Here is a 142,105-nt window from a genome sequence, read left to right on the forward strand (position 1 = left end):
AGAGAGGAGTCAGGATCAGGAGCCTAAGAACTTGGTGGAATTCTGTATATTTTAGAAGATTATCTGCATTATTGTCTGTTGCTTAGTGAGGCTGTAGGCTTGTCTTTGGGGGCAGCAAGAGGTTGAGAACAAAGCCCTTCTCAGGAGAAGGAGCACCTGAAGGGTCACCTGTGGAGCAGCAGCGTGAAAGAAGGAACTACCTGGGCCTGGATAGGAAACGCAGAGTCAGGCAAAGAACTGCCCTCAGGCTTGTGCTTCTTTGCAGGAGAAGGGCTGTGTTGGTCTGTAGCAACTCAGTTAGGGTGGCAGCCCCTATATCTGCTCCCAGCCTATTCATTCCGCTTAGTAATGCCATCTTGGTCAAGGGCATCGCCATCTCCTGGTATCCCAGGCTAGAAAGTCAAGTTGCCTTTGTGCTGTGCCCTTCAGTCCATAATGAGCAAACTTGTACTGGGGGTCGAATGTGCTGTGCTCTGTATTGGGTGCTTTTATTTTTGCATTTAACCCTTATAATAATCCTGTGAGATGGATATTATTACTCTTGTTTTAGGAATGATGAAACTAAGGCTAACAGATTAGGTAACTGGTTCAAACTAAAACTAATGAGTCTGACGTCAGAAGCCACATTCTTTCCACAACCCCCATGTGATTCTTAGTGTTCTCTGTCATGATCATCCTCTGAGATAAGCATTTCTCCAGGAATGGTCCCCAACTAGCCGCCTCAGAATCACCAGGCTGTTGTTAGGATGAATCACGGACCGAGTCCAGACCGAGGAAACAGAGTCTCTGGGAGTGGAGCCCACCCCTTACCTATGTGGCAAGTTCTGCAGGGGATTCTGACATCATTCATGCTTGAGACCCCCTCCTGTGGCCAACGGGCATCTCTGAGGCTGGTCCGATCTCTAGGATTGATCTCAATATTTTTACCACGTGCTCTGTATCCCATCGTAAGGGAAGAATGAAATAGATAAGTCATGGATTGACGCTTCATAGGTGGCTCTTTTTTTTTTTTGTGAGGAAGATCAGCCCTGAGCTAACATCCATGCTAATCCTCCTCTTTTTCCGGAGGAAGACCAGCTCTGAGCTGACATCTATTGCCAATCCTCCTCCTTTTTTTCCCTTAAAGCCCCAGTGGATAGTTGTATGTCATAGTTGCACATCCTTCTAGTTGCTGTATGTGGGACGCGGCCTCAGCATGGCCGGAGAAGCGGTGCGTCGGTGTGCGCCCGGGATCTGAACCCGGGCAGCCAGTAGCGGAGCGCGCGCACTTAACCACCAAGCCACGGGGCCCGCCCAATAGCTGGCTCTCTTAAAGTGAGAATAGTCAGAACTGGAGCCACAGGGTCACCCAGACAGGACACTGCTACATCAACAGGGTGATGGACCCTGGACCATCTGGAGAACATTTTTGCTAACCATTGTCACTCTTTATGTTCACGTGCTCAAGTTGGGCTTTGAGGATCATTTCAGAGCAAACTTTGGTCCACAGATGTGGCTGTTGAAATCATTTATTGAGCATTTATTATCTGACAGACACTATGTAGTCGCGAAGTGCTTTGTGTGTTTCATCTAACAACACTATGAGGTGGATATTCATATTATTATTCCTGTATTAATATTCATATTATTGTCATTTGTTGATACACAAACTGAGTCTTGGAGAAAAGGTTGTCACTTGCTTAAGGTCACATAGCTCCTAAGTATTGGAGCCAGAATCAAATCCAGCCCAGGGTACATAATATTCGGTAGCTGTCTGACGATTCAAGACACCGAGTCTTGGTCTCAGTGAGGTTAACTGTCTTCTGATAGATCTGGCTGAATGGATTAACCGACCCTTCAGCCATTAGGCACTTACATTTTATTGAGCCTGAGGCTCTGCTGGATGTTGTGGGGGCCCTCCCAGGGTAAGGAGAGGTATTTGCTTCCAGAAACTCACAGGGTAATTAAGAAAACAACTCATATGCAAGAAACTGTAATAACTCAAATGGGCTTGCTGGGATTTTGCTCTGTGGGCCCATGTGTGTGACAGTATGTGTGAGTATGACTGTATATGAATGAGTGTGTGTGTGTGTGTGTGTGCGTGTAACGAGGGCAAGGCTGTGGGAAGAGAAGAACCAGCGTGAAGGGGATGCGGGGAGGGGAAGTGATGTGGGTCCAGACCTGGTTCAGGGAACATGGGGAACTCAGGGTCCTGTGTGGTGGTAAGATAAGAAAGTTCTCTGTGGAAGTGATATTCAAACTCAATTGGTAGCATGGTAGACCGGGAGGGGAGCTTTTAAAAATACCAATGCCTGGGCCCTACCTAGAGACTCATTTAATTGGGCCTAGCTGGGGATTGGAGACAGACAAGTAGATTTTAGAACCTCTCTTTTTGATTCTAATAAATATCCAACTGAGAACTGGGCAAATGCATGCCTTTCCAGCATCTCCTGGGTCTCCTGTTTTGAATCCAAGCCACAGATCTTTCAACAGACTCCTTGGTGCTGGGCCTCCCTGTTCTCTCTTTCCTGTGACCGAGAGGTCGCATGACCACGTATATGCCTGCTGGGAGAGGCCACCACCTGGCGCGGTAAATCTGGTGCAATTTCATCATCTCTTTGCCTCATGTATTTTCAGTATCTTATAACTACATCTGGATGGAGGATCTGTTGTTTTCTGCTTTGCAGCAGCTTTGTGCAGTCACACGAGGACGTGCGCTGGGGTGCCGCTGGGGTTTCTGCCCTGTGACTAGAGGCTGGGTGAGTTTATTTATAGGGAATGACGACGATTACCTTGATTGTTATTGACTGAAGCAGGTTTTCACATGTCTCGTCTTTCTTTAATTTGTTGTTGGGGAAAGACTTTCAAAGAAATCACTTTTGTAAAGGCCAAGTGAACCCTTACCACTTCAGAGAAATTCCCCATATGTGGGAGCTTCAGTGAGACGTGAGGAAATGGTCAGAAATCTCCCCATGGTAATGAGAAAGATGGAAAATATGGGAGAGAAGGGCTTTGTAGATGTGTTTGACGATGCATTAAGGCAGTGGTTCTCAATCTTGTCTGCACATTAGACTCATCCAGGGAGCTTAAAAATCAAAAGCAAAGACAACAAAAATCGCAGATCCCAGGCTGCACCTTGGAACAATTGAATAAGAGTCTCTGGGGGCCGGCCTCGTGGCTTAGTGGTTGAGTGTGCGCGCTTCGCTGCTGGCGGCCCGGGTTCGGATCCCAGGCGCACACCGACGCACCGCTTCTCCGGCCATGCTGAGGCCACGTCCCACATACAGCAACTAGAAGGATGTGCAGCTATGACATACAGCTATCTACTGGGGCTTTGGGGGAAAAATAAATAAATAAAATTAAAAAAAAATAAAAAAAGAGTCTCTGGGACGTGGGACCCCATCAGCAGTTTTTAAAGCTCCTCAGGTGATTCCAATGTGCAGCCAAGGTTCAGAACCACTGAGTGAAGGGATAAGAGAGGCTTAATAAATAAGAGGGAGCCTCGATAAATTGTAAGGAAGCAAGAAGAGTAACAAGGCAAGATTAGGGAATAGTTATATACGGCAGCTTTGGAATGTAAAATAGTTAACTCCAACCAGTTCCAAGAACTCAGCTTAGCCTTAAGAAACTAATGGCCAGTCTCCAAACATCCTTGCAATCCCCGGTTCATGAGCCAGTTGTATCACGCGGCCCAGCGTACGTACGTGTGAGGGCTGATAATGCGAGCAGTACCCCGCTTCTTCTGTGCCCCTTGGCTCAGGCAGCAGGGGAGAAGGGACTGGAAGATCACCCTGATTCTCTACGCAGCCAGCAATCCAAATGGATAAGTGCCAAGAGGGTTAGGAAAGTGCTGGGGGTGGGGAGTGCGTGATGGCTCTTCAGGGGTTGGGCTGAGAGAGCCCTGGCCTCTGCGTTTGTGATTCTGCACGGGGAACAGATAAATAAAGTGACACAGACAACACACGAGCCCATCATCTGATGTCTTAGGTGAACAGATGTGGTCTGTTTGGTCAGGATGCGAGCAATCAGCTGGGGACACTTTTAAAAAATGTTCTAATTTTAAAATAACTTCAAACCTACAAAAGAGTGGGAAGAATAGTGCCAAGAGCCCTCACACCATTTGCCCAGATTCACTAATTGTTAACTTGTGACCACATTTGCTTTATCACTCCCTCCTTCTCTCTAGATGTATCTATGTTTTTCCGAACCATTTGAGGTTCAGAAAACCCTTTACCCCTTTGCCCCTAAACACTTCAGTGTGTGTTTCCTATGAACAAGGACATTCTCTCATATAACCACAGAACCTGGAAATAAACGAAGACCTTCCAAATGAGAAAAGCAAAGGCTATTTATTCTGCGCTTGCTCTAGCAGGGGAGTTGGCCACCATCACTCGGTTTTGGCAGAGACTCAAAAGCAGGTAGAGGAGTGGGAGAGCTTTACAGTGGAAGGAAAGGAGGGCTCAGGTGTGCCCTGATTGGAGGCTGTTGGCGTGGGGAAGCTGAGACAGGCTGACTAGAAGTGGGGCATCCTGTTGGTTAGGGGTGCATGTTGAACTTTCTCTGGTTGGTCCTAAGTTGGAAGCAGGGACAGAAATTAGAGAAGCTGTCAGTTGTTAATCAAGTCCTGGCCATTTTGAGTTGACTGTTACAGAAGTTACTGTATAGCTTCCTGGATTGTACTAGAGATAGTAATCTGGGTTCCCACAAATCTGACTTATAGCAGGCTGGCTTTCTGGGCTGTTTATCATAGATAAGGGGTTGGTTTTCCGGGCAGGTTGCTGTAGGTTGTAGGTCAAAGTTCTACTTATTATTATTTTTTTTTGTGAGGAAGATTAGCCCTGAGCTAACATCCGTTGCCAATCCTCTTTTTTTGTTGAGGAAGATTGGCCCTGGGCTAACGTCTCTGCCTATCTTTCTCTACTTTATATGTGGGACGCCTGCCACAGCATGGCTTGATAAGTGGTGTGTAGGTCTGCACCCGGGATCTGAACCTGTGAACTCCGGGCCACCAAAGCAGAGTGCAAGAACTTAACCACTAGGCCACAGGGCCAGCCCCTTCAAAGTTCTATTTATATATATGGTCTGCCCATCGTCCATTTGTGTACTCAGTCTTGCAGTATAATGATCAAGTTCAGATTTAACTTTGGTATAAAACACTATCTAACATACAGTCCATATTCAAATTTTGCGAGTTGCCCAATTATATCCTTTATGGCAATCCTCCCACCCCCATCCTGGTCCAAAATGCAGCAGAGGACCATGCACTGCAGTTAGTGGTCGTGTCTCTTTAATCTCCTTTAATCTGGAGCAGCTCCTCAGCCTTTTTGTTCGGTCTCTCACGACGCTGATATTTTTAAAGCGTACAGGCCCGTTATTTGTGGTGGGGAAACCCTCGAAGACACACATGGATCCCAACTGACTGTGAACGCATGTCCACAGCCAGTGCCCCTCCAGGCCTTGCTCCTTGAGATCTGTCCTGGAGACTCCTCGAATTGTTTGTGTTTACACAGCTCAGGTAACCAGATAATCAGCCTTCAGCGAGGACACAGAGAGTCACGTCTCCACACAGGGAAGCTCGTAAACAGACAAGTGGTACCCATGGTCATGTCCCGTAGCAGCTAATCCTTCGCAAGGCCAAGAGAGTTTGTGAAACGTGTTTTCGTTCCATTTGTGGAAATATGTTCTTTCATTAGCTCAGCTGCCCTCAGCTCAGCGTTTACATACGTAGACGCTGGGGTTTTTTACCCCGTCCTTTCCTCTCCTTCCTACCTCCTCCTCGCTCCAGTTCCCCATCTCTGCAAAGACACCAGAAACATCTTCCAGGCCCTGAGTGGAGAGGGTCAGGGTGCTGTTCCTGCGGGATGGGGTACAGTGGCAGCCATTTGTCCCGGGACGGTTGAAATTGGCCTGTGTTCTTCAAGAACATCAGGGACACAGATAAGGTTTTGTTTTGGGTCTGAAGGGCTTTGGGGACAGGTCTGCCACTCTGAAAACATTTACCGCTCAGTCACTCCAATCTGCTGTCAAAGAGTGATTTCTGGGTCTGTCAACAGCCTGGATAGTAGTTAAAATCCCGTCTGTCTTCATCCCTCTTAATACACTGAGCAATAACAAGTTTTTATTTATGGGGGGTTGGACTAAAATAAGTTTGCCAAGTGCAGTGGTTAAGATTATGGTCTCTCTTGTCTGATTGTCTGGCCTAAATCCCATCTTGCTATCTAACCCTGAGCAAATTGCTTAACCTCAGGTTTCTCAGCAGTGAAATGGGGACAACGTTAGCTGTTTTATAGGGTTGGAGTGAGGATTAAACATCCTGATAAAAGATGACATTTAGCACAGTGGTTGGCAAATAAAAGGCCCTCAACTAATGTTAATCCTTATCATTACTTTGCTTATCATTTAAATGGACAATTAAAATGCATTGCCTAAAACTCATTTTCCCTGGCCATTGTGGGAAGTGTATGGGTTTGAGTGTCACCCAGATGTGGATTTAAATCCTGGCTGTGCTCATCATTGGCTAGATGATGTTGAGCAAGCGAACTTTCTCTGAACCTCAATTCCAGCCCCACCCCCTTCCCCATCTGTAGAATGGGAATGATAATCTCTTCTTTGCAAATTTGTCCTTTCCAACCAGAGAACCAGCCCAGTGCCTAGTGCAAAGGGGTGTTTAATAAAGGTAACTGCTCATTATGTTTTTCTTTTCTCTCCCTCCCAACCCTTCCTGGCCCCACATCAGTTTAGTCTTGTTTCTTGAACAGTAAAGAAAGCAGCTATTTTGACTTGTGTCAGGGCAGCGATGGGACTACAATTCCTTAGAATCATTATTACTGGAGTTATTTACCATTTAATAAGCATCTGTAAGGATCTAAGCTCTCACCAGGACAGACTCCTTGCAGTTTTTCCTAGCCAAGGAAAAAGTGGGAAATGGGAAAAATTTAATTTTTTGTGCCTTGTTTAATGCTTCTCTTTCCTTTTGGTGCCTCTAAAATAGGGGTCCAGAGTCTTATGCTTCCTCCTAGTCCAGCAGTTTCTCCCACCAGATTCCTCTTCTCCTTTGGGAAACTCCCATCTTCTGGATCTTTCCCTTCTCATCACTCTACTTAAGTACTGATCTTCTGTGGTATCCTTTAGGACCTGTGAGAAAATGGGCAAGCTAAGCTGGGGGGCTCATTTGATCTAAAGGGTGGTAGGTAATAGATGGTTAATGTGTCACTCTTTTCAGAGACTTTACTTGTATTTTAAACAGAAGCCTTCAATCTTGGAATCCTTGACATTTTAGTGTGAATAGAATTTCTGAGGTTTGCACTCCTCATTTTCCTGAGGTTATCCCCACAGTTAGCAGCAGAACCTAGGTTAGAAGTCAGGTCTTTTGTTTTCCAGTCGAGACTTCCTCCTGTGAAAAGAATGAGTCTTGATGGGAATCTTGGGTTTCAGGGTAGGCGAGTTGGGAAAATGGCTTTGGATGGATAGCCTAATGCAGCTCCTCTCCTCCTCCATAGGGAGCCAGGGCCGAAGGCTGTGATGTGCCTTGAACATAAACCCCTCACCCAAACGTGCCACAGAAACAGCCAGTAATGGCTTAGGAGGTTGAGTTTCAGATTTCCATTTTTTGCTTTGATTTTTGAGGTAATTTTACTTTCCAGGTTTAAAAAATGTCTTGTTAATTTGCACTGAGAAGAATAAATAGATTTTAAGTTATAAGAAAGGTCATTTTTATTCCCAAATGCAGATATATTCAGTGACATCTGCACTAAGAATGACCTCTCCTTTCCCGAGCGCCTGAGTTCTTCTCAGGTCTCCAAGGTCGTGCCTGCACCTCCTCTGGGCCTCTGAGCACACCTGCTAGAAAGAAGGGCCACACATTGCTTTAAATCCTCCCCTCTCACTGCCAGTGGGCCTAAAGCTGCAACTACCAGTTACCCTGAGGGATTGCTTCCCTAAGGTCCCTCTTCATTGCAAAAACGGATCAGAAAGGAGAATAATAAAATTATCAGCTATGAGTGCTGTGGAAAGAATGAATCATCAGATTGGTGAGGTGTGGAAAGGATCCAGAGGGAAAAGAAATTAGGAAAGGTATGTTTTAATGGAGGGGGTGGGTTGATTAAAGAAAGATTGAAGAAAGAGGAGAAAACACTTCTAGAACTTAAGTTACTTCCTGAATAAGCCACTTCTAAGTGGGGAACCTTAGTCTGGGGAAGAAGTGAGGAACAGGAGGGCAATATGAAGATCAAGGGCAAAGTAAGAGAGAAGTATCACTAAAAGTAGAGTCGGGAGGTTACTGAAGTAAATTTCTCCCACTTTCCAAGTTTGCTAACATTGACTCTGTATTTGAAAACTCCAGGCTTGTCGCTCTGAGACCTCTCAAATGCCCACTTATATAGTATTTGCCTCGTTGGGCTGGCTGTGGGAAGAGGTAAATAGTCCATCAACTTAACTTACAGAGACTTTTTTTTCTTTTTCCTAAATAACCCTTCAAGCAAGAAAGAACACACAGACCTCAACCCGATTCATGTCTAACTAAAGGAGGACAGAGAGAGTCCAGGGCCTGTAAATCAGCTTTCCTATCTGAACTTTTCAAGAAAAATCTTCCCCCAAAGCAATCGCCTCAGCTAGAGTTCACAGAGGCTGACCAGCCCTTTGAAATTCTGTCTGCAGATAATGGCAGTCACAGTCAGCCTGTCTTCTGAGAGAATCCTGTTGTCTGTGATACAGTCCAGAAGAATTCCAAGGTGGCTGGTGAGATTTGCCTTTCGGAGGAAAAAATACAACAAGGATTATAACACGGTTCACATTGTGTTTTAAAGAGGGCTTTAATCTTGTTATCCTAGATATTGCAGGATTCTAACACTAGGAAGATGATTAAGTCTTCAAGTTCAATTTAAAGTGAACTGGGGGTTAGTGAGGGTTCAGGCACCACCATCTTCTGCTGAGTTTTTTATTGACATGAGCTTTTCTTAACCTTGAGATCCAACCCGATTTTAGGCAACAAATAACTAAGATTGGATTGTCAGGGGCTCAAGTGAAGGCCAGTTTGGGGACACAGGGTGAGGAGTCCGAGTTTATGTGTGTGTTGGTTCTCTAAATTGTGTATCCATAGCATAGTTTTAGTTCATGATATTGGCATCACCTGGGATGCTTGTTCAAAATGTTCGCTTAAAATATTCCTGGAGTCTACTCCAATCCAATTGAATCAGAAATATGGGGGAGGAATGGTGGCCTAGAACTTCACATTTTACACAATTTCTCTATGTGATTCTAATGCACATCAAGGGCTACTTTCAATGAGACTCAGCTCCTAAAATTTCCAGTATCTATTTATCTATCTCCAACTCAAATTTCAAATTCTTGGGAAAGAAGAATTGCGATTGGCTTCATGTTCCAATTATCTATTGTTGAAGAACCAATTTCCTCAAAACTTGGTGGCTTAAAAGAATTTTATTTTATCTCATGATTTAGGGGTCAGGAATTTAGGCAGGGCTCAGCTGGGTAGCTCATCTCTGTTCCACGCAACGTCAGCTGGGGCTGCTGAACTGAGGCTGAAGGATCCACTTCCAAGATGGTGCGTTCACGTGACTAGCAGGTTGATGCTGGCTGTCAGTGGGGAGCTCAGTCAGACCATCAATGGGGAGACCTCAATTTCTCTCCATGTGGGCCTCTCTGTAGGGCTGCCAAGCTTCCACATGGCATAGCATCTGGGTTCTAAGAGCTAATGTTTTGAGGGACTAAGACGGAAACCACAAAGCTCCGTTTGACCTAGCCTCAGAAGTCAGACAGCATCACTGCTGCCACTTGCTATTGACCAAGAAATTCACTAAGACCAAACCAGATTCAAGCTTAGGCAACACAGACTTCACCTCTTGATGTGAGGAGTAGCATGTGGGTAGAGGGAAGAAAGGAATCCACGATGGCCATCTTTGAAGACTTTGTATGGTACCCTGCTTGGGTCAGTTGTTGACCCCTGGATCCATCAGTCATGACACAGGGATGGGAACATAGTACAGATTTAGCCACTGGGGCTTCAACCTGGCCTATTGAGGAAGGCACCCACTGAAGGGAGAATTGTTGTACCTCTTGCAGGCACTCCAAAGATGTCTGATTATTATAGAATCTTACAGATCATCTAGCCTGAGTGTTTACTCAAATTAGGAACTGCCCTTGGGCACTGGTTATTCAGAAGTGCTAGAGCTCTTCTGACCTTCCATGAAATGTCCAGTTCCATTTTCAGACCGTGACAGCCATTCAAACCTGATTCTGGCTCTCTGTAACACCCACTCATTATCCACTCGAGTAACGCTCAACTATGGAATGTTTTTCTAGATTGTAAATTTCTCCACCAGGCTTAAGCTCTTTAAGGCCTGGGCCTGTGTATGTTGTGTATCCAGCCTCAGTCCCTGGCACATGATACCAAATTCATATTGAATGTTCTTGGATGAATAAGCACATTTACTCTTCCCCATCTACATGGAAGCAAAGTTGACTTTGATGCGGATATTCAGTCCCTATCAAACGGTTCATTATTGCTTCCATATTTTTTCCAAGCCAAAATCACCTGAGGTAGTTTACGGTTAAAATACAGGGAATAAATCAAGTGAACACTGTCCTAAATATTGGCAACTGAAGGTAAATTCTTTAAAACCACAGGAGAAATTTTACCATTTTGGAGCTAGGATTGAGATAACCATAAACAGAAGCATTAAGTGTTTTGTTGTTATTGTTTGGTTTAAAGCAGGGGTCAACAAACTGTGGTCCCCAAGGCCAAATCCTGCCTGCCACCTGTTTTGTAAGTGAAGTTTTATTGGAACACAGCCACATCCATTTGTTTCCTTATTGTCTGTGACCACTTTTGCCTTACAACAGTGGAACTGAGTAATTGAGGCAGAGACTGTGTATCCCTGCAAAGCCTAAAATATTTACTACCTGGTTCTTTACAGAAAAAGTTTTCCAACCCCTCGTAAAGGGCTTATCTTAGTCTGTTTGGTACTATAACAACATACCATAAACTAGGTGGCTTGTAAACAACAGAAATTTATTTCTCACAGTTCTGGAGGCTGGAAGGCCAAGATCAGGGTGCCAGGATGGTCAGCTGAGGGCTTTCTTCTAGGTTGCAGACTTCTCGTTTTATCCTCAATGATGAAAATTGGGCTAGGGAGAGATGTGGGGTCTCTTTTATGAGACCATTAATCCCATTCGTGAGGGCTCAACCCTGAGGACCTAATCACCTCCCAAAGGCCCCGCCTTCTAACATCATCACATTGGGCATTACGATTTCAACATATGAATTTTGGGGGGACGCAAACATTCAGACCATAGCAGGCGTCTTCCTGATCCCTTTGTTCTTGGTTGTTTTACTTGGCAAAGTTGAAGGAGTCTTATCTCCACATTTCTACATTTCTAGACTTTTCTCCCAACCAAAGAGAACTCTTTCTCAGCTTGTCTGTGATGAGGACTCCAATGATGCTGAACTTCTCAGGTAAAAACAAAGTAAAGGTCCTTTACTTGACCAATTAATAAGTATAGACCATGAACCAGGATAAGGAGCAGAGGACTTTTAACTTAAGAGCACAGGTTTGGGAGCCATCAAATTAAACCCTGTAATAGGCCTTTATTGTTCTTCAGTTGTTTAGGATCCATTCCTCCTTTCTTTTAGTAAAAGCAATTTACTAACTTTTGGGTAATTACCTCTCTCCCACTAAGTGCTGTCTTGGATGAATCAAGGCACCTTGCCCTGCCCTTCCCAGGTTAGACACATGACTCAAGTTAGGGCTCTTTGACCCAAGGATGGGTAGAATGTTGAAACTGACTCATCCTGGTGATGGTGGCCTGTAAGGCCATCTATCACTTCCTGTTGCCTAGAGCCCTGGGGATGCTCTGGTCCCTGTTCCTTTTCAAGTCAGATATTCCCATCTACCCTTTAATTCCATGAACACCTGCATTCTTTTGATACTTCCCTTTCCGATTGAAATTAGTCACATTCTATTGCTTACAACCAGAATCTTAAAGAATGCAAATGAACAATAATAATAATAATTGTATGAAGAAACGTTCCAAGAAATGCAAATCAAAACAAGTATTTATAACCTATAAAATTAACAGAGATTTAAACAATGATGATAGTCAATTGTATCAAAGATGTAGAGAGACAGGCATTCATATGAACTTTCAATGATATTGTTAATTGGTGTTTCCTTTCAGAAATTATTTTTTGTAACATACGTCAAGAGGATTTAAAAAATTCACACCTTTTGACCTAGCAATTCTGCCTCTAGTCTTTTGTCCTAACAGGAGATAGAGATATAGATTTATGCAGAAAATGTCCAGTGTTATTTATAGTAACAAGAAATTGGAATTTACTTAAATATCCAATGTATTAGGAGGATGGTCAAGTGAATGAAGGAGTCAATATCATGTAATAGTTAAAAGTATGGCCTCTGGACTTGGTCAGCCTGGCTTCAAGTCCTATTCTGCATCTAACCAGCTATGCAAACTTGAACCAACCTTGCTTAGATTTTCATCCGTAAAACAAACAAAATGATGTTATCTAATTGTGGTAGCCAGCCTTTCAAGATGGCCCCCACTGATATCTGCTTCCAGGTATTCAAGTCCTTATGTAATTTCCCCTCATATTGTAGCAGCTGATCTGTGTAACCAGTAGGATATTGTGAAAATGATGGAATGTGACTTGTGACTCTAGGTCATAAGACATTGTGGCTTCCATCTTGCTCTCTTTTGGAATCCAGTTGCCATGTTGGCAGAGCACTCAAGCAGCCCTGTGGAAAAGTCCATGTGACAAGGAACTGAGGCCTTTTGCCAACAGCCATGTGAGTGAGCCATCTTGGAAGTGGATCATTCAGCCTCAGTCAAACCTTCAGATAAAACATGCTGGATAACTGGCCGACATCTTGACTGCAACCTCATGAGAGGCCCCTAGCCAGATCCACTCAACTGAGCCACTCTTAAATCCCTGACCCCCAGAAATTGTGTGAAGTAATAAATGTTTATTGTTGTTTTAAGTCACTAAGTTTTGCAGTAATTTGCTATGCAGCAATAGATAACAGGTCATTTAACTTTTCTGAGCCTCAGTTTATTCATTTGTTAAATGGGGACAAAACTGCCTGCCATAGCTTTTTGTGCAGAATAAATAAGGTAAGTGAAGAATTAGAGGTCCACCATCCTTATCTGAAATCTTAGCAGCAAGATGTGTTTTGTGGTTACAACTTTTTTGGCTTTTATTACAGTAATAAGATGCACAATATACTGTATATTCTCAAACACCCCATTGGGGTCTGATTCAGCACCTCGTAATCAAATGGTAATATTCCTGCATCAAAATGTATGAGTACGTAGCCAAAGTAAGAAAAATAAAGACTAAAAATAGCCTTATGTCAGTTTTTGCTACCGAATGAGTTTGCTGCAAGTATACAAAAAGGAACAAACAAGAAAAAAACTTGGTTTTCAGAGCTTGTTGGATTTTAGAATCGTGATAGGGAATTGTGGATTTGTATGGTTTTTATCATCCCAGATTGATTTCTTCCCAAATACTGGCTTCCTATCTTATCTAGTTGGTCTCTGGTTATCTTTTCCCATTTATTTGGATTGGTGAAGAAGAGACAACATGGCTTCCATCACTCTTCAGGAACTCAAGGAGTGGAAGTTGAAGCACTGGAAAAACCAGAGTTCCAACTAGAAGATCTCTCCCCTTGTGAATTTAGTTCTCATTTCTGGGTCAGCACCTGATAGTCATGACCCCAGAGGAGACCAGTGAATCATCTAGTCATGGGGTTTGGAGATGATTCAGCAAGATCGCAGTGGTGTCAGGAGTGCTTCTGGCTGAAGTTCTCAAAGGTACTGATTACACATCCAATTATGCAACTGGCCCTGCAGCTCACATTGTGGTACACATTCTGATTCTCACCCAAACTAAGCGTGTGAGATGGGGCCCTCACCTGGTAGGGCATGATCTCCTGGTGGATCTCAGGCCTTGGGAGTCCAGGGAAATTGTTCCAGCCAAGATGGTTCTCTTTCCTTTCTTCAGAGAATGGGAGATGGACTGAGAGCCATCGCTGTGCATAGTTACCCTCTCACATCCTCCTCCTTCTCTGAACCAAGTCAGGGACGATGTGGGGGAACCAGAAACAATTCCTGTATCATATCCTCTTGATGTGTTGTCTACCTTCATCATATGACGGGGCACTTCTCCAGGCTAAATCAATTCCTAATGTCCAACATTCCATAATTAGAGACTCATTCAAATGGAATAAGACTTTGTCTCCTATTCTTGTATGCAGAATAATGTACTAGAACCAGAAATCATGAACTTGGGTTCAAGCCCCATGTCTGCTGCTGACCACGAACTTAGCCAAGTCATTTTATCTTTTGGACCTTCATTTTTATCAGTCGAGTGGGGCAAAAAAAAAGAAAAAAGGGAGGGGGCTCCATTAGCTTTAATATTATACAATTATCTTGAGAAGACTATCTACGAATCTTTCCCTTAACTCTCCATTCATCTAACAAATATTTATTGAATATTTGCTGTGTATTCTATTCTAGGCATTGAAGATACATTGTTATGTTGTCTCCACTCTTAGTTTATATTCTAGTGTAAGAAGACAGAAAACAAATAAATCTTAAAAGAGGAAAGGGGAGAGAGTGATAAGTGCTACAAGGAAAATAAAGCCAGATAAGGGACTAGAGAGTGAACATGGGGTGGTGTGGTGGTGTACCCACGACTACACTAGATGGTGGTCAGGAAAGGATTCTTGGAGGAAGGTGACATTTGAGAAGAAACCTGTTAATCACTCGATAATATTTGTTGAATGCATGAATGAACAAGAAGGAGTTAGTCCTGGGAACATCTGGAGATGAACCTTGTAGGTAAAGGAAACAGTGAATGTAAAGATTCTGAGTTGGGAATGACCTTGGCCTATTTGAAGACTAGAAAAAAGTCACTAGAGCTGAAGCACAGTGAGTAGAATGAGTGGTCAGAGAGAAAGCCAAGATAACTAGGCCCTTGTAGGTCAGGTTAAAGAGTTGGGTTTTATTCTGAGTGCAAAGAGAGCCATTGGCAGAGTCACAAAATCTGATTTACACTTTAAAAATATCATTCTGAATGTGATATCACTTTTCACCCACCAGAATGACTCACATGAAGAAGACAGACTATATCAAGTGTTGCTGAGGATGTGGAGCAACGGGAATTCGCGTACACTGCTGGTGGGAGTACAGATTAGTATGACAAGTTTGGGAAACTGATTGGCCATATCTATAAAGCTGAACATATGTGTACCCCATGACCTAACAATTTCATTCCTAATTAATACTCAACAGTTATGTGTACATATGTTCTCCAGAAGATATGCACAAGAAAGTTCATAATAGCCCCCAATGGGAAACTACACAAACACCCATCAAGAGTAAAACAGATTCATGAATTGTGGTATAGCTATATAGTTGAATACTATAAGCAACAAGAATGCACAAACTATAACTACACAGAGCAACATGGATGAACGTCACAAACTTAACGTTGAGTGAAAGAAGCCATTCCAAAGAGTTCAAGCTACCCAACTAATCTGAGGTGATGGAAGTCAGGATAGTGGTTCCCATTGGAGAGTCTAATGCCTAGAAGGAGGTGCAAAGGGGCCTTCTCGGGTACTATCATGTCCTTTTTATTAATCTGGATGCTGGTTACACGAGTGTGTTCGCTGGCTTTCTCTAATCATCCCTTTACTTTTGCTTCCTCAGGCCAAGTGAGCCCTGAGCCCAGATAAATGGGGTGAAGAACGTGGGAGAATATTTGTCTCTGGTCACCATAGAGCACTGTCCACTTTCCCATTTACTACAGCAATTTTCTCAAGCATGTTGGGCAAATGAGATTCATCCATTTTACAAGCAAGTCACTGTAGCTTAGTGACCTGCCGAATGTCTCATACCTGGTACAGGGAGAGCCAAACCTCAAATCCACGTCCTTGGATGCTCTTCACGAGGCCCATTGCTATTTCCATTTCTCCACCTTGCCTCTCTGGATTGGACCAACTGGTCTCTCAGGCCCCCTTCTAGCTCCATGACAGAGACTTTACATGTGTATGTGAGAATTCAAGTCTTGAAACTGATCTAAGAAAGTACAGTGCTTCAACCATTATCTTTATTTATACAGCCTTATGCCTGATTACTGTGTTTTTTTCTTAAAGCAATGTTTTTGATTTAGGGGATAAAAATATTATGAGTTAAAAGGAAAAAAGAGATTGGAGGCCCAGTCAACTCTGGGGGAAGAAATGGTGGTTTTCATTGTCAGATTTTCTCAGCCCCACTGCATGGGCATATGGAATCATGTGTGATACATTTTGCTCTAACCACAAAATTTCATGAATTTTCAGTCACTGAATAACAAAAGAAATCATCTAGATGAAAAGAAGGAGACACTTTTGAGGGCAAAAAATATTTCCTTGAAAATTTTTTGAGAAACTAAAGGCTTGACCACATTCATGGGGACTGAGCCTGTGTGGGATAAGTGTCCTGTGCCTTAGGCATGGCATGAAAGCGAAGGTCACTGTGTCCCCATAGAATGAGGAGCTGGTGGCCAAGTGTCTGAGATCTGTTTAGTCTCTGTTTCTAATCTACAGCTATGGCTAATAGCTAAGCATTGTTTGTTAATAGGCAAACAAGAGAGTTCTCTTTTTGGCCAGTTGAAAAGAACGAGGAGTGGAGGGTCAGCAAGGAAAACAGAATTCGCTGAGTGCTTATTGGGTGGGCCCTCTGCTACCATTTTATTTGTTACCTAATTAAGTAGAGGCTGTTTATTCTTGCACACATAAAGGACCTCATGGGTCTGGAAGTGGAGCTTGAATTCTTCGAGGTGAGAACCACTGAAGGGATTTAAGCAAGGAAGAGATCTGGCCAGATTTATCGTTTAGAAAGGTAAGTGGGTCTATCCTCCCCCAGCCTCACTAGAATTGCCCCTCCAATCCATACTCCTGGTGACGGGGGGAGGGTGACTTAGAAGAGGAGAGAATGGAGTCAGGGAAAGTGCGGAGGGGGCTTCTTGGTATAGTCTGGTGAGAGATCATTGTATCCCCATCCAATAGACCTGTGAAACATCACCATCTCCTCCCTTCCATCCTTTCTGCATCATTGTCATTTACCATGTCACTGTAAATTTAAATTTTAAATGTCATTGGCATTTAAAATGTCATTGTACATTTTACTTCTACATCTGTTATTACCCCCACCACTCATAGTTACCATTTTTGCTTTAGACATTTATATGATCCTTAAGTGCTTCCTTCTCATCAAGCCCTGAGAAGGAGGAGAATATCATAATTCCTAAAATATGATTTGGGCAACCATGTCGTAGTGGAGTTGAGAGACTTGCCTAGGGTTTTGTTTCATGTTGGGAGATCAGGAAGGTGACTGCTGAGGATTCGTGTTTTCATCGTCACCTCCAGTGAGGAGATGGGGATAAAGACAAGTGCCCACCATCCTCTATGATGGACAGAGAGATGTGAAGACTTGTACACTGGAGACATTCTCCATCATGGATCCCTAGAGTGAAGAACAGGAGAGAGAGGGAGAAAGATGAGGCATTAACACGGTCCCAACCTGCCTTGTGAAGGAGTTGGGTGGTGAAGGAGCCTGCACAAGGTAACACAAACTTGGATGTCTTTATCCCACGTAACATTCTCATTTTGCGGATGGGGAAGTGAAGATCCAGAGAAGGGAAGTAAATTATAATAATAATTGCTATAAGTTGTTGAGTGCTGGCTACTTTATGACCTAATGGACTTTCAGTCCTTCTGACAATCCTGTGAGGGAGTGTTTTATTTTCCTGCGGCTGCTGTAACAGGGTACCACAGACTTGGTGGCCTAAAACAACAGAAATTTATTCTCTCACGGTTCTGGAGACCATACGTCCAAAATCAAAGTGTTGGCAGGGCTACCATCTCTCCAGAAGCTCTAGGTTAAGACTCTTCCTTGCCCCTTCCAGCTTCTGATGGCTTCAGGCATTCCTTGGCTTGTGGGCTGCATAACTCCAATCTGGGCCTTCTCTCTCACATGACCCTCTCTTCTGTGTCTCAGATCTCCCTCAGCCTTTCTCTTATAAGGACACTTGTCATTGGATTTGGAGTTCACCCAAATAATCCAGAATTATCTCATTTTGAGATCCTTTAAGTAACTATATTTGCAAAGACCCTTTTTCCAAATAAGGTTATATCTTTTAGGGGGCCACGATTCAACCCACTACAGAGTGATATCATCATCTCCGTTTTGCCAATGAGGACATTGATGCTCAGAGAAGTTAAAAGACCTTCCCAAGGCCACACAGCCAGCAGATAGCTCTTAGCAGTGCGCTATATTTAATAACAGTAATTTTAATAATAGCTAACCCATAGACAGCACTTACATATATTAATTCAGCTAATCCTCTTAAAAACTTTGTGAGGAGGCAGGTATTATTGTAATCTCCATTTTAGAGATGAAGAAACTGAGGAACAGAGAAGTTGGTTAATTTTCCCAGGGCCACACAGCCAGTGAAGAGCAGAGCCAGGCACGCTGGCTCAGTCTGTGCTGTCATCCTCTCAGATACTGTCTTTTAGGCTCTTCCAGAGATGTGAAAGGTCACCACACAAACCATTGTTAGAGATGCTTTCAGTGGTGGCTGGGGAGTTTTAAAAAGGTTCTGGAAGATTGGCCCCTAAGATCTAGTGGGGAAGACAGACTATAGTGAAGATTGCAGATCCACGGGACTTGTACAAACCCCAGGGCGAGGAGCATTTGCCTGCCCCTCGGGAGCCTCCATACCTGTCTCAGAGCTTTCACCTCCTGGCTGGGAACCCGGTGGCCAACTTCCCTTCCTTTTGTTTTGTGCTTCTCTGCAGACCTCACAGGCATCCTGTGGGTCAGCCAGGCCTGCAACTGCTCTGTCTCTCTTCACTCCTCACTCCCACTCCTTTCCACATCCAATTAGTGACCAGTTCCCTGTGATTCTGCTTCCGTGTTTCAGGTGCCCTCCCCTCCATTTTCTCCTCACTGGTACCTTAGAGGCCATAGCCCATTATCCCTCAGGGACAGGAAGAGCCTCACATCTAAACTCTCTGCACTTCATGCTTCCACTGGCTGCCTGCACAGTGGCCTTCCTACAGCATTCACCTGGATAAAGACCTCTATGCCCTCCCCACGGCCAGTCACCCCTTCTCCATATCTCTCCACTACCCCGATGCCATTCCCAAAACTCACCTTCTCTCTCCTTTGTGCTGCATCCTAAATGCTGGGACTGCCATTCATTCATTCATGCATACATTCATTTATTCAACAAATCTTTGGGGTTTGTTTTGTTTTTGTTTTTATTGAGATATAACTGACATATAACAGTACATTATCAACAAATCTTTGTTGATCGCCTTCTTTGTATCAGGTGCCAGGGAAACAGACGTGAATAAGGCAGCCATGTTCTCCATCCTCATGGAACTTCTATTTGGTTGGGGGTGTCAACTAAATAAACTTAGGAAAGCAAACAAAACAATAAATAATTATAAACAGCATGAAGAGAAGAAACAAGGGATGAGAGAGAACAATGCAGTGGGTGGGGCAGAGGCTACTTTAGATAGAGTGCTCAGGAAGGGTGCATCGGAGGTGCTAGAAGGTTCTTGCGATAACTGAGCTAGGCAATGTAGGTACGGTGCTTAGTAAATGGGCAATAGATGTTAGCCATCATCACTCATTGATTCATTCATTCAGCAAACATTTTGAGGGCTAACTGTTACACCCATGTGCATAGACATCAGTAATCTTAGTCTCAAGTGGAGAATTATCGGGGCTCCCCTAAACCCATTAGCTTTCTTTGTTTTGCCCTTCAGATAAGCAAGCCAGATAAACCTATACCCAACGTGGGGATTAACTCTGTTTTCTTCTCCAACACTCCACAAAAGTTAAGTGTCTCAGAGGCTCTGCTCGTGAATTCTACTATTTTCTCCTTGGTCTTATCCTGAACATAGGTGTCTCCACATTTCTTCTCTTCCAGTCTCTTTCACAAGGTTGAGATTTTGCAGTTGCCCTGAGGTGGCCTCTTGTCTCTGAATGTGGGTGGTGCCGAGGGGACTTTTGGGGGAACTGCAATGACAGCCTCTGATCTTGAATAGGACAGACCTTCCGGTCTGCGTCTTCCTAACTTAGAAACACCTCAGATTCTTGAGTACCTATCTGTGTCCTCAAAGCACTGTTTTCTGGACTGTCAGCTTGTTAGGAGAGTGTTACTGGGGAATTCTGGATCGCAGGCCCTGGAATTCTAATTAAATCAAATAAGTGAAATGAAGAGGAAGAGAGGCTCACGAATATCTTTAGGGAAAACAAAACCCAAATTCTCCACATTGAAGAAAGAGGATGACGTGGCATTTGAACAGGAGCCTAGAATTCCTATAAGATTACATGAGAGCTGACATTTCAGAAACCCCACCCCTCCCCCCAGCACCCTTAGTGGTGGATTCTGCTTTAAGTTGCAGCCTCTTATGAGGTCACCCCAAAGTCTTATGTTGGTATGACTGAGAACAGGACATTGCGAGTGACATTGTGCTGACAGATTAGTTCTCTTAGATAATTTCTTGTGCCTGACCCTGGACTTCTCCTCATGGACCTTAATTCCTGCTTGACTGGCATTTGGCAAATGTTGCTCACCTCGGACTTTCGGGAAGCTGCTTGGAAGCTATGTCTTGTGTACGTTGGCCTTGGAGGCCATTCAAAATTTGCTAGTTCCTGTGAGATGGTTTAGCTCAGTTCAATACACACTGACTATCTTTACAGTGCCAGGCCCTGTGCTAAGTGCAGGATACAGAGATGAAAGCCACGGTCCCTGCCCACGAGATGATGAAATGGGGGAGATGAGGATGAGTCAGTGCCATGGTGGCCCTGCCTGGGGCAGAATGGGATGAGGGCTCATCAAGGATGCCTTCTTGGGGGAGATGGTATCTGTTGAGGGATGAATAGTGCCTCTTTCCAAATTCATGTCCCCCTGGAACCTCAGAATGTGAACTTATTTGGAAGTAAAGTCTTTGTAGATGTGATAAGGTGAGGATCAAGATGAGCTTATACTGGATTAGGGTGGCCCTAAATCCAATAAGAGACAGAAAAGGACACACAGAGAAGAGGGCCATGGGATGAGGGAGGCAGAGATTGAAGCAATGCATCTACAAGGCAAGGAATGGCTCAGTTTTCTAGGAGCCACCAGAAGCTGGAAGAGACAAGGAAGGGTTCTTCCTGAGAGCCTTCAGAGGAAGCACAGTCTTGCTGACAACTTGATTTTGGATTTCTGGCCTCCAGAACTGTGAAAGAATAAATTTCTGTTGTTTTAAGCTACCAAGTGGTAATTTGGTGCAGCAGCCTTGGAAACCAACACAGTACCTGAGCCGAGTCCTGAGGGACAGCCGCCAGAGTCTTGTCCCTTGCTTTCCCAGCCCTCTTCCCTGTCTGAACACATCAAGATGGGAAAGCTCCATTGGCCTGTGAGGTCCGTGTCAGCAGGAGCTCATTCACCTCCTTGTTCACTCCGTGACCCCCACATTTATCGCCGTGCCTGACATGTAGTGGTTTTGCGTCAATATTTATTGAATGCATGAATAACCAAGTGTGTGAATGAATGAATGAACAGGGGAACAGTGCTCTCAAGATGTGGACCAGTTAGCAAGTTGCAGGAAATGTGTCCTTAGATGCAAAAAGTCACTGCAGCCAGAGTGGAGGGGGCGGTTCTGGGTTGTCTGGGTCAATTGCTGTTCCTTGGTAGAAGTGGGCATTCAGGGAAGTTTTTCACTGAGGACATGCAGACTAGCCAGTAATGAAGACAGAGAGAAAGACTGAATAGAAAGGAGGAGAAGGGAACTTCACTGTGTCCATTGCCCACTGGATGTCAGACACTCTACTATGTCTGTTAATGTCCATCATCTTTCTTGTCATTCTTGAAACAGTCCTTCAGGGAGGTAAAAACTGCCCCCATTTTCCAGATGTGGAAACTGCGGCTCAGAGAGGTGGAGTAACTTGTCAAAAGTTGCATTGCTGGTAAGGGGCAGAACCTGGATTCCAGCCCATGTCTCTTCTGCTCCCAAGTTTGTGTTCTCCGCAGTACAACATGCTCCTTCCACTAATAAACAATTGTTAAAAAGGGAAGGTAGTCAGGGTCCCTGAGGCTGGAAAAAGATTTAATGCCTTCCAAGTCCAGATGACCAGAGGGGGGAATTCTCTGAAAAATGACCCAAGAAGGCCTAGTGCTTGCAGAGTCCTGGGGATCGGATCATCTGATGGCCATCAGTTGGGAGCTTTCAGCTCATGTTGAATAGCGTTCTCAGGGTACAAATCAATGTGATTTTCTTCCCTACCATATTGCCTACCACTCTAGGCTATATTTTTCATTGTTCTCAGATAGATCTGCAATTATAATTTTTAAAGCTTAGATACCAACTGGGTTACTACCTGACTTAACCCCTAATTTGTCTGATAATTAGGCACTTATTTTCACTCAGAGAAGCTCGGACACTCCAATGGTGTTCAGAACCCATTCACTTGTGCATCTACTCATTCATTCAACGAATATGTCAGCTTCGTCTGTGTGCCAAGTACTGACTGAACTTGGCCTAGGGGTTCACAGGGCACCAAGACTCGGTCTTTGCCCCATGAAGAGCTCCCCTTCCACTTCCTTTCAACAAGTCTCTATGGCACCATCAAGTCTCTCTGGAGCTGGAATAAAGGGAGGGAGATGAGGGAGGCTGGTAGAAAGGTTAAAGAAGGTGAAGAGGTGGCAAAGGCTGAGGAAGAGTTCACTTGATGGGGTGGGAAAGGCATCATAGCAGAGGGAATGGTATGTGCAAAGGCATGGAGGCATGGCATGTTGGAGTGGGGCAGGGGGTGTCAGACATCCTGAGAAGGACAAAGTGTTTAAGTAAAACCAGTCACAGTCCTTGTCCTCTGGGACATTACCGATTTTTTTCATAGGTGGCGAAGGTAAATTCAGCCTACGCTGGGACTTTGGTTTTAAGATGTGGCGACTCAGGACTTTCTATTGTTCACCAGAGAGGGTGGATGCAGAAGAGGGTGAGGCAGGATCATAAGGAGGGACCACCTGGACGGGTGGGTGGAGGCTGCAGGCCAGGGGGATCACCTTCGGAGCCACCACTGCTTGTGGGCAGAGAGGAAGAGTTTGAATGGGGTGGGGCCAGGATGCAGGCAACTCTGTCCTGCTGGGACCGTGTCACTCTGCTGATGCAGTGACTGGCTGGCCATGTCCCAGTCAGTGAGTGGCCTGATGGTGGCCTCAGCGTAGCCAGGCCTTCTTCCAAGGTGCCTGCAGGGAGTCGGGGCTGGGGGAGGGGGGTTCCAGTGCTGAAGACCAGCAGCCCCTCCAGTGCCCCACTTCCCACTCCTCCTGTTCCAGATTCTTCCCTCCAACACTGTTTTCTCTGCTGGCTCCTCTCTTGCTCACTGGTTTATGTTGGGACCGGGTGTCTGATATTTTTGTTAGTGTTTTCTTGCTTTGCCCTAACCCCACTTCATTTTTTCCTCTTCCCTTGTTGCTTGTTGCGATGATTAGTCAGGCCATTTGACAGTTTTTACTTAAAATGTTTCAGTTTAACTGCTGCTGGCTAAATATACTTTGACCTCAGCTCTGGACTGTGGCTCTACTCAGCCAGTGAGACCAAGGAAGATTTGTGCCAAAACCTTCTCGCTCTTTCTTTTTGGACTGAGATTATCCTCAGCAGATTGGAAAGACTCCCTCGTGTCCTGAGGGTCATTTTGCAACCAGTGCAGATATGGGATTCGGCCAGTGGGATGCCCAGGTGAGTGAACGCACCTGCCACAGAGGCATCTTGTTTGATGCACAAAGCTGGCCTGCGTGTGTGTCCAAATCTGTTTGGCCCTGGTGCCATCTTTCTTTACGAATCCCAGCGGGCAATTGACATAGCTCTGTGCCCAAGGGAGACTTGGACAAGCTCTGAGCAGCCACAAACTTGAGCAGCTTATTAAACATTGGACTGAGACGAAGGGAGAAGAAAGTCAAGGCATTAGCGAGTCTCTGACAGAAGGATTTTTGGAGGCCAGAGAAGGAGTTCATAGATGGCAAGACTCCCACTTCTAATTCCAGGCAAATAGGGCCTTCTAGAAAAAGCTCTTCACCCTCCAGGTTGGACCCAGGTAGGCCATGCTACTTATTCCCAAAGGTGCGAAAGGGGAGGGAAAAAGAGAAGGACAGAATGATCCCTTAGTAGAGGATCTGGGGGTTTAAACTACTGCCTATGCACACTGACCTCTGAGTTTGAGATGAGATCCCAGAGACAACATAGATTCAGCCTCTGTACTCACTTACTAGTTTGTTAATCCATTCATCATATATTTATTGAGGATCTACAATATATGTGGCTGACCCTGAGTCCAGCCCTGGGAATGCAGAGGTGAACAGCACAGAAATAAGGGTCTAGAGAGGAAAACAGTGATCAAGTAATTATGGATAGGATGAAGGTCTCAAAGAGGAATATATAGGAGACAATGGGGGCATTTAATAGGACAGCTATCCATTTAATAGGACAGGCTGGGGTGGGGTGTGCCTGGAAGGCCTCCTTGATGCAGTGACTTTTAATGTGGTGTGAAAGGTATAAATTGAAATTATATCAGGTAAAGAGGTGAGAGGGGTATGTATCAGGCAGGGTCAATTGCAAGTACAAAGGCCCTGGGGCAAGAGAAAGGAGGGAGAAAATAAGAATGGATGGCTGGAGCAGAAACAACTGTGCTGGGAATGGGTGAGGAGGGGGATCTTATAAGGCCCTAGAGGCTAGAATAAAGGATTGAGGGCTTTGTGCAAAGATCTCTGGGAAATCACGGAATCATTTTAAACAGGAGAGTAACGTGATCAGGTTTGTATTTTAAAAAGGTTACTCTGGCTGTTGTTTGAGGAAGGATCAGAGGGGCAGGAGGGGAGGCAGCGAGTCCCTTAGGAGGCTGGTCAGGAGATGAGGACGGCTTGCAATGAAGATAGAGGGACTGGAGGCGTTTGTGGTCTATTTCAGGGGTGTTGCTGACAGGACCTGTTGATGGATGGGATAAGGGTGGTCAGGGACGGCATCTCTGAGCAGAGACCTCAGGGAGATGAGGGAATCAGCCACGTGGGGATGGTATCTGGGGCAGCATTTCAGGTGGAGGGCACAGCAAGTATGAAGACAGAAAGTGGAAACTTGCCTGGAATTTGTGAGCCTGGAGGCCAGTGTGGCTAACGCTGTGTGAGGGGGGGGACATGGTGGAAGATGAGAACAGGAGATGAGAGCCAAGGGGTAGCAGGGCTGGGTGGGGCAGAATCTTACAGGTCTCTGAAGGCCGTCTGAGAAAGTTGGGAAGGATCTGGGGAGTTTTAGATAGAGGAATGACCTATTCAGACTCACCTTTGTGTTTGTAAACGATCACACAGGCTGGTGAGGTGAGAAGAGATTCAGGGGACCAAGGTGGAAGCAGGGAGACCAGAGAAGAAACAGTTGTAATAGTTCAGGTGAGAAAAGATGGTGGCGTGGACTGGAGTTAGAGCTATGGATGGTGAGAGGAGGCTGGGTTCTGGATATATTTGGAACAAGTAGAGTATGAGAGAAAGAGAAGAGTCGAGACTAGTGTCCAAGGCTTGGGCCTGAGAAATTGAGAGAAAGGTGTTGCCCTCTCCTGGGACGGGGAAGCCTGTGGGAGGAGTCGGCGTGGTGAGGAAAGAGTGGTCTTGAACGTGTTTAGTTTGGGGTATCTATTCAACATCAAAGTGGAGATGTAGAGCAAGCCGTGGAGTCTGGAATTAGAGAAAACTGGAAAATCAGAAACATTTGGGGGGTATTTAAAGCCATGCACTGAATGAGCTCACTCACCTAGGGAGTGCGAGTAGATACAAAAAGGTCTAAGGGCTGAGCACTGGGGCGCACCGCCATTTATTAGTCAGGAAAATAAGGAGACAAGAATGAACTGCAGGGAGTAGGAGGAGAAGCAAGAGTAAGTTTGTCCAGAGGCCAGGTGAGGAAGGTGTTTCAAGATGGAGGGAGGGTCAGCTGTGTCGTATGCTGCTCGCTGGTCAAGCCAGACGAGAAATGAAAATGCACTGCCAGATTGCGCACTGAGGAGTCTTTGGTTACCTTTGCAAGTACAGTTCCAGGGAGAGGTGGGATTGAGAGCCTGAACAGAGAGGTTCAAAGACAACAGATTGGAGTAAGAGGCCAACTAAGGGCTAAGGGGACAGCGTCCAGGATGAGGAGCAGCGGCTGACAATCTGGACAGAGCATCTGGACAACAGCCAAGTGGTCTGGGGAGCAGGGCAGAGCTTCAGGCCCCAGCAGGAGAGACCACAGTGCAAAAAATACAAGCTGGAAGAAAGGAAAAGTCTAGAACATGAACCTGGAGAACCGGACGAGGAGGAAGGCTTCAGCTTAGGGACACTCTGGTGCCAGAGTGCCAGGCTCAGGGCAGCAAGACTCATTTCCAGGTGCTTCTATTGAGGGGAGAGGACTTTGCCTACATCGCTGGGCTGGGACAGGGCTGGCCATGAGAGGATGGGAACGGATGAGAATGGGACCAGCACAGGAAGGTCCTGAGTGCTCGCAGCTGAGCAGGCAGTGTTTCTCGACCTGACTGCTCATTACAGTCACATGCCGCATTGCGAGGTTTCAGTCAACGAAGGATCACATATATGATGGATCACACATACACCCGCATATAAAGTTAGTACCATATGGCCTGGGTGTGTAGTAGGCTATACCATCTAGGTTTGTGTGAATACACTCTATGATGTTCACGCAATGGCAAAATCGTTGAACGATGCATTTCTCAGAACGTATCCCTGTTGTTAAGTGATGCATGACTGTATGATGCTCTGGGACACTTTTCAAAAATACAGAGCTCTGGGCCCCGCCTCTGAGAATCCCTGTCTGTCCATCTCCAACGAGGCTCCATTTTTCAAATATCTCCCAGGTGATTGTAATGTGCTGTCAGCTTCAGCTAATTTCTGAGCTTGGCACTGAGCCAGGTGAGAGGCACTTGGAGATAAGGAGGGCCGTAGGCAAGATCAGCCCTGATGTTGGGAGCGCAATAATTGCAGTAATCTCTGAAGGAATTTCTTGGCTTTCCTCAGAAGAGCAATTCTCATAACATTTACCAAAATGAAAACCCTGATTAATTTTGCAGGTTTATAGCTCCCCGGAGGCTGAAGAAAAACATCATTTGGCACCAGAAACAAACTTTATTCTGGCAGCACAGATAATTTTGCAAACGCTAGACCCTGAGTTGCACATACTTATCTGGAATTCCATTGTGCTGCATCCGTAGAATGCAGAGTTGTGGCCCATTGTTCATGCTGCCACCTGGACCAAGTGCTTCCTCTTTCGGGTCTCTTAGCCCTCTCGTTCCAAATTTCTGTGACGTTCTGGGCAGATGTGGTTTTTGTCAGCCCAGCATTTCTTCCTCTCTATCCCATTATGTGCAGTTCAGATAAATTGTCAAGGACAATAGTTAACCTCACCTCTGCCTATAGGGACACGATCCAAGACTAGCCCATTATAATAATACAATCCTTGGAAACAGTGATTGGCGCAAGAGGTAGTCATGGAGTTCAAAAAGGGCTAATCAGCATCATTTTTTAGGGTTAATGTATGGATACTGGTAAGGTCCTCTCTTGAAGATGCAAAGTTAGAGAATGTGAGTCTGAGTTTATCAATTGCTAATGTCCTTACACCATGTGGATAAAGAAGCTTGTTTGTAGAATGAAGCCTAATAGAGATGAGGTAGAGAAGGAGGGAGGGAGGGAGAGAGAGAAAGAAAGAGAGAGAGCGACTTCTGCCAACAATATGCCTGGTTCCAGGCCTCGGGGCCCTGGAACTTTCAGTCCTGTGAGCTCTCCCTGCACCCTTTTAGGGTGAAGCTTTGTGGAGTTGACTCCCGCTCTTGCAACAAGAGCATCTTGACTAAGACAGTTGGCTTTTCGGTTTCTTGTTGAGCTCACAGGAAGGGGGAAGTGTGGGTATGCACTGGAGGGTGAGGCAGGCATGGTCAAAGAGTTTGTGAGGCAGCTGTCCCTGGGATGTCCAGGTGTCTGTCGTGGGGTCGTAGCAGTCGAAGGAGGCTGAGTCCTCGATGCTGCAGTCGGTGGTCAGCCGCCGCCCGCCCGTCACATAGAGCTTGTTCCCCATCACTGCGGCGCCGTGGTGCATCCTCCGGTCTTTCATGTCTGCACATTTGACAAATTTGTTGGACTGAGGGTCATAAGCAAGAATCCTCCTTGTGTAACCTGAAAAGCAAATGGCATATCGACAAGGTGAGCGTTGCTCATTTGGGACTGGAGGTCAGCAGTCTGGGGACATGTCAGATCTCTGCCATTGCCTAACACTGAGGCTGGACTCTGAACTCAAGAGCAGAATGTTTCAGAAACCTGCCCAAGGTCTAGGATGTGGCAGAGCTGGGGTGTGGACCCAGACCTGTCTGACTCTGACCCCTGAATCTTCAACCCTAAGTTAAGGTGGCACAATAGCCATTCTTAGATTGGGAGCAACCTCCTGCCTCCAGTGGCTGTCCTAGCCTCACTGGCTTTTTCATCTCTCTCCTATGCCCATCCAAGAGCTACAACAATCAAAGGAGCCTTTGGGAACTCAGAAACGGGTCCCCACAACAGCTCTATCTGGTGGGTACTTTTAGGAACCCCATTTTACAGATGAGCAAACTAAGGCACAAAGAGATTAATAATTTGCCTGAGAGTATACAGCCAGTTAGTGGTAGAGTCAGGATTTGAACCCAGGTCTATGTGACCCCAAAACCAGTCCTCTTTACCATGACACTATACTGCAATTACAGAGAGATAACCCATTAGTAGCTAATATTATTAACAATAGCAAACTTTTTTGAGTATTTGCCATTTGTCTGGGACGGTGCTAACTGGTTTAGATAGGTGAGCACATTTTATTATCACAGCAACTCTGTGAGATAGGTATTATTTCATTCCTTGTTTGCAGCTAAAGACAGGGAGAAACTTCTGGATGGGAAAAGAGCTTTGTCAAGTCATCCACACTCCCCTAGTTGGATGGATGTGCTTTGAAAAAGACTGTCTTGTAGAACAACGTCGGTCTATTACTGACCCTTTTTCCATGGGAGATGCCAAGTTTGTGTCCAGCCTCACGATCCTCTGTTCAAACTCACCTCCCACGATGACAATCCGCTCCCCGAGCACCACGGCAGGGGCGCACACATTCTTGATCATTCTTGTCTCCATTTTGAACCACGTGTTTCTGGAAATGTGATAAACCTGAGGGAGAAATATAATCACGGCACTGCGTTTTAAAGTGATACATTTTTTAAAAAGATAGAAATAGTAATTAATGGGATGAAATAGGAGTGATTTTTTTTTCTTTTCACTTTTTTCCAGTTCTTAAAATGTAGGTATATTACTATCAATAAGGAAAATATAATTAACAGAAAGAAGAATATCATTAGAAATTGGTCTTTATGTGACCCCTTGAGATCAGTGGCTGTTTCTATCAACTGAACCAAGAGTCACGCATTTGTAATATACGTTTGCTTACGTCGCTTGGAACATTTTTTTCTTGTAATGAGAAATGGAACAACTTGGGGATTCATAAAACCAATGATTTGTCAATCATTTTTATTTCTGGCTCATGTTTAAATTTATAAATGTTCCAGTGTATCCAAAAGGGTTTTAAGCCAGGAATAAATTTGGGGCTAAGTGAGAAAGGCTTTTGGACAGTTCATGCCTGAAACTCATTAGAATCGTAGAAAAAAAAGCACAAGAAAAGGAAGAAAGAGCAACGAGGTGGGGGCAGGGCTCCTTGGCCACGCTCTGAAATAGAGCAAGTCATGATTCTTAGAACATATTCTCCTGTTAATTTCCTCTGTTTAAAGTTCAAATATCAAATGTAAATTAGTTCATTACTGGCAAAATTTAGCACAAGTGATATAGGATGGACTTCATATAGGAAAAGAAGAAACAAAAACATTCATTTACAGAAGAAAATGGTGCTGTGTTCTTCACTGGAAATTCTTTCTGGATAAAATATAATTGCCACCACATTAAAGGCCTTACTTTTTATCATTGTAACAAGGTTGATCTTCACTACCATCCTATGAAGTAATTATACCATTACTTCCCCATTATTCAGATTAGACTATTGAGGCTCAGAGATGTTGAGTGACATGCCCAAGATCACACAGCTAGGGTGAGTGGAAGAACTGGTCTGGTTGAGGCCAGAGTCCATGTTCTTAACTATCACATTCAAGACTCTGCCTGGGGCCATGTAGGTGTGGCCTTTCTTGATGGAGGCTTTTGAGACTGGAGACCTCTTGAGGTCTGTGTCTGTCCTTTAAGTCATAGAGGAGGCCAAGTGCTAGAGATGGGCAAGAGCAACAGCTGTCAAGCCTCACGGTTTCATCTGAAAATTTGTAGGTGATACTCTTTGGAAAGTGGGATCCTTGAAGGAAAAGCAAACATTGGTTGCATTTTCCTTGAGTGAGTAATTGCCTCCTGGCCTTCTATTCTCTGTCAGCTTTGGTTATGGTTTCAAAAATAGATTAAACATTTGCTCACAATCCTCATAATACCCCTGAGAGGCTGGGGCAAGGATAACAAAGGATGGTCTTTGACCAGTGGAGGAAGTGATACTTTGTGACGGTAAAGAATTTGCTTAATGCCATCCAGAAATAGAGGTAGAAAGAAGACCAGGTGGAAAGGTACACGTACACACACAATTTGCACAGTAACCCCACTGCAAGATAGTTCTTAGAAGAACGTATGCCTGCAGATGAACCATCCTATGAAGAAAACTCTGAACCTATGTCTGAAAATCCAACCCTCCCCATCAAGTAACCCTAAAGCGTTCATCTTAAATTATATCTGAATGAGTAAAATTTCCATTTCAAAGTTAATGCTAAGTCGATAAGAAAAGCTTCCAAATTAATACTTTTATACTTTTCCTCTTCTCATCACCTCAGTGTAAAAGGATCACTAACATGTTAGTGGGTTTTTTTTGGCGTTGCAAAGGTCTTGTTTGATTATATTATGCATTCTTGATATGCCAGCTTAAAAGCTTTTTTGAGCTTTGTATTTATTCTTAGGAAGTCGATAACAATTTTGCAATGTGAAATCATCAGCATATTTGGTGACTTTATTTTGAAAAATAGTTTAAAACAGAGGGAGGTGCTCTAGCTTTACACAGAAACACTTTATTACATCTGTATTATGTGGCCTGAGCTTGGAGGGGAGCAGAACATGTCTCTCTGGGCTCAAGCAAATGAGTGGAATTTGGAACAGACTCAGAATCTGCCTGGATGGTCAGAGGGAAGCCAAAAATATAGGCTGAAGAAGGGGAGACAATAAAAAAACAAGAAGAGAATTAAATTGGAATTTGTCACTTTTCTCTGTGTCTACAGGCACCTACTTAGCCCAAGCCACAATCCTCCCTTGCCTGGACCTCTGGAAGGGTCCCCAAACTCTCCTCCCTTTGTCCACTCAGGCTGCCCTAAATCTCTTCTTCACAAGGTGTCCAGAGGGAACTTCTAAAAATGCAAACTGGGTTAATTCACCCACCCCGTTACTCTCAGGCTACAACCTCAATTCCTTGACAAGGTCTAGAAAGCCCTGCCAGATCAGCCTCACGTCCACAAACACCTATCCCTCAAGAATGTTCCAAAATGTTCTATAGGAGGGGCTTCAGAGGCAGCAGTCTGGGTGGAAAGGGTTGCTCAGCTTGGGAAGGGGGCTAATGGAGATTCTGTGGGGACTAATCCCCCCTCCAACCTTTGTGCACCACCTGTCTCCCCCTTGCTCTGTGTTGCAACTATATCGTCATGTTTTCAGTTCCTACAGGCAATGGGCTGTGCTCCTTTCTGCTTCAGGGCCTTTGTAGCAGCTGTTCTCTTACTCAAGAACACCACTCCTCCCTCAACAGATGAGTTTGACTCCTGGTTCAGATGGCAGAGTCATCTGCTCAGAGAAGCTTCCTGCCCCCACCTCTGCCCCTGTCATATCCTTTCATCCTCCCTATGATTTTCCCACCTTTTTTACTTATTATCCTCACCTGCCTCCACCTGCTTTCTCTCTCCTCTTTCCTCTCTGCTCAAGACAGCTTAAACCAACCTCACAGGATTCCCTCCAAGGTTCCCTGAACCCTCACACCTTCCCCGATTCCCTCTAGACTGTTTAGGGCACCCCCCTGTGCTCTTAGAGCACCCCCTATTCAGCATCTGAATTGCAATTGTCTCGTAAGCTCCTGGAGGGTAAGTGCAATTTACCAGTCACACCCATGTCCCCAGGGTCACTGTGGCTGGCACTCAATATAACTCCTATAAAGGAACAAAGCAAATATCAGGGGTCTCCTTGACTATCTTTAAAGATAGGCTCGTTATTTAAGTTTTTATATCATGAGACTCACTGCAGAGACTAGAATTTGCGTAAAGTTGGAAAACACTTAATATTCTGAATTTTTGGTCTTTATTAATAGCACTTCTCAGAGAGCATGTCAGTGAAGTTAGCATCTACCTATCATTTAGGGCAGGGGTTCCCAAGCTGGGTGCTTTTTAGCATCCCCTGGAGACTTTTGTAAACCGTAAAAGTCAGGGACCCACACAAAGAGATTCTGATTCAGCTGAGCTGAGGTCGGGCTTCAGGGGACATGGTAACATATTGTAGACTAATGCTTTGCGCATCTTCTTTTAAGGCCTTATTGATTTGGGTTAGAAGCATCCGCAAAATTCCTATAGGATTTCACTACCTGACATTCAATGTGTTCTAGCTTGAACTTTTAGATATATATATTTTTTCCTTGAATAAAAATAAAGTCTTTGTGGACAGGGATTGTGTCTGTTGTACATTTGTGTGTATTAAACTTACACAAAAAGAATTCATAAATGGACAAAATCTTGCTGAAATTAAACTTCCTTCCTTCCTTCTCTCTTTTCCTGTTTTTTCCTTCCCTCACAAATGACAAATGTGTTTGTGTGTATTATATGTATGTGTATATATGTATGTGTGCATGCAGGTATGTGTGTATCTATATGTGTATATGTATGTGAGTATGTGTATATATGTGTGTGTATGTGTGTACAGTCATGCCCCAGATAACAACATTTTGGTCAAAGACAAACTGCATGTACAATGGTGGTCCCATAAGATTAGCACCATATATCCTAGGTGCGTAGTAGGCTATACCATCTAGGTTTGCGTAAATACACTCTATGATGTTCACAAATGATGAAATCACCTAACGGTGCACTTCTTAGAATGTATCCCTGTTACTAAGCGACACATGACTGTATATGTGTGCATGTGTGTGTATGTATCTATGTATATGTGCGTATGTGTATGTATCTGTGTACATGTGTGAATATGTATGTGTGTGTATATATGTATGTGTGTGTGTGTGTAGGCACACCCTCACGCACTTACACAATGGGAAGGACGAGCCATTTACCTGGATAAGACGCACAGGGTTCTGCATGATGTCCTCTCCCCCAAAAAGGTAGAGTCTTTGGTCTTTCACAGCGACTGCAGGGTGGAGAACCCCCACTGGCATGCTGGCCACGCTCTCCCAGGTATTGCAGATGCTGTCGTATCTCTCCATGGAGCCCATGACCTCCTGCCCTTCTGCAATGCCCCCGATGGAGAAGATGAAGTTCTTATGGGCAGTGCTTCTGTGGGAGTAGCGGGCCGCCAGCATTGGCTGCCCCAGCCGCCACTGATTGAGTTTCAGGGAGAAGATGTAGACATTGTGACTGGGCACACTCTTCCCTGCGCCAACAGCCATGCCTCCCAGCACATAGATGCTGCGGTGCAAGGTGACAGCTGAGGCCTTATACAGCCGGGCCGGGAGTTTGACAAGGCTCTGCCATTGGTCGGTCTGTCTGTTGTACAGCAGAACATCCCTGGTGGTCTGCTGGTTGTCCTTCCTTCCACCCAAGAGGATGAGGAAGTCTTGGTAAGAGTTTCTTGGGGGGACATGCCATGGAGGTTGGAGGCCTGGGGCGCTGGTGGTGCTGTACAAAGAAAACATCTGCCTCTTGGCTGCCTCCAGGATGGTCTGGCATGAGGGCGAGGACTGAAGGAGGGCGTCGTTGGCGATGAAGTGGTGGAAGAAGGCCGGGTGGATGTACTGAAGCCTGACTTGCTTGAACAGTTCCTGCATGTATCGTTTGCGGGCCTGGAGGTCGTGCTTGATCCAAACCATGAGGGCCTCAAACACCTTTTCCTCCTCCCCACAGAGCCCGTCATCTCCAAGGTAGTCTCTCAATTCCAAGGCGCAGAGCTCCTTCAGGTCAGCTGATGCGGCCACCTCTGGGAAACAGGTCAGGGCCACCTCCCTCGCTTTCTTCTTGAGGGTCTCACAACTTAAGATTTCAGAGAGTCTGATCATGCCCAGGCAGTTGCTGGGGGTCAGCTGGCCCTGGAGGTAGGAGGAGCAGGCCTCGAACAGCTTGGGGTACTGCAGCATGGAGGCTGCCTCCATCAAGGGCAGAACATTCTCCGCTGTGATGTGCACCTCCCCCGTGTACACGTACAGGATCATCCGGTCCAGAGTCGTGGAGTCGATGCCTTTCAGCTGGACTTTGGCCTCATTGCTCTCCCGGAAGTTGCTGCAGAACATGGCCCTGAAGTAGGGGCTGCTAGAGGCCAGCACGTTGCGGTGGCAGGGGACCTCCCAGGCCCCAGCACAGATGCTCACATCAGTCAGGATCCTATTTTGTCTTAAGCTGTTGAGTTGCCTCAACAAGGCAGAGGAGAAGTCATGGTCCTTGAAGAGCAGGCCATCTGGTGACTCCTCGTCCATCCTACCAGGAGAGGGAGAAGTCCCAAGAGGGAGCACGTGCTGGAGGGTTCAGCTGGGGCTCCTCCAAGACTTAGAGCATCTATGTCCATTCACCAAGATGCTTGTGGGTATCCCAAGAATATGGCTTACCGAAACTGGAGAGGGAGGCCACCAACACCCCAGACCTCACAGCTGACACTTGTCTTTTTGGTTATGATTACTCCCAAAGCTAACAGGCATAGAGCATCCTCAGATAATCTGAAAAAACAAACAAAAATAAAAAACCCCAAAAACCAAGTTGTTGGAAGTTACTTGATTCTCAGGGGCTGAAATGTTAGCTTGAAGCAAGATGACAGTCTGTGCGTTGACCTGCAGAAGTCTGTGAGCCTTTCTTCAGATTCTCAGCATATCTGTTATTTAGTAAACTCATCTAAGCATCTTGCCGGGTGTTAGTCATCCCCAGGGATGTCATTCCGGGGGCGTGGCCGTCTGGTAACTAGAAAGAAATGAAGGATGAAAATAGACCTTTGCAATGTTTTTTTTTCTTTTTCTTTTTTAAACATGACTTCACGGAGTCTTTTGGGTTTTGTTTTAAAGATGGGATAAATGGAAAGCAGAGAGCAAACAGTACGCTGGACAGGGTTTATTGGGTGGCATCTGGCAGTCTACCTGCAGCAGAATTAAACATCAGAGTACTTACCTTGTTTTCCTGCAGTGATCTCCGGCGGATGCCTTGTCCCGCTCGTCCCCCCAGGGGGTTCCCACCTCCAGCTCCGAGTGAAACCATCAACCCAGGCCTTTCCTTCAGCTGGCAAATGATTTGCCCTGGGAGAGTTCTGGATTTGTTTATGCTGAAGGCGCTTTCATAGTTTTCTAGAGCTTTGTGAAAGAACTGCCGGGCAGGGAGACAGTGTATACATTCCAGGGCTAAGAATAGTTGCATATGTACTTTCCACTGTTATGACATGTGACTTTCCAGTTGCCTTTTGCAGCAACTTGAGGGCCTGCAGGGCCGGCGCATGCCCACATGCCTTGTTTCCTTGGCAAGTGTTTACCTCGGCATAAATAGATCGGGAGGAACGGCTTCTCTTAGAGAAGATCTTGCTGCCCACTTGGAAATATCCTGAGTCCCTTGTCCTAAAAGTGCCTGGGAATTCTAGATGTCTGTAAATAGGTTGCTGTGACCTGCGGAGAGTCACTGAAGATAGTTCTGGGCTAGTGGAGGGTGGCGGATGGTCACAAGGGAAGCCAGAGCGTGGGCCCAGGGGTGCTGTTCTGTGGGTCTCTATTTCCCATCTGCCTGGCGGAATCATTGCAGAGCACAGTGATTTCCTCCTCCAGGCTCCAAGGTGATGGAATCTGTGACAAAAGTTGTTGTTAATATTTGTGGAGCACCCTAGAGTTTTCAGACCAAGCCCTTGGTGGGCTTCTTATCCCAGGGGCTTCTGTTTTAAAGCGGCGAGGCCAGGGCTTCTCCGTGCCATGCCTGCTTCTCACGGACATGTGCTGATTGTTGTTCAGTTAGATTTCATAGTTCAGGCTGCTTTCCAGGTTTACTTTTCCATTTTCTCCTAGCTGGGAGGCTTGGGCTAGAGGCAGGAGGCAAGCATATCACTCCAGGGTGGGCCAGAGAGAGAGGGAGGGAGGAGGAGGAGGGAGGAGGAGGAGGAGAAGGAAGGAGAGGAGGAGATCTGTCATGGTGTTGGAGTAGGAGGCAGCCTCCAAATGTGAGAAGCAGAACTGTGATGCAGGGCTATAGAACCACAAGGATGTATAAAGAGGACCCCTGGTCTGTCCTGCCCCTGCCTCCAGGGAGCCCTGATGGAGGGTACCAGCAGCAAGGGGCAGGGAAGCCTGGCTTTCTCTCCTTCTCAGGTCTTGCTTGGACTGTTGCAGCAGCCTCTCATGCCTATTTTTTCCCTTGCTCCTAGTTTCTTTCCTTCCAGTACACGCCCCCTGTCATCACCAGAGGAACCCCAGAGAAGGCAAATCAGAATCTGCCGGTCCCCTGCATCTTGCCCTTCGCTGGCTCCCCATGTCTGCAGGATAAAGTCCAGACTCTTTAGCAGGAATCAGATTGGTCTCTTGCCCACCTCCAGAGCGTCTCCTGCCACTCCCCTCCCCCACTTACATTTTTTATTCTAGCTCGATCAGACAACTTGCAGATCTTTGTATGTGTGCCTGTTGGGAAGGCTGGCCTGGCCTTTAGGGTCCCACAGGGCAGCATGGAAAGAGGAGCGTCTCTCATTCAAGTTGCAGATCACAGAGTGGATCATGCCCAACAGAGTCCAGAAGGTCAAGGTTGGGCAAGTATATCCGTAACGTGTCTCTGGGGCCAGGGGCCTGGAGGCCAGAATTAGGAGCAGAAGACCTGAGCCAAGGGAGTCAGAGACCCTTGGAGGTTCAAGCAAGGAACCGGAGAGAGGAGCTGTTTATACAGGTGTCAGAGCTGATCATTATTCCTGGGCTCCTGCGGCATGCTGGGGATATAACAGGTGAGCAGCCACATTCCTTAAAGGGCCTGAGGTCCCTCTACTTCGTGCTTCTGTGCCTTTCCATGTGCTCTTCCCTTTGCTGTCTCTTCCATTTTCACTGCTGAAACTCCTATTCATCCTTCAAAACTTAGTTTGTATATCAGCTTCTCTGAAATTCTTCCTTAACCCTCTCAGACAATTAATTTCTCACTCCCCTGTACTGTTTCCAATTCCTCTACATATTTCTAATATTGCATGCCTCATACCTCACTGCAACTGTGTTTACTTGTCTGTGTCTCTCTTATTAGAATGGAAGTATCTGGACAGCAAGAACCTTCTCTTAACTATCTTTCTAGCCCCAGCCCCTCGCACAGTGCCTGAATTATATATAGTTCCTGAACTGAGCTGTAACAGAATGGAGACTAGGGAAAGAGGGCTGTTGGGTGGGCTTCATGCCCCCGCCTGTGGCAGAGGTTTAGCAGGGCTGCCACGTACAGCTTGGTGCATGTCCATTAGATGGCAGTGCACATGGCGCTCTGGAGTGGCCCTGGATATCCCTCATTTAATCAAATCCAATAACATGATGAAGGGAAAAGTAAAATAATTGCTTTATACCACAGAGTAAGAGTTAAGGTCAAGGTTGGGAATTGAACTGAGGTCCTCCCAGCTCCAAAGCTAATGCTTTAGTCCTTGGCCTCAGAGTCAGCACAAGGGAAAAATAACTTCCTTATGGCTCTGAAAAGCCTGTGTTATTTCTCTTCCAGCGAGTGAGAAGCCAAAGGTTTGTTGTGAAGGCAATAGGTAGGATTTCTGGGAGTGAGCTAACATGGCGCCAGCCACTGGCAGGAATCTTGGAGTTCCCCCACATTCCTTAACTAATTAGACCTTCTGGAATCCAGCCCTGTCGAGTGTTCAAACGAGCCCCGGTGTGTAGTGTCAATGTCTGACCAACTATAATAAATCCTTGGATTCTAAAGTTTAGAAAAAACAGGCCCCATTCCATTGTCCTGGTCTACTAGGAGAATTCTGGCTCTTTATTAAAGGTCAGAAAAAGACACAAAGAGAGTCTTGGTGTTTACTTCATAGCAAACACACACATATAACCCCAAGCCCAATCCCAAAGGCGTCTCTACCACCCACTTGTAACCCCAACCAGTCTACTTTCAATTCATGACTCTATTTGTCTCAGAGAGTTTTTACTTTTTGTCTTAACTTTATATCCAGACCTTCTCTGGAAGATGTTTTAGTTTAGGGTCTGAACACATGGGAACCTTAAAATAAGTGAGGACATTCAGCTCCTTGGCCCTCCTTTTGATGAAAGTCTGTATCAGTATGAGTCAAGACTCAGGCTTTGAGGGTAGAAACACTTGGGAGAATTTTGACATTTCCTTTTGGCATCCATGTGGTCTTTGGCAAGTAAATTATATTCTTCCAGCCTCAGTGTTTCTATCTGTTAGGTGGGGATAACCATCCTCATCACGAAGAAATAATGAATGGGAAGCATCCAGTAAAGTGCCTGGCGCAGTGTAGGTTTACAGGAACTTATGGTTCATATTATGTTATTACCCTGAAAATAAGCTCCTTGGATTCCAATAGGTCTTGCTGCCCAGTTTTCAGCATCTGATTTGGTTTCCTGCTCACTCTAGCTGTTTCCTTTGCCTTGAGCAACTGCTATGTTCCTCATTATTGACTCAGCCTCCAGGAGTCCTGGATTCCAGTCCTGGCTCTGCTATGGACTGGCTGTGTGTCTTTGGACAAGCGACTTAACCTCTCTGTACTTACTTTCTCACCCGGCCCTGAAGGCATGGGCCAGGTGACCTCTGAGCCTGCCCCTTGCAGTTCACCCTGTGGTTTGTGCCCTGAAGTGGCCAGAGAAGGGACTGCTAGAGCCTGGGCCTGAGCGACAGGACATCCTCAGAGCTTCCGCACATCTCTGGCCTGAAGTCTCCACCCCGGTCAAGCTGCCAGTGGCTGCTCTTTATTATTTTGCCCTTTGAAGTGAATTCAGAAAGCCTTCGGTTTCCTCCTGGAGTTTTGCATTGACATTACAAGGCCTCATCAGGTGGCCTCAGTTTCTTTCCTGTCTGGGTGCGCTGGGCCTGGATTCCCGTGGAAGGGCAGGCTGGTTCAGGTCAGTCTGACAACGACAGGCAAGAAAGCCACAAAACGTGCTCCCCACATATGTCCAGTCCTCCTAACACCGTTCCGGGCAAGGCGTTGCTTTCACGCTGACCCGTGACCTATGGCTGTGGAGGTTCTGCGTGTTTCGAGAACGGGCAAACCCGTGCTTCAGGCCTTGTGGCAGCTCCTCAGTAACCAGAAGGCCATTTTCTGCTGCCATCAGAGCATCTCCTGTTCCCACAGGTGGCAGGTGGAGGAGAAAAATGAGAAGTGGACAAATAAGATTTCAGTGAACTGGATCATCAAAATCTGCAGGAAGGGACTTGCCTCTTGCTCTGTGATTTTAAAACTTTTCTACGTGTGTGAGTGCCTGTCTATCAGTGTCTCTATCTGGCTGGGTGTGTTTCTTAACCACCTTGAGGAAGGCTGAACAAGGACCTTGTACTCCAGACAATGGCCAAAAGGCAGCCTGCTCCTTGATTCCTGGTTGCCGTAACGACCATCCTCTGAGAGCTAAAAGCCTAATGCTACTTTTACTAGGCCAGGGGTGCAAATGACGGCATTCCCAACTCTCCCTTCACCCCGCCTCACCACCAGAAAATATCTTCATATTTTTTCCCCCTGGGGAGGGCAAGGGGGAAAAAAAAGCATACAGAGATGACGTCAGGACTGTCAGCAGATTGTTGGTATATAACCCAGCTGTCTGACCCCCTTCTCCCCAACGTCTGACCTCGTACATCGTTTATGCAACAGATCGGCTTTCCAGGCTTTAAATCAAATCGGGAATGCATCAAGGGTGCATTCTCACTCTCCCATTTTAGCACTGTGAGTCACAAAGAATAATACACTGCCTTGGCCTCTCTGTTCCCCAGGGCCAGGCACTCCCTGATGGTGAGATAGGAGTTTGGGCTGGAACTTCATCACTCCCTCCAGGCCACTCAGGCATGGTTGGGCAATTTGCTGCTGTGGTATAAAAGGTGGATGACCTACAGAGGGAGGCTGAACTTTACTCCTTTAAAAGTAGGATTGATTAGAATCCCTAGGGAAAATGTGAATTGAGCAAGGTAAGTGTCTGATTAATTAAGGGTTCATCCATCTATCTGTCTGTCCATTTGTCCATCTACTCTCCATCCACCCATCCATCCATCCACCCATCCACCCATCCAACCAACCATCTATCCATCCATCCATCCATCCATCCATCCATCTATCCATCCACCCACCCATCTATCCATCCATCCGTCCATCCATCCATCCATCCATCCATCCATCCATCCATCCATCCACCCATCCAACCAACCATCTATCCATCCATCCATCCATCTATCCATCTACCCATCCACCCACCCATCTATCCATCCATCCATCCATCCATCCATCCATCCATCCATCCATCCATCCATCCGTCATCCATCATCCATCATGCATGCGTGCATCCTTCTATCCATCCATTGAGTAAGACAAGGTCCCTGCCCTTGTGGTGCTTACAGTCTGGTAGGGAAGACAGACTAACTTGTGTTCTAAGTGTTCTGAAGGGAAGCCTTCCCCCACCTTCCTCCTTCCCACCTCTCTCTCCTCCCACCATGAATTCCAGGTCCCCACGGATGGAGAATTTTATGCATACAGCTTTGAAAAGCTCTCACTTTAGACTGAATTTTTATCATGTGTTTCCATCTCTCTCTCCTGTACTGTAGCTCCTTGAGGGCAAGGATAAGTCTTATTCCCCTGCCCCTCATTAGGAAAGGCAGAGAAGTATAATGGTGTTTGTTGACAGAGACTGACACTGGAGACTGTTTGCTTACTTTTGCCTTTTCCAGACTGTTTATAGTTTTACTAGTGGCTTTCTTTTAAGTTTTTCCAAAACATTTTTAGATCTATGTTTTTCTAATGATCAAAAATAAAAGTAAAAGAATTTATTTTGACTCCTTGCAGGTAAGAAAAAGAATCTGAAACACTTTTACTTCTTTCTCCCTGGTTTTTGTAAAGATAACCTGGAATTTAAGGCCCAGATTATTATCATCAAATTATTTTATGTACTATATCTATCTGTTAAGAATGACTTTGCTATTTGCTTTTAAATCATATTTACAACAATTATTTAGACTGAGCTCCATACTTGGGCTGATTTCTGTTTTCACTGCCACAACTTCCCCATTCTTAAATGCTTAATTCTGACTCAACTTTCGATTAACTGGAGTTCATTGACTTGCAATATTTTTTTTAGGGAGAATATGAAAGAGGTGCATGTTTCGGAATCCTTGCTGATCTAAGATTCTCTTTTCATTTTCTACCATCTATGAACAACAACTTGGCTAGGTATAATAGTTTAGGGTCAAAAATTTTTTTCTTTATACAAACTTCCAGTTATAAAATAAATAAGTCATGGCAATCTAATGTACAGCATGGCAACTATAGTTAATAATACTGGACTGTATATTTGAAAGTTGCTGAAAGAGTACATCTTAAAAATTCTCATCACGAGAAAAAAAATTTGTAACTATGTATGGTCACGGATGTTAGACTTATTGTGGTGACCATTGTACAATATATATGAATATCAAATCATCATGTTGTACACCTGAAACTAATATAATGTTGTATGTCAATTATATCTCAATTAAAAATAAATAATCTTTTTTCTTCAAAATTTTCTGGAAACCACCCATTTTATTCTGGAAAAGCTACAGTGCTGCAGAGTGGAAGTTTGAGAACTGACTTATTCATATCCTTTTTTGTTTGTTAAAATTCTTTTTTCTGGGGCCGGCCCCATGGCGTAGTGGTTAAGTGCACGCACTCTGCTGCTGGCGGCCCCGGTTCGAATCCCAGGCGCGCACCGACGCACCGCTTGTCAGGCCGTGCTGTGGTGGCGTCCCATATAAAGTGGAGGAAGATGGGCACAGATGTTAGCCCAGGGCCAGTCTTCCTCAGCAAAAAAGAGGAGGATTGGCATGGATGTTAGCTCAGGGCTGATCTTCCTCACAAAAAAAAAAAACTTTTTTCTTTATTCTTTCAACTAAAAAACATTGCCAGGATATGTAAAGATGTATGCTCTTTTTACAAATTTTGTCTCTAGAACGTGGCTGTTGATTTGTGTACTTTGGCCTTTACTCAGCCCAGGAAATTTTTCTTCAATTATGTCTTTCAATATAACTTCAATTGCAGTTTTGTATCTTCATAAACGACACCTAAATATTTTTGTCACTTGGCCTCCTCATCTAAATCATTATCTCTTTTTAAATATTTACTTGCTTGTCATTTTCCCCTGCATTCTAGAACACCAAGCCAGATTTACCCTTTACACCATTGGTGTACTTTTCCATAGGGTTAGTTTTCCTGTTTGCTGCTTCTAATGCAAATTTGAAATACATTACCGCATTTTTTATTCCTCTGAAATATCCCATAGCTCATCTAGTTCTCTTTCTGGCTCACTTTGATCTCTGTGGATTTCTGTCTATTCTACAGAAGGAATGTCATTTTTCTTTCTATAGATGCTAAAGTTTTTGAAACAATTTCTTCTGGACATGCTCTTGAGTCTTCAAAATGGTGTTCTCTTTCCTTGTCTTGCAGTATTTTTCCAGTCTGCTTCTTTTCTTTGTTTATTCATCTTTGAATGGGAAGATTTATCCAGACCAACCAACAGACTATACAGCTTGCTTTTGGAGCCACAAGTATCCCCTTGGGTGCTATTTGAATATCCTTCTTACGCCTACAGTTGGAGGGGTGGCTGATTGTTCTTCCCACTCCCTGGCTCCATTCCCGGGGTGCAGTGGCATCCATATAGTTTGATCCTGCTGGATAGAAGTGTGATTTTCCTCTATCTCCAATGCATGAAAAGCTATAACCCCCAACTGCCTAACAAATGTCCACAGCAGGCTCTTTCTGGATTCCCCACAGCTTTCAAAACTTTATGCCAATTCCATTCCACCTTTGGGATCCAAAGGGTTCCTGGCAGGGACACTGCCCACCATCTTCCACTTTGTCCTGTTGCTTGCTTGAGAGTTTGCCTCTGAAAGGATATGGAAAGATTTTGTGGTGTGTGTGCAGGCGCGTGCGTGTGTGTGTGTGTAAAACTGTACTCTTGGTGCCTCAAAAGATATCACCTGGCCAGTTTTAAGATTGACCTATTCTCCAGGTCTCTGAGTCAGGGAGCAGGAGTGTGAAAGAAATGAACTCTCTCCATACTGACTTTCAGAGAACGGGATCTCCTCTCTTCCATGAGGTAAAGCATGAATAGGTTATTCACTATTTCTCTCAAGCCAACTGCATCTGCTTCTGATATTGGGTTGATTCAGATATTGGGTTGTAATCAGTCCTAGTTTTCTGGCGAATGTTCACCATTCCTTGTCAATCATTTTTGGTGGGAAATAGATGCTACTAGAGAGACACTATTTTGTATTAGCTTCACACATTGTTCTTGGAGTTCAGTCCTCAGAACCTACTAGGGATTCAAGAGTCCCTTGGATAAAGGCTTCCCTTGTCATCTCTTTACTTTCTTCTACACCTGAATAATCAAAAGGTAGAAAAAAGAGTGGGCAAAGACCAACATGGTTGATTTAGTAACCCTCATTCCTAGGAAAGTTTTTCCAAGTCCCCAGGGCTTTGGGTAAGGAAGTAGGGAGTATCTTCTTGTGTTTTCCATTCCAATGGGCAGGCCAACACAAGCCATGGAGTTTCAGACGTGAGCTGGAGGTCAGGGAGTCTGCTCTTTAAACTCTTTATAACACCTTGTGCATTGTCAGTTGCCCAAAGGCGTTGCACAATGTTGGTAATAACAATAGCAATCAGAAATCTGCCATTCCACCTGGGAGATGAGCACATTGTTCCTATTGTCATCTCTAGAATTTTCTTCAACGCAAGTGCCTGAAGAGGAACTTTGTTTGTGGCTCCCAAAGTAGAACATTATACAATGGAGGTGGGGAGGGAGGTGACTGACGAGACGACTGAGCTTCAAAGTGGTCAGTGATGTTCCTCCAGAAATGATTATGTAAGAACAGTAATAAGGATGATCTCTTCTGAAAGTAGGAGAGCCACCAGGGCACACCAACTGATTATTTCATTCCAACACAAAATTAGTGAACACCTGCTATACACCCACTCTATTCCCTGCTCATGGAACGTATTTGGAGAGGCAAACAAAGATCTCATTTTTACCAGGCCATACACAACCCTCTCTCCTACCTGAAAAGGGATCCCTCCCCAGTTAGAGCAAATAATGAATTAGACAACAATGGGGAGGAAAATGCAGAGAAGGGGAAAAGATTGTTCTAGAAGGTGTTATCAAAATGTGAATTATCCCTAGAAAGAATGTTCTAGTCCTGTGATTACTTTTTCAGAGAAGCTGGATGGGGTCTGAGAAGAGGCACCTTACGTAGACAGAGCAGTACCAAACCTGGGTCACGTATTAAGGTGGTGCTTTTCTTTGGACAAGGTCTCTGAGATGTTGGGGGATTGCTGGGCAGGGAGGATGGTCAGACTTGGTGTTACCACTGAAAGGGCAGAGGAAAGGGTGTCGAAGACAAATTTATTTGCTTCACAGTTATGCCTGAGGTTGTCCGAGAACCTTTGAAAAGAGTTTCCGTCCTCCCTGTGCGTCATACAAGGTGCCCAGATATTCTGATCTAGGCGGAACAGACCTTTCCCACTGGATGTGTTCCCACAAGTGGTCTCATGCGGTCTCTCTCTAGCTACATTTTTCCCCATTATCTCCCCATCTCATCTTCTCCTCTTACTCAGCCAAGTTATTTCTGTTTACGAAACCATTATCCTCTTATCCCTTCTATCATCACTTCTCACAAAGAACTTTTCTGGTCTTAACTGGTTGGGCCACCAGATTCTACCCTTTCCCTTCTTTGCTTGGAGGCGGAGAGAGCAGACAGTCTCACATGCTGAGGGGAGCCACATTTTCTCCAGGTCAATTTGCTTATTAAACTGTGGATCAATAATCCATGATGGCCATTTTTCTGTTCTGCACGAGGGTCCAGAATTTTCCGTAGCCAGCTGTTATATAAATGAAGAAAAGCAGACTTTGAAATGATCAACTGCTGCCTCTTCGCCAAGCATGGCCGCCTACTAGTCAGGTACCTATGAGCACTGTAGACGCAGTGTGCTGTTTAATCCTCACGATAATCCTGGGAGGCAGGTTTCACTGAGCTAGGGTTTTCAGTATAAGTATGTCCCAAATATTGCACAGGATGTGCTTATGCTAAAATATTTTCTTCATGTCAGAAATCCAAATTTAAGTGTGTATTCTGTGTTTTTATTTGCTAAATCTGGAAACCTCCCATTAAGCCTGTACTACAGACAAAGTTCAGTGACTTGCTCAGAGTCACTTGATAACTGTTAGCTTCTTGCTCCTGTCCCTCCCTATCTCCACCATTCAAGTGGTTGAAAGAGAGAAAGAGAAAAGAAAACATTATTTAACGTGGATGAGTATGCCCTGGCCCTCCGGCCATTGCCATTTCATTAGGCATTTTCACCTTTTGTCAGGAGTTGCCTGGCAGCACTTAAATTCAGTAGAGGGCACAGTGGTGATCTGATACTTTGGCTGAATCCCGACCAGAATTTTGACCTTTCTGAAAGGGACATGGCAAAGCAGAGAGCCCAGAGGCCTTGGCGTCCACAGCCGTGAATACTCGCCCTGGCTTTGGCACCAACTCAATCTATGAACCCGGATACCTCTGTTAACTCTTTTATGAGTTTCAGTTTCTTTATTGAAAAGTTGAGAATAGGCCTGCTGACCTTCATCCTTTGCAGGGCCGTGTCACGCTGTGTGGTACAGCATCTGATACCAGATGGACGTGGGTTTAATCTCAGCTCTGCCACTTACCAGCTGTGTGACCTGGGGCAAGTTACCTAGTCTCTCTGTGCTTTGGTTTCCTCATCTATAAAATAGAGATAATGCTAGTGCAAAATAGGATAAAAGTTGTGTGGTTTTGAGGCAAGACTTACTAATTAATTGTTTCATTCAAACAAGCACTTTGTTGACAACCTAGTCGACTCCTCCCTGTAAACAACTCTGGTCAGGGGCTGTGAATGAATGTCTAGCTCTGTTCTAGGAGCAACTAGGGATACCAAAGAAGCAGAAAACCCGATCTATGCCCTGAGGGACCACAATCCCATAGGAGACCAGTTGTACCCAGGTGAATCAACAAGACAATAAAATCAAGGGCGTAATGATTCAATGCAAATTCAGGCACGATGCTAAGGAGGTATGAATGGTAACAATCATGTCTTATGCTTTTATACCCATTGCAGTTTACCATGGGCATTCACAGACATCTGAGGTGAAGAAAAGAGTGGCCAGAGTGAGGAGGGGCTGGGCATGCAAAGCGTCTCAGAGGAGAGGGTTCTCAGAGAAGTGACAGATTTGGATTGGAAGATCGCACCTCTGATGGGACAAATCCAAGGTGCCAAGGCTGGGGAGCTGGTGACACCCAGCCAGACAGCAGAGGAGTTGAAGTGGGGCTACAAGAAGACTGAGGCTGGAGGCTTTGCACTTGCTGTTCCCTCCGTGAGAATGCTTTTCCCTCAGATACTCATGTGGCTGGCTGTTCAACGTTCATGACTCAGCTTAGATATTATTCCATCAAACGTTCCTTCCCTGACCACCGAAAGTAGCTTGCATCCCCCCATGTGTCTCTCTATGTCACATCGCCCTGTTTTATTTATTCCACTTTTTGTTTAATGACATTATTCTATTTTAATGTTTCATTGTTTTTTCTCTATCTCCCCTAACAGCATGAAAGCCTCATGAGAACAAGAACATTGGGCCCACAGTCAGTGCTCAGGGAGTATCTGTTGGAGGAATATATGAGCAGGCAGATGGGGCCTCAGAGTGCTAGCCTGAGGACTTCAGAATTTTATAGAAAATGATGAGGGCTTCAGTAAAACCTATAGAGGTATATTGCGTGTCCCCTGAAGGACCCTTTTGTGACAAGGGTCAATGAGTGGTCCTTCTCTTTCCTCTTTGCTTAAAATGAGCCCAGAAGGTGATGGGAATTTCTAGAAGTGTCCATGGGTGAAGGTGGAGGCTGGGTTTCAGAGTCTCCTCAACCTGCAACTGTGTTAGGACGGTGGTCTCACCCCAGCTTCACAGTCAAGTCCCTGGGGAAATCTAAAAATTCCCAATTCCTAGGTTACACCCCAGTTTAAGTCTAATAAAATCCAAATCTCTGGGGCTGGGGCTCAAGCCTCAGCATTCTGTGAGCTTCCCGGGTGATTCTGCTGTGCAGCCAAGGATGGGTACCACTGTGCTAGATGCCATTCACATCTTTTATGGACTTCAGGCATCATTAACTGGCTTGTCTTACTCACAGTAAGAGAGAAAGTAGAAACCAATAACTTTTCTTTTGATCTTCCTCACAGGCACCCGGCCCAAAGGTGAAGTGCAGCCAGCTAAGTTCTTGGGTGCATTTCTATATTTGATAACCTGGTTGGAATTAGCCATACATTTCCCCTCGCTGGGGTGGACCCCTTCTGGCCAGGCCTCGCATGCCATCCTGACGAAACATTATTTTGGGGCTGGCTGCTGGCAGCCCTGAGCTGGCTTCTGTTCTGTTGGCCCCACCAGCTGGCTCAATCCCAGCATCCACTTTCGCTGCCCTTGTGGCTGTCACATCGCCCAACTTCTATTTATCACGTCTCCAGCAATTCTGTGGAACTAGAGCGACTTAATGTGGTTGACATCATTTACATGTCACCAGGAAGATGCCAAGCTGACATCACCAGCAAATCTCGTGTCCCTACACCCCAGCTGGCCCAGGTTGAGGGGCTTGTTGAAGGCACGTGGCCTGAGGTCTCCCTCTTGAAAAGCTGCTGTTGAAACTCCTTTACTCTTGGAACTTGCATTTGAACTCTTGGAACTTGTATTTGAAACCTGTTTTGCTCAGTTTCATCCCTTTCCCCATCCTCTGTATGCCAATATCTACGTTAATCTTCTTGGACTGCATATGCAATGTGATCTTTGATGAAATTGAACATCTGGGCAATTATCTATAGACCCATTTCTAATTGGACTAATTGGAATAGAATTAGCAGAGCAGCAGAGAGACTTGCTGCTCAGCTTGTGTGCTCAATGCCAAACAAAAGACGTAACTAATCAGTAATTCAGGCGGTGGATGTCCTGGAGCAGTTCAAAACCCCTTTTGCTCATATTAGCCAAATCTCTACTTGCCCTGTTTCTCCTCTCCCGTGCCCCCAACATTTGCTTCATAATGTGATTTTCATGAATCATGTCCATGAGTCTTGTTTTGGAAACCATGAGTAACTGCTGTGAACACAGCGTTGAATCTCCCTGCATTTGGGTATCCTGAGATTTATAGTGCTCATGGTGGCTAATCGGTTAATTAGTCCTTCATTTAATAAACACATTGGATGAGTCGTTTGTAAACAAATCTTTATTGAGCAGCTACTATGTGTCAGCCACCGTTCTGGTTACTAGGGATCCAGGGGGGAGGCAGGCAATAGATAAGCGGAACAAATAAATTAATAAATAGAGATGAGATGATTTGAGATGGTGATAAGTGCTATAAAGGCAGCCCTCTGATTGAGAAGGGTGTGGAGGGAAAGACTATTTCACAGCTAGTGGTCAGGGAAGGCAAGGTGGTTAGAGATGCAGAGAATTGCTGTGTGTGTTGGGCCTGGAAGACTGAGTAAGATGTGGTCCTTGGTCTCACAGAGCTCCTGGTCTAGTTGGGGATATGATGAATGATGAATGAAAGAGAATGATGAAGAATAATATAGGAAGTGCTCTGATGGAATTGTGTAAGAGAGAGAGCATAGAGGGAGGGACTAACTGCATGGGGGCAGGGGCAGGCAAGATGAGATTGTGATGCTTGAGTTACAACTGAAAGGAAAAGTGGAGTCAAAGGATAAAGTTGGCCAGAGAAGCGGAGGAAGGAAATTGTGTGAAGTGGTCATCTGTTCAACCACATTTTGAGTATCCACTATATGCTAGCCACTGTTCTAGGTGCTGGGGTTACAGGGTGAACAAATGAGAAACAGTCCCTTCCCTCCTAGAATTTCTATCATAATGGTGGGGTGGGGCAGACAATGAATAAGTAAACAAATAAAATAACTTTGGATGGTGACAACTGCTATGAAGACAATATAAGATAATGTTAAAGGGAGAGTCTGGGTGTGTTCTGAGGGCTGTGATGGGGATGGGACTTGATGGGGGGCCAGTGTAAACCTCTGGAGGAGGTGATACATGTGCTGAGATTGGATCATGGGGTGGTCTGGGAGAATGAGACTTCTAGGCAGAGGGAACTACAAGTGCAGAAGTCCTGAGGCAGGAATAGACGTGATGAGTTTGAGGAACAGAAAAAACCCAGCATGGTTGGTACCCAGTGAAAGGGAGTGGGGGCTCCAGAAGGAGTCATAGAGGAAGGAACTGGGGAAGTAGCAAATCCAGATATGAAGTCATTGTAGGGGTCCAGGCTAGAGAGGACAGAGGCTCGACCTAGAGTGATAGCTAGGAAGGTAGTGAAACACAGAAAAATCTAAGATATTTGGAGAAATAGAACGAACAGGGCTTCTGATACATAGTCCTTGAGGATTGAGGGGTGGGAGGAATCAAAGATGACTTTGGCTTGAGCACCTGGGTGGATGGTGGTAGTCACCGAGATAGGGAAGACCAGGAAAGAAACTGGTTTTGTAGGGGATATCAAGATTTTTGTTTGGATACATGTAGAATGAGATGCTAATTGGACATCTCAGGGGAGAGGAAGCAGTCCCATAAAGGCTTGAGGTGCAAGAGTAACAAACCCTTCCCTGGAGGCCAGGTGCATGGGGACAGTAGGGGAGAGAGCTGTAGTTAGGAAGGGCAATGCCAGCTGTGGGATGGGAAATAGCCAGGAGGAGAGACAGGACTGAAGGTGGGGAGACCACCCTGGTCTGTCGTGTTAGTCCAGGTGGGAAAGGGTGGGGGCCTGAATCCATCTGGCATCTGCACCTTAGATTTGCCTCCTCATGCGGTAGACTGCTTCATGATTCCATTTCAGGGTTGGCCACCCAGCAGAGAGGATGGGGTGGCTTGGTTAGACAATAATACAGCCAACACCTAGGGAGCTCTTGGCATGGGTCCACCTCTGTGCTAAGGGCTTCCGATAGTTTATCTCATTTAATCCACACCAAGATCCTATGAGGTAGGTACAACTCCTTCACTTAAGCATAAACGCAGTTGTTGTTGCGTTGTTTTTGGTCCGCTCAAAATGACACTGAATACGCGACCTCTAAAAACATCTTTTGTTAGCAGCCAGAGTCACCATGTTTGTCCCGGGGGTGGTATTGTTCTCGTCTATGAAGGCTCTTTTGGGTTTGGTCCTTAAGTGTAGGGGAGCTTCTGAACTATTATCACCTCCATTTTAAGATGAGGAAGCTGAGTCTGAGCAGAGCAAGGTGGCTTCCCAAAGCAACATAGCCTGTGAATGGAGCCACCAGGACCCTCTCCCTGGTCTTTCTCTCTCCTCAGCCTCTTCTCTTACTCGCTTCATGGAGAATTAGGTACTGGGAGATGGAGGAGGTGATGGCGGTGCCCTGGAGGTCTTTGACCGGAAGAAAAGCCTGTGTGATCATTGTTGACAAATTAGTGTTTCAGAAGGAAGAAAAGATGTGTATACAGTGGAAATCCTCTCATCTGACACACTTGAGAAGGGCAATTGGCCATTTATATTTAAGCCGAAAGCAGAGAATCATTACAATAAAACATACATAAAGTCATTTTATTTTTCATATGAAGCTTTCAAAGGTACATTGATTTACTGAGAACTTTTCTTGGAGAATGAGCCACTGATGGGCATTTGGTGCTGTCACTTATTCCTTTTTTTAATTTTAAATGCAACACACCTTTATCTAGTCTTTCCAGAGCATTCAATTTAGCTTTCATAGAAACGAGTCTATCTTTTCGCACTTGTAGTTGATTGGCTTATTTAATATTTAATTAAATGATGGGATTACAATAGGGATAAACAGGTTTGGGAACAAATACAACCCACTCTTGCAAAATGCATGATCCACCAGAAGAGAGAGAACTTCCTACCCAGTGCCCCACCAGCCACCAGCCTTCAGAGTACCCAGGACATCTGCCTGTAAACTCTGCAGAGAGAATGGGGTGTGTTGGTTAATCTGGGAGATAGGTTAAGTGAGATTCAATTAATAGAGCTCTTACTGATAAAAATACACATATAGTGCACATTTGTATGTGCTGGACATATTGAAGTGAATGAATACTTGTGTGAAAATGATTTTGCTTTTCTGATTTGTTTTTCTTCTGGCTCAACCTTTTCCAAAGACTGGTTCTAATTTGAACTGGTTCAGTAGGATTGTAAAAACAACAATTTGATTTTGTTTTCAGTTCAGTGAAAAAAAAAATTAATACTCGGGTTGGGTTCAGAGTTCAGCCAATTAGTGTGTCCACTTTGGTTTGTGAGTCATGTTATCCAGGTCCACATTACTCACAGTGAGGAATGATTCAAAACCAGTGCTTTTTTCCTTCTAGCTAGGAGTCTAAAAATGCCTCAGCCCTCTTTTGTTTTGTGCTATCCTTGTTCTGAGCAACCTCGAGTGACACTTATCGGGAACCAAAAATCATTAACAGGAAGAGACTGACATAAAACCCCACTGTCTCTTGATTCTGATGCTGAAGATGGTCTTTCTTTCCCTTTCCCTTGCATGGTATCAGTGTTGGCTGAACGTATTTTGAACTCATTGAAAATTGGTTACCTTAGGAACAGAAGACACCAGTATTTCTAGTTTAGTCACAAAAGAGCCATGGAGCATTCTCTTCAAAGCCTAGGGACAATGCCTTGGGCTCCTGGTGGTGGGGGTCCAAGGAGTCCATGGCCTTCCCTTTCTCCCCAGTCCCTGGACACAAACTCTGCCATTCAGAATGGAAATACTCTCAGTGGCACGTGCGGGGAACTGCATGGTTTGCTTTGATTCCTCCCATGGCTTCTTTCTCTAGGAGCTTCCCTCCCACTATCTTGTCTCAACACGTCAAAACTCGCCTTATAGCATGAACCATGTGGTACTGGATGAAAGTTGAAGACATAATATGAACTCAGGTATAGCTTAATATAGATACAGATGGATCTATGTCTATGTCCACATCTACATCTACATCATCTACCTACGTACGTGTATAAATAATTATAGATATGTGTGTATACATGAGTTATTATACACACTAATATTTGCTAGCTGTGTCAACTGAGTGGGCATAGAGGCAATGACACCTCAATAGCAATAAGCACACCTAGAGCCCAGATCTTGGTTTCTAATACCATTCTCCCATAAAAGGAATCAGGGCTTCTTGGAGAAATGGCAGATTGTAGGGCTGGGGAAGAAAATATGTGAGGTGAGCCTGGAGCATCTTGTAGTGCTGGAAATTAAAGAAGTACTCAAAAAGCAAAATGAGGGGGTTTGCCAAAGGGACATGGGAACCAACTGAAAGAGCTCCCAATAGACAAAGCTGGAACAATTTGAGCAAGAAAAGAAATAATATAGTATTGGATTATAACCAAAGTACAAAATAAATATTCATGTCTATACTGATATAAATAAATTATTGAATAAATAAATAAATGGGGGAGAATACACAAAACTCCTGTATGAAGAATGTCAAATAATTTATAACTCCCTACCCCTGAAGTGTGGGCTGTGCACAGTGACTTCCTTTCAAATGAGTACAGATACCTGACAAACACTGCCTGAGCCAGATGGTCAACATCAACATCAACAGTGATAAGTCATGTTAATAACAAGTACCCTTGAGAAGATGTGATGGGAATGGCACTTCACCTCTGTGATCTTTCTCCCCAAAACCCATAACCCCAGTCTCACCATGAGTAAAACATCAGACAAACCCAAATTGAAGGACTTTCTACAAAATACCTGCCCAGTACTCCTCAAAAATGCGAAGGTCAACAAAAACAAGGAGAATCTGTGGAACTATCACAGTGTAGAGGAGTTTACAGAGACATAACAACTAAATTTAACATGACATTCTCATGGGAACCTGGAACAGAAAAATAACATTAGGTAAAAACTAAAGAAATGTGAATAAAGTATGGGCTTTACTCAATTATAATGTGTGAATATTAGTTCATAAGTTGTGATAAGCATAACATATTAATGTTAGTGATATGGGAAACTGGGAGTGGGGTTTATGGGAACTCTCTGTAATATAATTACAACTTTCCTGTAAATCTAAAATTTACAGAAATAAAACAAAAATTAAATTAAAATAAGTTAAAAGTTTATTTGGAAAGATCCCCCCGGCGACTTGTTTTCTTTCTCCTGATCTTATGTCTCCTAACATACTGGTCTGCACCCCATGCCCTGATTGTGCAAGAAATTGCAGTGGCATAAACAGGCAGCCATGACATCTCTCTGAATTCAACGTGGCAGCCCTTGCTTGTTGGCACGGAGAGCTGAATACCATTTCTGGTTTCCTGGCACCCTTATTTCTTGGCTTATGTAGTTTCTGGGGGCTTATCTGAGGCATTTTTATTGGCTGTAGCGTGGTCCGAGAAATAGTTTGTTTGCAGCCTGGATGAGCCCTGTGCCGTGGTGTCTTGCCGCTGGAGGAGCCAGACTCTGCCCTGCTGGGGCAGGGACACGTTGCCCTCTGCTGAGGATGGCAGGGTCGTCCAGGGTTGTCACATCTAACTTTGATGGGGCTGACGTCTTCCTGAAGGGAGCCTGGGTATTCCTCTTTTGCTTCCTTGTGCTTCCTCACCATTTAGCTCCTTGGACGTGATAAAACCTCTGTCTCATCTTCTGGATCCTTATTCTCATCTCCTTTTTCCTCCTAATCTTCACTTTCAAACACTTTTTTTTTTTTTTGGTGCGGAAGATTGGCCCTGAGCTCACATCTGTTGCCAATCTTCCTCTTTTTGCTTGAGGAAGAGTGGCCCTGAGCTAACACCTGTGCCAGTCTTCCTCTATTTTGTATGTGGGTCGCTACCACAGCATGGCTTGACGAGTTGTATAGGTCCGCGCCTGGGAACCGAACTAGGGTGGCTGAAGTGGAGCGCACCGAACTGAACCACTAGGCCACTGGGCAGGCCTCTCAAACACTTATTTAAGAATAGATTTACAAAGATTGATTATATGGCTATACGGGATGCCTTGAGAGGTAGAGCTTAGAACTTTTAGAAGAAGAAGCTGGTAACAAGGTATTTTGTTCACGGAAGGGTCTCTTGAATGGCCTCTCATAGGAAAATAGCTTACTTACAATTACAGGACCAGTCCACATGGTACCTCTGTGCAAATTAGCAAAAGGCAAGCTCTCTAGGCAGCTGCAGTCCTGCAGGCAAAGTGTGATGGGGAAACTAGGCCTGGATTTCAGGTCCCAAACATCCCCTCAGCCAGGCAGCCTTGTGCAGTAGGCAACATACACAACTATTCATTGTGACCCTGAAACGTACAGTAGGTAGTAACCCATTGCCCTGGGGGAAGAGTGTTCAGGATAATCACTTGTTATGCAGGTACCTGGGGATAGGGCGCAAATGTCTTGGGAGTTCCCTGGAAGAAACAGGATTGAGACGCACACCAAGTGGAGTGCTAGAGTCAGCTCCTATTGGTTCATGAGAGCCAATTGTTAATTTTTCAGGAATTTTATGAGTTGGTTATTAAGACTAGTCATTATTAAAAATTAAAGGAGCCAGCTCTGATGGCCTAGCGGCGAAAGTTTGGCACTCTTACCGCTTCGGCAGCCTGGGTTCGTTTCCCAGTTGCAGAACCCCCACACCACCTGTCTGTCAGTTGCTATGCTGTGGTGGCAGCTCACACAGAAGAACTAGAAGGACTTACAACTAGGATATACAACTATGCACTGGGGCTTTGGGGAGAAAAAAAATTAAAGTATGCAAACTTGTAATTAAATTATATTGATGCAAATGTAATGTAAACTCAAAATTCATTACTTCCTAAGGATTTACTACTTTTTACTATCATCTATGCTCTTAGAGTTATTTGTAGGTATTGTATCTATATGGTGGAAAGACTATACACTGGTGTGTTACTGCTCATCTCTTTCCAACTCCATGTTCAGTGACATCTTGTCAGTAGCGTGAAATTGGCCATGGTGGGAGTATTTACACCATGGAAATCAGCAAATGCTACAAATCAGCTCTCCCTTCCCCAAGGGAGCCAACTGTTAAACATTTACCAACATACCACAACCCCTAATTGTGGTCCAGTGGGATCCAGTGTTTCTAGAAACTCTCTGATACAGTCACATGGTCCTGACTGAGGTTGCCTTGTGGGAAAGGACACCAAAATCCTCAAAGAAGAACTCACCATAGGGACAGCGACCCAGGCTCAGGACAAGGCTTAAAGGGTTAAGGGGATTGTGGGCTGTCCTGGGACTGTGCCTGGCTGATCCCACACCCCGCTGGATCCAGTCATACTGGGAACCATGGGGAATGTGGAGCAGCAGGAACCTTGGAGCCTGAATGTGGGGCTCCCCCATGGGAAGGACGGGGTGGTTCCTTAAAAGTACACTTAGAATAAAACCCAGACACCTTACCGTTTCTAGACTACCCCTGCTTTTTCCCACATCATCCCAGGTTGCCCTGAGCTGTTCTCTATGCCTGAAACCCTCTCCACCTAACATATGAGTGATTCCTTCTTATCCTTTACATCTCAGCATAAGCTCTGAGAGGCCTCCCCTGGCTGTGCATTTAAAGCGGTTCCCTTCTCCCTGCCTCCCAGCCTGGCCTCATCACGATCTATCACAGCATCCACTTTACTCCTTTAGTGGTGCTATCATAATCTGTGATTTTTTCTGGTTGGATTTGTGTAGTTGGTAAATGCGTGTCTCCCTCCGAACATGGAGGAGGAAGCTCCATGAGGGCAGTACCTGGTGTGATGGGCTCACCTTTGCATCCTCAGCACCTGGCACCTGCAGGCTGCTGGCAGGTTCTCAGTTCCTGCTCATTGAATGATTGGAATAGGAATGAGCCCGTTTCCCTCCAGCCCTTTGGCTTTGATGAGCCAACTCTGGGTAAGGGGAGGGCCTAGAATAAGAGGAGATCAATGACAAAGGGCAGTTTGCCTCCAGGCTCAGTCACACCCCAGAAGTCTGGTTAGGTGGTGTCACCTGTGCAGCAGAAGGTGGTATGTGGGTGGGGGGAGAAAGGCATTTAGCTATTTGATGTGGTTGAAGCCCATGTAGGAACTCAGCTGGCCCTGGTCTCCTGAAAAGGGAAGAAATAGGAGACTTAGAGGCCAGAGAAGATAAGAAGGAAGGTGGCCAATGTCACTCAAAAGGGCACATGGGGAGGGCTCATGGGGGCAGTTACCTTAGACGCAGGTCACTGGGGTCCCTGCCCCGGGCCCACTCTCCAGAGGGTGATGCTCCAGCCCTCCGCTGGCTGCACTCCTCCCTGTGGGCAGGAGGTCCATGGGGCCCAGGAGCCATGCCCACTTGCATCTTGAATCCCCTTTTCTAGACCTTACCCTAGATGTCTGAGACCTCAAATTCTCTGCCCACAGGGCCCTGAGCTGGCTTCCAGGATCCACGGCAGGGTTGTGGACAGAACTTGGATGTGTGGGCTGAATTGTCCACATGGGCCCCTCGTAGTTCAGGACAGAGCCTGAAAAGGGAAAGCAAGAGGAGGTGGGCTGGGACCCACAAATGTTAGCAGTGGGCCTGCATGAAGGGAACCACTTGGGACTCCCAGTGCCTCTGAGAGGAACTAGGAGAGGCTGGCCCTCCCACAGTCGATCGTGGGACTCCATTGCTCTTCAGGGGAAATGTCAGCTTCTGCGCTTGTTCACCCAGGCAAGCACTCTAAAGTCTATTTGACCTGCCATACCCAGGTGACTCACTGTGGGTGAGCAGCACTATGGGGCCCAATCAGGGCCTGGAATGCAATTTCAGGGGAAATGTCTGGGGAGTTACCACATGCACCCATGGGACGTGCTCTCGCCTGATGCAGCCCCGCGGGTGGGGTTCAGACCCTCCCCACCTATCCAAACATCTGGGTGGCAGGAGCTGGGGTTCCTCCAGTGGCCCTGGAGGAAGGGGGTAGTGTGGGGGACAGGGCTGTGCAGTGGGAGGGTGACATGTTCCTCTCCTTCCTTCCTCCCCACAGGCAGGCCCTGCCCCCTGAGACTCGGGGCTTGGGGAGAGGAGAAGGGGGGCCTGGGCAGGGCAGGGATGTGTGGAAGGGAAAAGGAGGAAATTCCCAGTCTGGCTGTGGGAGCAGGAAGTGTAGGGAATTCTGGGGTCAGACCAGACTGGAGTTTTCTTGTGAGGCAGCCCCCCAGTCAAGCACATGGAAATCGACTTCTGCTTGTGAGTGGAGAGCAACATCAGCAGCCGTGGAGAGAGGTGCCAAATGCCTTGCTCAGCAAAGTTTTGGAGAAAGCACTCGTGGGCACGAGCCAGCGTGGCACAGAGCATAGGCATTAGAGTGGGAAGGACTTGGGTTTGAATTCTGGCCCTGGCCCTTCCCGTGTGCGACCTTCAGCAAATGGCTTTGCCTCTCCATCTTACCCTATTTCCTCACCTGTGAAATACATTCTCGCTCGTCTCCAAGTGAATTATGTATGGCCCTCGACAACCTCCAGTGATGGCTGTTTTTGTTGGATCTCTTTTCAGTCCGTTGGTTTGGTTTTCCGCCCTTACTATGACCTCAGATCCCAAGAACTGGTTGTTTTTGTTTCTGTGTTTAAAAGCAAAGACCAGCTTCGGCAACAAATCAGTAAACATGAGTATGTTTTGTCGCTGAGTTTGGCTCTAGCAAACCACTTTTATGTGTTAAAGCTCAAAATGACAACCAGGACTGTTAGGCAGATAAATCAGTACATTGAGAACACAAATGTTAACATAACTCTTCATTTGTCAATCACCGTTTTATAGCCACTAGAAAGATATACCATGACATTCATCTTTATATTGAGTGTTTGGGCTATTTGCCATATGTTGATTACACCAACAAAGTGATTTCCCAAGGCCCAAATCTGATCATGTTCCTCCTCACTTAAACCTCACCAGTGACCACTGTTGCTCAAAGGACCAGGCCCACGCTTGGCAGGCAAAACCATTGCTAATGTGATCCAAACATGCTTTTCAGCAGCCTTCCCAACCCTCTCCTTCCTGTCACCACACTATGCCCCAGGAGAATGGATTTCACCACTTCCTGAACACATCCTGCTTCCTCATGCTTCTGAGCCTCTGCCCGTGCCCTTCTCTCTTTGTTTCTCTGGAGAGCTTCTTTGCATTCTTCAAAACCCGGGCAGAATGCATCTCTGTGAAGCGTTCCCCAGTTCCCCCAGGCAAAGCTGTGTGTTCCCTCTTCTTGCTCACGGGCAGAGAGCTGTATACGGCATTTTTAATGTACTTACAGCATCCTGTTGAATATTGGAGGCTTCTGTCTACATTACTGGCCTGGGAATGACCTCTTCTTCTCAGTTTCCTCAACTGATAAATGGGAGTAATATTAACCTCAGAGGGATGTTGGGAAGATTAAATATGAAAGTATGTTCCTTAGCAGTGCCAGACACAGATAATCATCTAATGAACGATAACAATAATTATTGGACCAAAGCATCCATGTTCTTTTGATAGACCCCTCTATGTCTAGCAACACATGGCTATGAGACAAACATCTTGGAACAGAGATGCTATTGGTGTGGAACCATCCATTTGAGAGTCAGACCATTGACCTTGATCCTATTGGCACTAATTGAATTTGCAGAGCAGATGGAAGACTCAAGTGGCTCAGATGTCTAGAGAAGCAAGAAAAAACACTTAAACCAGGTAGTAGATTAGTGAATTTTACCCCTAGTTACATTTCACATAGGCAAGTCAATTGTTTCCTGCTGCCAGCGTGATTACTGTTGTTGCTGATTATTAATAAATATAACTATTTGCATTTCCCAAATATGTTTGAATTTCACCAGTCATCTATTTCCAGGACAAGAGCTGAAACAAACCAACCCAGTCTTTGGAAAAGCAGCTGATGGAGGCATAATCCACAACTTTAATTAACACTGAGGCTTTGAAATTGAACACGTGGAAGGAAAATTAATGATTTGGTGAATTTTGTCTTCCCTATACCTTAACCATTCAATCTTTACCCAGAACATACACACCCGTGCCATACATGTTCTTCTAAATGTTTTATTACAAAAGCACAGTTTTTTCACCAACTTCTGATTTCACTGGTGCTTAGAAAGCATTCAGTTACCATGCCAAAGGAAAGTTAAGAGGCAGCCCAGGTACTTGCCAAGCCAGCGTCCAGAGTGCCCTGCCCCAGCGTCTCAAGGCTGCTGCCCTTAAGTTAAACAGCTTGGCCCGGCTATACTACTCAAGCTGCCAAGAAGATAAACCAGGACTGTTGAGGGGTTTTCATGCTGGAGTCGCATTTGCAAATCTGGTTTGGAAGGGGGTCTTGACAAAGGTGCTTCCTCTCTCTGCTCCTACCGCTCTAGCTTCACTCAGCGCAAGAGGGCCACCAGCAGTTTCCGGAAGTCCCCAGAGGTGTCCGAGCGAACCATGTCACAGAGAGACTTCTGGTACTTCTCTTGGAACTTTGCTTTTATCCCCTGAAGGTCCACCTGTAGGAGAGATGAGGACAACACTTACAGCATACTCACCATAAATGCCGGAAGGCACTGTTCTGAGCGTGTTATTCTCATTTGCTCACTTACACCTCAAAACAACTCTTCGAGGTAGGGCTACTATTCTTCCTACTTTGTGGATGAGGAAAGGAAAGATGAGCTCAGCTCCCCAAAGCTTGCAGAGGTGTCTGTCTGTGTATATATATATTTCAGTATAATTTCATCAATGGATACTAAAACTTGAATTTCATATGATTTTTATGTTACAAAATATTATTTGTCTTTTGTTTTTATAGTTATTCAAAAATAAATCATTCTTAGGTAGCAGGACTGTACAAAAACAGGGGTAGCCTTGTTTTGGGCTACAGGCCACAGTTTGTTGACCCTTGTGTAGGGTTAAGAAAATTGTCCATAAAGAGATTTGAAATGAAACCTTTTTTTTTTCTCTTGTACCCTGATCAGTAAGGATTTTAGTGCCGATCAACAAAATTCAAATCAATCTCAGTTTTGTAGGACTTATTTTGAGTCTAAATCATTGAAAGCTTGAAAAACCTAGGTGCTGGAGGTGGGGAGAGGGCTCAGAAGAGAAACAAATAAAAAGATTGTTCCGCTCTAAAGACTCTTAGAACCTAGTAAGGGAGATTATATTTTCACCAGAAAAGATATAATTCCAGATAGAACATAGTGAGTCTCATAAAAGAAACACAGAGCTCTCTGTAACCAGGAGTTGTTTTTTTTGTTTGTTTTTGATTTAGACTCTCTCTTGCACTCTAGACAGACCCACAAACAATCGCTCAGGTTTCTGGTTCTTTTTTCTCCTGCCCCATTAGGGGGCTGAACTCAGAGAGAGAAAGAAGATGAGAGCAGGGGCAGGTGGGAGAGGGAGGAATTTTTCCAAGTGGATGCTGAGTAGGAGAGAGACTACAGCAGGGGGATGGTGTGTGTCCCCTGCTCCCCTGGCTTGCATGCTGCTTGGCTGGGGGAGGGGCAGGGAGATGGGGGGGGGAGTCAGTGAGGGTGGGGTGGGGCACACTGGGGCTATGCTTTAGTACCTTGAGGCTTTGGGGGATTAGAGGATCCGGCCAGTATATCTGGACCTCAAGCATTCTGAGGGAATGGCCCACATGTGCAGATGACCCAGGATGTATGGTCAATACTGAGATGGGATGGAGCGTCTAGGAATAAACACCCCATGGCCCACGTTGGAGTGAACATGGAACCCTGATGAGCCCTCCAGAGCGGTCCAATCCTCTGGGATCTTTTTGAATCCTTGCTCAGCTCTGTCGCTAACCTGCTCCTTCGAGCACCTCGAGACTGGCTGGGGGTTGAGTCGCTAAAATACAGACATGCAGGGGAGGCAGAGACCTGGAGAGACAGAGGAAAGAGAGAGATTCGGAGCAATGGAGGAGAGAATGAGAACTGGGGAGGGAAAGAGGGAGGAGAAAGGGAATTGGACTTTAAGAGAGAAAGAAAAATAGGAATAGTGGAGGAGGCAGAGAAAGAGGGGAGGAGGAGAAATTCCAGGAACAGAAATAAAAACTAAAGAACGGTCTTACTGCTAAGTTATATTTTAAGACAGTGTCAGATGTTAAGTATTACTTGTCAAAAAGCTGTGGGCCAGAATTTGGGCTGATGTCTTTCCTCCTTCATTTAACAATTTTTTGAGGGAGGATATCTGTGGTTTCCAAGTGCTCAGTTACACTTCATTCTCCAAGGCTCCTCCAGCTGCAGACAAAATGCCATTTCCCCTTTATTTTGTAACTCTGCCTTTCTGCGGCTCGATATTCCAAAGCATTCGCTGTGAATCTTGACAGCTGCTCCCAAGCTTTTGGCTACTCACCTCCCTGTCATCATGCACTCTCAAAGGGGGGCGATATTGCCCCCAATGAGGCAAAAATTGGTTCTTGAAAAAAATCTTGATCTTTTTACGTAAAAGTAACTATATATATAGTGAACATAAGCAGATGTACGGTAGAACTGTGTTGTTAACGTTCTTGGAGGGGGGTGGCAATTAGGGAAAAAAAACTGGGTCTAAAAAGGTTCCTTAGTGGGGCAAAATTGTGCTTCTGTGGGGTGTTCAATTCAATAAAGGCCTCGCTCAGGAGTAAGGAAGTCGTTTGCTCATCGTCTCTGCTGCTGAGTAACCTTGTCCGTCGCTAACCTTTCAGTGTCTCTGTTTTGTTTTCCTTAAAATGAAGCTGAGTGTGGCTGCACTACCAGAACGGCTCCACCAGGGCCCCTCTGCACACCGTCATGAACTCTCCAGAGCCAAAGATGACAAAAATAGAAGCAACGATCATTATTGTATTTTTTATAAAAAGAAACAGATTGAAGCATAGCACAATGTCTTCCACAAAGTCTGGGAAGGCAAAGGCTGTCTCGGTTTTACTTTTTCTGTAAATAGGCTCTTAATAAAGACTAGTTGTTGAGGACACCGGTGGTGGTGTAAAGAGAAGTTGCAGCCCACCTCTTGGAGTTGAGTGTGTCTTACCTCAGCCCTGGTCACAATGATGTGAATTAGCGTCTCCTCATCGGTCCCCGCACCCTTCATGGCCTTGTACAGACGCTCAGCAAAATACCCCTGGTGGTCCCGGGCACACCTCACTGGGCGGGACAAGGGAAAAGAGAACGTGAGACATTCGCGTTTTGTTGAACAACATGGAGACCCTCTGAAGGAACGGAGCTGGCCCAGGATGTCACCTGGCTGCCCTTGGAGCAGACTGAAATGTGAGACAGATGTTTGAAAGAAGCAGACTTCACACTGTTGGGTAACAGGATCTGGAAGATTCCCCTGGGTCAGAACACCTGAGCTCTTTGACCAGAACTGAGTCAAAACCCCTTCAGACAAAATAGAACCTCTCCTGTTCCCTGAAGAGTCTTCGGAGGAGGAGGAACGCTGTGGCCATCCTCAGGCTCTCCCTGCAAAGTTCATGGTTCTCACCAGCAGAAATAACTTTCATAGCTACACGAAGTCGCTGATGCCGGAGTCAGGTCTGGAGGGGAAATACAGATGGCCAGCCACATTGCCGTAATAAAACTTCATAATTTTGCGTATTTACTCAGTTGGACTGTGACCTGCTTTGCTATGCTAAACAACCTGCTTTCCCTTTGTTTTTCCTCACTGGTTTGCTTTGTGAGCCTCACCTCTGGATCTTTTCTAAGTTTCCCACAATCTTCTTATTTCGAGATCTGGGATACGGGCTTGATGAAATGTTTATCTTGTCTCCAGATCACCTTCCTATGATGTTGCTCTTTTCTGGCCCTCCCCCTTGCCCGTCAGCTTTGATCTAATCCACAAGTCAATGAAGCGTGGTTTCCATTCACCAGCCCAGTGATGGGGTGCATCTCTACTCCTGGGGATAAATCATTATCCTCTCCCCTCCTCCCAGGCTCTATGGTCCATTGTGACTAATGCTTTGTGGGAATGAACCATTTACTCTGTACATTGCTAACATTTACCTAGAACACTTAACATTTTTGATGTTAGTGATTAATAATAATAAATTCAGCGTAAATGTGGAATGTGCATCCTTAATATGTCCTGTGACAGGAACTCTTGTTTTCTAGGTAATTGTCTATATGATTGATGCTTACAAGAGAGAGGAACAGGATTAGGAAAGCAGAGGCTAGGTTGGTGATCTGTCTCCTTTTATTGGCCATGTGGCAGCCAGCCACCAGTGTGTCAGTGGAAAAGAACAGCCCAGACCCAGGTGTCTGACCTCTTTAGCCCGAGAACAATCCAAAAACTGCTGATTTGGTGGCGGTTGTGAGGGGAATCCGTCAATTTGGGGAGTAGCATACTTGAGAGTCACTGTGACCCCCAGACATTCTGAGCTAGTGGCCTCACAAGGTTTTCCTGAAGACCCTCTCCCAGGCAGTACTCATTGACACTGAGATGATTGTCTGCCTAATATCAGTGTGTCCCATACCTACATAGGTGTCTTCTCCCCTGACATTCCTTCTTCCTGATATCTTGGGCAGAAAATTCTCAACTCCTCTACTCTATACAAGCTATGCCTAGTGAACAACCTCTGTTGTTTTCAGCAGCAGGAACCCCTCAAATGTTACGATGAGGCTAGGCAGGGAAGATATGGGAATAAAGCTGGTTGTGGCAAGTGGAAGGAAGGGCAGCCAGCTACTGTGCTCATCACATGCTCCTCCTCGCCTTCAAAGCAGGGGTTCTCAAACTCCAGTGAGCACAGGACAATCACTTGGGGATCTTGTAAAAGTGTGGCTTCCAGGCTCCATTCCTGGAGGTTCTAAATGGGCAGCCTGGAGTGGGGCTCAGGAAACTGTATGTTCCCACACCTCCGCATAGGGGATTCTGATGCAGGTGATCCACGGACCCCCCTTTGAGAAGTGCTGCTCCAGAGGCTGCAAGTGGTGGGAGTCATTTGTTCTCATAACCCCCCCTCCTTGATTTTAGCCGTAAACTGGTATTTTTATGAGTTAGGTGGGAGTACGGTAGAGAATGTCTTCAAAATATAGTCATGAAGTCATGTTCTACAATTTTATGTGGTTTATTCTCAAGCTCTTTTCTAATCACTTTTAAGTTTGCTACCACTGGAGTACACCTAATTCCTGCATTTCACGGTCCCCATCTCCAGAGATGTGGCCTTTCCTTCTTCTGTACCCTCCTTGCTCTGGCTGCTTTTGCTTTTGTCTTTACTGTAGCCTAATCTATTGATTCGTGTGACTATGCCCCGGACTTTCAGTTTCTTAAGAGCAGGAACTGGATCTAGTTACCTCTGATCCCCACACTCAGCACAACTCCTGGGCCAGGCAGGCGCTAAGTAAATGTTAAAGAATTGAACGGTTTTATTACCATTAATAATATTAATAAAGGTTAATATTAATCTTCTGACTGAACTCTGGTATTTTCCTGATTCTCTGCACTGCAAGCACAGGAAGAATTGGGAGCCTCTGAGTTGGGACATGAGTAGATCTCTCCGTTTACTTAAGAGACTCATTCTTTAAGCCCTAAGGACAGTCGTTGCATGTATCCAGTGTGGGGCATGAGTGACACTAGGGATGTTTAGGCCTCTGTACATCACAGTAGAGGTCCTGCTAATTTGAATGCAAAATAAGGATGGATTAAAAAAAAATTGTTGACATTGTTCCAAAAAAGAAAAAATCACACACAAAGAAACAAAACAACAAGGGTTGGCAGCTAGGGCACATTTTTAAACTTCCAAGGCTGCTTCCTCGGTTTTTCCTCTTCTTCTAGAGATCCGTCTCTCCATCTCTTGTGCCATTTGGGATGGTGCCCTGGACTCCTCACCACGGGAGTGTGGACAATGGACAATGCCTTCATTCCAAGGCTTGCAAAAAGGAAAAAGCAGCCTGCCAGACACAGCCCCACGCCCACCTCTCTGCTATTTCCTGCCTGTGAGCAGCACCTGGAGAGAAGGTCCTGGTGTTTGCTTGGCACGGTCAAGATCTGGTCTCCCTCCCCTCTCTTTCTAAACAGACCTCATTCATTCCAAGTGTTGAAGGGAACCGAATGAAAAAGGACACCCTCAAGCCATCAGGCATGTGCAAAAACTTGTTCACGGATCCGAAATCTGGATACTTTTGAGTGTGTGTCATATGAACCATATACTGCTCCCTGAGACTAGACAATGGTCCCAGGCTGTTGACAGATGCCCTCTGGGACCCGATCTTGGTGGGACTGTAGTGGATGCCATGGTGCATCTCTCAGGTGTCCTCTTCAGGATGGAGGCACTCATTCCAAGAGCTGCCCCCTGGCTGCTCACAGCTGAGTCCCTCCCCAGGAATGGTCCTCCAAGGAGCTGCCTTACCCAAGGTTGCAAATGCTCCTGGGGTACAACCAGTTGGCTGCTTGATGTGGGGTGCAAAGACCCTGTCCCCTTGCCCTCACTTTGGACATCCTGGCTTTAGGCTTCCCTGGGGGACCGGCCAAGGCCCTATTGCAACTGCATCACGCTCACTCTCTCCCTTGCCCAATGCTGCTCAGATGTGTTGTTCCCAAAGCTATTCCCCAAAACTTTCCCGCACTCAAAGCTCCGTCTCTGAGTCTGACTCCAGGGATCCCACCCTAAGTCAGGGACTCTCCTAGCTGTACTTTACCGAGAGTTAAGTAGGCCTTCTGCAGATCTCCCGACGTTTCTGCTTTGATGGCATCTTCGATGTCTTTGCCGATGAGCTGGAGAGACAACCAAAGGCCAATGTTATTCCAGGTTCTGCTTTTGGCCTTGGTGCTCTTGGGGTTGTTTTTCTACAGAAAACACTAAACTTCCAGATTTGGTCACCTGGCTTTATGGAACTCCTATCCTGCCTCAGGCCTTGCAGGGCTTGGGGTAGTTGCCCGCATTCGAATGGGGCCTGTCATGGCTGAGGAGTTAGTCCATATTTGACCCCTACTGGACTTGACCCCAGTCAGGACCACTTCCTTGGCCTCCATTTCCTCATCTAGAAAATCAGCGAGTGGAAGAACAAGGAATATATACTATAACAATAATTCTTTACACGTATATAACACTTTAGTTTCCAGTGTGTTTTAAAAATTCTTTCCATTTCCAATTTTCTAGGAGACTGTGGTTGTAATCATCTTACCCACACCTTCCTCGCCTCCCTTGACCTGGGACTGGGGACTCAGTCCCCTACAGTTTGGGTGAAATAAGCAGAGACTGTGAAGTTCATGGTAAGAACTTGGTCTAATGTTTCTGATAGAGCGGGGCTGCATGGCCTGGAAGCTGGGGGCTGACATGTCAAAATGCCACCTTCCTTCACTCTGGGGTGATTCCAAATGATCCTATTTTCACTACCGGCTCACATCTTGCTCTGCACAGCATTACACATTAGGTTGCTTCCCAAATATTTGCAGAAGCTGAAGCTCAGAGTAAATTGTGACGGTGCTTAATGCAAGTTCCACGCGGGCCAAGCTCAGGGCAGGCAAAGAAAGACAAAGGAGAGCTCTGTGTTGGGTTTTGGGGAATGCAGTTGAGCATTAGCAAGTACTGAAACTTCTTTCTTAGAACTTGTCTTTTGAGGATATGACACAATTGTGATTCTATAAATAATTGGGGCCTTTGGGGACACACCAGTGGAGTGTATGTAGTTTATTCTGAAAACGCAGGTAAACAAAGTATTCTTTGTGATGACAGCACAATAGATGTCGGGGGAGGAGGGTTGGGATTTAATGAGGCCCTATTGCTTGATCTCCTTGTCATGGTTTGCACATCTAGAGGTCTGGTGTGTGTAACAGAACTAGATTAAAAGGAGATTGGGTTGGAGGCTTTCAGTCCTGTCCCTTCCTTAGCTGTTCTCAGCCTTTTTTGGGTTTGATATGGGAGCTGGTATTTTTTGGGGGGTTTGATATGGGAGTTGGTATTTCAGAAGGGACTGGTATCACTTTCCCATGAACAGGGTTCTTGTTCTGTGGACTGAGATTGCATTTCAAGAGGACATTGTATTCACACAAGGTCTGTGTTGACTAAAGAAAATCCTCACATTAAACCACTTTCTGTTTCTATTGTTAATACTGGGCCAGAACACTATTTTTTAACTTTCTGTGGACTCTTGGCCTACAGAACAGATAAAAGCAGAAAAGCAGAGATGTTCTGGAAAGGCGGGAGATGGGTTCCTTACCCTAGTGCTAGGCAGTAATGCCAGGTTCTGCCCTCTCAGGATCTCTTCTTTGAACAACTCCAGGGGGCACTATTCACACAATATGAGAGGGCGTTGCCCCCTCTTCTCTACATACCTCCTGCCCCCATCTCCCTCCTGGTAGCTCCATGAAAACAATTGACTTGCCCAAGCTATTGTGACTCTCCTTTGTAAATGGCAGGATTTTCACTTCAGTTACTGAAACACTTAATTCTTTGGGGGCTCTTTGGATAGAACCAGGTTTCTGATCTTAGTACAAAAACGCGTTGCCAGAGTGAATTCCAGACCAGCCTCAAGGGCCTCTAGTTAACTAGGTAGCATTGCCGGTAGGGAGATTCTTAGAAGAATAGGGGAGGCATTTCTTTCTTTTAAAAGCAATTCCCCCAAATTGACAGCGTGCCCACAGCAGAACCCTGCACGCTGGCTTTGGCTACAGCAATTACAGGGCCAAAGGCTCTAGAACGGTCTTGGAACACTTAAAGGAGAGGGGAGAAGTGGGAAGGGGTGTGGTGGGGAAGCAATAAGCCTGGGCTGTGGGTATGTGGACTTATAATTTATATTGGGTGCTGTTTGGGGAACTTACTCCAGCTTTATACAAGCCTTTCATGTTGGTAAATTTCGGGACTGTAATAATCTTGCATGATGCAGCAGAGTTGGGGAAGCTCTGCTGCTTGGCAGAGATTTCTGAGCGCGTCAGTAGTTAAGACTCAGGCTTAGAGAGCAAATAAAGAGCAAAACCCTGAGTTTTCAGGCCAAAAAATAAAATTCAGCTCTAAGCTAGGATAGCCTATGCCACATAATCCACTCCAGTGATCTCACACTAGCATTTTAGTGCTTTTGGCAAGAGACCATGAGAAAATTTACCAACCAGGGTCTTAAGATCAGGGTGAACTCTAAAAAATCAATTATAAAGATCAAGATGAATGTTGTTCCAGCAAGGTTTTTGGAATAGATGAATAGGTAGCACTTCAGAGGTTTCACGTAAAGAATCATCAAATCAATTGATTATCTTATTGTCTATTTGAGCATCACCTCTCATTTTTGACACTATTGGTTCACATAGGGAGACTCCTAATAAGTGCTAATGTTTATTGAGCACCTACTGCATGGCAGGTACCAAGTGCTTTACTTCTGTTAATTCATTTAATCCTTACTAAGCTTACGAAGTCAGTACTACTATTATCTCTATTTTATGGTTGGGGAAACTGAGGCAAAGGACCCTTAATAACTTGTCCAAAGTCATACAGCTAGCAGCCTAGAGCAGACCTCTTATACTTTAACATGCATCAGAATCACCTGGAAGATTTGTTAAAACACAGACTGTAGCACTCCAACCCCAGGGAATCTGAACCAGTAGGTCCCAGATGGGGACTGAGAATTCTCATTTTTTTTCCTCACCAAAGCTCCAGCACATAGCTGTATATTCCAGTCGCAGGTCCTTCTAGTTCTTCTACGTGAGCCGCTGCCATAGCATGGCTACTGACAGATGAGTGGTGTGGTTCTGTGCCTGGGAACAGAACCTGGGCTGCTGAAGCGGAGTGCACTGAACTTTAACCACTAGGCCATCAGGGCTGGCTCTGAGAAGTCTCATTTTTAACATGTTCTCAAATGATACTGATGTTGTGGTTTCAGGATTAATTTTGAGAACGATTGGCCTAGAGAGCACCCTTGCAGGCAGTGAGTGGTTCATGCACACATACACATGCTCACATGTACGTGTGTTTCTATAGTGATCACAAATGACAGCCATCCCCAGAAACTCCATCCAGGGCCCCAGTCGTGTGGGAAGAGGGTCTAGGCCACAGAGAAGTCTCCCAGCTCAGAGTCTACACAGCTCCAGGTGCAGAGGCTAGGGGAGTATAGGGTCAGCTGCCTTTGATCGTGATTCTGGGCACAATTTGAAAGCAGAAGGCCCTAAAGGCTTATATACAGTAATGATAAAATTCCTAAGCTTTATTGTCTTTTCATCTGCTGGCAGCACAGGAAACAGTATTTCGAGTGAGGAGCGGCCAGCTCCAGCCGAGGTAGGAGCTCAGGCTGGGGAATCTTGGAGTCCTCGTCCACTGTCTGCTACTGACTTGCTGTGTGGTCCTGATAAGTTACAGATGGTTCCTTACTCATAACAAACTTTCCTCATCCAGCAGTTGTGGGTAACAATGGCTGTTCAGCCTGCATGATAGTTACAGGATTGTTGTGAAGTTGAAATGAGATATAGGGCACAGAAGTGCTTTGAATAGTGAAAAGCACTCTACAAATATAAAATAGGAGACAAAAAAAAATCTGATACTCCACAAAAGTCTTCTTGCAATTTAAGACTGATTTTCAGACACACCACTAAATGCCTTGAAATAGCTAACTCACCTTGTTGGCTTAAAATTATCATCAGATTAAAAAAATAATTGTATAAAAGTAATTTATACACATCTTCCCAGGAGTGTATCTCTGGGGTACATTACGTCCATCTTGGGCGTGGTAGGCACTGTTAGCCCGGCTGTAAATTGCAGTATTAACAACAACAAACATTTATGTGCTTACCACATGCCAGATACTGTTTTGAGCCTTTTACATTTTTCTTATTTAACTCTTAAAATAACCCCAGGGAGCTGTGATGATGATGATCATGGTCTCTGTTTTACAAACGAGGGTGGAGAGGTTAGGTCACTGCCTAGCAAGAGAACCAGGATTTGAATCTGGACCCTCTCACTCGAGGACTTTGCTCCTGAACTTGACACTCCTCTGCCTTCCTAGCCTCTGCTGTAAAGTAGGGTTGCCCAACCTCACACTACATTTGGGGCTGGCTGATTCTTTGTTGTGGGGGCTGCCCTCTGCATGGTGGGATGCTTAGCAGCATCCCTGGGCTTGACCCACTGGATGCCAATAGCACAGCTGCCTCCACCACACCTAGTGTGACAACCTCAAATGTTTCCGGACATTATCAAATATCCCTGGGGTGGGAGGTAAAATGACCCCCGATTGAGACCCACTGTTGTAAAAGACCCCCCTAGTTCCATATCCCAGATCTTGGCTTCTTTTGAAAATAACGTGACAGTTTCAGTGCGAACTCCATTCCCCTAGTACTTGGTTACTTACAATTTGATAGGCTTGAAAGGTGGCTTGTAACTGCTTGTGGCTCCTCTTGGCCAGGACTTCATTGAAGGCAAGCTCCTCAGTGCCCCAGCGGCCTTCCCCTGCCTCCAGGGTCAAATGCAAACATTTTGAAAAAGCCTTTTCCAAAAAGGCTGAATATACAGTGCTGCGACAGGCCTCCTCACTTACAGGAAATTACAAAATATGCACTGAACAGAGGCCAAACGGATTGACTAAGCACTTTCAACTTCTAACCCGTGAGTATACTTCACATAGTTATTTATATTATTTATACCCTCCCTTGTTCCAAAATGGAGCTGAGGTGGTTAACCCCAGACAACAAGAATAGGAACAATTCTTTTAGGTTCATGAAGACCATATATATGAAAAATATTTTAAAGATCACAGTTATTTCTTAAGGAACTCCCATTCACATGACATAGAGAAACATTTGTTGAAAATAATGCTAATAAAATTTAAAAAAGCATTTGCTGAGACGCACACGACTGCACACTTACATCATACAGATCTTTGGCATCCTTGCCAGCTAGATCTTTGTCCACATCACCTCCTTCATCACGATTAGCCTAGAAAAGTCGACACGTTGTTATTATCTTGAGTTCCTGCTTGACCATAGAAAACACCAAGGGAAAGTCTTAGAAAACTAGGGGTGAATTTAGAGGGGTGGCCTGAAGCGAGATCCAGCCTGGTAAAGTGGCAGCTCTGCTCTTTGCTGCCATCTTTTGGGCACAACTGATAAACAGAGTAGCTTCTGTGACAACATTTGGTTTTTTTCTTTTTTCATAGAAACCAGGGTCACTCACCCTACCGACCTCTAAGCAGGCTGAAAGAAACCTCACGATGTCCCCTGGAGGAAGTCCATTGGAAAGCTCAAGTCTTCCTTCCAAAATATCAAATTACACCTCTCAGGGTCCCAGTCCTGAAGAACCCTGAATGCCGGTCATGGAAGGTCTTGGAAGTCTAACCTAAGCCCTTTGTGGCAGGCAGAATTCTAAGATGATCCCCAATGGCCCACACCCTTGTATAATCCCCTTCCTTTGAGTGTGGACGAGAATCATGAATAAGATGAGATAGTACTCCTGTGATTATGTTATGTTAATATGGCAAAGGGGATGTTTCCAGATGTAATTAAGTTCCCTAATCAGTTGAGTTAATGAAAAAGGATGTTATCCTGGGTGGGTCTGACCCAATCAGGTGAGCTCGTAAAAGGTCAGAGATGGAAGAAGTCAGGGAGATGAGCTCCTGCTGGCCTAGATGAAACCAAATAGCCATGCTTTGAACTGTCTGTGGGGCGGCCACATGACAGGGAGCTGCAGACGGCCTCTAGGAGCTGATAGTGGTCTCTGGTTGACAGCTAGTGAGAAAACAGGGACATCAGTCATACAGCTGCAAGGAACCGACATCTGCCAACAACCAGTGAGCTTGGGGAGGACCCTGGGTCTCAGATGGGATGGCAGCCCTGGCTGACACCTTGATTTCAGCCTGGTGAGACCCTGAGCAAAGGACTTGGCTAACTGGTAACAGGACTCCTGACCCATGGAACCTGCAAGATGGTAGATCTGTGTTGTTTTAGGTCACTAAATTTGTGGCAATTTGTTATGCAGCAAGAGAAAACTTATATAATCTTCCTACTACAGCTGAAAACTACTCCATGTGTTCTCTGCTGCAGTCTACCTACATCGAGAGTAAGGAAACAGAGGAAATGCACAAAGCTCATACAGATGGGTGTGTCAAGGAGAGTGCAGGTGCTGTGTGGCTGGAGGCCCTGGTGCTGTATCCTAGCAGGGCCAATTCTGAAAGCCCTGTTTTCCTGGCCAAGCTCCCTGCGGTGGTTCTTACAGGCCTAGACTTGGGGTGAAGCCTGGAACTAAGTGCAGGGTTGCGTTGTGAGAAGAGGCCCGCTTGGGGTCAGACGGTCTAGTTCTTGTTGCTGGGCTGCATCTTACTGGCTGTGTAAACCTGGGCAGGTTACCCATCCTCTCTGGGCTTGAGTTTCCTCATTGGTAAAACGAGATGGTGATGCTTAACGAGATAACTCATTAACAAAATGGGATTGTAAACTGCAAATGACCAGGCAGATTGTTATCATGGGAGAAATCTCAATTGAATAATTTCACAACAGCTGGGCTGATGGGAGCATGGGTTGACGATCCCTCAATAATGTTTTTAATAAAAGGAGGAAATGTTTATTATCAACATGGCCTTTTTCATCACGGTATCATGTTGCCGAGGGCTATTTCCCAAGATCATAAAGCAGGTGAGGCCTCGTTATTCCTTACCTGCAGCAGGGACACCAGAATTTTCCTTAGGTTTCCACTTGTATCATCTTTGACATCTGATTCAAGGTTCCCGCCAAATACTTTTGAAGAAGAAAAAAAGAAGGGAGGAAACAGATGATTTAGTTTCCCAGAGCATTTTGAAAGGAATATTCTTTATCCAAAGTCAGAACAAAAGGTCACTTACACCTTTGGTAGGCCTCTTTAATGGCGATGATTTCCTAGGAGAGGTAATAAAAAAAAGTCAATACTCCAAGGTGGGGTTAATTGAGAAGATATGCAGAGACACACAGAGGGAAGAGGCAGGAGCCTGTCTCTGGACACAGGATGCCTTCATGACTTCCTCTGAAGAGGGCTGTCCCGACGAGTCAGGGCCTAGGTCTGGAGCAGCTCCCTAGAGGTGCGAGGGAGCTCCTTCTGTGCAAACATTTCAAACCACACAAGTAACGTCTGCATATGTTCTCCTTAGTTAAAAGGAAAATATTACAGCTCAGCTAACATCTTTCACAACCTCCTAACCCCATCTCACTCCCCCAGCCCCACCCAGGAAGCCAGTGTTAGAAGTCAGTTCATCTTCCCAAGAATTTTTATTTGCGTTTGTATACATACATATGCGCTATTGAAACTATATAGAACTGTTTTGTGCATGTGTTTAAAAAGTAGAATACTGTACACATCGGTTTTTGGCTTATTTTTGTCACTCAATAATGTGTCTTGGAGATCCAGCTGTGTTCATACATAGCTAGTCACCTAATATGTTTTAAATGATGTGAAATATTCCATCCTACAATAAGCCATATGGTGTATTTAGCCAGCCTTCGATTAATGGACATTTAGGTTGTTTCCAGTTTTTCTCTACTTCAAACGAGGCCTCATTCAGTGAACAGTTTGCTGTGTGCCGGAGTGCAAGTTTCTCTCTAGAAAGTGTCCTGGGAAGAATTGCTTTGTATTTCAATGACTTGTGCTGAGTGGCCCACTCAGGCTGGCTGCCTCTGTTTACGCTTGAACCAGCAGTGTGTAAGAGCAGGCATTTCCCCACAACATATCCCACAAACTGTTTAAAATGAAAGCCAGTGGGCAGCGATGGGGAGAAGGTAGTGGGGTAATAGATGAGGAGCCTGGTTGATGTGCTTCGGTGGGTGGGAGGGAGGTGGGAGGCTGGTGGGGGCTGACCATCTGTGTCTATACAACTGCCTCCCCTTCTTCTCCTTCCAACCCACCGCCGGGATCTGCTGGAACCCGGGGTCTCCTCTCTCCCTGCTTTTCTTCTCTTTACTGTCAGATCTACTTGACTGAAAAAAAAAAAAAAAAAAAAAAAGATCTTGCTTGTTGTTTGAGACCAGGACTGGAAAGAAACGAGGCTGAGGGGGAACAGCATGTGGTCAAATAAGATTAGAAAAATAGTGATCAAATTAACCTCTTGCCAAGTCAGGCTGCTGATTGCCGCGTATTGGATGCCTCTTTGCTGGGACTGTGGAGCTTCTGGAAAGGGTGGGAATGTGCAGTAGGGAAAGTTGTGTGACTATTGGACTGGACTGATGCCACCTCCTTTGCTAAGCCTCCTGTAAGGCACAATCCTAAACCGAAACTCCTGGAAATGCAGCGTTTTCATTATCTCATGGGAAGAAAAGAGGTCCAGGGATGCTCAGGAAAGAGGTTTGTGGCTGTGGCATGGAGTATGGCGGTGCTTCGGGAAATATACTGCACAGCACATGCTGAGCAGAAGGGACCAGCTCAGGGTCGTTGGCACTCAAGACTTAAAATAGCATTTTAGCGTCAGAGCGCTGTTGGAGTTTTTCCTTGCTGTCTGCTCCAACCACTGCTTCTGTTTCCTATCCGGAGGCCTCAAGAGTGTTGGGATTTTCTGGCATTTTCCTTGCTAGGCCTCCCCATCCTATGCGATGACTGGCTATGGAAGAGGGGAGGTCTCCAAATAATGATTTGTGGACCCCCTTTACTCTTAATGAATTCCTTGGCTCTCATGGCTTCTGGAACCAAAGATGAACGGGCTTCTACTAGAGCCTTAAGAAATGCTTTTTTCAACTCCTGAAATGGTGGCCTGTGCCCAAGGGACAATGAGAGAGGTCTGCTGATAGAAGGACATGGAAACGTCTGGAGAGGTGCTGACAGCCATGGGGAGTGTTCATGGGATCCCCTCTGCCTTACCCACCTCCCTGCCTGGTTATAGCCTTCTTGGTACTCTACGCTAGATGATGGCTGTGGAGGAGGCAGCCACACAAACACGCTAGGGCTTCTTATTGCTTTATTCGTGCCAGAAGACCCACAAAGTCAGGCTGGGAGGGAGAAAGTAGAATCTAGCCTTCTGCATATCAAACGGTGCATCCGTTTAGAAAAACAAAAGCTGGGTTGACAAAGCTCTTCTGGAAGGATCTATTTTGTGATGCCAAGACCAGCAACACCAAGACTAACCACCAGAAGATTGGAAGAGGCATCTCTCCTTCATGGGCCAAGCAGACACATTTCTACCCAGACACTTGCTCACCCCATGGGTGGAATGCGGGATGTAGCTTCCCTTCTGGCTGTTGCAACCGCCTCTGATGGGCGTATGGATGTTCCCTCAGGGGCCAGGTCTGACGGCTCGGCCGGAACTAACCTTATTGGTTCTTGTGCACAGGACCTCAATGAGCACCTCCTCATTCGTGCCCAGACCTTTCACGGCCTTCTGTAGCTGCCGAGCGTCGTACTCGCTGGGGCGGTCCAGAAGGGCCAAGGCTGTCTTCTCGAAGTTTCCACTCAGCTCACTCTTGAGAACCTCCTCCAGGTCCTGTAGGAAGACAGCGAGAGCCCTGACTGGGAATGGCCCAAGAGAAGAGGGACAGGTGTCTGTTCTCCCCACCGCGTGACCTTGGGTCGACGGGCAACCTGCTGTGGACACATGGGAGGTTATCTAGATGGAGCTGTACAGGCACGAGTGAGCTGCTCTGGAGGACTGTGGTCACTGTTACTGCCCATTAATCTTCCCCTAAGACTGGCAGAGAGGTGGAGAGAAGGTCCCCTGCTCAGAGCTGGAGACCCCGAAAATGAATCACAATAACAACCAGCCATTGGCAGCACATTTTAGGGTTCAGAGAGCTTTCTCACTCATACTCAAAATGGCCCCGGCAAGAGAGGAATTGGCAGTATCCCCATTTACTGAACCTCAAAAAGATGAAGGACTCGGCCCCAAACGCTTGGCTAGAAAGGACTGAATTACAGGTTTGTTGGTCTGTTACAAACCAGATCATTTGTCATCCAAATTGGGATGATCTGAGAGTGAAAGCGGGTACTATTAATAATTTCAGGGGGACAACAGGAATAATTAGGGAATGGCCTGGGCAAACCAGATGTACTGGTTTGGTTATCTTGTTAAATCCTGTGAGGGACACGTGTGGGAAAGCAGTCAGGCCTGGGGAAGGGAAGTACATGAAATTCTCACTGGCACCGTGTTTTGGCAGGTATCCATCTTCATGGACGTTTCTGGCAGGCACCCTCTATCACAAGTGAACTGCCCACTCCTGCCTGTCTCCCTCTGACTAGATGGTTTAGTGAGGAAAGGGGCAAGAATGGGCATTCAATCTAACTCAAACTGTCAATGATGTCCCATCTTAAATGAAGGCCCTCAAAGCAGGACCTTCACGCAGCGACAGCCCAGTGCGGTCAGACTGGAGTCCCATGGACCAGCTAGCCATTCAGGCCCCCAAATGATAGCATAGGGTGTGTCTGGCTACTCAGCAACATGGCCTGATGGCTAACAACACAGTCACAGTAGCTCGCTGACCTTGGAAATGTAGTTAATTTCACCAACTGTCAGTTTCCTTCTCTGAAAAGTGGGGAGAATGAGACTTATCTCTTAGGGTTGTTGGGAGAATTAAATAAGACAATCCACGTAAACACTGAGCACAGTGCCTGGCACATTTTAAATGTTCAATAAGTGACTATTATTATCATTATTATTCCATGCTGAAAGGAACTTTCTGAGAGAAGGCAAATCAACTATTTCTCAAAGGAACCTCTGAGCTCTGGGCCTGGGAGAAAAACCTAGAAGACTTTTGTCCAAGGCCCTGGGATCCGTAGTCTTCAAAGGGGCTGTGATATTACACGTCTGTCCCAGGGCAGCTGCTCCATCTAAAGCTGCGTCTTGTGAACCCAGGCCTTTTGTCAGAACTCTATGGTGTGGATCCCCGCGAAGACTGAAAATATTATTTCAGGTCGGATGGGCATTACGTAGAACTTCAGAGAGCAGAAATCCCTTGTGCTTACTCTTACAAGCCACAAGCAGGAAAACACATCCTTGTGTGTTTACATTCTGTTCGGACACAGAAGCTGGCTCAGGATCTCTCTGCTCTAATCCTGGTTTTCCTGCTAACTAGCTGGGTCACCTGGGAGTGGGTATTCTCTTTGGAGCTCAGTTGACATGGGGACTTAGATTTGTTTGTCTCCAGCATCTTTCAGCTTCGTGATATTGTGATTCTAGATCACCTCTCAGCAGTCTGAAACACAGCTGAGGACAGGAGAGTAAGCAAATGGTTGGCAAGTGTTGGTATTGCGAAGTTTTGTGCTAGAGATGCCCACATTATCTTTAGCAGAGCCCCTAAGCCCTCACTTTGAACCCATTTACTCTTATTTTACACTAGAGTTTAAGAAGCCTGCATCCAACTTTCCTTATCAGTAGGGTGGAAGTAGACATAGCTCTGGAGAGGCTGCTACGGTTAGACACAAGGACAAGGATGAAGTTCAGTGTCCTTCAATTCCATTAAATGCAGCTGAACTGAGGATTCACTTATTTTCATCAAAAATGACATTGACAAGCCCAATTGTGAGAAGCAGGAAAACTATTAAAGTACAACCATCTGCTCCATTTGGTGTATAAATAAATACCTCCTTTCACGGCGATGGGTCCTCCAGGAGTGGACAGTGGCCCTGCAGCAGAAGACTTGGGTCTGAGTCCTGGTTCTTTTTCTTACTAGGTGTGTGATTTTGCATAAGTCATTTAAACAGATGAGCTCTACCTTTCCTCTCTGTAAAATGGAAATCACCAGACCTCTCATAGCTTCCCTTTCCTGGTTTGTGCTGGCGTTATCCTGCTTGATTCTCCCAGCAATCTGAGAAGGGAGGTAAATTATCATTTTCATTTTATGTGTGAGGAGACCTAGGCCTAAAGAGACTGTTACCTGCCCCACGTCAAATAAGTAAGAAAATCTCTCTCTATCTCTATTTATACATAGAGTGATTGAAACTGTAAAGGTTTCATAAATACGGATTAGAATACAGCATAATAATTAATATTCATTTTGCATACTGATAATTCCAACGACGTTAAGAAAAGATTAAATTGTGTTCATATGTACTAATAAAGAAAATAGACAGCCTAATGCATACTTAAAGATTTCTATACATAACGCCATCAACCACAACAAAAAGAACGAAAGAAAAATACATAAAGAAAGAAAAAAGGTGTTGATGCTTAACGAAATGGAGGATTTTTTTTTTTTTAAGTTTTCTGTAACAATCCCTTATGAAGACTATATCCTCCTTGAAGAAGCCTGAATAAATGAGGAATTCTTGTGTAAAGACCCACCTGTGAAAACTGATTTCAAATCATTGGCCTATCTGTAAATTAATATGTGGAATTTGTCCAAATGAGTGGAAAAAATAACTGAGGGATTAATAGAAAAAGGAGTCAATTTAAAAAATAATGAGTGAAAGAATATTGGTTTTACAGGCTATTAAGGCAATTTCAGTTTTTCTGAAGTCAATTAAAGTTTTAAATAGTTGTTTCATTTTTACTCTTGGGTTAACTCAATAAAGCTTTAAAGATATTCTCTGCTGCCCTGGGAATGCAGCGGAAGCAGAGCCCACTGAGGCCAAGGCCGTGTGCACGCTGGCGAGGACCCTTGGACTCACCTTGCCATATGCTGTCTTGTACTTCCACTTTATTTGTTGCCTCTCATCTGACGTCCTGCTTGATAAGATTTCAATGATGGTTGCTTCATCAGTTCCTACAGGGTAAGAGAAAGAAACAAAGCAAGAGTGAACGGGAAATAAGATGGAGGTTTATTTTCATCAAGGCTGAGGAAGCCAGGGCAGGGGGCAGAGTCTTCAGTGGAACCTCCATGGACCCTTTAGCTTTAATGTCTTGTGGAGAACTGTTTTCTTTTCACTCACTTGACAAATATCCATTGAGGCGTCACATTGCATGAAGCGCAGTGCTGGGCATTGTAGTGGCAAGAGGAACGAGCATGGCCTTAATTTCACCCCTCCACATATGCTCAAGAGAAATGAAAACAAATGTCCCCACAAAACTTGTACATGAATGTTCACTGCAGCATCATTCATAATAGCCAAGAGGTGAAGACAACTGGAATGTCCATCAATGGATAAATGGATAAGCGAAATGTGGTATATCCATGCAGTGGAATATTATTTGGTCAGGAAAAAGGAATGAAGTACTGACACATGCTACATTATGAATGAACCTTTAAAACATTATGCTAAGTGAGAGAAGCCAATCACGGAGAACCACATATTATATGATTCCATTCATATGGAAATTTAGCATAGGGAAATCTATAGAGACGGGTGGAGTGGGTAGGGAGGTGATAGCTAAAAAGTAGGAGGTTTTTTTTTGAGGCGATGAAAATGTTCTAAATGGACTGCAGTAATGGGTTCACGTATTCATGAATATATTAAAAACCATGAATTGTACACTTTAAATGGGTGAATTGTATGGCATGTGAATTATACCTCAATAAAAATGTTAAAAAAAACTAAAAAAAAAAAAGTATGGTCTATTCCTTGACCTTCAATTACATAAAATTGAGTGAAAGAGATAAAGATACAGGCTCAAATTGCTACAATATCAAGCCCACCCGTGAACTTGTTCATCTCAGGAGAGAAGTCCCAACTGGGAGCATGAAGGGCAGTTGCCCCTTTAAACTCCCGATTGTTACACCTTTGAATTACACTCTTTCTAAAAAGTTCTTTTCCCTGATGCTCAAGGTAATACATACTCATTGTAGGCAATTTGATCAGTACCAAAAACTATATAATGAATAAGAAAGAAGAGGAGAATGTCCTTTTTTGAACATGCAGACAGGATTGGAAAGATGATCTAAGTATTGCAGGTATGGGGATGAGAAAGACTATTTAACTAGCAAACCCTGAATTATGTTTCTTCTTGAATTATGATTCAAATCATGGTTCCACCCTTAAACTGTATGACATTGGGCAAGTTATTTGTGTTGCCACACCTCAGTTTTCCCATCTGTAAGATGGGGGTAATGATATACAAGGCTATTGTGGGACTGAAATGAGATAATCCAAGTAGGGTCCACAGTGGCCCTGAGAGTGCTCATGGGAGACCACGGACACCAGGGAGCACAAATGACCAAGTGCCCCGGGGCTGCCTCAGATCCATGCGGGGCTCGCTCAATGACTGAATGCGCTGGGATCTAAGGCACAGCGCTCGGCAATTGTGAGAGCTAGGAGGAACATCAGAGGCCTTCTAGTCCAAGCTTTATTTACAGATGAAGACACTGAGACACAACTCAGAGCCTCTTCTTAGTTCCTGCGTGTACCTGACTGTTCTGCAGTATTTGAATTTGTTGACCGTTCTCTGCTTGAGACACCATCCTTGACTGCTTTACATCTCTCCTCCTGTTCCTTCCTTCCACCTCTCCCCACCTCTCTCTCAGCAGCCTCCATCGGCCCTTCTTCCTTCCTCTGCCCTTAAACTCAGCTTCCAGCTCTCCTTGCTGATTGCAGTCACTCTTTCCCCTGGAGACCATAGCCCTTTTGCTGATGAATCCTAAATCAGCACCTCCAGCCTGTACCTTTCCTCTGAGCTCAGATCTTATTTCCGGCTTCCTGTGGCCATCTTCTCATGGATATCCCAAGGCATTTCAATTCCCTGTGTATGTAAACCTGAACTCATCTTGTCTATCCTTAAGTCCACTCCCCACCCTGTTCACTTCATCTCAGTGCATGGCATCCCCCGAATTAGAAAATCCAAAGACATTTTTGAGGGCCCACCTTTGGTCTCCTTTACCTTCTAGTATCACCAAGTGCCGTCTGTCTCACCTATGAGACAACTCCGTCTTCTTCATTCCTACTGCCACTGCCTGATAGGCCCTACTTGTCTTTAGTCTCCCCGACTCCAGGCTCTGATCTCTGCGGTCCACCCTCCATACTGTCATCAGAATCATCATTCAGAAGCATGCATGTGCTCATTTCACTTCCTAATTAAAATACCTTTAGTGATTCCTCATGACTCCTAGAATTAAATCCAAATTCTTTAATGCAGCATTGAGACTTCCTGCAGTTTGGTCTCAAACTATTCTTCTAGACCCATCTCTGCACACAACCCCCAAGGCTCCCTCACCTTGTCTCAACCACATTTGTCAGTAGGGTGAGTACTGTTATAAATCCTGAAGCATTAAGTTTCTGCCTCCTCTGTTCTTCTGCGAACATGGCTTATATGTCTTTAGGATCGTTGCAGTGATTGTATAACATTGCTTGTGTGTGACATTCTGAGTCTGGTGCCTGGGCCACAGGGAGGAGTCACTAAGCGGTAGGGTGCTCTGTTGTGGTGCCACTTACTGCTGTCTTCCTTGGGTAAGTGGGGGTGTTGGGTCTATCTTGCTCATCACATATGGGTTTTCTAAGGTGGAGTACTATGCATACGACTGGAGGTATGAAAGATGATTTTAGGAGGTCCATATATGACTAAAAATTTTAATCGTTGTGTGTTTATTTTAATGTGAACTTAAAATATATAGAGAGAACTAAATCATTAAACCTATGCTTTTGCTGATGTTTTGTGAGGGACAGGGGCTGAAAATGAGTTGATTAAATGAAAAATGTTAAGTTGATAGTACTCATACTGACAAAAATTGTGTAAGGCGGTAGTTTAACGGTTGAGGTCTGAAACTCTACTATAGGTTGTAAGCTCTTTGACAACAGGGATTGTGTCTCACTTAGCTTTGAACCCCTTGGCAAGTGGGTTCACTGTGTATCATGGCTTCACTTAGTATTTTCCAAATAAGTATCTGGCACTGATTTACTCAAAGAAAGGTGATGTGAAGCCGAGTTCCTGTAACTCCAGGCTGGTGTGCATCCCACCCAGCCCTCTGCCCCTCTTGAGGCTGTCTTGGTGCCTTATGTAGACAGAAAGCTCTTTGAAGGCAGGGTCCATATCCTATTTTCCAGTTCTGTCCCCATAACACTCAACCCACTGTGGGACAAGAGGTGAGGATAGGCAGCACCATTGACCTCCCTGTGTCTGAGGAAATAATACCCAAAGGCTTTGCCATCGAGTGTGACTTATGTTTAAAGAAGACTCCAGAAAGACCAGGAGCCAGATTGCACATGGAGTAACCAAGGAAGGCCTGCGTGGCTGCAGGGAGAAGGAGGAGGAAGGGCTGCTGGGTCATGGTGAGACCATGCCTATCACAGGGCGAGGAGAAGGGGCAGCTGAAGTTCTTGACCTTTGTATAACAGTGAATGGAGGACTTCTAGACCCTGGGCTAGCTTTCATGACATCCTACCCAGGGGCACCCAGCAGTCACTCCAGATTTTTTGCCAGAGGAGGACCTCAGGGCTGCAATTTGGTTGGAGGGAAGGGTCAGGGAGGCTGGGAGACTTGTTTGAAGCTGCATTTGTGTAGAACACACACTATTTTCCCTTGGTTTACATGTTTATTCAGGGTAGCTTTGGGAGAGGCGGACGGAGGCTATGAATGGGCTAAAGCCAGTTCCCTAACTCCACATCTAAGATATTGGTTGGATCCGTCACTGCTGGAATTTGACTCGGGTGAAAGCAACCAGCTGGTTACACGGGAAGATTTGAGATTTCCAGAGAAAGTACCTTCTTCTAGTTTCCAAATACCTCTGAGGTCCGTACTATTGGAATTACTTGAGCTAAGGTGTTCTCTCTAGAAGGTAGTTTTCAGAATTACTATCACACAGGGTAACACAATCTAGGTAGGGAATAGTTCACGGAGAGCAACTCTTCCCTAGCTGCGCCCAGGTGTTAGAAGCAGCTGTTGTGGTGGGAGAAACATAACCTCTGGAGTCAGACAGAGCTGGGTTAGAATTCCAGCTCTATCACATACCAGCTGAGAAACTCTGGACTCACTTTAGAGCTGTGTTGTCTAATACTGCAGCAGATGTGGCTATCAAGCATTTGAATGGGCTAGTCTGAACTGAGATGCTCTATGAGCGTAAAATGCACACTGGATTTCAAAGACTTAGGATAAAAAAAGAGCGTAAAATATCTCAATCATTTTTATATTGTTTATCAATTGAAATGTTAATATCTTGGGTTAAAATAAAATATATTAAAATTAATTTCACTTATTTTTTTCTACTTTTGTTTAAATGTGGCTTCCAGAAAATTTGAAATTCCATTTGAGGCTCACGTTATATTTCTATTGGGCAGGGCTGTCCTGAGTCTCATTTTTATCCTCTAGTAGATGTAGGTTAAGACAATACTGATCTCATAGGGGCTGTGAGCGGATGAGATACAAGACTCTGAAAACTTGTATCTAGACAACAGTAAAGCTCTGTTCAAATGTCAGCACTTTGTCCATCCTCGCCCACAGCAGTGTGTACATTTCCATGGGAAGGGGTACACTGGCAGAACCTCCCATCCGACCCTTCTTCTGTATCCTGGCTGTCAGGGGACACCTACTATAATGGGTTGACTTGTGTCCCCCTAAAACGATATGTTGAAGTCCTAACCTCCGGTACCTCAGAATGTGCCCTTATTTGGAGATATGCTCTTTACAGCAGTAATATGCTAAAATGAAGTCATTAGGGTGAGACCTAATCCGATATGACTGGTGTCCTGACAAAAAGGGGAAATTTGGACTCTGACACAGACACATACACAAGAAGATGATGTAAAGAGGTACAAGGAGAAGGCCAAGTGAGGATGGAGGATTGGAGTGATGCATCTGCAAGCCAAAGAACGCCTGAGGCTACGGCAGCTGGGATAGAGGCCTGGAACTGGTCCTCCCCTAGAGCCTTCAGAGGGAGCACGGACTGCCACTCCTTGATTTCAGACCTCTGGCCTCCAGAACTGTGAGACAATAAAATTCTGTTGTTTTAAGCCACAGTTTGTGTTACTTTGTTATGGCGTCTCTAAGAAACTAATATACCCGCTATCCTCAGCAATATCTCTAGACTTCAAGAAAGCAACCAAAACCCCTCTCTTCACAGCCAAAAGCTGGAGATTCCCGCATCAGCCCGTTCCTAGTTCTACTTTCGATTCCGCTGCCTACGAATAGCATGTGCTGGGGCATTTTTGAGTGGAACTGAATGAGTTGAAATTTCATGATCATTCCTACCCAGACGAGAGATCAGGATTCTGAAGAAACAAGAGATGGTAGATGCATTTTGATAGAAGAGTCAGGAACAGGAAAAATCTGGGTCATGGTTGTGAGAAGGGATGGAAGGGACCTGGCTGCAGATGGGGGAGGGAAGACAAAGGAATGCCGGTAAAGACTTGAGGTGTGTTATCCTTGGCTCAACTCTGGCACCCCCCCTCGTAGCCATATTTGCAAAGACGGTGCAGGGACTTAGAAAGACAGCTCTGAGCTAGCGGTTAGAGAGCCACTTGCTTTGTGTCCTTGGTCTGTTCGCTTAGTCTCAAGGATCAGTTTCACTTTTACAATTCTGGGAAGATCTAGCTGTTTGGTTCCAATTGGAGAAACAGAAAATTCTAGGATGAGCTCACTTGCAAAAACAGTAGGGGTTAATTGCCTGCCTCATTTTGGTTCAGTTCCAACACTGTTATTTATGTTGTTCCTCTTCATTTCCTCCTGCAGCTTCACCTACGTAATGTGTATCCAGTTACTTCCTCTGTGACATTTTTTTTAACTTCTGAGTGCCAGAAATCTCACCTCAACAGGGATTTCTTTTTCTCGTAAAAATCTCTTGAATCCGCCCCTTTCATTCCGTGCACACTGCTCCTGCCCAGGTCTAGGGCCTCTGCATCTCGGGCCTGGATCCTTACAATTGTCATCCCTGGAAGGGGCTTTCTTGCCTCCCAGGTGGCCCATCTGCTGGGGATCTGGGGCTCGTCCCCACATCCCTGGCTCCCTCGTTACCCTCACCCCACACCCAGTTAGTCACCACTGAGACCTCACTATTCCACCTCCTTAGTATCTCTCAGGTCCTTTCATTTCTCTCCATCCTCACCGCCATCACACTGCTCAGCAGAACTACTGATACCCAAGCAGGGTTCCTGCCTTCCTCTCTCCTTTCCTATCAGCATTCACTGCCCCAGAACAGCCTTTCTGATGAGCAGACCAGCCTGCTCACTCCTTTGCTTCAAACCTTTCAATATAGGCTCCTTCAAATCCAGAATAAAGTCTCAACTCTTTTTTTTGTTTGTTTTTTTTTTGGTGAGGAAGATTGGCCCTGAGCTAACATCTGTTACCAATCTTCCCCTTTTTGCTTGAGGAAGATTGGCCCTGAGCCAACATCTGTGCCAATCTTCCTCCACCTTGTATGTGGAATGCTGCCACAGCATGGCTTGATGAGCGGTGCGTAGATCCACACCCGGGATCCAAACCCTCCGAACCCTGGGCCGCCAAAGCAGAGCGTGTGAACTTAATCAGTACACCACCGGGCCGGCTCCTTAAGTCTCAACTCTTTGGTTCGGCATATGAGGCCTCTTGAGTAGCTCCTACTTGCCTCTCAAAGTTGTGTCACCCTACTCATCCTCTCCCAGGCCTCCTTTCCATCGACTCTATCAATCACTTGCAGCTCCTAGAACAAGCAACATTTTCTTTCTCACCTCTGAGTCTTTGCATGGGCTGTTTCCTCTACCTGGAACACCTTAAGTTTGATCCTCACCTTCCCTCCCATCTTCCTTTAGGACTCTACTCACTGGACTTTCCTGGGACAGACGAGGCACTCCTCCCTCAGTGTCCCTCACATGCCCCTTCTCCTTCTCTGTCCTGTCTCTGCCATGCCACACTGCAAGTTCCATGGGAGCAGGGGGGTTTGCTCACCACTATATCCACACAAAAGGCTCTCAATCTTTATCAGACGACTTGCTGAATGAATGTTTAAATGCATGCATATATGTGTGAATGAATGAATGAATGGAGAAGTTTGCACAGCATTATGACAGAACCTTCTCTCTGCATTGGTGTAAGCTGCATGCGCTGCTCAGGCAGGCTGGATGTAGCAGGGACCAATAACAAATCCTCTGCTCTGATGCCATAGTCAACCCAATTCCAGATAATCCAGGAAAATCGAGTTAAAATTTAAAAAATAATGTGTTGTAGACTTTCCTTCGTGGAATGCTTTAGAAAGAGAGACCAGAGAGCAAGGCAATCCTGGGATGGCATGGCCACAGCCTGGAGGTGGGGGGAGAGTGTGGAAATGACTAGATTTCCCTCAAGCCCTTTGAGTCCAGGTCTGAGGTTTATCTTGGGAGCTGTTCCCACTACCGGACAAGAAGGGATTTACTGAACAGTGATCTAATTTTACATTTCATAATGTGTGTGTCATATAAGCAGTCTGTGCTGCTGCACAGCTTCCTGTAAACATTTACAATGGTTTGAGGCACTGGGGCTAGTCCCCAGTGGTTCTGGGAAAGACTATTTAAAAAACGAGAAAAGTAGGATGCACAGTCCTGGCTGTGCATCAGACACTGGAGAGTAATTACACAGCAGAGGTCAGAACCGGGGTGATAATCAGCTTTGGGAGGACCGGAGGGCCTCCTTGTTCTTCCTTTCCCAGCAATTTTCTGGGAAGATACCGAGCTGAGTTTCAACAGGATGGGGACCTGGGTTTGAAGTGCCCGCCACTTGACACCACGAGCTCATGTGTCCATGAGTGATCCACACAGCATGCAGGTGGCAGGGCTCAGCTTTCCCCCAGGTTCCAAATGCCAGCCACAGCCTGCCTCACTGAGCCCGGAGCTGCAGCCCCTCTCTGGTGCCCAAGGGCCAGTCTCTTCTGCTGACACACTAGGCTTCCCAGGCCCTCAGTTTCTCCTTTGGAAATGGGGGTGCAGGGAAGATAGATGAAGTAATGAAGGGGGGAGAATCTTGCCTGCCTGGGAAGGTCACTGCTTTTCACTTGCCCGCTGTATTAGTTTCCTGAGGCTGCTGTATCAATTACCAAAACTCAGGGGCTCAAAACAACAGCAACTTATTCCTTCACAGTTCTGGAGGCTAGGAGTCTAGGATCATGGTGTCGGCAGGGCTGACTCTGGGGTAGAATCTGTTCCTTGCCTCTTCCAGCTTCCCACACCCACTTTAGCTCCCCTCTCCAACTCATGTCCAGGTGTCAGGACCTCACTGCAGAAGCAGCAGAGAAGCACCTGTGAGGCTGGCTCAGCCATTCAACAAAACTCAGAACTATAAACATCCTGCCACTTCCAGGCAAATATGTCTCCCAACAGCTGTTGTCCAAATACCAGATTAGCCAGGTCAGGACATGAGCAAGAAGCAGCTCTTCTCTGCTATTGGAACCACTGAGCTTTCTCCTCTGATGCCCCCTGACCAAGCAACCTAGTTGTCATCGTTCATTTCTAGCTCTCTCTCTCTGCGATTTGTTCAAGAATACTTAATACGTAGGAATCCCTTCTACCACTTTCCCACCAGATCTTCCCCAACCCCAACTCCCTTGGGACTTCTCCAAAATTTCTTGAGCAAGGCAGACTATTCTATAGTTGGATAGTTCCTTTATTTTGAAGCAGAATATGTCTTCTTAAAACTTCCACAATGGATCCCAGTTCTTTCCTATGGAGTCACTCACACAAAAATAAATATGGCCATATTTATTCTACCACAGTACCCATTCCTTGGAAAGTAAATCTCCGCGCATTTACTTCTAAGTAAAAATCTCCTCCTACTGCTCAATGAGGCCCTCAGCATGATCAGTATGCTGATCACTTCTGCCTTTTTTCCTGCTCAAGAGTGATTCCAAATTATCACTCAAGCCCCATAGTCCATCTCTTTAGGAGACAATCTTGCCTCCCACTCACCGAGCAATGTCAGATTACCAGGCATGAGCACCTTCAACTGTCTCCCCTTACAACACCCATGAATGTGTCTATTCCTACTCTCAATCTCGCCTCCCTTCGCTCCCCAATTCCTCTCAAGGTAAATCCTTCTATCTGTGCTTTGGATTCCACCTTCTTCTAGGCTTCTGGGACTAGAACCTTGTTTCATCAATGACCTCCTTGGGTCCCAGAGCCTCACTTCATGGCCTTAGTCCTAGATGCTCTGGCTCTCATCCCACCTTGTTTCTGGATTTACCTTACTCCTGATCTCTTGCCTTGTCCCCCACTCTTGGCCATGCACTTACCCTTAGGCCTGTATATAAACAGTTTTGACCCTTGATTCTTGACCTTGGCCGCAGTTTTAAGTTCACTTGATCTACTTCTAGATGCAGCTCTCAGGTCCCTAATCCAGTTCTCATCGGACCTGACTCCCTACCACCTACCATGAAAGGGGTCAGACGGGTTTAGATGACATTGGATTGCATGAATTACACTTCTTGTGAAGTTTCTCCCACCTTAAGGTCAAATTAAATGTCATAATATCCAATTTCTAACTATTATATTGAATCCTGAAAAGTAATAGGATCTGATTATAACTTTGGGACCTTTTATAAAGAGAAACTTTGAAGTGATCAACTCGTGTTAGCTTGGAATACAAAAGATAAGTGGGAGGTCATCTTCCTAAGACCATGGGAAAGTTGGACAAGAGAACAAGTTTAATCAACTTTGAAAGTAAATCAGCAAACAAAATATCTTTCATACCCTTTCCTTTGCAGGCTTTGTTCAGCTTTTTGGCATCTCGATCCACATCAAAACCTTGAGGACTTTTGGCTTTGGCCTAGAGAAAATAATTGAAAACGTGAGTGGGCAATATAAGCATTCTTAAATTAACTCTGGTTGAAATTGGTAGCTAACTGGAAGACCAAGCAGTCATCCAAATGAGGGATCAGCTGCCACTTTACACGTGGGTGCATGTGGCAATCAGCTGGGGAAACTCTGGCCCCAGAGAGATGGCTGGTACTCCTTGGAACCAGCTGGCCCTGGATGACCACAAAGAATGGGCCTCTCTATTCTCAATGACAGTCAGCTGGCCAACTCTGAGATGAGCAATTTTCACATCAATCCCACCTTTGTGTGTCTGTCTCTGAAACAGAGAGTGATACAGTGGGCGACTGTCCTAGAATGCTGGTTTTCCCTTTTTACCATGAGACACAGGTATGTCTAGGGAATAGGTGTTGCCAGCCAGAAGCTCAGGGTTCTAGGATCTCATTACAGATCAGGTGACCTGGGCTAAGGCTTTGCTATCCACACAATGAGAGACATCATATTTAGTTTGTCAGAGATACCATATGAACAAGCAATAGCACACATTGGTTTTTATTCTCCTTGGGGTAAGAATGTCCTATATATACACTAAGTTAATATTTCCCAGACTTCAGTCATTGGCCTAATATACGCACTAATTTGTCCACATCTATCTATGTCTGTATTATTATTATTTGCTTATTATTTCTCTTTCAACTGACCTACTTTGTTTTTACTTAAAGTTATTTTAAAAAAGAAACCTTCTATTAGCACTTCAGTGGAAAACCAGTATTGCTTGCTTAAACAAAAGATACACATAAAAATAAAGGCACCACTATTAAAAATGTGGAGATATGAGGTTAATTGCAGTTATGCAATTAGCAGCCTTGAACACACCCTGCGTTTTCTCAGATCTTTGCTTTTCCTCACAGAGATTCTCTTTGATGATGTGTGTCTCTTGTTTCCCATCCTTCAGTGAAGGCTGGTTTAAGTGCTGCTGTCTATACCACCTGATTCCCCTCTCCCTCCTTCATTTCATTTGGCACCTATCAGGAATGAACAGGAACCACATTTGGCACAGAGGTCATGTGGCATTCATCTGTCTGGCATCACTATTCCTTTGGGGAACTTCCCCTCCTCTCATTTCATGTGGTCTCGTTGAGGCTGTCAATCATGCGGCTTGAGCCCCATCAACCTGCCCTCAGGTGGGCACAAACTCTGTCACTCTGACAATTGTGACTGGTACAAGGGTGGGGATATAATCCAAGCAAGATCAATTAGAGTCTTTCCGTTGATTGATATGTAGACATTGACAAAGTTACCTGTCTCTCCCTACTGGGCTTGCTAAGCTGAGAGAGTGTGAGTCTTGGGCTGTAGGCAGCTGTCCTATCCACTACATGAAAGGAGCATGAGTTCAGAACGAAGCAAAGCAGAGACAAAAAGAGCGGAAGTATGAAGAAAGAGACAGAAATTGAATAACATTGTATAAATCTACAGCAATGCCTGTATCCTTGCACTTCCCAGTTTCGTGAACTAACAAACTCCCACTTTCCCTAAGTTAATATGAGTTAGATTTCTGCCCTTGCAACCAAAAGTATTCTAATACCCATGGACTGGCGGAGGGCTGGCTTCTAGGCCTTCATTAGTGAAGAATCGTGTGATCCTAGAGCCAAAGGCCGCCTATCACCCCCTGCCTTTTGGAATGTGAGCGCATTGCCCATCCTGATGCATTTATTCCTGAAACAAGCTGGGAGGGGGAACTTACATTTGCTGAGCACCTGCCACGTGCCAATCTCTTCCTTTACAGACCTTTCTTCATTATTAACAGGGAGGAGTAGGCATTAGTAGTCTGTTTCACAGAGAAGGAGAGCTGGGTTCAGACAGGTTAGGGAATTTGTCGGAGGCCTTATGGGCGGCGGGACTGCTGCCAGCTTGATTGGCCTCCTAAAGCCCATGCTCTTAGGTCCAGTGCACCATCCTGCCTCACACTCTAATTATGACTGGGGCATTCATGTCCAGCAGAGGGATGACATATCCCGTTTTCCTTTCCAAATCTTTTATGTGGTGTAAGAAAGCTATCTGGTGCCTCTGAAGGCTTGTTGGCAGGACCAGCGACATAATTTGCAGGCCTCTGTGCAAAATAAAAATGTAGGGCTCCTTGTTCAAAAATGATTAAGAATTTCAAGATGGTGACATCAGAACATTAAACCAAGTGTGAGGCCTTTCCGAGCATGGGGCCCTGTTCAACTGCCCAAGCTGCATATTTACGAAGCCCAGCCTGCTTTCTGATCAAAGTCTGAAAGGGGTGGTTCTCTGAGTGTGGGAAGTAGCAATCTCAAAGGAGTAAATGGCGTCTTTGCTTTTCATGAGAAGTGTTATGGAGGGCTCAGGAAGTGAACCAGAGCAGTAGTAATCTCCTATTAACGGGCTGATTCATAAACTGTTCTGTATGTCGTTTTAGTCTCATTAGTGCAGAGAATTTGGTGGAACACTAATTATCTATCCCACTCTGCAACTAAGTTGAAACAGAGACACAGGGCTCTTTGAACGGCCATGCAGGTTAAGCCCCTCCTGAGGGCTGAGGGGCGGTGAGGGCTGGAGTCCAGCTGGGGTTAGACTTGCCAAGCCCTGTGCTGTCAAGCTGGCAGGCCTGCTTCTCCCCCAGAGGAACACTGTCTCTTCATTTGCACAAACATGCTGCCAGGGCTTGCAGAAGCCACGTGGAGACTTGTTGAAGATCACCCGGCCAGGCAATGGCTGGGTCAGAACCTGGGCTAGAACTGGACTCTCTGACTCTGTCAGGTATGAAGTGACGTTCCTGCCCCTCCTCCCCTCACTGTTTCAGTCAGGTCGTTCTATGACACAAATATCACAGAGTTACAGGGGCAGAGGTGTGGGAAGAGAACCCTCTGAACATGTCCAATGGGTTTATCCAAGGCCCCAAAATCAGTAAATAAGTGTCATTTGGCCCAAAAGTAACAGTGATATCTGGGGAGTGCACTGGGAGACTGTTGACCACATGTTAGGAATAAAGATTATATTGAGACATTTTTTTCTTTTTTTCTTAACAAATATTGCAGCGTAAAATCTCTATCAGATGTATGGCCATCAGCAGGGCAGGCTGAAGTCACCTTCCCCTGGTTTCTTCTAGGAACTGCTCTTAGCCATGTTGGTTATCTTTTCTAATCCGAAGAGAATTCAGTCTTATTCCTCATAACAGCTGGATATTTGATGTCAGAGTGAAGGAATCACATGATGTGATTTAAAAAAAAGAGCGGAAAAGAAAACAGCCTGTCTGGAATTTTCCCCTCCGTGTGGCTGGGACTGCCTCCACAATGGATGTATTCATCAGTGACACCCAGAGTTGATGTAAGGGGTGGCCTTGGCTTGTTCTGAGGAGCTGGGTAATGAATTTCTCCGGAATGTATATGGAGTGGACATTCCACACCCATTGTCCATTGTCAGCGGGCCAGGCAGCTGACTTTGGGACCTGGGGCCTGTTTGCCAATCAGATTTCGTTTTTGAAACCTGAGGCCACTGAGCAGAACTTCCACATACAGCAGGTCTGCAGGAATGCGAGTTGGACACAAATGGGGGTGCAGGGGACTCCCGGATGGGGACAAACAGGTTTGTGAGGGTTTAGGTGAATACACGGATATTCCACTTGCTTTCAACTACAATGCATAATAGAGTCAGAGCAACATTCCTTTTTTTTTTTTTTGATGAGGAAGATCGGCCCTGAGCTAACATCCATTGCCAATCTTCTTCTTTGTGCTGAGGAAGATTAGCCCAGAGCTAACATCTGTGCCCATTTTCCTCCATTTTGTATGTGGGATGCCGCCACAGCATGGCTTGATGAGTGGTGCATAGGTCTTTGCCTGGGATTTGAACCTGCGAACCCCGGGCTGCCCAAGAGGAGCGCACGACCTTAACCACTACACCGCTGGGCCGGCCCCAACATTCCTTTTTTTGTTTTCTTTTGATTTGTTTGTTTTTTAACAACATTTGCACTGACACTCAGGAGACTCATAAAAAAGACACAATGTTAGATGTTAATAAAAGTGATTACAGAAGTCTGGGCTTTGAGCCCATGTGAATCCAAGTTTGAATGTGGATCTGCCCCTTAGCAGCCATGTGAACTTGGGCCATTAACCTCGAAACCACCATTTCCTCGCCTTTAAATGGGGGCAGTGTCCGCCTTGCAAGGTTTGAGGCTGATGTGAGAGAGCAATTCAAGTGCCAGACGTGGAGAGCAGCCACAGAAATGCAGTCCTTCCTCTTCTTCTTTAGGCCATCTCTTGGCTATTTGTCTTATAGTGATATTTAGATTTACAATTCTGCATATTTTGATTTGATAAGTTTGTAAGATATATACATCTTGATATTGTGAGATATATATAGATATACCTCCCAATGCCCCAAACAACATCGTGTTTATAATAGGTGGCCATTGAGGATGTAATACTCAAGTTTAAGACCATGGCTTTCTAGTCAGACTGGATTTGAATCCCAGCATGACTGCTTATTACTTGTGTGGCCTTGGGCAAGTCTGGGGACCTCTCTGTGCTGTGGTTTCCGCATGGCAAAATGCAGATAATCATAGTGCCATCCTCATAGGTCTCTTGTGAAAATTTAAATGAAGTCATTTGTGCAAAGCATCTAAAATGAAGCCTCGCAGAGAGCACATGCTTAATAAATGTAAATATTTGTTGAAGGCAGATCAGCAGTGAACTTTCCAGAATATTTCAAAACACTTTCCTGCTTGAGTAGTTTTCACCTTGTAAACGGCACTCTAAGGATCAATTTTTATTGATCACCAGCAGCTCACATCTGGAGTTCCAGGCACGTATTTCACACAGGGGAGTAGAGCGGTTCAGAATTCAGGGTGTGGAGTCCTGGTGACCTGGGCTGACACTCCAACACCACATATTGTTAATTGTCTCATTTGACAAGTGTGATAATTCACACCTTACAGAGTATGAGGATCTCAATGAAATACAACCCAAGTGAAGCGCTTGCCATCATCCCAGTACATGAAGCTCAGAATGGAAGCAAATACTATTAATTACTTCTACAAAGGCACTGCCTGGTGTCTGAATAAACTGAGAACTCTCGGTCTTGGTTTTTCTTCCTTCTAGTGTGTCTACGTGTCGCTTCTCTGTGTCTCTGTGTTCCTTCATCTACAACAAGGAAATGAATGACCCAGTGTTCTGGAGGGAGGAGGCATAGAAAATAAACTGAGATGCTACTAGCCTAGGAAGTGGTGTTACCTGGGCAGAAAGAATGCTGAAAACACCCCCTCTGTGAAATGACTCAGGGACGTGCCCGCTTCAGCACGTCGACTGCCCAGGAGGAAAGTCGGCTCTTGTATCAAGTACTGATACCCCAGGCAGAAAGGCCAGAATGGAGGAACAGACACTTGACCAAAAGCTTCTGTCCCAGTGCAATTCAAGGAACTCCTAACTCTTATGCTGGAAAGGGAACATTTAAAGAAAACCTTCCTCCAGTTTGCAACAAACTCTGGGGATAGAGATTGTGAATAAGTTAGCTGAGGGATGCGGTTTGCAAACTGGTTGCTCTGTGTTATATAGTAACCAGGATTTTCCAGGACCCAGCCTTAAGTACACTCATATTAAAGTATACTCCTACTTGTCAGTGCTGGTGACCTGATCTTCTATTTGGATAGCAGCAAGAGTAAAAAATAAAACTAGACTGTCTCATGAGAGACATGTGAATTAATTAAGGAGCAATTTGCAGCAGGCAAATTGGACTCTCCTCTGAACGGTTCCTCCCTCTCTCCCTGCTTCCTCTCCTCCCTCTCTTTTTCCTCCTCCTTCTTCCCTTTTCTCCTTCCTCTTCCCCCTCCCCCAACACTTCCTTCAATAGATGAGTAGTGAAGATCTATTGTGTGGCAAGCACTATTCCAGATGAGGGGGACTCGGTGATCTATGAAGCACAGTCCTTGTTGCCAGGGAAATAAACACGGAAATAGATAAGTAACAATTGCATTATGACATGGTAAGCATACTGGGTGCAAATGGCTGAGAAAAGAAAGAGGATTTTTTAAGCAGAAGTTGACATTTGTGCTGATTCTTGAAAGATAAGTAGGAGTTAGGCAAGCAAAAAAAAAAAAAAAAAATAGGAGGAGAGCTGGTGGGAGAAGGACAGTCCAGGGAGAGACCACAGCACGATGCTTTCTGGGTTTGTGTACACGTTTGTGTACACGTGTGCTTACTATGACCTGTCACTGTGCTACTGCAGAACAACACGATTGATCTAAATGAGACATAATGACATAGTGTGGACTTGGGAGTGGGACTACTGTGTTCAATTATGCTTTGCCCTTGCTGTGGAATGACCTCAGGCAAGCTGATCCATCTCACTGAGCCTTGCTGTCTCATCTTTAAAGTGGAGGTGCACTTGCTCATGGGGTGGTGTGCGGTTTGGTTGCAATTGTGTTCGGGATGTGGTAGCGCATGCTGGATTACAGTAAGCACTGGGTTGGTGGCACGTAGGAGGTAGGATGCTCAGTGACATCAGGATGTAAGGGTCATTTGTAAACCCTGGAGTATTATCAAAACATAATGGGAATGGCATTTTGATTGTTTGCTCTTTTCAGTGCAGTTCCCCAGAAGCCTAGCTTGCAGCAGTCTACTTGGTAAATATTTGAAAGTGGTTGTTTGGTATCCAGAGTCTGAAACAGGAGGGCTCTGAGGAAGTGCTGAGGAACAGAGGGCAGAGGGCTCATTGTACACTGATCTAAAGAGGGCTGCTTGCTGTTGGAGCTGGAATGGAGTCAGGAGTAGGCTGAGGAGATTAAAAAGCAGGAGCAAAATGGAGGCAGGCGAAGGTTGTGCTGGGGAGAGCATGGGCACGCCTGAAATCTCCTCAGTGTAAGCAATGACCACTGCCACTACTCATGGTACCTTGGGCCAATGTTGGCGATTTGGGTTAAACTTGCCTCGTAGAGATTTTAAGAACATTATAGAGTTGGGAAAACTGAGGTTCAATTTGGGAAAGAGACTTCTTTGTGGTCACAGAGGTCACCCTCCACAAGATATCTGCCTTTGAACCTAGCATGATGCTATTTTTCTCTCATCCTTTCTAAGTCTCTGTTTTCCCATCTTGAAGATGGTAATAATAGTACCTACCTCTTGTGAGTTGTTATAGGATATGTATCAAAAGTGCTTGGCAGGACACCCAGCACGTGGTGAGTGCTCAGTGTTATTTTTATTTCTTCCTTCCCTCTTGATTCCTATTGAGCGTTGAATGAGCCCCTGACTTGGCGCTTTGTGTAGCACCTTTAAAAAAACTGATTACATAACTTTGTCCTAAATCAGAGACCGTTTTGTACTTATAGATAAGTAGTAGATAAAGAGCTAAGAGTTTAAGAGAAATTTATGGGAGAAACACTTAAAATTGAGAATAAAATAAAAAGCACTTACTGCGTGCCAGGCATGGGTCCAAACAATTTATGTATCATAACTCACTTAATCCTCACAACCACCCTACGAGGTAGGTATTGTTACCTCCTATTTTGTGGATGAGGAAACCAAGACATAGAGAGGTTAATAACGTGCCCAAGGTCACACAGCTGGTAAGTGATGGAATTCAAACCTACTGGATCCAGAAACTCTACTGTTGACGTCTTACCTGATTTTTTTTGTCCCTGTCAAAAAAATTTTGTTTTAATTTAATAGTACAAAAGCTCAGGCCAACTCTTAGAACGCTGGTCTTTTACAGAAACACCAGTTGAGACATGTAACCTGTCCGCTGACCAGGAAACCCAAGGACCCATTGCATAGCTGTGGGATCAGTAAATGTTCTTGACAATGAGACAATAGGAAGTGAAATAGAAAATGAAGGCCAGTTACTACTATTTGCAAGGCAAAACGGACAGCCTCTCCCTGGGGACAAAGTGTGTGTGCAGGAGAGACATTACTGTCAAATTCTTCTCCCGATATTCCTTCTAGGTCAAATGGAACGATGTTTTTTGCTTCTTCTCTGTAAACTGGAACTAATACCTGCCTTCCCCAGCAGAATCTCCAGAAGATGAAATAAGACAACATGATTCATTGCAGCATTATTCACAATAGCCAAAATATGGAAACAACCTAAGTGTCCCTCAATGGATGAATGGATAAAGAAGATGTGGTATATATAGACAATGAAATATTATTCAGCCATGACAAAGAAGTATACCTTGCTATTTGTGACAACACGGATGGACCTTGAGGACATTATGCTAAGTGAAATAAGTCAGAGAAAGACAAATACTGTATGATCTCACTTACATGCGAAATCTAAAAATGCCGAACTCATAGAAACAGAGACTAGAATGGTGGGTACCGGGTGCTGGGGGCAGAGGGGAGATATTGGTCAAAGAGTGCAAACGTCCAGCTATAAGATGAGTAAGTTCTGGGGATCTAATGTACAGCATAGCAATTATAGTTAATAATACTGTATTATATACTTGAAAGTTGCTAAGAAAGTAGATTTTAAATGTTCTTACCTCAAAAAAGAAATGCTAATTATTTGCCATAACAGCGGTGTTAGCTAACGTTATGGTGGCAATCATTTTTCAATATATAAGTGTATCAAATCAATACACTATACACCTTAAACTTATATAATGTTATATGTCAATTATATCTCAAGCTTGGAAAAAATAAAAAGATAACATGAGAGTACTGGGCAGGGAGATTTCATTATGGTGATCCAGAGCTGGCTAGGGAGGAATTGGCCTTTCCGCCTTTCTCCAACAGGCTCTCAGTCTGTTTCCTCCTCTTCCTCCTCTCCCCGTCTCACCCCAAACTTTCCTGTTCCCCCTTTCCTAAAACATCTTGCCCTTAGATCAGTGGTGGGTCATAGCTAAAGGACCACAGTGTGCCAGGTGTTTGAATTTTAGCAGAGGCATTTTGAAGACTGAAAAGGCATGACGCCAGCAGGATGGCCAAGCTTTCCGATATGATATGTTTACTCCTTTGAGTGACTGCTTTCCAGCGTGATAAACTGTCAAAGATTTTCATAGGTCAAATGTCACTGCTCCTTATCTGGCAAAATCTATGTAAAATGACTGCTGATGTGTCTTATTTGCAAGGGGCCCATCAGTGTGAGGTAGGGGAAGAAGAGAGGGATGCTGTAAGTGGATTCCTCACTGGACCACCTGAGACCTCAGAGGGTCAAAGAAGCTAGGGGATGGAGAGCAGGGGGCCACATGTCCCTCCGTTTTTTAAACACCTGGTTGTCCACCAATGATTTCATTGGCTACAGTAGAGAATGGATCTACTTAAGGGAATTTGCTATAGCCTCATCTCCTGTCTGAAACCGTTCTTGACCCTTTTGGAAAGAATTGAGGACTTTCTGCCTGTGATGTGCTGGAGCTGAGGCAAACAACTGTTTGATTGCCCAAGACTGAGGGTTTCCTAAGACGTGGGACTTTCAGTGCTAAAGCTGACACGGTTCCAGGTAAACCAGAATGGTTGGTCACCCTAGCCGAGGCTGACTTTGCAAGCTTGCAAGAGCCAATTGTGTGTATCTCTTCCCACTCTGTGTTCAGTGAGGTCCTGCTGGTAACATGAAATCTGCCATGGAGGAAGTATTTATTCCATGGAAATTGCAAAATGCCACAAATCAGGTTTTTGTTCTCCCCCAGAGAGCTGGTTGTGAGACATTTCATAGCATACCACTTTCTTCTTTGTGCTTACACTCCGCTCTAGAGACTACTATCAGATGCCCTTAAGATACACTATTGTACTTATTCACTAGTCTATCTCCCTCCCTAGACTGTAAACCTCTTGGGACCAAGAACTGTGTTATATTCATTGTCATATCCCCAGCACCTATCACAGTGCCTGGCACATGATAGGTACTTGGTAAATGTTTACATATTAGTGAAGTTCATTTGAATTGATGGAGTGACTCTTCTCTGCAGCGAGGAGGTATTTTTCTTTCCTTCCAGAGGAGGAGGAATCTACTTCTTCTGTAAGTTACAGAATATACTGCATCCTTTTCCCTTTGCATTCTGACCTTACTCTAGTTTGTATATATGTCAGGAGTCAGTGGCAGTAGTGAGGACAGAGTAGGGAAAGAGAAAACTTATCAAGCTAGACCTCTTGAGCTGAGAATCGTGTCAGGCCTTCTAGGGCAAGAAAGCAGAAAAAATGAAAAGAGGAACAGTAAACTTAACCAGGGTATGTGGGAGAGCTCAATCAGACTTCACCTGGAGGAATAGCAGGAAACACAAATGAAAGTGAAGACCTAAGACTTTCAGGCATGGAGCCGTTTGAGCTGAATTGAGTTTAGACCTCTTAGAAATAAGACCTATGGAGGAAGACTCTGAGGAAGATAACCTGGGAAAAACAGATTCGTAGCTTTTCAACCCTGGGTGCACATCAGAATCATTTGAGATATTTTAAAATATACAAATGACTGAGTCCCGTCCTGGCCCTATTAAATCAGAATCTCTGAGAGATAGATATATAGTAGGTATATGTATTTTAAAAACTTTCCAGAAAATTCTAATGTTCAGCCAGAGTTGAGAACCATTGGTCTGACAAAAATTAGAAACTTTCCCATTGACGTTCCAATGGGTAAGAAAGACAACTTAAAAATGTACTGAGGGTTTATACAAGTAAGAAATCCTAGACTTTATCCAAGGAGCAAAAGATAAAGGGAAGAGGTTTATCATAGATTCTTAGGGTAGAAATTCAACCCAGCGTTTTTATAAATGGGTGACATGAAACACTGAGGGTATTAAAACCCATTAAACTTCCTACTGGGAAAGGAATTTCTTTTTAAATTCCCTCTCAATTCTTCTGATTGAGTCAGCCTTTTCCTGGTGATAGTATGTCTTTCACACTCTTCCAACTCAAGGATTGGCAAACTACAGACTGTGGGTCAAATCTAGCCCGTTATCTGTTTTTATAAATAAAGTTTTATTAAAACATAGCCAACTCACTCATACACATTTGGTAAATGGCTGCTTTCACACTACAATGGCAGAGTTAAGTAGTTGCAACGGAGGTTGAGTGGCCCACAAAGACTCAAATAGTTACTTTGCCAACCCCTTCTCTATTTCATGCGAATAGATCTTTTTATCAGAAAACAGGTGACAGGATCTGAGCCTTCAGCAGGCAATGGTATTTAGCCAGAATTTGATAGATTCTTTTTGCTTTCATTTAGTTGTCTCCATTTATATCAACTTATATTGGTTTCCCATTTACAGTATTAACATAAAATTTCTTTTTAAGATAAATTTATTTATGTCTAAAAGATGAGTGGATTTAAAGAAAATGGTTAATAGAACTATTAGTAGAACAGGTGGCCCATATATTTGGCAACACTCATGAAGGTCATACTTAAGTCTGACGTTTGGGAAACACTGAATGTATCCAGTCCCCTTACTTTACGGATAAACTGAGGCCTGGTTGTTAAGTCATCCACCCAGGGTAACCTACCTGCTTATGGCAAAACCTGGACTCCTCTCTCTCTCTGGACAATGTTCTTTTACCTCTAACTGGTTACTCATTTGTGCTTTGGAACCAGTTAGTGTGAATGCAAAGTATTTTACTATTAAAGTTCGTGAATTCAGAGCCAGAAAATATCCTGTAACGTCCGATAACATGGACATGTGGAAATAACATGATATCTCCACAGACATGTTTAGTAGATGTTGAGGGGCGATTGAAAACACAACAGAGGGGCCATTCACATATTTAAATGAATCTTGGGTGATTAGTGGCATATTGTTTCATTAAGTAGATTGTTTCTTGGGCATGGTTTTCTTGGGACAATAAATCTGATAAAAAGTCTTGCTTTTTTTTGGTTTTAAATCAAAATCCACTTAAATGCTTGTCAAAGCAAAAAGTAAAACTACTAAATAGAAAATATATATATATTGCCATGTACTCTGTTGGGTATATTTAAGCACAGTTTCAGTCTTACAAGAATATTTGGTATTTCACCATGTACTATAGTTATTCTTGCATTTTAATTAGGATTCTCCATGGTTACACCGACTAACAGCAAAGCTGATTCCTCCATTCTCAGATGCTCTTCCCACTTAGACTCCCTTTAGAAGTCTATGAATCAAGGAGGTAGACCAGATAGCTAGTCATGTGTGTGTTAGGAAGTGAGAACTCTGTTCAACCTCAGAAAGCTGCTGATGAGAGTGCACAGAGCTGTTGCTATTGATCCCTCCTTTCAGAGATGCAGTTTTAAAGTGATATGTATGACTATTAAGTGGCCATCACTATAAATGGGTAGGAATATTCGAATCATTTGGCAAATAAGGCCGAAAATAGAAAAAAAAAAACATCCACTTGGATCAGATCTTAATATAGTTTACTTACATATGCTGTGTGTTCTGAAAAATGAGTGAAATTTTTTAGATTAAAAAAATAATCTTTCTCCTAAACTTGGGATTGTTGGCATTTTAAGAATACCTTTTAATGAAGATTGGTATAGTTAGGTCATTTTCCAGAAAAACAAGCTTTCTTAGGCTATGCCCTTTGGGTTATACATGTCAATGTGATATTTGCCTATCGAAAGTGACTGCGGGATTAGGACCTCACCTTAATGAGATCTGACCTTAAGACTCTTCAACATCCAGCGCCCTAAATTGGTGGGCACCATTTTTCCTGAAGGTACTGACAAAATACTCAGAAGTGCAAACAGGGTGACGGGCCTGCCTTGCACTGAGTTCTGGTGGAGGGAGACTGAACGGGCAGCCCTTTTGGGGGCTACACTCACACAGAGGAGAGGTGAGCAAATAGACTCATGATTATTTCAGTCAATGTCATTCCAGGTGAGCACTGCTCATCTAGGTAGGAAAACCAATAGCTCAGCAGCCTCTTTACTGGGTGTTTCTGCAAAGAAGCTCTTCTCACCCTGGCCATCAGAAGTTACTAACGGGCTAACAGGCTTTTGGGGGAAAACCACTGCCTCTCAGCTGCTGTTGTCACCAACGGGAGGACCAGGGTCAATCTTCAAGATGACTTGACTTTTACCTTATAATAAGAGAGGCAATCAGTGCGAGAGAATGTCCGGGCCAGAGGGGCAGGAATGCAGGGTTGCTGGTGGAAATTCAGCCAGATAAGACATTGCGGGGATATCTCCTGCCCCATAGCCTTGCTTTCCCATCTAACAACTGTGTCTAGTGAAGTGGTTCTCAACCACCCAGGAGTGATTTTGCCTCCCATTTTGAGCTGTCACAAATAGGGGAGTACTACTGATATTTAGCCACAGAGGTCAGAGATTCTGCTACACATCCTACAAGGCACAGAACAGCCCCCTACAACAAAGAATTATCTGGCTCCATATGTTAATAGTGCCAAGATCTTAATGTGCTAAGGGTCTATAACCCTGGCCTAATGGTTGTAACAATTCTGTTAACACGTTACTTTAAAAGGTGTTGAGAAGGCTGAGCTTCTGGTGGTAAATGGCACGTAGGTACTGACAATAAAGCAAGGTCCCCAGTCACAAAGAGCAAATTGCTGTGCTTACATAAAAGGGAAGATTAGAAGTGGATCATGATGTCTTTCTTTTTAATTTTATTTCTAAGTAATCCAGATGACAAATCTGAAAGATGAGTACTGGGATAAGGTAACTAGGAGGAAGAGTTTGAGTTCAAGTCGATCCAAATTAAGAAGGCTGTCATCACCCTTGCTTCTTTGTCTGCATCACAAGTATAGGCATCACAGCCTCAACCGGCAGGAGCCTCAATTGACAGCCTCAGTTGACTCATTCTTAGAGCCCCTTTAGTACTGTTGGGCTGGACAACTTGGAGTTTCTACTGGAGGAGAAATAACATGCATTGTCTGGAAACAAGATTTTGTGTCCTGGGGAAAATGACTGTCTGCTTTGAGGTTGTCCACAGATTGTTTTGGGAGTTAGAGACCTCTGAAGAGTGTTAAACCTCCAGATATCCAATTACTGCTGTATTGCATCAACAAAAGTGAACCTGGAGGATAAGGTTGTTGTGGGGAGATGATGGCTATTTCTCAACCGTGAAAGAAACCATGCCTTCAAGAGTTATGAAAAATGAAGCACTTTTCTCATTAGAAAAGAATCATCCATTTCCTTCTTCTATTGCCAAAGGCTGTTTTTTGCCAGTTCCATGAGAGTATAAACTTGGGATTCATTGCTTGAAGGTAAAAAAGAAGCTAGTGTACTCTGGGATCCTCAAGAGTCAATGATAAGTGGGCAGATGCAATTGAAGAGAGAAAATATTGGGGACTGAGCTAGACCATTACAGCACTGAAAGATGCTGTGTAAAGGTCACAACCAACAGTACATGAACAAGTTGTGATTTGCTGAAAAAGAAACAAAGCGAAATAGCTAAATTTGCTTTGAGCAAATTTCTGTCTCAATCAGAATCAAGACAATGAATGTTATTCTTTTCCTTGGTAAGAGAGTTTAAATATGCATTGGATCCAAACCTATTACTTATTTCTTTAACATTCTTTTTAACATTTTCATCTTCCTTTTCATTCCCACCACAACCATCCAAATCCCCATCACCGGAAGAGTGCAGTATTTTACTGCTTTTCTTCCTGATCTTCATGTCTTCACTCTCTATTTCAGTCCATCCAATAGTAGGAGTAGTAGTAGTTACATTAATAAAAATCATAGTTACAAGAAAGCAATAATGATAAAACAATATTCACCACCCCCAAGGATAAGGTCAGGCTGACTTTGGCCAGAGTGACAGTCTAAGGAATAGGTACATGGCCCAAACCAATCAGAATTTTTCCCTGACATTTTATGTATAGATGCTTAGAGAAAGAAACTCTTTTCCTTGAGGTGGTTAATCTGGAGCTATGTGAGGCCATGAACTCTCTGTGGTGCTTGAACTATCTGTGGCCTCCCTCTCACCAACTCCTTTTGCCTCGTACACCACTGAAAAGAAAAAGTTCATTTTCACTAGAAGAGAATGAGGCCAACACATAGAAAGAAAGAGAGAGCAAGAGAGTGAGATTGAGAGAGAGTGAGATTGAGAGAGAGAGAGAGAGAGCACTAGCTGACAAGATGATTTCCCCAGCCCCAGGGATGAGTCATGAGTCATCACTATCCTGTTCCCCTTCGCCAGTGATTGGTCAAGGGAAGGGCTTTTGACCAATTCTGGCCGATGAGATGGAAAGGTGTCCACTTGGAGCTTTCCAAAAAGATTTTCCTCACTGATAGGGGAGTGGTACACGAGAAGAAAGGCACTTTTACTCTATCTCATTTCTTCTGGCTTGTGAACCTATCAAGTGAGATCATTAACTTGAACACATGACCATTATCTTGCACTCAAGAGGGGACACGTTGCCAGTACATCAAGAGTGGCAGAATGGAAAGGCAGACATAGCCTGGGTCCTTGATATCATGATTGAACTGCTGAACCAACACTGGAATCCTCTCCTTTCAGGCTTCCTGTTAGGGTTGATAATGACATGTCTTTGTTACCACTGTTAGTCTGGTAGTCTGCTACTTGTAATCAAACACGTACTAACTTAAAAACAAAGCAAACAAAACAACTATGAATTCATACCTGCCAAATTGCCTCAAGCCCAGACTTCTCTCTTGAGTTTCAGATCTAGCTACCTGCTAGGCATTATACCCAGGTGTACCACAGATACCTCAAACTCAATAGACCCCAAAACCAAACTCATCCTCTCACCTTGCAAACCTCCACTTTGCCTTATCCCCAGGATGCACCACCATCTACCCAGGTATACAAGTCAGGTACCTGGGAGTCACTCTGTAGCATTTCATGTTCCTCACATCCCGTATCCAATCAGTCAAAAAGTTATGTCAATTTGACTCTCTAATCTGTCCTCTTCTCTCTAATTCCACTGTCACTATTTTAGTTGGGGGCAGGCGTTCATCATCTTTCTCCAGCACCACTGCCTCACAAGTGTGCTTTACCTGTCTTTGGTCATGTCTCTCTTCAAACCTCTCTCCACCAGCTTCCAGCATGGTCCACCCAATGCCGCTCTGACCTTGACTTTCCCTTGTCTGAGATCAACTAGGACTTCTCTATTGCCTAAGGTACTGGTTCTCAAAGTGTAGCCCCTGGACCAGCAGCATCAGCATCACCGGGAAACTTGTGAGAAATGCAAATTCTCAGGCCCTATCCTTGAGTGTCTACCAAATCAGACACTCTTGAGGGTAGGGCCTAGCTCTCTGTTTAAACAAGGCTTCTAAAGCAATCTGATGTGCAAAGTTTAAGCACCACTACTGGACTAAGGCAATAAGACCCAATTGTCTTGATGTAATGGGATGAATAGTGTCACACCAAAATTCATGTCTAATCAGAACCTTAGAATGTGACCTTATTGGGAAACAGAGTCTTTGCAGATGTAATTAGTTAAGGATCTCTAGATGAGATCATCCTGGGTTTAGAATGGGTCCTGAATCCAGTGACTGGTGTCCTTATAAGAAGAGGAGAGAACAGAGACACACACAGAGGAGAAGGCCGTGTGAAGATGGAGGCAGAGATTGGGGTTAGCTTGCCATGAGTGAAAGAATGCCATGCCTGGGCCACTAGAAGCTGAAAGAGGCAAGAAAGGATTCTTCCCTAGAGCCTTCAGAGGGAATATGGCTCTGCTAACACCTTGATTTCAAATTCCTAGACTCCAGAACTTTGAGAGTCAACTCTCAACAACTCCATTGTTCTAAGCTACACAGTTTGTGATACTTTGCCCAGTAGCCCTAGGAAAGCAATAAACTTTGCATAGTGTACAAGGGCCTTTGGTTCTCACCCCTGTGCACCTGTCTAACCTCATCTCCTGTCACTGCTCTCTGTTCATTAATATTTTTATCAAAAATATGTATGGAGCACCTGTTATACGTCAAGCCCCAGAGATACAGCAATGAGTAAGATGCGGTGTCTGCCCTGCAGAAGCTCACAGCCTAGGCGAGAGGATGGTGGCTACATAGGCAATTGTTGCACAATATACTCAGTGCTTTGGCAGGGCTGCAGTTCTAGCTGGCAGCGCTAGCATTCTTGTACCTCTTTGCACATGCTCCTGCACTGCAAAGAATGCCCTTCTCCACTTTAAGGAATCCTCTTCTCTTCATCTAATCACTCCCTCCTCTGTCTAATTTCTGGACTGTGTTACAGTGGACACATTTCTATTAGTGCATTCACCACACATGATTATAATTATTTATTTGTTTGCCTCCCTCGCTAGACTATGAGCTATTTTGAGGGCATGGACTGTGGTCTTTTATCTTCTTCTTCTTTTTTTCTACAGTACCTGGCTCATGGTAGTTTCTCTGAAAGAATATGTTGAACTGACTGAAAAGGATAGAGAGCGGCTTCCTTCCTCTATGCTGGCGGGACTCTTCTCAGCTGCCTTTTCACTGTGCAGCTCTGGGATGAGAGGTGGGAGAGAGTGCATCTTGGGGCAGGGTGGAGGAAGGGGCAGAGTAGCGCACTTCCCTGGGTTGCACTCGGTGTGAGAGGCCTGAGGAGGAGAGTGTGGAGCTAAGTTGGCTTTAAATGCCATCCTTCAGCCATTTCTACAGGCCAAGTGGTGGGAGTGGTTCATAGTCAAAGCTGGGCCACAGCTCTAGCCTAGGTCTATGAAAGGCTTTTGCTTCAACATTGGTTCTCAAACTTGAGCAAACATCAGAAGGAGGGCTTGTTTAGCTACGCATTGCTGGGCCTACCCTCAGAGTTTCTGATTACTAGATCTGGGGCCCGATAATTTGCATTCCTAATAAGATTCTAGGTTGGCCAATGATGCTAATCTGGGGACCACATTTGGGAACCTTTGCACTAGGAACACCTGATTTTAGACTCATGGTTCTCAACTTTGGATACATCAGAATCACTTGGGGGAGTTTTTAAAAATACAGATGCCAGAACCTTACTCACCCATTGGGGGTGTGACTGGACATAGGCGTATAGACTCCAACTGAGCAAAACATTGGTTTAAGGTTCATTTAGAAAATGTAGTGAATTGATGAATTCATCAAACTTTTATTGAGCATTTGTTATGTACTGCGTCGGTAATGGCGATGCAAAGGTAAACAAGACACAGTCCTACCCCCAGGGAGCCAGAGGTCCAGTGCGGGGCAGATGTATTAACAGTTCTAAAGCCACGTGGGAGAGGAGTGATGGTGTTACCCATAGAGTATAATGGAAGCACTAAGGAAGAGCACTTAATTCACCTTGGGGGGAAAAGGAGGAAGCTCAGGGATGGCGGTAAAGAGGAGATGATGAGGTGATGACCCAGTTCAATAGTTTTAGAAATCCCAACAGGTTAGCTTCTGGTTATATGAGGCTTTGTGGAGCCCACGGCATGGTGTGAAAAAATTCTACCTAAGTCCGAATCCATGCTTCACCTCTTACTAGATACACAGCCTTGGACAAATTACCTAACCTTGCTTTGCTTCACTTTCCACCTATTTGAAAGGGAACTCATCATAATAGTATCTCCTTCACAGAGGTGTTATGAGGACTAAATGATACAACACGTGCATGGAGTGCTTGGTAGAGGGAAGGACTTAGACTTCACGGATCATGGCCCATGCCCTCAGAACAGCTCACAGTCTAGCAAGCACTTGACAAATATCAGTTATTATCATCTTCATTTCAGAAGGCCCCCTTTAAACCTCCAGTTATGCCCATCACTACTGGGAGTTTTGGTTCTTGTTGTGCGGTAGAGCAAGGGGTTTCCATCCCCTATACCAAGTGGCCCCAGGCTCCTACAGCTTCAAAGTTCTTGTGTCAATTTTTCAGTTTGCATGTTCTTCCTTCTGTCAGTGTATTTGTCCTTGGCAGACTTTTTTCCCACCACTTTTTCCCATTTTTAAAATGACTGCTATCTACTATAGACAAGAAACCCCCAAAGCCGAGGTGGTGTAATTGTGTCTAAAACCAATGCTAGGCTTTGCATGGGAGACTTGTCTTCAAATAAAGAAGCTACCTTTAGTGCATGTCATTTTGATATCAGAGGCACTTTTTGTTTCCTCTTATACTCGTGGCGGTGTTCTAAAGCACTAACTTTCTGGGATAAAAGATTTCCTGATAGGAGAGGTATGACTGCATGGTCTAGGCTGGTTTCTGCTCGGGGTTCACTGTGATTCTTTGGGATTTGGGATCACAGTTTAATGCACACTCTTGGTTAAAATCATACTTACTTTTATCCCCAATTCCCAGTCACGTTTTTACCTGCCGCCAGAACCTCCCTTCTTTTCTTGGGAATCTGGACCTACTCCCTACCTGTCGTGTAGCTCCCAGGTGTTCTTCACCCAGCTTCATCTGAGGTCCCCTGGTGTTCACCTGCTACACGCCCCAAACTGTACTCCATTGTGGACAATATTTACGTTGGGTAAATATTGGCACAAGCAAGTCATAAACGTGGCATGTTCCCAAACACTGTGGCAGATCGCTGAGCAGAGGCTCTCACATTTACAAGTTGATTTTCACTTATGGGCACTCACAATGACACCTGCTTTCATCAGTGGTGTGCTGATCTGTTCTTGTAAAGGTAGTGGTATGCCCTAGCTCCGTGTTTCTCAAACGCTGCCGCACGTTAGCATCACCTGGGGAGCATTTACAACTCTCAATGCCCAGGCCAACCACCAGACCAATTAGTTCAGACACTCAGGGGGTGGAATTCAAGCATCAGTGGTTTTTAGAACTCCCTAGGTGATTTCAATGTGCAGCCAAGTTTCAGAACTTGTTCCCCAGTCCAGTGCTTCTCAGACTTTAATGCGTAAGAATCACTTGAGAATCTTGTTAAAATGCAGATCTGACACAGTAGGTCTGGGTGGGCCTGGGATTCTGCATTTCTAGCAAGTGCCCAGACAATATGAGGTCTGCTACTAGTCCGGGGTCCACACTTTGAGTAGCAAGGCTATAGTCCTTTCTAGAGCCCATTCATTAGTCTTGAAAATAATTTTCCAGAAATCATTAGTCCTCTTGAGTTTGTGATTATTTCCACATCTATCAATGGCTCCCCTAAATCTCACTCCCTCTCTATTACTCTGCCCATACCCTACCAGCCACACTCTTATGGCAAATTCATCTCACTATTTGTCTCAATACTCTAGCTTCCTCTAGATAGTGATTCTCTTGAAAACAACTCACACAACAGCATAGAAAATCATCTGACTATCCGATTTTTCTGAGGATCTTATTTTTCTGTCTAAGCGCAAAGCTCATTGAGTGCAAGGACATGTCCTCCAGGCTAAGCAAACTCTGAACATTGTGTGATTTAGCAAATGATAATAACCCAGTGTCGGTTATTTCTGCTCCAAATGGGTTAGTCACAAACACTATGTCTTTAGTTCAAAAAAAATCATTAACGATGGCAAACGAATTGGAGGAAAGCACAAAGCAAAAAAGTAATTTTCAGTTTTCAGAATTGGCTGGAATTCCATATCACAGTACCTTGGAAAGTGTAATTTCCTGGCCAATGTTCTATTGGCCTCAGAGCAATGTTTGTCAGTTATCTGTGGACCCTGATCTGTGGACATGTTCTTGGGGATTCAAAAATTTCCTAGTAGGCTTTTTAAATAGTGTATTTAATGCTGATAATAACTTAACAACTAATATAAAGCATATTGGATCATCAGGATGACCAAGGGCTAGCACACAATTTCTATGCCTGTATTTGTATTTCTGTTTATGATTGTATGTGTGCCAAATAGCTGTACTTTAATTGTTGCAGGCTAATGATAAAAGAACAGAGAACAGAGGGAGATTTAATATAAAAATCATGCATCTTAGCTAAGAGAAGTTCCAACTGTATTACAGAGAATCTTACAAACAAAAGTTTCTCGGTAGTTTGGAAAGAGAAACGTGATAGAAGAACTAAGAAGTCATATATCACATCATATTTTAGACATGCTGCAACTCAAAAAAACCGCATTATCACAATCAGGACCATTTTTACATTGAGCGCAGCCATTTAACCTCAGCAAAATAACATTGTCTATTACACTAAATCAGTAACATACTTTTGCACATCATTGACTTGTATTTCACTAGTATTTAATTTGTAAATTTGTTTTGGTTGTGCAGCCGCTTTAAAACTACAAACAGCGTAGTTTTAAGTTTGTACATATTCAAGTCATTTTCGAATGCAAGTAGTTTAAGTCATTACTGGGACAATTTTTTGTCCTTTAAAAAGGTTTTGCATTTACTTATTTAGAAGCACCGTCGTAGAACATATTCATTCTTTGCACGTGTGTTAAATTCCGTTAGTATTTTCTAAAACGTCATAGTGGCACATTGCAGCATCACACCCTCTATTCTAGGACACTGTGACGAGGACACCGTTGGGCACGTAAGCTGAGGTCCTAGATTACATTTTTACCTTAGCTGCCAATATTGTAACAAACATGTTCTAGGGATAAATTTCTCTGTTTGGAAATAATGCCTGATGATGACATTTTCAGACTGAAAAGGATTGTGGAGGATCCAATATGACAAGTCATTGGTAAGTAATACGGGGCTCACGAGAAAGCCCGGCCATACTTATGATTTGGAGGGAAAACAAAGTGCTTACAGGCTGCTGGGTCTCTGGCTGTCCATGCCCTGATGGGTGGCTGAGAGGCTGCGTGGCTGCTGAGGGTCGGGTGTCCCCTTTGGGCAACTGTTGACTGCCTTCTGAGAGGGAGTAAGACTGGCTCTGAAGATTCAAAAAAGAAATACATAAAAATGCTAGACCACTCACAAAATCCAGCTGCCCCATGAGGTTGACTCTCAGGGGACGAAAATGTCTATTCCTAAGCTGCTAATGCAGGGGCCAATTATTGCTCCCCAAACCCTCTGCATCTATGAGAAGCATTTTGAAAGTATGTCTCAGTATCTCTGAAAGATACTGAATGGAAGGCTAATAGTCTTGCCTAGTGTGAAACTATTATTTACAGGTGATTTAAAAAATAATACCTCTCCAAGGAAGATATTTGTAGATTTGCAACCATCTGAGTACAATTTTAACTTACCGCAAAGAGAAAAACTTTATACACAAAGTTATAGTTTACAGAAAATTTTGGAGTTTTATTCTCCTAGTGTACACACAATGAATCATTTATGTTGTAGCAAGCTATAATAGGTGTAGCAAAACCTTATTAAAATTCTTGTTGCAACAGCTTTGGATATACATTTTTCAATGTAAAAAAATCAATATTTAACTCTGACCTGCCTTGTGCAGAGTTGGTTCCAAATGGTAGTGTTTTAGTCAGTTTTTAGTCATTAATAGCTTATAGACAGACTATTCACATGAGCCTAGACATTTCAGAAGTAAAATATTAAGTCCATTCCATGGATATTTGCAAATATCTGGATGTTTGATGCTGTTTGGAAATAAGGCTGGAATATTTTCATCTTTTAATTCAACTTATATGGCCTTGTAGAAGTATTTTTATCTTGGTCTACTGATATTTGCAACAAGAACCTCTTTCCCACAAAACTCTGAGGGGCATAGTCTATGAAGTTTTGTAGCAACTTTGCTACAAAACTAACAGCATTAGTCATACATTCCACAAACACATATTAACGATTTGCTTTTGGCAAGGCAGTGTTTACTACTTTGTTTTAAACACACCTCTTGAGCCCCTCCTATGAGATTTTTGACTAATGGAGAAAAAATATATTCCAAATGCATTTTAAAAGCATGGTATCCTGTTGTGAAAACCAACAACAAAGGGTAATCACAATGATAAAGCATAACAGTATCAATCATGATTTCATAGTTTAAATTTCTCCACATGCTAACCCAAATTAAAACTCTATTTGTTTGGTTCCCAAAGGCAGTAAATACTTACATGACGATTGCCCATTTTCGTTTTTTTCTGAGATAGTTGCTCTGTGTTTCATTAAGAGATTAGTTCTCCTGCAGGCCAAGTTTATAATGGTTTTCCCAGGGCATAATATCTCTTGAGTTTAATAAGTAACTTTTGGCTTTGAATTTGAATACATTGTTGGGGATGGGTAGGGAGTGGTGATAGCTACAAATGACCTTCACCTGCCCAAGCTGTCTTGGTAGGCCATCTTTTTCAAATAAAATATTCATTAATAAATCAAGTGTAGGCTTTTTAAGTTGAATGTATTATTCACAGCTAAAGGGCTGAAACTGCCTCACTTCTAGATTATTCAAAGAGTTATTTTTTGCAGGGGAGGAGAGTGTTCCTTTAAAATTTTTAACCTTAAAAAAGCATTACCCAAACAAGCCTGAAAAATCTTACTATTTTACTAACATCACTATTATTATTACAGTGAATCTTTTTGAAGGCGACATTGAGTTATGCTAACATTTTTATAATTTAACCAGTTTTTAAATTAAAAAAATATGTGCAGAGAGTACATTTTTTCCTAATAATATAAGTTACCATGAAAAGTAAGCCCTGACCTCCTAGCCCTTCTTCCCAGCGGTTTCTTGTAAGTCCTTCCAGAAATGGTACACATATACAGTCATGTCTGCTATTTCTCTATTTATCTGTCTCTCTCTCTCTCTTTCTGTCTATCTATCTATCTCTGGTCTGTTTTTTCCTCAACAAATGGTTTTGTGCAATGCGTTCTGTTCCATGCCTTATATGCTTCATGTTCTAAAGAGAACATGACATTGGCATATTTTTCAGTGGCCACATGGTGGTCTATCATGGGGATGAACCAAACCTTATTTCATCAGTCCACCATTCAAGGTCATTTAGGTTGTTCTGGTCTTTTTCATGAATATCTTCATTTATGCACCTTTGCGTGTGTGTGCATGTGTATCTGTAGAATAAAGTCTTAAGAGTAGAATTGCCGGCTGGAGTATTTACATTTAAAATTCCAATAGATGTTGCCAAGTTGTCTTCCGTACAGGCATAAAAACGCTAAGCCACTTTCAAAGACCAGCTGACCCATGAGGCTGACTTTCAAAAGTTAAATGCGTACTTCCCTACAATAATATGCCAGTATTTCCCCATATACTGGCCAACACTAAACGTTACGACAGTTTTTCATTTCTGCCAATCTTGAAGATGAAAAATGGTTATCTTACTGTTTAACTTACATTCCTTTCTTTTGATATTCTTAAAATTATATATCCCATTCCTTAAATTTATATGAATTTTTCTGTGGTCTGCTTGTTTATGTCATTTTGATTTTGAGTTATTAGTCTTTTCATTATTTATATATAACAACACTTTATTTATAGTAAAATCTAGGCCTTTGTCAAGTGTAACAATTATTTTGTTCCCAAGTTGTTGTTTGTCTTTTGTCTCTGTTTATGTTTTGTGCGTGTATGCGTGTGTCAAGAAAGCGTTTGTTTTTATGTATTTAAATATATCAATCTTTTTTTCCTTGGCTTGCTTAGAAAAAGTCTCTGCATTAAAATGATTAAAACTTCTTGTACATTTTCTTCAAGTTCTTTTAATGGCTTCATTCTTTAAGGCTTACCTCTTTGATCCATTTGGAATTGATTTGGATATAGAGTAAGGAAGGAATGAATTTAGCTTTAGTTTTGCTTATTCAGTCGATTCAAATAGTTATGAAATAATTCATCTTTCATCTTCTGGTCTAAGACGCTGTCTTTATTTTATGCTAAATTCCCGTATAACATAGTATTAAAATTCTGATAGATGTATTAAATTCTGATTATCTATATTCATTCTTTTCTTCTTTTAACCATTATCTATTGAGTACCTTGGACGTGCTAATGCTGGAAGTATAACAGTGAACAAGATGGATGCGAATTTTCTGTACCTGGAACTTATAGCCATGTGGCAGAGCTCTGCAAGAAACAAACAATTACAAATTGTTGTATGGGCTGTGAAGAAAAGAAACAGGATGCTGTAATAGAGGCTAACCTGTGTGTGTGTGTGTGTGTGTGTGTGTGTGTGTGTGTACTTACTTTAACTAGAGTTAGGGCTCTTCAAGGAGCTAACATTTAAGCTGTGGACCAATGGATGAGAAGAAAAGAGAAAAGTGAAAGTATTCCAGATCAGATGTTCTTAGCTTGTGCTAAGGCTCAGAAATAGGAAAGAGCTTTGCAAATTAGAGGAAATGAAAGATGGCCAGAGAGACTGGAGTTTGTTATGCTCCAGGCGGGATGCCGTGTGCTGGCGATACAGTGGTGAACCAGACAAAATTCTTGGAATTAGTGGAGTTGCGGAGAAGACAAGAAGACATAAGTTAAGAACCAATGTTTAGATGATTCACTAGTATTTTGTCGTTGGTGTCTAATTTAGTGCTCTGTAGTCCACTGTCTCATTTACTAGCCCCAGACTTCTCAAGACCAAGTCCTCCCTGCCTCACCGCTGTGTCGCTGACCCCTCCTAGAACACTTGATGAGTGACATCTCCGGCCCTCCCAGCCTCTCTCGCCCCAGGCTGTTGAAGCTCAAAGTTCGGGAGGAACAATTTGACGTGCAGTGCTGATATGAAGATAAATTTTGCTCATGGGTGCTGAGTTACTGAGCACAAGAGATGCGTAAAGAAGAGATATAGTTTATGGCTCCAATGAGGGGTAAGATAGAAAGTTTAGAGGCCAAGTAAGAAGCTGACACACCTTTTTTTTTTTCTAGATCACCACCACCACAACCACCTCTTGATTATTTAAATTTGCCCGTAGTCAAGTTTGGATTTGACTGAAATAGAACAGTTCCTAGCATCATCTCCTCCTTTTCTCCTTCCCTAGTTGGATGGGTATGTAGCAAGGTGACCAATAATTCCAAACAACAGCTGCAGGGGGGAAGGAAGGGGAATTCCTATGACCCCACGCCATTTCTGGAGGATGTCATGGCTGGAGGCCCAGAGGAGAGAAGGAGAACTGCCTGGGAAAGATGAGTGAGAAGACATGACTGGGGGGAGAGAGGGTATGAGAAGAGTGATGGGAGGGATTTGGGTTTTTTTTTTGTATCATTATAAATATTTAGTGATTCTGAATTATTACAGGTGCTGCTGTATAATAAAGCAATATCTTCCTTTACTGGACTGGGCCTATTTATTTACATCTCTTGGATTTTGGTGGTTCTCAAAGTGGTGATGCCAGCCAAAGTTTTGATTTCCTTCCAACATTATGAGTCTCAATAACAGTCATAAACCAGTCTTGCCAAAGGAAGTCTTTGCTTCTGTATCGCCCACCAAAGTTAAGTTTCTAATGCTTCTTAAAAATGTTACTTATAATCTGTTATGGGTTAAATTGTATCACCCCCAAAAGATACGTTGAGGTCTTAACCCTCAGTACCTGTAAATGTGACTTTATTTGGAAATAGGGTCTTTGCCAATGTAACCAAGTTAAGACAAGGTCATTAGGGTGGGCCTGAACCCGTTATAACTGGTGCTCTTATAAGAAGAGGAAAATGTCATGTGAAGACACAGACACACTGGAGAAGGCCGTGTGATGACAGAGGCAGAGGTTGGAGTGATTTAGCTGCAAGCCAAGGAACATCAAGGACTGATGGCCACCACCAGATGCCAGGAAGAGGCAGGGAAGCATTCTCCTCTACAGGTTTCAGAGGGAGAACAGCCCTGCTGACACCTTGATTTTGGACTTCTAGCCTTCAGAACTGTGAGGCAATAAATCTGTGTTGTTTAAAGCCACCCAATTTGTGGTATTTTGTTACAGCAGCCCTAGGAAACTAATGCAACATCTAAAAAAACAAAAAACAAAAACCCCTTATCAGTCACTATGATTCTCATAGCAAATATATTATGCTGCTGTGGGACAGCAGAATTGGCTACCCCAAAATGTGTCTCTTTGGCATGAGGATTACTTTGGGCTGGTTACTTTTTTTTTTTTTTTTGTGAGGAGGACCAGCCCTGAGCTAACATCCAATGCCAATCCTCCTCTTTTTTGCTGAGGAAGACTGGCCCTGGGCTAACATCCATGCCCATCTTCCTCCACTTTATATGGGACGCCGCCACAGCATGGGCCAACAAGCGGTGCGTCGGTGTGCACCCGGGATCCGAACCGGCGAACCCCGGGCCGCCGCAGCAAAACGCGCGCACTTAACTGCCTGCGCCACCGGGCCGGCCCCTGGGCTGGTTACTTTTAAGAAACTGCAGAAGGGAAAGAAGCTCCGAAAAGTAGAAGTTACCCCTTGTAAGAGGCATTTATGTTTATAAGGGAAATCTCCATTTGTAAAGGTATCTCCCTCTCTGTACCAGGAAGAACAGGGGATGACCTTGGTTCTAGAAACTCTTATCAGTGCAGAAGACAAGGGCTTAAATCGCATACTCTTGTTTACTGTGCTTTCTGGTAATCTCCCATAGCTGACTACCTCCACCCCCAACATCCTCCTTTGTCTTTAGCTGAAGGTAGTATTTAGGGTGAGAACCTCCACCATCTTGTGGAGATATTCAGTTTCCTTGGGTCTCTCCCATGTATACACATTATAAAGCTTTGTTTGATTTTCTCCTGCTATTTGGTGTCATGTCAATTTAATTTGTAGCCCAGCCAGAAAGGACCCAGAGTGGATAGAGGATAGTCTTCCTCCCCTTCAGTTTGGCGATTTGAACAGGATAAAAATTTCACTGACTGGACGCTCTTCACTCCTGAACTACTGCAGCTGAGAGGTCATGGACCCCTGACAAGAGCCGGCAGGTGGTGAGAGTTCTTACCATGTCAGTCTCCCGGATCTCTGCCTGCAGTGTCCAGTGGTAGTGAGAGTGGTGCATTTTTTTCCTTTTCTAAATTTAGATTAGCAGGAGAAAATATCAGTGAAGCCAGCTTCTTGGACTCAACAACTCTAGGATCTGGTTGAGTACTGATTGGTTAATTGATCCTTTTCCTCCCAGAAATAGTCACTATTTCTCCTTGTCTCTTTTTTTGTTTTTTGTCATAAGACATAGGCATCTCTATAAGCCTGTTGTCTGGAGTTTGGCTTTGTGACCTCTCTGGTCTCCGCCATCCAGAGGATGTATGTACCTGCATGCATCTTGGCAGCCAGTCGAGTAGACTGGGTTTCTGGGACACACTCTTTGTCTGGCTGTGTCTGCTCTTAGGGGTTTGTCATAAGGGGTCCCATTTGCTTTCATAAGGGGCCTTTGTCATCTCAACCTTTGTTGCTTGTTGTGCTTTCTTATTTTGGGGAGTGAATTCTCTTGATCTCTTTTGGGGATGCCTCTTGTGACCAGGGTTAAGCTTTGGTCTGAGTCACTGTTAAGATCCTACTCATCAATGTGGCCAGACAATGGATCGTTTAAATTGGAGAAACTTATAAATTGGGGGAAAAAATTTTGTGAGAGCTCTCACCATAATTGTTTTATTGGTACCTATGAGAAGGCCAAATTAAGAAAAAAAGAAAAAAAAAATGAAATGACTAGTCTTAAGACCCTGACTCAGGTTACAACTAAATTGAGAAAATATAAAGGTGTAAGTGTTCATAAGATTATAAATGTTGGAATGTTTGAGATAATTTTATATAGAGAGGTTAAATCAACTTTGCCTGAGTATGTTTTAAAATATCTGACTGGGAATGCTTCCCCTGTCCAAAATTATAAGACCAAGACCTCTTGATAAAGTCCTAATAAAAACTATGATTAGAGGGGGGCCGGCCGGCCCAGTGGCGCAAGCAGTTGGGTGCTCGCGCTGCGGCGGCCTGCGGTTCGCTGGTTCAGCTGGGGGTTCGCTGGTTCGGATCCCAGGCGTGCACTGACGCGCTGCTTGTTGAGCCATGCTGTGCCGGCGTCCCGTATAGAGTGGAGGAAGATGGGCATGGATGTTAGTCCTGGGCCAGTCTTCCTCAGCCAAAAAAGAGGAGGATTGGCAGATGTTACCTTGGGGCCAATCTTCCTCACACACAAAAAAAATAATAATAAAAAAAATAAAAAATCTGTGATTAAAGGTATAAGAGTTGATGGAATTCAGATGAAATTTTGTAGAAAAATTGATATATTTATGGGCTTTTATGTGAAGTGACTGTATCTCTTTTTGCCTGATTGTATTATAGATTGTACTATGGGAATCACTGGGAAAAGGGAATGTTTCCCATGCCTATTGGTAAAATAGCATATAAATCTGCCCTTCAGACAGTGTTAATTAAACTTAGAAAAAGGAAGTCAATAGGGTTGCCTGAGCCCACACTGTGTGAGATAAAAACTAGAGGCTATCAGGTGCTAATAAAGGAAGATAACAGGAGCTTCCCCACCCCCCAAGGTAAATTGGTCTAGGGTTAAAGTGTATGTTTAGAAAGGTACAGACTTTTAAAGGTGTGATACATTGTCCTGAAAGTTTTAGAACATACAAATCTTTTGATTCACCTCTTATGTTAAAATTTTCCCTGATATTAAAAAAAAAAAGCAACTGCAAAAAAATGTAGCTGGAAGGGTGGGTCAACTTCTTTGTCATTCAAACTGTAATCCAGTTCTTTGGGGACCTGGAAGCAACTATCTTTGTCTTACAAATCTATGCAAGGCTGGAGTTATGGTTCAAAGTTCTAGAAAATAGTCCAAAGTTCATTGGCCAATCCCAAAGCCTCCACTCTGAACTCCGGTGACTTGTGCAAGTGCTTAACAAAAGGGGAGATTCCTAAGACTGAAAGAAAAGAAAATGGGAAAAGAAGCCTTTGCAGATGCAAACTACTAAAATTTTTAACAAATTAAAAAATATAAAATCTTTTAAAGACACACACATAAACATCAGACAGATGCAACAAAGGTGTGTGTGTCTCTATATACGTTACATGTGTGTGATATTTTACATCCAGATGGTAAAGCCAAAATTAATAACTCTGTTTAATTGGCTTAAAGTGAGCGCTTACATGTCTTTCAAGTTAATGTGATATGAAATAATCTTTGGTGAATGAAAGCTGGTTTAAGTTTGTTGATTTGATTGAGATAGGCGTGTCCTTAGAGTTGTCAGTATTTGGATACGATGTTCACATGCAGCCTGGGTTTGCTCGTCAAATAAGCTCATGTCATCCCTCTTATAAATTTGTCAGCAAAAATAGCTTTAAATGACAGCTAATTTCTTCCAGTGTCTCACGAAGTTTTCTTGGGTAATCTAAACATAATCATTGGGAACAAATGATTTAGATGTAAGTGATTTAGAATTTATAGATAAGCTTCTAGCAATAATTATAGTTTGTACTTAAAATAACTTCCAAAATCTCTTTGGTAACTTGAAACTCTGAAGTTTGCTAGGTTAAATTAAATGATAAAAATTCATTAAGTATTTAGATCATTTTCAATTAAGACAAGATATTAGTTATTAACTACTAAATATAAGATTATCTACTTTTGGCTTCTTATTATAGAAAAACTAAAAAGTGTTTTGGATCTATTGGAAACATGTCTTGTGTTTTATTAAAAGATTGTACTATAAAGTAACATGATTCTAGAAATTATGAAAAGTGTTTATAAATTTCCAAGCCACAGAATGCTAACGTAAAATAAAGTTTATAATTGCTTACCTCTTAGTTTTTACTTAAAAATTAAGGTTTCTAAGGGTTAAAATTCTAATATGTGATTAAGGCTACTGGAAATTAATAAGGAAAATATGTTTGTATTCAAGGAAAGTAAGATATGTTTTTAGTAAAGAAGGTATGAAGAATGGAAATATTTTTATTTGTTTTGTTAAGAAAGATAAATTTGTCCCAAAGTACTAGGAGGAAAAAAAGAAAAGAAAAGCGTGGGACAAATTCTGAATGTAAAAATGGTTATAGAAGGTTTATGAAAGAGGAATTCTGAAAAACGAGTTTTGTACGTGGTCAAGTTGGGTAAGGTTAAAATGAATCTAATTAAGTAAATAAGTTTTAATGTCAAAAGTAAACTGATACAAAATTAGCATTTGGTTTTTTTTCTCTCTCTCTTAAAAGGATAATTTCTTAACTTTTAGTATGCTTTTAGTAACGAGATTATAAAAGGTCTTTACTTTGAATAGTTTACCAGAAGGGTAGGAATTTTGTGTTCTATCAAAATAAATTTCCTATGTTGTTTTTATCAGTCTCTAATCACAGGTGCTAAGATTTTTCGTACAGCTATTTAATTTTCTGCATTTGCCTAAAAATCTTTGTCACCCTGGTTAAATGGATAACTAAGCATTGTTTCATAGGGAACTATGATATTGTGTGGGTAAGCATTATTGATATAAGTGTTTTAAAAATTATATAACATTCCTAGAACTCTGATCTGTCCTAGTTATCAGTCTTAATTCTAGTTGTTATCTTGAAACATAATATGTCACGAAATAACCAAATTTCTTTGTCAAATGTCATTTTTGAAGTCTTTTGTTTACAGACAGTTATTGTTTTACTCTGATGCTTTTGCAAATGTTTTCATCTTCAGAGAGATTCATGGAAAGGACTCTAGCACTTACTCTAGAATACAGGTTTCTGACAAACTTTCAGATTATAAAACTGAACTAGGTAAGAAATTACAAAACTCTAGCAGAGAAACTAATGGCCCTATAAAACTGCTAACAGAAGATTAAGATCAGGAACTGATTACACAGGACTGAATGAACTGATGAGGATGATTATAATTTTTATGATTTTTCATTTGAAATATTGCTGATTTTTTTTTATTAATGTTTTGTTTTCAGATTTAAGGAAAACATTTTCTATTAAGCTAACTATGACTTATAGCAATTTGGTAAATTATACTTTTGTAAGCAGAATTGAAATATTTGTCTTTTTCTCTCTACCTGATCTCTCCAGAATTTGGAAACTCTTAGTAAGTAAATAACCTTATTTCATGGCAATATAGTTATTTGCATAAGTTCAATAAGAATCTGTTCTCCTTATAACAGGACACAATTGGAAACATTGGTTATATTACCAGAGCTTTGACTGGGATGTTATATTTGGAAAAAAAACATACAGACTCAGATATGACAAGACAACTTTTGAGAGGTGAAAATTGGAGTTTGTGGAATAAAGCTACGTGGAAATATCGGCCTGGTACCTTATGTACAGCGTTTCAAACAACACTTACTGCATAAGTAAGGAATGTCACTTATCTGGCAGGTGCAAGGAGCCTCGAAATATTTGGGGGAACCTTGAAAAGAGAGGAATTCACCCAAATCTGTAGGTATTGCAGGTGAAGTCGGATGACAAAATCCTTGGCTGGGCTTTCCTGACCTCGAAAGGCCTTTAAAGTTCAATCTGAGATTCCTTATAAAAAGTTGCAGCAAAGCAGATTTAAAAGAGCCTATATCATCAGTTGCTATTCTTGCTGTACTTATGTAAATAATTGGACCAAATTTATTGAAACTAGACAATTTGTAAACCAGTTAGTCTTAATTTGGCTATCTTTTACAAAGAATGAGGATGATTTTAGAGAGAAAATTTATATTTCAGTAAAACTATAGTACACATTTGTGGATATTAGATCCTACTTTTGTTTAATTGTCTTTTAGGTTTTTGTTTTATATCTGTTAACTGGACTGGATCCTGAATTCTTCTAGTCTCCTGAAATATCTGGCTACAAATCTCCCAACTAAAGTTTTCTATTTTTTCTGTCATTTTCGTTTGGAATCACTGAGAACTGAACCTGCCCTTTTTCCTGAAGCATTGCAAACTGAAGCTGGAGGACTTGATATGAACTTAACAGAGATTAACCGATGACATCCTCAGAGACATTTTAAACTGCAAAAGATTCTTTGACGCTGATATCTAGAAATCTTCTTGAGTGGCTATCCTCTGAACTCAGAAACTGGTTTATAATTTTCTCCAACCATTATCCTTGTTTTTCTTTTGTTTCAATAGAAGTGCTTCTTATTAAATACCTGATTGCTTGCTTCCATAAGATAGGCATAATTTTGGGAGCCCACCTGCATCACTGCCTTCTAAAATGAATTTAACTGGACCGATCTATTATCAGGACTAAGAAATGTGCTCGATGAGATGGAACAATCTACCCACTCAGCTTCTGGACTGTGAAACTTCTTTAAGTTTCAAAAGGACTGTGAAACTTCTTAGTTTCAAAGGCAGGACTATGGGAGATCAGAATTGGCCAGCCCAAAATGTGTCTTTTTGACATGAGGATTATTTTTGGCTGGTTACTTTTAAGAAACTGCAGAAGGGAAAGAAGCTCTGAAAAATAGAAGTTACCGTTTGTAAGAGACATTTACATTTATGAGGGAAATCTCCATTTGTAAAGGTATCTGCCCTCTCTGTACCAGGAAGAAGGGGGGATGACCTTATCTCTAGAAACTCTTATCAGTGTGGAAGGCATGCACTTAAATCTGCATACTCTTGTTTACTGTGCTTTCTGGTAATCTCCCATAGCTGACTCTCCCACCCCCAACATCCTCCTTTGTCTTCAACTGAAGGCGATATTTAAGGTGAGAACCTCTGCTGTCTTGTCAAGAAACTCAGTTTTCCTGAGTCTCTCCCATATATACGTGTTATAAAGTTTGTTTGATTTTCTCCTGCTATTTGGTCTCATGTCAATTTAATTTGTAGCCCAGCCAGAAAGGACCCAGAATAGGTAGAGGATAGTCTTCCTCCCCTTCACTGTATAATTTGTATTTAATAAAATTTCCAATTGTTACCAAACAAGCTTCGTTTTGCCCGCTGCACAATATGCCAAAAAAAAAAAGACAAAGAATTTGTGGCAGACAAAGGGTTTATTCACAAGGCAGCCAAGCAAGAAGATGGGAGAACAAATCTCAAATCCACCTCCCTGAAAACGGGTATTAGGCACATTTATGGGAGAGAGGGGCAGGGTAGTCTGAAGTGTGGGAGTAGATGATTAGTGGTAAGGAGAAGTGAAGTAATTCATGATCTGCACAAGCATAGTGAAGCTTCGTGGCTCTTCGTAGGATGCGTGTTCACAAAAAATGGTGGCATTAGCATGACCTGAGGGTGGACTTTTAGGCCTCCTGATGTCAAAGGGCACCTATCAGCCATCCACACAGGCCCAGGTGATGAGTTGGGGGTCTTAATTGGCCTGAACCGGACAAGCAGCTGACTCTCTGTTCCTGAAAAATTTAAGCCCCTGTTACCATGGTGACCCAAGAGCCAGAGATGTAATCTATAGGATGGGGTTTAGTAATGCATTATCTAGCTACTTTTGCAAACAGACCACTAACCGAGTATAGTTAAAGAAAGTTGGCTCCTGGGCCGGCCCCGTGGCTTAGCGGTTAGGTGCGAGCGCTCCGCTACTGGCGGCCTGAGTTTGGATCCTGGGCGTGCACCGACGCACTGCTTCTCCGGCCATGCTGAGGCCGCGTCCCACGTACAGCAACTAGAAGGATGTGCAACTATGACGTGCAACTATCTACTGGGGCTTTGGGGAAAAAAAGGAGGAGGATTGGCAGTAGATGTTAGCTCAGAGCCGGTCTTCCTCAGCAAAAAGAGGAGGATTAGCATGGATGTTAGCTCAGGGCTGATCTTCCTCACCAAAAAAAAAAAAAAAAAGTTGGCTCCTGGTTTCACATTTAGAAATACTTTGGGAAAATCTCATATCATATGGTAATAAGACCACAAGTATTTCAGGTTATTTTGTAGCCATATGGTACTTAAAATAACAAAAGCACACAGACAGACTCCAGGATCTCTCATTGTTCTTTTCTTCTGTCGATGATGATGAATATTCTACAGGTGTTCTTTCTTTCTGGAGGCCTTCTTATTCTCTGGGAAAATTCATTAAAATTGTTAAGAACAAAGCTATCAGAGTACCTCAGCAGGAGTATGTGCACAGGATCAGGGCCAGAAAATCATGAAAGCACGCAGCAATTTATAATGATCACACGCTAGAAAGTAAGAAAGGGCTATTTAGTGTAACAAGATGGCCTGACTTCTGTTCACTTACAAGATGGCCTTACTTATGTTCACTTACACTGTGTTTCTATACTTCTATCCTCTTCCAGCAGTAAAAACCCTAAAAGTAACACATTTCATCTTGCAAGCATAAAAACAAAAATCTCACATAATAAAATGCCTTCTTCACTCACTGATTGGTTAACAAGTACTTATTGTGTATTTGCCGCATGTAAGACACTGTGCTGGGCTACAAGGCGTATGAAAAATCTAGGACACAGCTCCCACCTCTGGCCTGTCAGGTGCTTATACTCTAGTTGGGGAAATAAAACATCCACGTAAGAAAAAACATCTTGATTTAATGTAGCATTTTGTGGTACAAAACCCACAACACTGGGAGAGAGAAGACCTGGGTTTTAGGTTGGTCTCTGGTACAAGAAATGAGTGTGATCGTATCAGAGTCACACTCTTTAGGTCTTGGGTTTCTGCTAGACAATTGTAAGAGTTGGACTTCATCTCTACATTTACTTGTAGACCTAAAATACAATTTGGATTTAGGAAGGTATATTGGGACTCTTTTGGTTGCAAGTGACTGAAAGTCTGACTTAAGCAAATAAGGAATTTATTGGCTCACGTAATTTGATAAAGTAGTCAGCTTCAGGCATAGCTGGATCCAGCTACTCAAAATATATGCCCAGGATCCACTGTCTCTCTATTTCTCAGTTCTGCTTTCTCTCCTCTCAAAGGTATCTCCTCTCTCAAAGGCAAGATGGCTGCCAGTGGATCCACATTTTCATCCTCACAATTCCAAAACTAGCAAAAAGAAAATGAGAGCATTCCATTTCCTTAAATTTGAATATATGTCTTAGTCTGATTCTCTTGCTCAAATTGGGACCCACACTCATCTCTGAACCGACCACCATGGCTGGAGGGAGGTGGTGAGGACTGGGTTTCACATCACCTGTAGAGCTAAGAGAGGAGCAGACCCCACTCAAACCAGGTGGCCTTAGAGTGGGGAGGGAGTGGTCACCCAGAGAAAATTGGGGTGCTCTTAATGACAGAAGGGTGAATGGATGGTTGGCTGGCTAAAACAAGAGATGTCCAATACAGAAGAGCAGCGTAAGGGAAGTAAGAGAAGAGAAAGAGGGAAAAGGGAGAGGGTCATGAGGATGGGAGGAGAAGGTGGAATTAGCAGCCCAGAGTGTGTTGAGTCCACTCAGAGGCTGGGAATTGACATCAGAGTCACCAAAAGAGGAGTGAAATGTCCTTCCCTGTGGAGCTTTCACTTCCGGTACAGCTTTCTGTGCATCCTCTTGGGCTGACCTGCCTGTGATTGGCCACTGCCACAGGCACATTCAACAGCAGCCCATGCACCCATGCAGCAGCCCTCTTCTGACGGCTCCGTCCTGTGGACTTGGTCCTTGTGAGCTGTGCTCAGTGCTGGCTGGTGGCTGGGGCTCCAGTGTCAATGCTTCTGTGAAGATGAGCCACCACCTTGGCCTATACTGCAGAATTTCAGAACCCAGCACCCATGCATTAACACACACGTATTGATCACTAAGTAAGGAGTGTGATAACACTGTGCTAGGCACCATGGTGTAGAAGAAAGGAAGGCAAAAAACACCGTGCTTGCCGTCTAACAACTTAAAATTTATTTGTAGGGAATAAGATGTTAAAAAGTACAATTGGAATCCAGGATATAATTGAGGGACTAAATGACTGTTATAGACAAGATATGTTACAGAACTTGGGAAAGAAGATAGTGGCGCAAATGCATGAGGAAGACTTGGTGGGGGCATGGGCCTTTCTCTAGGAGTTGTAGAGTGGCAAGAATTTGAAAGAGCTGTGGCGAACGGCATAGAGGGGATGGCATTGGAAGTGGTGAATGCCATTTAGGGAAAGATCAGGAGGCGAGCAGGAGTGTGATGTGTTTAGGGGAGAGGGAGAGTTGGGGGGACGTGGAAAGTTAATCTAGGTGAGAATGCCTGGACTTGAATAGGGGCAAAGGAGAAGCTACCGAAGAGAACCAAAGGTTTCCAACAGGAGTGACTGGGATTCAGTGCTGGTGTCTTCAACAATGGGGAAATCAAGGAAACAGCTACTCTAGGAGGGAAACTAGAAGCTGAGGTGCCAGAAGACCCCCAAAGGGGAGAGTTCAGAGGGCAGGTGGAGGAAGAGGAACTGGGCTTGGCTGAGAAGTCAAGGATAGAACCAGATCAGGGAGCCATCCACATAGAGTGGTGTTCGAGTCTTGAGACATGCGCGGCAGAGCGTGCAGAAAGAGAATAGAAGCTGAGTACGGGGCTTGGAAGGCATATTTAGAGGGTGGTAAGAAGAAAGAGCCCATCGAAGAAGTCAGAAGGTTCATCGGAGAAGGTGATAAAACGAAAACAAGATACAACAAATGAATGTGTAGCATTGGGCAATGTAGGCTGCCTCCCCCAGCTCAACCCTCACCCCACTGTGTTGTTTTCATTTGTTTCCCTGTTTGCACTGTTCTCACCCCGGAATAGGACTTCCCCTGGGCAGAGACTATCTCCTCTTCACCTTTCTATGTCTGGAGCCTTTTATGGCACTTGTCGCATGGAAATAACAGCCGCCGACTTACAACATGTCTTTGTTGAGTGAGTGACTGACAGCAATGAGTTCTTTAGAAAGCTGTCTGTCATAGGCTAGATTTTGTTACGACAGCCTCCAAGGGATGTAAAAATTTCTTGAGCAGGAATTTAATTCCTGCAAATATTCCTTAAGTAAATGGAAAATTTGGCTGAAAAAAGCGTGTGTGTGTGTGTGTGCGTACACAGGTTTTTCTCACTTTAAACCAATGCAGGTTAGGAAGACTGGGATTCTTACCTACACACCCAAAGGTGAACGAGTATGTGTGTGTGAGTGATTCTGTAATTCTTAAATTGTGTCCCATTAGCATTCTTTCAAAGGAGATTCGTTAGCACATTCTAATCCACTACTTAATGAATTAAACAGATAACTTATTGAGTGCCTACTATATGCTAGGTACTCTGCTAGTCGCTGGGGATTGGTGGTGACAACACCAAGTCCGGGCCCTGGTGGAGCTTACATTCTTTTGGGGGAAACATAAAGAAGATGACAAAGACACAAACAACATAATTACAGATTGTGAAAAGTGCGATGCTGTGATGGAAATGAACAGGCTGATATGAAGGTGAGCCAGGGGGGAGGCCAACTGTAGGGGGCAGCCGGGAGAGTCCTGTGTGAGGAGGGGACCTTGCAGGCTATGGTGAGGGATTTGGCGTTCATTTGTAGAGAACTGCAAAATCACTAAAGAATTTTAGATAAGAGAGAGGCAGGATCTGATTTAGTGTTTTAAGAGATTGCCCTAGCTGTGTGTATGTGATGGGGTTCAGGGGGCAAAGCAGAAGAAGAGAGACAGGTTAAGAGGCTTTTAGAGTGGAGCAAGTGACAGATGCAGGTGGTTTGGATGCAGGGAGGGGTTTAGAGATGGGCACAGATGTGGAAGTGGAGCCAAGAGGACTCGCTGATGGTTTGGATGTTGGGACAGAGTGCAAATGAAAATCAAGGATGTCTCTCCCAGATCTGAGGCTCAAGCCCCTGGGTAGAAGGTGGTGCCACTACCCGAGGGGAGGAAGACTGGGGTGGGGAGAAGAAATCTTGGAGCAGGGGGATCAGATTTTTGGCTTTGATCGTGTTAAGTGTGAAATGTTTACTAGACACCAGGTGGAGATGTCACATCAGCAGTTGGGCGTGAATGATGCCTGGGTTAGAGATACCTTTGGGAGTCATCGGCATATATGTAAGTCATAAGCGGGGTGGAGACTATTGATGGAGAGTCTGAGAACAGAGAAGAAGGGAGAAAAGAAGAGGGCCCAGGACTGAGCCTTAGGTGTGCCAATGCTTACCTCCTAGACAGAGGCAGAGGAGGAGACAGCGGAGCAGCAAGTAAGAGCAGAGGAAAATTGGAAGAACGTGGTGTCTAGAAAGGCAAAAGGGTGTTTCAAGAAGGAAAGTAGTTAACTATGCTGAATACTGCTGAGAGTAGTATGAAGAGAGCAAATCGTCTAAAATATATTTTATTTGTAAAAATTAACCTTATAGGTTTTCAGGAATATACATATCACATGAACAGAAGCAATCTTTTCTCAGATATTTTTATTTTTTAATTCTTGATTAATAATAAATAAATTCTTAGTTAATTAATTTAATTTTGGATTAATTAGTACATTTTCATTAATTAATTTTTATTAATTTTAAATAATTTTTTATTATTTAGTAAATTTAATTTAATTTGTGTAAAGAGATTTGATTAGAATCAGAGTTGGCCTGATTGGGATGAGGTAGGGTGGGTGGCTGCTCACAAGGTCACTCCAAGGACGTACAGGTTTCCCTGACCACCTCACCCACAAGCCCTCCACACCATCCTACTTCTCTGTAATTAGCTGGTGACCACAAGCAAGTCCCTTTCTCTTTATGGGCTTCCATTTTTAAAACTCTAAAGTGAGGGGGTTAGACCAGTAAAGTCCCTTCTTTCTTAAGACTACTTTGAATCTAAGATTCCAACTAGGACCATTTATCTAGCCTTTTATTACTAAAGTGCATTCACATCAATAAAAAACAAGTTTCTCGCTGTTCCAAAAATTTGCTAATTTGTTAGCATTGCCTGTGATAATGTGCAAAAGAATATTTTATTTCTGACTTTTTGTTTCATTATTGTAGGCAAAGCAGTGTCAGTAGCAAGATGCAGGATCCCCATTTTCAGACTCCTATTACTTTTATGGCATCTTAAAGCCTGTTCCATGTTATAAATTAAATTTTGCTTTACAAGGGTACACTATGACTAGATGCCTCAGATAAGAGCTCCTTGCCTTTTGAACTCCCCCACATTTTGGCTCTATGTTACTGGCTGACTTCAAGACCTCAACTTTCTATAAAGAAGGTACATGTCGAAAGTTATTTGCTCTGAGGCCCTTTGCTCTCTTAAGGACCACAGCGTGTGTGGGCTCCTCTCAGGAGTCTGATAAGCTTTCTTTGATGATCTACACATGGTAAAAGGTAGACTAATGCAGTTCCGTGAAAATCTTTTGTCAGCCTGCATTTCAGATCTTATGAATATTCCAGAACTATCTTTAAATAAAGGATGTAGAAAATTGTAATATAAATCATGCATAGTGATTTAACTTGTGAGTAAACAGAAAAATAATTAAGAGAACAGGAGGCTCATACATCAGCTGCTGACTGTTATGTCCTAGGAAACGTAGTTGCCAAATGGTGAAGTGATGGAGGTCACCCATCGCTTTTTAACAGATGACTAAGCCTTCCTAACCTTTCCTGATAGTCAGGACTACTTTTAGAGAGAGAATTCTTGAAGTAACAAACGGAATCAAGCATTACCAGGAATTTAATTAGTAATTTAGATACAGAGACTTATTTTATTTTCCATAATTCATTTTTTGAAATCCCCCTTTTAAACCCACTCTTATATTTATCAGGCCCCTGAGAAGTGCAGGTTGAAATTTTGCGTTTTACTTTTGGGGTACATGTTCAGTGGCTAGAAAACCCAAAGCCTTTTAAATTATCAGTGAGTGAAGATATCTAGCCAAGTGCTATATACCCAGAAAATGTTTAATAGGTAGCTGAGAAAACAAACTAACACACAGACAAAATAATTATGTGTTGCGTGAATGCACAAAATGAACAGTGGTAAGAATTGAAAAAGGCACGTTTTTCCCCCCTAGCAAATATAAAAATCCCCTATGGATGGGGACTCCTTTTCTGTATAAAAATATTCATTTGTTGTTGATTCAGTGTCATCAGGGGAATTCTGGGAGTGAGAGGGCATCTCATTGGGGCAAGTGTTTAAAACTAATTAGTACAATAAAGATCATTAAAAGGAACATTTTTATTTGGTTGAAAAGATACATGAAGACCTTCTTGCAGAAAAATCAACTACATTGTATAGGCATGTGAACATCACTCAACATCAACAAAAGTAATAGCTCAGGTGCCTAGTTATGGATATTATACACACTGCAGGTTTTTTAATTTGGTAGAATTTTGTCTAGAGCCACCACTCAAGATAAGATTGTCCTGTGGTAACTGAAGGGAATCTAGGTGCCCGAGAGGACAGAGGGGGCTGGAATGGAGAGGGAGGCCAGGAGCCAGGGTCTCTTGGGTTTGTGACTGTGCTGGTTAATTTCATGTGTCAACTTGACTGGCTAAGGGATGCCCAGATAGCTGATAAAACATTATTTCTGGGTGTGTCTGTGAGGGTGACTCCAGAAGAGATTAGCACTTGATTCAGTAGACTTGAGCAAGGGAGATTTGGCCTAATTGATTTCGGGGGGCATCATTCAATCTGTTGAGGGCCTGACTAGAACAGAAAAGGCGAAGGAAGGGCCAATTCCTGGTCTCTCCTCTTGCGTTAGGACATCCATCTTCTCCTGCCCTTGGACATTGGATCTCCTGGTTCTTAGGACTCCTTCAGCCTCGGACTGAATTACACCACTGGCTGTCCTGGTTCTCCGGCATGCAGAGGGCAGATTGTGGGACATTTTGGCCTCCACGACCGTGTGAGCCAATTCATATAACGAATATATATACGTATGTGTGTATATTTATATGTTTATCCCATTGGCTCTGTTTCTCTGGAGAACCCTGGCTAATACACAAAGATTTATTAAAGCTACAGTATTGAGTTGAAAAACGGGTTTGATATTTCAGGGTTATTACCACCCACCCCTGTGTTTCACTCCACTTGACAACCCTAAATGTTTTATAAAGGTCTGTTGAACTAAACCAAACTCACCTGCCTCCCTACTCTGTGCTGAGTACTATGCAAATGCTGAAGATATAAGTGGTAAAGACATTATTGGTGTCATTGCTTGCATCATTGTTGAAAAGACACGTAAGCATCATTTCCTACGATATGGAAGGTGCTCTGGTGGAGGCAGGCCTGCTGTTAGGCCTGCGTGTACCTGGGCACTCATTCTGGTATGGAGGAGTCATTATCTCATGTCTCAGATTTTGACCAATGGGAGGTTGAAGAGAGGAAGGAGCCAACAGATTCCTCACCCCTCTTCTCCCCAAATAACTGTTATGAGGGGCAGTAGTTTCTTACTGCCCCTTGAGAGGTATCCCACAAGGCTAAGCAACCAACTGTGTTTTCTTGAGCAGCTGTGGCTTGTGCAGGAACATAGTATCCTGTATGTGCTTTCTGTCATTTCTTGCCTCATATTGTTTCCCCCTCACTCTTACTGCCCTGGGATTGTACGCTCTGATAAAGTGTTAGCCTGTAAGCTTTCTCCATTTCTTCGCTGGAGAATTGGGGCTGATTGTTTTTTAAGCGTTTGGAATATTATCGCTGGGTGATATGGGGTACCTAACCAAAGGTGAATGAGTAGGGGAGGAGGGAAAGGGATAGGAAATCAGGAAAGCTTTCCAGAAGGAAGTGTCCCTTGAGTAGTGTTTAGAAGGAAAGGCAGGATATATTTGGGCAAAGTGGGGTTGATAAAGGAAGATGAAACAACATGAGCAAAAGTACAGAGACATGGAACTGTGTTGTATTCAGGGAATAAGGCTTCTACTTGGAAGGTTAGTAAAAAATGTGGGTGGGGGGCCAGCCCAGTGGTGTAGTGGTTAAGTTCACGAGCTCCACTTTGGTGGCCCAGGGTTCACAGGTTGGGATCCCAGGCGTAGACCTACGCACTCTCATCAAGCCGTGCTGTGGTGGCATCCCACATACAAAATAGAGGATGGTGGGCACGGATGTTAACTCAGGGCCAATCTTCCTCAGCAAAAAGAGGAGGATTGGCAACAGACATTAGCTCAGGGCCAATCTTCCTCACCAAAAAAAAAAAAAAGTGTGGGAGGTCTTGAAGTCTTCCTGATATTACGGTTACTTATTATTATTACTACCTTATAATATTAATAAGTAATAATATGAATAATAGTACTTAATATATTACTAAATAATAGCATTAAGTATTATTACTAATGATATCATTACTTAATATTATTAGCTACTTCAAGTCTTACTAACTTTACAGGGGTAGAGAGAGGCTGCTTTAACTTCTCTCTCAATTAAGCCTTCCACTGAGGAGCAGTGAGAGGTGAGAGGACTTATGTAGCACATAGGTGGCCTGAGGGCTGAAGCTGGCTTGCAGGCATGTGCCTTTCAATGCTGCCCCACACAATGGTCTCTTTGTTTGTTTGCTTGAATTGGTTGCCCATCAATTTTACATAACACTCAGAATCCCTGTTTCTCTTGAAAAGTCAGACCTGGTAGTACAGGGCTCATATCCCCACGTGAAAACAAATGACTGCAACTGAGCGGTAGATGCCCACGTTAGATGAAGTGCGAACGCTCAAGTTTGCACAGTCCCCACTACCCCCTGACCTGGCTCCCGTTACTCATTCACATTCCTTGCCTAGTCCCTCTAGCATTTGAGTTTGCAGTTCTGGGAATTCACTCAATGTTGGGTAATCTCGGACCAGAGAGAGAATCTCTGCCACCTCAGCGTCCCAGGGCTGGATGCCCCTGTAGCCATGGGAGCTCATCCCGTTGAGACTGAGATGACTGACACAGTGCCTGCTTCTTCTGGTCACCAGCTGCCAATTCCAACACAGGCACGGGGAAGCCTGACTGGTGAAGTTGAGGGCTCATGCTCATGCCTAGCTGCAAAGGCAGCTGAGAAAGAATATTTGACATGTATAGCTTCTTTGATGGAGGTGGGCTCTGCCTCCCAGCAAGATTCATGAGATGTATAGATGTTGAGCAACCAAAAGAATGACAAAAGTCCACTAGAGAGGGGTTGGCTATCTGATTGTGACGTGTCCATCAGTGGAGCACGTGAGAGGATTCTATGTGAAACAGAATAACTTCGCTTTGATAGCGTTGTATTATTTTGTGTGTGGGAAAATACAATGAAGACGTTAAACCTGTGAAGGACACAAAAAGTTCATAAAGAGTGTGACGTGTGACAATTTAAAGAAAAATCTTGAGTAAATAGTAGTTTAGATGAGGCTTGGAAATAATAGAATTATTATTCAAATGACTGAACTTTTGCAAATCGGTCTAGATAAATGCAAATCTTTAAATTTCTCTTGTGTCAAGTAATAACAACAATACAAAAGTTTACGCTTATTTAGTGCTATGGGCCGGACCCTGATCTAAGCACTTTCCATTTGTTTGTTCACTTAGATATCACATCAACTTTGTCAGATGGTTACTACTATTGTCCCCATTTTACAGATGGGAAACCTAAGGCACAAAGTGGTTAAAAAGCCAGAGGTCACTCAGCAAATAGTCAAATGAGGATTTGAATTCAGGCCGCTACTCTTTACCTGACAACTGCATAATTAGGGTGGATGTGGGTGCCTGTACAATTATTGCACCAAAAATCTTCAGGTCTGGTATAGGATTTGGAGTCAGAAATTTGGGGGTGAATGCTTTTAGAGCACTCATTTTCATGCCAAGTGGTTTGTAGTCTACAGGAGAGTTCTCAGCCTTGGCACTCTTGACATTTTGGGCCAGGTAATTTCTTTTTTGTGTCTGTGGAGCTACCCTATGCATTTCAGGATAGCATTCCTAGCCTCCACCCACTAGATGCCAGTAACTGGATTCGACTAGATGATTCTCCAATTGTGACAACCAAAAACGTGTCCAGACGTTGCCGAATGTCCCCTGGGGACAAAATTGCCCTCCAGTTGAGAACTACTGGTCTAGAGAATTCTGAAGTATCTCAGTAAGAAGCTCAGAAATAATTATCAGCATGATGAAATGATGTGACTAAGCAGCCCTGGTATGTTTTTCTGAGTGTTCGTTCACAGTATCATGTCTTTATTTGTTAATAGCAGGTGTGTCTAGTTTCTCATATCAGAGATAAATACATGGTATCAGCCTGTACCAGCTATTAGTTTTTAATGCAATATGTGGTGAATCTTTAACTTTGTGGTTTACTTATAAAACGAACAACCAGCTTCTTATTCTTCTAGAGTTCAGTGGATGTAGACTTGGCAAGAAACTACTAGTGACCTCAGTCTTTTAAATATTTAAGCCAGTCCACATTTCTTTCCTTGGCTTGGTGTTTGATCATATCAAGAATTGGGGTGTGGGGGGTTCTATGTAAAAATGGGACAGATTATAAACTAGGTCTATTTGCTCATTAGGATTTTAAATACAAAGATCAACATTATGATCATGATATATTAATACATCATAAAACATTGAAGAGCTAAAAAAGGACAAGTTTTCTGTCTTGTGGGGCTTTCTGGTCACTAAATCACTGACGTCAGAGTCCAGCAAGAGCATCACTCAATCCATTTAATTTTAGTGTGCCCTGGCCTCCATGGCATCTCCCATACCATCCCCTGCCAGCCAAAACACCTTCCCTTCCAATCTGTTAGGATCTATTCAAGCGTTAATGATCCCCCAAAAAGCCAGCTCCTCCATGATTGTTTCCAGAACGCTTAACCAGAAGAGCCACTTCTTTCCACTAGATCCATGATCATCTTATACCTATCATTGTATTTTTCTCTCTGTTGCATTGAATCAAGTACCTGGATTCTCAACCCTACTAGAGTGTAAATCATTTAAGGGTAAGGATCATGCTTTATTCATCTCTTTATTGCCAAATACTTAACATAGTACCTTGCATATAGAAACCACTAGCACATTTTTGTTGAAAGAATGTATCCTTTTGTTAAATTAATCCTTCTCTAGAATCAGAAATCATTATTTGTTAGCGAGACAAAATCAGTTGCTAAAATCTTGCTGGACTGTAAGAGTCGGGAGAGTGGTGAGATCCGGGTGTCCAGTCTTCCCATCCTCTTCCATTATTCACAGAGTGAGAGGTTTTCCTTAGTCCTTAATGTTAACTGCTTTGTGTTTCTTTCACATTTGGAGGTTAATTGCCATCTTTCGTGTTAATTTCATTGATGGAGTCCATGAAGCAATCTTGCCCCCTATATTCTTTGTAGCTTGGGTCATGGTTATCTGCCTCAAAGAATCTCACAGGAACTTTATTCCTTTGAAGGTTTCACAGTTCCCTTGGTAAGTTGCAGTTCATGTCCTCTCAGTTATTCCTCTTTCTCAATGGCCCATGGATCCTGCCTTGCTTCCCCTCCTTGACAGGCTCTGCTGTTGTTTGGTCCTCCAGGATCTTCACGTATGGACACTGATGCTTTCTTAGAAGGCACACGGTGAGGGCCTGTCCCTCCAGCTCCATCTTGCTCCTTACCTCCTATGTGCAGAAAATACGTCTTAACTCAGATTAAAGCTGGCAGTTGTTTTGGGGTTGAAAATGCTCATACACACTCTTCATATAGACAAAGAAAATTGCAGCTGCTTTATTTTTGAAGGTGGACCTAATCGTCCTCGCACTCTTACCCCATTGGGTAGTGTGTGTTGGGGGATTGGGGCCTTAAATCTACCAGTTAAGATACTCATTTCGGCCTCTTCCTGTTTAAACACAGTCATTTCATTGGGGCACTGGTTTCCGTTCAGCAAATGCTCCACCTTGAAGATTTTATCTTCCTCCTCTTTCTCCTTAAGATACACCAATGGGAACTAAAATAATTGAGAAAACCCTTTCTCAACAAAGCCTGTCTTTCTAGACTACTGTCTTGCTCAGACTCAAAAATTCTATTTTTTATTTCAAAAGGTGAATCTTGACTTTCCCTTTATGTTTCTTTGTAATAATCCTTAACATCTCAAATATAAATGGATGATGCTGGCTGTTTGCTTAATTTTTTCCTGACTTTTGCTTTCCTGGGTCTACCTTTTACCAGATACATGATACAGTTGACTTTCTATATCCTTTAAAAGAAAAAAAGAAAGAAAGAAAAAGAAAAAAAAATTACTATGCATTAAGGCTACACAAATTCTAAAAAGATATGGTCACCAACTACATTTAACTAAATCTTCACAAATTCTAAAAGAAAGAGAATTGCACATTTCTGTAAGTGAGAGAACAAATGCTTACCCAGACCTGGGCCATGAAATAGCCCTTTGACATTTTCCCAGGATCAGTGGTAGTTGTAGCCAAGAAAGTGTCCTATCTGTCACTCAGATCTTCTTTATAGAGGTCATAAAACAGTCCTACTATCCTTGACTTTAATCCCTGATCACACTTTACACTAGTGGACAAACTCATATTTCTTGTTAGACAAGAGATTACGTGTTGCCAAAGGTGTAAAGTTTGAATGACATAATGTAGAAGGAAGCAAAAATATTTCATTTCAGCCAAGTTTTAAGCCACTGCAACAGTACACCTGAATAAGCTCAACAGATCTGAGATGAACTGAGGCCATGTCTTTAACACAAACTCGGATAATTTTCATATTAGTAATTCTTTATTTATCTCGGAGCTCTCCCAACAATTATCAAGGGGTGGAAAAATTATTTTCTTGGTTTACATGAATCTTGAATAGATGTCTGCTTATTTCTTGTACGGAAAGCCTAGATTGGGGGAATCATTTTGCATATGCAAAAAAATTATTACTGTTGTCCGTGGAATTATTGAGTTGTAGAGTTAGAATGGATGTTGGAAGTCATCTTTGTTCAATCTCCTCATTTTGCAAATTCATTTCAACAAATGCTTATTGAGTCCCTGAGGCTCCAAGAGGGCTGATAAGTCGTTGTCAACCCTTGCTGTGCATTGAATTCCCTGGGGATATTTTAAAAATATGCAGTGCCTGGGCTCCAACTGAGGAATTCTGATAGAATTGATCTGGTGGGAGGCCTGGACATTGGTTGTTTAAAAAATTTCTCAGGTGCTTCTCATGCCCCTAGGACTATCCTCTCCCCCCATTTAAAAAAAAAAAAATCTGGTATTAAAAGTTTTTATTCTGTATCTTGACCACATATTTAAATTAACAAATTTGATGAAGTAATGGGGAAAAAAATGAGAGGAATTCTCCAGATGCTTCTTCACTTCCATAGACTTTCATAACCTGATCCCTTTGACCGCTTTATTTATTTTTTCAGCTAGTCCAACCTCTTTTCAAAAATAAAATTGAATACAGCTGTGAAATTCACAAATCCCATTCACTCAAAATGTGATTTTACTCCTCATCATGGATACTGTGAAAACGTTTTCAATTAAGGAAAAATCATGCTTTGTAGCTGACTGACTAATCCTGTCCACTTGACCTACCAAAGGGCACAAAACTTCAGGCTCAATGGTGACCTTGAGGCTGTATAGACCTCAGTGGACCACGGCCCAGCAGTCCTACATGCATCAATTTCCAAGGAAGAATGGACAATATTTGGTGCTATCAGATACCGGAGACAAATTAGAGAAAGAATTTCAAGGACTTTAAGGCCTGAGACATTGGTTTGGATAAAAGTCAACAGTTAGAAATGCGGAAGTGAAGAATTTGCAGGTTTTAAGGATAGAAATGTTGTGTAAGATCAGCCCCTAGTGGGCCCCTTAATTATTACAATTGTTCAGCGTTTGAGTTGAGGTGACCTGGCTTGATATTGGAATGTTCGTTTCCACGTCAGACCACAAATGTTCTAAACATAGACTGACTACAGATGGCAGAAATAGAATGTTCTCTGTATTACAGATAAACGTATAGTATTAATCCTTCACAGGTTCTGTGGCAGAGGATCTTTCTGCCTCTAAAACAAACTTGTAACTCTTCAGTTGTTTCCCATGATTTGCAGGAGAAAACCCTAGAAACTCTTTAATGTAGAGAAAAATAGTCCCGTAAGATCTTGCTGCTTCCCACCTCTCCATCCTCAGCTCCTGATTCTTCAGTGTCCCATTCCCAGTGTCAGGATGAGAAGTTTTCCAGGTAGAGAAGGACAGAAAAGCATTCCAGAGAAGGATATTCAACATGCAAAGAGCCAAAGGGATTCAACAGTGTGGCATGTTTAGGGACTTGCAAATGCCTTAGTATTTCTGCAGACTATAATGCAAGAAAGGATGGACAGCTGGGCCTGTCAGACTAGCTTTCATTTCCTTCACTGTTGACAGAGTCCAAGGTTCAGAAATATTTCTCCACTCCAAAGTAAACAAAGTGGGATGATTTTCACAGCTGACAGCCTCCATAGCAGAGGCAGTGCGAAGTGGTGGAGAATGTGGCCGGTGGGAAAGCCCATGTTCTGTCTAAGCCAGGTGTCCTCAGCTCCACTGACTCATGCAGGAAAGTGGGTCTAAGGCTGTAGGATTTTCCACACTTTCAAGAGAATCCCCATATCTGGATTTTATGAGAATTCTACTCCCTATGCAACATGTATTCATCCATCCGATATTTAGTGAGTGCCTTCTGAGTGTGTTCGAAGCCTGAGGACACGGCAGAGAACAAAACAGACAAAAACCCCTACCTTTGGAGTGCTTCCAGTCTAATGGGAGAGACAAATAATTTTAAAAGCTAAGTAAGTTATTAAATATATTAGATGGTAATAAGTACTACGGAGAAAAATAAGGCAGGGAGGCAGATGATGATGAAGATATGTGACAATTTGAATACGGTGGTCAGAGAAGGCTTAACTGAGAAGGTGACATTTGAGAGCTCAGATGTCATGTAACTAGTTCATTGATTCGATACATTCAATGGTATTTATGTGCCAGGCATGATTCTATGTACTGGAGATAGACTGATGACCAAGACAGGGTCCTTTCTTCTACAGAGATTATATTCTTGCTGGGGAGACAGACAACAAACAAGAAACTAAATAGAATAATATCAGACAGTGATTCCTTGCAACAAAGGAAATAAACCAAGGTAATGTGTTAGAGAGAGGAGGGGTAGAAGTGGCTAGGTTGGACAGAGTAGTTGGCAAAGTCCCTTCTAAGTGACAATGGATGGAATGAAAGGAGCCTGTTGTGCAAAGGTCTGGGGAAAAGCATTCAAAGCTGAGGGAAGAGCAAGGGCAAAAGCCAGCCACAAGGTGGGAACAAACTAGGTTATTATGTTGAGCATCAGGGGGCAATGAATTGGTTCACGGAACAGAGGAGAGCACATGCGGTATGGAAACCCATGGCCAAGATAAAGCCCAGGCAAAATTGTGAAATGGAAAATGTTTACAGTGACTTCTCCCCCATCCTTTTCTCTAGACAACACTTCCTCCTCTACAGGGGCTTCTCTGGCCTCATTTAATCCCGGAGCTCTTTCTCTTTCACACTTGCTCCCAGAAAAGTGTGTGATAGCTGGTGTATACTAAAAAACGATAAGGCTAAAAAGCTATTGTTCCTCCTAAGGGTATTTACACTTCAATCACAATGTTTTAATCATGAAATCTGATGCATCAGCTGTTTGTGTGTTGGAATATTTTATTGTTGGGGGAGTATGTTAATTTCCTATGGCTACTGTAACAAATTACTGCAGATGTAGTGGTTTAAAACAACACAAATTTATTATCTTAGGGTTCTGAAGATCAGAAGTCCAAAATGAGTTGGCAGGGCTGTGTTCCTTTTGGAGGCTCTGGGGGAGAATTCGTTTTCTCTTCCAGTTCCAAGAAGCTGCCCACGTTCTTGCCCCGTGGTCCTTCATCTGCTTCAATTGTCACATCTCCATCTCTGACTCTTGACTCTCCTGTCTCCCTCTTATAAGGACTCTGTGATTATGTTGAGCCCACTTGGATACTCCAGGATAATCTCCCCATCTCAAGATCCTTAACTTAATCACATCTGCAAAGGCTCTCTTGTCACGTAAAGAAATATATTCTCAGGTTCCAGGGATTAGGACATGGACATCTTTGGGGGACATTATTCTATCTACCACAGGGAGTAATATTCTGGGGTCTGTGAGATTAGACCACCAGACTGCTCCCTACTTTCAGGTTGCTTCTGCTCACTATTTTTGTTGGAATTTTAGGAATGCAAGTGTTCTGTAGTCTTTCTGAAGGGCAGATTGCCCAAGCCAATTGGGTAATTTACCTTAGGACGAGTTGGGAAAGCCAGATAAGATTGACTCTTGTTGCACTCATAGTTTTGAACACGGTGTTTACCTACGAGGTTAATTTGGATGGTAGCTTCTGGGACGGGGCTTCTAACACTGCAGTTTCTGACCTCTCTGGAATTTGAAAAGCAAAAGTCTACGGAAGCAGAAATAGCGGGGGCCTGAGGCAAGGACCTACAAGGATGGACATTATTGTTTACCAAAAAGGCAGGATGATTTAATGAGTGATCCCTGTGGAGCCCAAAAATGTTTTCCTTCCTCGTGTTTGAAGGAGCAGTCCTGTTCCTGAACTTCCCGGCAGAGGGGGCCAATGAGCCCTGTGGGTAAACCTATGGTCTCTTTGAACTGCTTTGTTTCCAATCTCTCAAAGACTGGTCACCTTGGGGGCAAATGAGGCAGATCAGTACTTTAATTAGCACCCTGTATTCATAAGCCAAACTCTGTTGCCAGTTCCTATTCTGAAGGGCTTGTTAGTTGGATTTTTCCCATACACGTAGCTTTGACCCATTACTATTTCGTCCTCCAAATTTCTGCTTTTCTCAGCTGAGTTAGAATCTTTTCTATTCATCCTGGTCAAATTTTCAAAGATCTGTGTCTTACTGATTTAGCAGGTGTTAAGCTCATCTCCGCTATCCTCTGTCTACTTTCATAGTTTTTGATGTGTCCACACTATACTCAGTATTTGTTGATAAAAAAGGTGAATTTAGTGGCTGTTTACCTGTTTAACTGCTATAATTAGTTAAAATAATGGTTTACAGGGATTTTAAAACTATGTTGACTTTAATTTTGGTTGTTACTTATAGTGCATTAAATTGAAGTTAGACTTTGGAAGAGTATGGGTTTTCCTACACTTAAAATTATTAAAAAATTATTTTGGGGGGCTGGCCCTGTGGGCTAGTGGTTAAGTTCAGTGTGCTCCACTTTGGGGCCCAGGTTCAGATCCCTGGGCACGGACCTACATCACTTGTCAGTGGCCACGTTGTGGTGGCGACCCACATAAGAAATAGAGGAAGACTGGTGACAGGTGTTAGCTCAGGGCAAATATTCCTCAGCAAAAAAAAAATAATAATAAAATAAAATTATTTTTTGGGAAGGAGGGATTAATGTTGTTGATTTTAAATGAACATTGGCTGAATTGGAAGAGGAGGTAGAACAGTTCAGTGAGTGAGATTTAATTCCTGAATCAGGGAATTAAAAGAATGGCTCTGGCATGAGACAGCTTTGGGCTCCAGTTTGGCTGTCACTACCACCTGTGTGTGATCTTGCGAGCAAGTCATGCAGCCCTGCCAAGTCTCAGTTCCCTCCTCTATTAAATCCAGATAGTAACATGGCATTCTTTCACAAGGTTGGGAGGAATAACTATCGCAATTCAAGGGCTTGATACATAATGGGCAGACAATCAATATTTGTTGAATAAATGTCTCATGGTCAGAGTTCTGTTAACTTTAGCTATGATGATGTCGGGGGAAGAGGGAGAATCTCCCTCCACCCTTTCCTTAAGGTTCTTATGGCTGGCCAAATAATTAACAAGACAGGTTAGCAGGAGAAAATAATACCAAGTTTAATAACATGTATACATGGGAGAAACTCAGAAATGAGCAACTCGTCTCTCTGTCTAAGCTGCTTGCTTAAGTATTGCAGCTAAAGGCAGGGAGTGTGTTGGGGGTGGGTAGTGGCCTGGGACTTCAGAGGGCAGGAGGACAATTCTTTTTGGGGTCATCTATAGATAATGTGGTCAGGGAGAGACAGAGTTTTTTGATAAAAGAGGCTTGGTGCCTTTGCTATTGTAACCTCTATCCTACATTATCTTTATAGCCATCATGATTGAAGATCTGTTCCAGGAAGGAGCCACCATGTCAAATTCTTTAGGCAGTTAGTGGAGGAGGTCAAATGTCCCTCAGAGAAAACAATCAAGGTAAAGAGATATATTTCAGGGTGGCCAAATCTTGATCTCCCACAATGACAAGGGTCTATAAACATTGGATTCAAAGCACTTAGTTATGGGCTTTTATAGTTGGATCACGTGAGACCAATACATCTATGCAAAGACAGTGTGGACCACGTTTGTTTAAATTCATCAGACATAATGGATTTCCTGCTATGCATCAGACTGGCCACCTGCTGAGGTGTGGGCTAGGATCTTATAAAAAATTCTGAGTATACATCTGTCGGTGTATAACAAAACATTATTTAAAACCATTGTTTAAAACTGAAAAATAGTTGCAAAAATACTGAACTTGTTTCTGGTCGCTACCAATAACAATGGCCATGTGTTTGCTAAGCCAGTGTAACAAATTCTGGAAGAAATTGTTCCCGAAGACCTTCTCACTAGAACTGAAATTAAGATAGGCTGGATTTCTGCCTTAAAAAAATGACTCAGAGCATTTGTACCGAGCAGAAGAAAGCAGTAACCTAGAGGCTGCATGCAAAGGGTCTTTATCTCCTAGATTCCCTTTGGGCCTCTCTCACTTGTCAGCACCAGCTATTTAAAATTTCAGCTCCCAGATTGCCTACAATTTAAGAATTTGGACCTCTGAAGTAGAGCCCAATGTTTCTCTTCTACAACATGCAGCAACTACCTGGAAGTGATGAAGGATCACCACACCTTTGCTCCACCACTCCCCCAGCCTCTCGCTCAGTTGGGGTGAAAGCTCTGACTTATAAATTCCTCCGCGAGCCTGGCCCCCGCACACCTGGCGGCGGTTGGGGGTTGCCTATGGCGGGCCCCCAGTGGGCTCCCTGCTCTCCCACTGTTCGAAGCCAGCTAGGGCCCCCTTCCCAAGTCGCTC

At 43.8% G+C, this 142,105-nt stretch overlaps 2 protein-coding genes across 2 annotated transcripts; both read right to left on the bottom strand.

Annotated features, from left to right (window-relative positions):
• Window positions 1-27,926: 27,926 nt before the first annotated feature.
• Window positions 27,927-34,787, bottom strand: KLHL38 (kelch like family member 38). The gene is made up of 3 exons (XM_058564478.1): window positions 33,435-34,787; window positions 29,152-29,257; window positions 27,927-28,249 (listed from the first exon to the last, which is right to left on the bottom strand). Exons 1-3 carry the CDS (start codon window positions 34,785-34,787, stop codon window positions 27,927-27,929), a joined length of 1,782 nt encoding a protein of 593 aa, XP_058420461.1.
• A 24,702-nt stretch (window positions 34,788-59,489) lies between these two features.
• On the bottom strand, window positions 59,490-111,564 carry ANXA13 (annexin A13). Its single transcript, XM_058564480.1, has 12 exons — window positions 111,550-111,564; window positions 110,289-110,411; window positions 88,735-88,810; window positions 78,853-78,947; window positions 75,563-75,733; window positions 73,136-73,169; window positions 72,952-73,031; window positions 71,170-71,238; window positions 70,655-70,756; window positions 66,026-66,101; window positions 62,427-62,539; window positions 59,490-59,932 (listed from the first exon to the last, which is right to left on the bottom strand). Exons 1-12 carry the CDS (start codon window positions 111,562-111,564, stop codon window positions 59,813-59,815), a joined length of 1,074 nt encoding a protein of 357 aa, XP_058420463.1. The 3' UTR covers window positions 59,490-59,812.
• Between the last annotated feature and the right edge of the window lie 30,541 nt (window positions 111,565-142,105).

Source organism: Diceros bicornis, chromosome 21 (assembly GCF_020826845.1).
Source record: "Diceros bicornis minor isolate mBicDic1 chromosome 21, mDicBic1.mat.cur, whole genome shotgun sequence".
NCBI classification, from domain to species: domain Eukaryota; kingdom Metazoa; phylum Chordata; class Mammalia; order Perissodactyla; family Rhinocerotidae; genus Diceros; species Diceros bicornis.

What these genes read in the sequence shown, in the direction of transcription:
- KLHL38 (XM_058564478.1), bottom strand. Translation starts at nt 34,787, where the DNA reads ATGGACGAGGAGTCACCAGATGGCCTGCTCTTCAAGGACCATGACTTC. An exon ending in ACCCTGTGCGTCTTATCCAG is followed by an intron (nt 29,258 to 33,434) that starts GTAAATGGCTCG and finishes TTTCTCCCTCAG; the next exon opens with GTTTATCACATTTCCAGAAA. An exon ending in GCGGATTGTCATCGTGGGAG is followed by an intron (nt 28,250 to 29,151) that starts GTGAGTTTGAAC and finishes TTTGCTTTTCAG; the next exon opens with GTTACACAAGGAGGATTCTT.
- ANXA13 (XM_058564480.1), bottom strand. An exon ending in CAAAGCCTGCAAAGGAAAGG is followed by an intron (nt 78,948 to 88,734) that starts GTATGAAAGATA and finishes CTTACCCTGTAG; the next exon opens with GAACTGATGAAGCAACCATC. An exon ending in GAAGGCCTACTTAACTCTCG is followed by an intron (nt 62,540 to 66,025) that starts GTAAAGTACAGC and finishes TGTCCCGCCCAG; the next exon opens with TGAGGTGTGCCCGGGACCAC.